This window comes from Lygodium microphyllum, chromosome 14 (assembly GCF_053477565.2).
Source record: "Lygodium microphyllum isolate KBCC chromosome 14, Lygodium_microphyllum_v1.1.10, whole genome shotgun sequence".
NCBI classification, from domain to species: domain Eukaryota; kingdom Viridiplantae; phylum Streptophyta; class Polypodiopsida; order Schizaeales; family Lygodiaceae; genus Lygodium; species Lygodium microphyllum.
The window spans coordinates 25,775,424-25,919,602 of record NC_141148.1 but is presented as its reverse complement, the minus strand read 5'-3'; positions in this window follow the sequence as shown (position 1 = coordinate 25,919,602).

Genomic DNA, 144,179 nt, shown 5'->3' with positions numbered 1-144,179 from the left:
GGAGCCATGGAAGAAGCATGATAGATTTGAGCAGCAGTGCTTCTCCGCAGGTGTAAAATGGTAATCCTTTTCTAATTATCTATGTTTGGCCATCCTCGCGATGGGGAGCTCTCCAAGCATGACCTCCCTCAGCATCTCGACGTCTCTTGGGAGCCATGGAAGAAGCATGATAGATTTGAGCAGCAGTGCTTCTGCGTAGGTGTAAAATGGTAATCCTTTCCTGATTATCTCCGTTTGGCCATCCATCGTGATTACGAGTTATGATCTCAACCTTGGTTTGTTGTGGAATAACTGGTCCTTTGAGTTGAATGGATTCAGGGATACCTTCCTCTTGCACTTCAACTTCGTGTTGAGTTCGCTCAGTAGTGACTACTTCCTCATGATGGGGAGCTCTCTGAGCATGAACTTTGTCATCAACATCTCGACCTCTCTTGGGAGCCATGGAAGAAGCTTGATAGATTTGAGCAGCAACGCTTTCGGGTAGGTGTGGAGAGCGAGAGGCTTGACAGATTATAGCAGAGCTTCCTTACGTCAATAACAGAGAGACTTTTGCATGGGTTATTCTTTGATATGACACTCTACCCCGGTTTATATAGTAATCAGGGGGCACGAAAGAGAAAACGCTTGCTTTTTAGCATTTTTTATGACATCATCGATGATAAAGAGAGAACACTTGCTTTAAGCGCCTTTGATGATATCATCAATGACATCAAAGAGAGGGCTCCGTTTTTTGTAGCGTGAAGATAAAAATTTATGAATATATGGGTGAGCACCATGCATTGCATCGTTGAGCAAGCATCACTCCAAGGCTCATGACTAAGGTGGCGACCAAGGCATAGACCTTCGCATACTTAGCAATAGGCTATGAGGGCTTCATTATAAGCGTCATGGGCTGCACTGTGAAGCTCCCACTAGTTGCAGTAAAAGTTTCCTGAGAGGTCACCCATCCCAGTAGTGTCGTCACCCAAGTATAAACTACCAAGTGACTATCCACTAGGCTAATTCTCTTTGTTGTTATATACTACAAACATAGTTTTAATAAGCTTGTCTTGGGAGGGTTTCCCAAGCCTTCCCTCTATGAGCTGGCATATAATACCTCATCAATTATCTTCAAATGTGCAATCTTTATTATTTTCTTTTCAACATAAATCACTTTTCGAAATGTATATGCACATTGTTTGTTAACATAAACTAAGTAATGGGAACATTACATTCTTCCCTCCTAAGAGAAATCAAGACGTCCTCATCTCAAGAAAAATTGGGGGTATTCTTTTATAAGGGTTGCCTCATCGACCCAAGTGGCATCCTCTTCAGGATAATCTTTCCATTCTACTAGGTGTTCTCTTAGGATTCAACTTCTTAGAGTTTCTCCCTTGTATCTAGAATCTTCGTGGGTTGCATTTCAAGAATTCCTTGCGAAAAAATGACTATTTGTTCATCATTAAGCACATGATTGGGGTTTGGTACATAAGGTTTTGGTAGACTTACATGAAATAAATTTGTAAAAATTGAGATGGGGTGGCAATTTAAGCTTGTAGGCTTGCCTTCCTATTACTTTGATTACTTCATATAGTCCACAGTACCTTCAACTAAACCTTTTGTACTTCTCCAAGGATAATGAGCTCTTTTCGGGCCTTACCCTTAGAAACACCATGTCACCTTCCTTGAATGTTTTTATGGAACTTTCAAGATCTACATATGACTTTTGCTGATCTTGACTAGCTTGAATGTCATGTCAGATCTATTGGATTTTTTGGTCCATCTCTTCAAGCATAGCCTTAGAAGCCTCTATCTTGAGAGTGGAATTTGAGAAGTTTAGAGGTGTACAACATTCTTTGTAACGTGTCCGCAAGAATCTTCTAGGACACGTCTTGGCAGTCCATCGGAAAGGCTGTCTAGAGAACTCCGCCCGGCACTCCCATGGAATGTTACGGGTTTTGCAATCTAGGTCTTTCCGCGTCTGCCACGTAGTGGAAGTGTCCTGGCCGTTTCCCACTTAGGATCGACCGGAATTAAGGTTTTCCTGTTTGGTCATTAGCTAGCAGCATCTAGCGTCAGACCCGAGCAAACTACTTTACGCAGAAACGCCAGGTCCGAAGCGGATTCACGCTGCACTTGGTTCAAGGAGAATGGGAAACGAGAGGGATGCCATGCTCAACCTCCCTGCCATAAGGCATAGTCCCATTCCGTTCCCCTAAAACAGCGTGAATCGGGTAACAGGTAAATCTAAGTCATCCTTCTCGTTATTTGCTCGGCGATGATGATCATCCCTCTGTTCGTTGAAGATTTTTGAGAAAAGTTCCCGGCTAGCCGGGACCACCCATCCATAGGACGGACCCATGGTCCATCCTCCGCACTTTCCTCGGTTTGTTTTAGTTATGTAATTACCTACCACATTAATTTGACATATAACAAACAGCTTCCTTGATTAATCCTGTTAAGCACTGGTTCCTTCACATAATCTTATCACAGGACATAAAGAAAACAATGTCAAACAACTTCTTTATTATCATTTTATCCTTTTATCTTTGAAATACAAGGAGTTCCGCCCGTAGGCTTGTTCATAATCCGCCCGAAGGCTATCCAGTAATCCACCAGGGATCACTATTCCAAGCTTCTGCCCGTAGACTAGTATGCGGGCCTCGAGATCCAATCCCGAGTCACGTTAGCCTCTTGTGCAGGGCCCGGAAGGCGAGGGATTTACGGCCAGAGCCCCCTCTGGCACCCAAGCGTCCTCCTGCTCCAAGTAGAACTCAACGGAGAGACCTCTCACGGCGGGTTCGGTCCACGTCCCCGGCGCGGTTAACAACCCCCTTGGTTAGGGTCAGGCAGGCAGTCGGGGGTAACTGAGCTGCCACTCCCTTCAGGCCTTCAACCTGAAGTATTTATATATCTTTCATCCTTTAGTTCCTTGAGAAGACAATGCAAACAGTGCTTTCTAAATTGTTACAAGCACAATCAATTCCAGTGGACGTTTAGCTGGCAAACTGTTAAGGAGTGATTCCTTCTCTCCGAATGCAACCCGCATTCGATTCCGGAATCAATTGCAACTTGGCAAGATTCCTATCGTCCTTGGGTTAGGGTCATACCCTGTCAATACTTTAGGTTTTGTTTATGGTAGATTCCGGCGACCATATCGCTTTAGTTTATTGACTAATCATTTGCGTCCAAGCAAATACCTAGCTTCCCTTAACTTGACAAATTTTCCCTAATGAGGATAGAGTAAGAGGATGACTACCCTTTCCCCTTGCAAGTTAAACTTGCGCAAGAACCTACCAACCTTAATCCACGGAATGGCAAAACTTCTTACGATCAACCCGCAAGGCTGAGTGACGTTGCAGTTTATTGCACAAGTGTCGCCTCCATTCCTAGATATCATTTCACCTAATGAATGGCATATTCAGGTCACGGAATTAACTTCAGGCGAGAAGGAGGATTTAGGTTGTCTTTTTACCCACCCCATCCTTAATTTCACTAAATCGACAATGTTTAGTTCTAGGGTTCCAACTCAATTCGAGTTTCATCATTTTAAATTCTTGGTCCCTAAGGTAGGAATCCTAGATTATTGTTTACATGAGCATGCAATTAGCTTAACATTTTGGGAATATGGTTAGGACTATTGGGTTTGAAGGTTTCGACTTAACGTCAATTGGAAAACTTGGCCGAATCCTTAACGTGCTAATACCTAGTTAGGGTTTGGGATATCTATCGTATTGACCGAACCTTGCCCATTCGAATCCTTTGCGGCTAGGTGATTTGGGTAATTCACTATGCTTGCCTCGCGACAAGGATGAATCCTTCCTAGAGATAGTAAAGTAGATCTAAAGGAGGAAAAAATAGTTGCAACTAACACATTACATGTAAACATGTGCTTCATTGCGCCTATGCATCACATGGTTCACAATAACTCTATCTTTCCTTGGTATAGTAAAAATGCATGATAATCTGGATACTAACCTTCCTAGGACCTACTAGGACTTACATCAAATAATCATGCTTACAACCTTGTTGTCTACACTTTAGAATCTCATGCTTTGATAACCCATGCGACCTTTCCTAAATACGGCTCCTAATGAATGGAATTTCTGCATGATGACTATGCAACACTCAACTTTCCCCTAGCTACAATGTAGTTAATGAAGTTCATACCAACTAAAACTAGTGTTAACTTATTCCATGTTACATGCTACTTGCAAGTCCATAAGATCATTATCGTACTCTTCTATTTCTTTTCGGGTAATATCTTATGGGTGTTAACTTTTCCTCACGAATCATTACAAGGAAGATGTTGCCTAAAATGCGGCACACGCTTATTCCTACCATGTCTAGTAACCAAATGCACTTATCAACTTCATTTCTTTGCCCTAAGTAATATATGTTTAGACTCATTACCTTGATAATGTTCCAAAATAGCAACATGCAGCTAGTCTTCTAAGGCGGACAACTCTCGAAATGCAACCGTTTCAATTTCATGACATGCATCAACCTTATCTAATGTTTAAAGAGATAATTTATCAAATGTATTTTTAACGCTGCCACATGCATTAAAAATAAGCGTAAAAATGCATTTTCCCTTATGGAATTAAGCGTGCCTAAATATTTCTTTATGCGAGAATAAACTTGAAAAAACCTGGACTTGTGGGCTCGGGGAGATGTCCACTTGTATGCTCGGAGATGAACCTCCCGCAGTCGCGCCTTGCAACTTCTTGGGAGCCATTGTAGTCGTGGTTACGGACTCCTTTACCCTCGCTTTTCGAGACGGCTAGGGGATCGCTATCTTCTCCTTGCGTGGGAATAGGTATTTCCCTAACCGGATTCAAAACCGCGAAGTCGCGTAGGATCAAGGCCTATGTCCTTAATCCTTAGAAGCTTCTAAGAAGCTTCTGGCCTCCAGCAACGTTGGGGGGGGGGGGGTTCGTCGTGAAGAGGGCGGGGATGGCGGACCGTGGCAGTCTGGCGGCCGTGGCGGCGGCTATGTCGGCTGGCGGCTGGCGGACTGGGGCGGCAGCGCGGCGGCCTCCCTCTGCGTGGCGACAACGGCAGCCTGGTCTCCTCCTTTCCCCGAATGGCAGCAGCAGGGTCCTCTCCTTCCTCTCACAGCCCGTCCTCCCTTTTTTTTTCTTCTCTCCCTAACGGGAATTCATATAGGCAAGGGGGGAGGGAAGGGAAGCTCCACCACGTGGAGGACTCATGCCATTCCCTCCTCATGCATTCCCAATTCACTCTTCCTTGGCCATTCCTCCCCACACTCCCTCTCCTCCAGCCATGCATCGGCTGGGGGAAGGGATAAAAAAATTTGCCTAAAATTTATCCAATTGCCCCTTCAAAAAAGGGTGTTCCCTCGCGGCTTTTGCGGTCTTCAACCCTAGCCTCTAATTTACATTGTGGAGGCCTCATTTTTTAGCGTGCAGGGCATGGATTAAGCTACCAATAATACGATGTAGGGGATAACCTTGCACAGGATTTACACGACGTGCGGGAAGTCAATATTTACGGTACGCAGTGTGCGGAAATATTACATTCTCTCCCCCTTGGAAGAATCGAGATGTCCTCATCTCGAGATAAACTGGGGATATTGAAGATTGAGAGAGCTTTCATCCATCCAGGTAGCATCCTCTTTAGGATAATCTTTCCACTGGACGAGGCATTCTTTCAAGGTTCTAGATCTTAACTGTCTCTCTCTGACATCTAAAATCTTTTCCGGTCTTAGTTCAAGGACTCCTTGACTAGGCATTACAATTTGTTGGTCATCAAGTACATGATTTGGGTTGGGTATATATTTTTTTTAAGAGACTAATATGGAATACATTGTGAACTTTTAGGTTATCCGGAAGTTGAAATTTATAAGCATTGGGTCCTAGGCATTTGAGGATTTTATACGGACCACAATACCTTGGACTTAGCTTCTTGCATTCACCTAGAGATAAAGAGCTCCTCTTGGGGCGTACACGAATGAAAACCATGTCTCCTTCTCCGAAGACCCTCTCTTGGCGTTTCAAATCCGCATATGCCTTTTGTCTATCTTTGGCTGCTTGTATGTCTTGTCTTATTGACTTTATTTGGTCATCCATGTCCTCCAACATTTGTCTTGAAGCTTCCACCCTTAGGGTAGGATCAGAAAAGTTTAGGGGACTTCGACAATCATGACCATACAATGCCTGGAAAGGGGTAATTTGAATGCTCTGCTGGTAAGAAGCATTGTAAGAAAATTCTACTAACGGCAAGTATTGAATCCACCTCTTCGGCTCCCGGCAGCAGTAAGCCCTAAGCATATCCTCAATGATTTGATTTACTCGCTCTGTTTGTCCATCCGTTTGGGGATGGTAGGCAGTGCTAAAACAGAGTTGAGTCCCAATAGCTTCAAAGATAGCTCTCCAGAAGTGTGAAGTGAAAAGAGAGTCTCGATCGCTAATGATCCTTCTAGGTAACCCATGTAGCTTGAATATTTCTTTGATAAACACTCGAGCAATGTCGGAGGCTTTATAGTTTGTCTTTACTGGAATCAGGTGTGCAACCTTAGTAAGCATGTCAACTACAACCATAATGGAGTTGTATCCTCCTTGGACTTGGGGTAAGCCCACCACAAAATCCATACTGATGAATTCCCATTTCATTTGGGGAATGTCAAGTGGTTGCAATTTTCCTGGCATCAAGACATGTTCAGCCTTGATACGTTGGCAAGACAAACATTCGGTGACATATTTGAGGACGTCACCTTTGAGCCTCTCCCAATGGTAGCTTTTCCTAACTGCATTAAGAGTTTTTGTATAGCCAGGATGTCCTGCGAAAGGGGAATCATGAGCTTCCCATAATATCTTCTGCTTAAGTGACTGACTTGTTGGTATACATAGCCTTGTTCTTTAGTAAATAAGTCCATTTTCAATAGAAAATTCATGATACTTGGCCTGTAACTTCAGATTCTGATCCTTGGTAGATATTTCTTTTATCATTGCTTGGTAGGCTAAGTCATGGCATGCTTCCTCTCTAGCTAGTTCGAGTATAGGGTTGCTTGGCATAGATACCTTTGTAGCCAGAGATCTGGCCGTTGATGGATTCTGCAAGATTAGGGAATTTAGGAATGCCTTGCGACTGAGTGCATCGGCAACTACATTCTCTTTCCCCGGTCGATACTTGATTTCAAAATCATACTCCTCCAATACTTCAATCCATCGACGTTGCCTCATGTTGAGCTCGTTCTGGGTAAAAATCCATTTGAGACTCTTATGATCGGTTACTAGAGTAAACTTGTTACCCAACATGTAGTGTCTCCAAAGCTTTAGAGCATGGATGACAGCTAATAACTCCAGATCATGCGTGGCATAATTCTTTTCGTGACTCTTCAATTTCCTTGAAGAATATGCTACCGGATGACCTTCCTGCATAAGAACACACCCCAAGGCAAGAATGCTGGCATCAGTTACTACCTCGAACTCCTTATTGAGGTCAGGAAGTTTCAGAATAGGTGCTGATACCAAACATTGCTTCAATTGGTCGAAGCTATTTTGTTCGGGAGTTGACCATGTAATAGAAGTCTGCTTCTTTAGTAAGCCAAGAAAACTGCGTATTTCTTTGACGGATACTGGTATTGGCCATTCAAGCACATCTCTAACTTTGGCTGGGTCTACTGATATTCCTTCTGATGATACTATGAATCCTAGATATTCAATCTGACGCTTGAAGAATGCACACTTCTTCATTTTTGCATATAGCTTATGAGACCTCATTGTCTCAAGGACAATCCGAAGTTGAGATTCATGATCTTCTTCCTGTTTAGAATAGACTAAAGTATCATCGAAGAAGACAAGCACGAAATCATCAAGATATGGTCTAAAAATATCCTGCATTAATCTATTGAAGGTGGCAGGTGCATTTGTAAGCCCGAATGACATAACCAGGAACTCAAAGTGTCCATATCTTGTATTGAAGGCCGTTTTTGGAATATCTTCATCCTTGATCCTGATTTGATAGTAACCTGACCTGAGATCAATTTTGGAGAAGATCTTTGCACCTTGAAGGCGATCGAGAAGCTCGTCTATTCTAGGAATAGGATACTTGTTCTTGACTGTTGATTGATTCAACCCACGGTAATCAATACATAGTCGAAGTGTCCCATCTTTCTTTTTCTGGAATAGAACTGGAGCTCCCCATGGTGAGTTGCTGGGCCGGATGTAACCCTGTTCTAACAGTTGCTTGAGTTGTTCTTTTAACTCAATAGCTTCCAGAATAGACATTCTATAAGGTCTCTTTGCAATTGGCGCAGCTCCAGGTAATAGCCTTATTTCATGGTCAACTTCCCTTGGAGGTGGAAGTTCAGTTAATTCCTCAGGGAATACGTCAGCGTATTCTTTTAGCCAAGAGGGTCCCTCATGAGACTCTTGCTTTTGATCTAACTTGTTGAGTTTGATCAAGTAAACAAGTAATCCTTTCCTAACCCCTTTTATGATCCGCGATACTTTGGCTAACTAGATCCTTGGCACTCCTGCCTCACCTTGAGTTGTAACAAACTCTGTTTCAGAGTTTCGAAAGGAAACTTGGCCCTTTCCACAGTGGATGTGAGCGTCATTAGGCTTAAGCCAATCCATCCCGCGTAGGCACTCATGGATACCTAAGTTCATGACTCTGAATTTGACTGAGGTTTTCTTTCCTCCCAGATAGAACTCCTCCTTAGCAGTTTGCCTAGCACAAGTTACCTCACGACCGTTTGCCAATTCCACAAGTAGGGTAGGTGCTTCTATTGTGGCTATTCCTAATCTCTTAGCACACGCTGGTGAGATAAAGGAATGAGTACTGCCACAGTCAATTAAGGTTTTGAAACCTTTACCTCGATAGTCCGACGGTGTTTGAATCACCGAGAATTGGCGATTCGGGCCCTTCTTATGTAGAGCGGCATGGACTGTCGCTCTTTCGAATTCCGCTTCCATAGTCGGATCTTCCCCTTCTTCTGCTTCACATCTTTGCCTATTGGTAATGCAGGCAGCTCTTCCCCTTCCACGGGCGGCGGCTCCCTGACCGCGCCCTGCACCTTGACGGAGTCCTTCGCTAAGCTTCGGACATTGCCTTTTGAAGTGACCGAGCTCATTGCAGTGGAAACATCGGATGTTTCGGCCATTACCGTGAGTAGGAACAAAGTTGTTGACGTTATTTGTCCTTGCTTTCTTCCTTTGTCCCTGATTGTGGCCTTGAACTCTCTTAACGTGGGGTCTGAATGCTCCTCTGTTCGGGTCGCTATAAGACCAATTCTTAATACCCCTTGGTTTAGCTTGCACTTCCTGAATTATAGGTGCCGCTCGAATGAGTGCATCCTGAAGATCTGATGGACGCATAGATTCGAGACGGGTATTTACAGGTGGATTTAAGCCCGCGCAAAATTTGGACACCTGCTGTGTCGTGTCCATTTGTGGTGCATACTTTAAGAGTGAGACAAATTTAGAGTAGTATGCGTCAAGAGTGAGTCCTAACTGTTTTAGCTCATAGAACTCATTCATTTTCTGTGTACGATATGCAGCGGCAAATATCTCCCTTGCACAGCTTGCTTTAACTTCTCCCAGGTAACGGACCCCTCTGAAATCCCTTGATCCCTGCACCATTGTTTCCACCATAGTCTGGCTTCACCGGCGAGTTTTAATTTGGCGAGCATGGCCTGATTGGTAGGTGCAGTACCAGCTGCTTCGAAGTAGTCCTCCATAGATTCAATCCAAATCTCAGCATCCGACTGGACGAATCTGCCTCTCCCATCAAACTCGGGTGGCTTTATCTGTTTGAGGAGGAACTTCTTCTCCTGGATCACAGTAGTACTTGATGTAGGGGGCGAATTTGGAACCTGTACCTGGGGTTGTGCCTGAGTAAAAGTTTTCTTAACATTATTGTATGATAATTGACATTAGCTTATCTTTAGTTCAGCTATCTCGTAAATCATGAAGCTACTTAACTTTTTGCAACAACCCTGATGCACAATCGGATAGTGATAAAAAGAAGTCCTTATTTATATTTATATGGCGTAGCCTTATACAACATCTCGTGTGATGATAATCCAATCATTACATTTAGTTTGGGGAGAACAACATTGTATTGGATTTGTCTACAGGAACTGTGTAATAGTAGGGTTTTGGGTCATGAGTCTTTAGGAATCGATAATTCATCGGAAGCTCAGGATATCCTTTCCGCTGGAATCCATACTTCCCATGGCGGCCCAATACCTTAATCCTATCAGTTGGGATTACACGGGTTACTTCCTCATATACATATGAGTTCAATTCAACCCTCCGACCTCGAATATGCAAAGTCGAATTTACGTGAGCTTCCACAAAAATGAACAGCTTCACGATTTTCAAATCTTCCAACCACTTGATCCTCTTTAGGTTGGTTTGTAAATAAGCGAACCGGTGGGCAGCTATGTAGTAGATTCCTGAAGACCCAGTCCATCTTCGTTCTATATATAAAGGTGATGGATTATAAATCTGCTCCAGGATGTTCATCATTTCAATTCTCTGCCTATAATGCGGAGAATGCATTGCAGTCATAAACATGATCCGGAACACCAAAAACTTGTTCCACGCTTCATAGTTCTGCAAGACAGTATTGAAGATGAGGAAATGTTTGGACAGCAACAATTTCTTTACTTCATTTTTAATGAAATCTCATGAAAATAATTCCGTTGTTGGTCAGCTCTGATACCAACTGTAACGTGTCCGCAAGAATCTTCTAGGACACGTCTTGGCAGTCCATCGGAAAGGCTGTCTAGAGAACTCCGCCCGGCACTCCCATGGAATGTTACGGGTTTTGCAATCTAGGTCTTTCCGCGTCTGCCACGTAGCGGAAGTGTCCTGGCCATTTCCCACTTAGGATCGACCGGAATTAAGGTTTTCCTGTTTGGTCATTAGCTAGCAGCATCTAGCGTCAGACCCGAGCGAACTACTTTACGCAGAAACGCTAGGTCCGAAGCGGATTCACGCTGCACTTGGTTCAAGGAGAATGGGAAACGAGAGGGATGCCATGCTCAACCTCTCTGCCATAAGGTATAGTCCCATTCCGTTCCCCTAAAACAGCGTGAATCGGGTAACAGGTAAATCTAAGTCATCCTTCTCGTTATTTGCTCGGCGATGATGATCATCCCTCTGTTCGTTGAAGATTTTTGAGAAAAGTTCCCGGCTAACCGGGACCACCCATCCATAGGACGGACCCATGGTCCATCCTCCGCACTTTCCTCGGTTTGTTTTAGTTATGTAATTACCTACCACATTAATTTGACATATAACAAACAGCTTCCTTGATTAATCCTGTTAAGCACTGGTTCCTTTACGTAATCTTATCACAGGACATAAAGAAAACAATGTCAAACAACTTCTTTATTATCATTTTATCCTTTTATCTTTGAAATACAAGGAGTTCCGCCCGTAGGCTTGTTCATAATCCGCCCAAAGGCTATCCAGTAATCCACCAGGGATCACTATTCCAAGCTTCTGCCCGTAGACTAGTATGCGGGCCTCGAGATCCAATCCCGAGTCACGTTAGCCTCTTGTGCAGGGCCCGGAAGGCGAGGGATTTATGGCCAGAGCCCCCTCTGGCACCCAAGTGTCCTCCTACTCCAAGTAGAACTCAATGGAGAGACCTCTCCCGGCGGGTTCGGTCCACGTCCCCGGCGCGGTTAACAACCCCCTAGGTTAGGGTCAGGCAGGCAGTCGGGGGTAACTGAGCTGCCACTCCCTTCAGGCCTTCAACTTGAAGTATTTATATATCTTTCATCCTTTAGTTCCTTGAGAAGACAATGCAAACAGTGCTTTCTAAATTGTTACAAGCACAATCAATTCCAGTGGACGTTTAGCTGGCAAACTGTTAAGGAGTGATTCCTTCTCTCCGAATGCAACCCGCATTCGATTCCGGAATCAATTGCAACTTGGCAAGATTCCTATCGTCCTTGGGTTAGGGTCATACCCTGTCAATACTTTAGGTTTTGTTTATGGTAGATTCCGGCGACCATGTCGCTTTAGTTTATTGACTAATCATTTGCGTCCAAGCAAATACCTAGCTTCCCTTAACTTGACAAATTTTCCCTAATGAGGATAGAGTAAGAGGATGACTACCCTTTCCCCTTGCAAGTTAAACTTGCGCAAGAACCTACCAACCTTAATCCACGGAAGGCAAAACTTCTTACGATCAACCCGCAAGGCTGAGTGACATTGCAGTTGATCGCACAAGTGTCGCCTCCATTCCTAGAGATCATTTCACCTAATGAATGGCGTATTCAGGTCACGGAATTAACTTCAGGCGAGAAGGAGGATTTAGGTTGTCTTTTTACCCACCCCATCCTTAATTTCACTAAATCGACAATGTTTAGTTCTAGGGTTCTAACTCAATTCGAGTTTCATCATTTTAAATGCTTGGTCCCTAAGGTAGGAATCCTAGATTATTGTTTACATGAGCATCCAATTAGCTTAACATTTTGGGAATATGGTTAGGCCTATTGGGTTTGAAGGTTTCGACTTAACGTCAATTGGAAAACTTGGCCGAATCCTTAACGTGCTAATACCTAGTTAGGGTTTGGGATATCTATCGTATTGACCGAACCTTGCCCATTCGAATCCTTTGCGGCTAGGTGATTTGGGTAATTCACTATGCTTGCCTCGCGACAAGGATGAATCCTTCCTAGAGATAGTAAAGTAGATCTAAAGGAGGAAAAAATAGTTGCAACTAACACATTACATGTAAACATGTGCTTCATTGCTCCTACGCATCACATGGTTCACAATAACTCTATCTTTCCTTGGTATAGTAAAAATGCATGATAATCTGGATACTAACCTTCCTAGGACCTACTAGGAATTACATCAAATAATCATGCTTACAACCTTGTTGTCTACACTTTAGAATCTCATGCTTTGATAACCCATGCGACCTTTCCTAAATACGGCTCCTAATGAATGGAATTTCTGCATGATGACTATGCAACACGCAACTTTCCCCTAGCTACAATGTAGTTAATGAAGTTCATACCAACTAAAACTAGTGTTAACTTATTCCATGTTACATGCTACTTGCAAGTCCATAAGATCATTATCGTACTCTTCTATTTCTTTTCGGGTAATATCTTATGGGTGTTAACTTTTCCTCACGAATCATTACAAGGAAGATGTTGCCTAAAATGCGGCACACGCTTATTCCTACCATGTCTAGTAACCAAATGCACTTATCAACTTCATTTCTTTGCCCTAAGTAATATATGTTTAGACTCATTACCTTGATAATGTTCCAAAATAGCAACATGCAGCTAGTCTTCTAAGGCGGACAACTCTCGAAATGCAACCGTTTCAATTTCATGACATGCATCAACCTTATCTAATGTTTAAAGAGAGAATTTATCAAATGTATTTTTAACGCTGCCACATGCATTAAAAATAAGCGTAAAAATGCATTTTCCCTTATGGAATTAAGCGTGCCTAAATATTTCTTTATGCGAGAATAAACTTGAAAAAACCTGGACTTGTGGGCTCGGGGAGATGTCCACTTGTATGCTCGGAGATGAACCTCCCGCAGTCGCGCCTTGCAACTTCTTGGGAGCCATTGTAGTCGTGGTTACGGACTCCTTTACCCTCGCTTTTCGAGACGGCTAGGGGATCACTATCTTCTCCTTGCGTGGGAATAGCTATTTCCCTAACCGGATTCAAAACCGTGAAGTCGTGTAGGATCAAGGCCTATGGCCTTAATCCTTAGAAGCTTCTTAAGAAGCTTCTGGCCTGCAGCAATGTCGGGGGGGGGGGGGGGGGGGGTTGATCGTGAAGAGGGCGGGGATGGCGGACCGTGGCAGTCTGGCGGCCATGGCGGCGGCTATGGCGGCTGGCGGCTGGCGGACTGGGGCGACAACGCGGCGGCCTCCCTCTGCGTGGCGACGACGGCAGCCTGGTCTCCTCCTTTCCTCGAACGGCAGCAGCAGGGTCCTCTCCTTCCTCTCACAGCCCGTCCTCCCTTTTTTTTTCTTCTCTCCCTAACGGGAGTTCATATAGGCAAGGGGGGAGGGAAGGGAAGCTCCACCACGTGGAGGACTCATGCCATTCCCTCCTCATGCATTCCCGATTCACTCTTCCTTGGCCATTCCTCCCCACACTCCCTCTCCTCCAGCCATGCATCGGCTGGGGGAAGGGATAAAAAAATTTGCCTAAAATTTATCCGATTGCCCCTTCAAAAAAGGGTGTTCCCTCGCGGCTTTTGCGGTCTTCAACCCCAACCTCTAATTTACACTGTGGAGGCCTCATTTTTGAGCGTGCAGGGTATGGATTAAGCTACCAATAATACGATGTAGGGGATAACCTTGCACAGGATTTACACGACGTGCGGGAAGTCAATATTTACGGTACGCAGTGTGCGGAAATATTACATTCTTGCCCATACAAGGCTTGAAATGGCGACATCTTGATTATTGCTTGAAAGGTAGTGTTATAAGCAAACTCTACCAAAGGTAGGTGTTTAATCCACCGTCTCGGTTCTTTAACGAAATAAAACCTTAGAATATCTTCAATGGTCTGGTTCACCCTCTCAGTTTAGCCTTCAATTTGAGGATGATAAACAGTATTGAAGCATAGCTACGTTCTAATTTCTTGGAATAGGCAAGTCTAGAACTTAGATGTGAACCTAGATTCTTGGTCACTAATTATGCTCTTTGGCAATCCATGTAACCTAAATACTTCTTTGATAAAGACTTGAGCAATGTTAGATGACTTACATGATGTTTTGATAGGGATCAAGTGTGCAACTTTTGTTAATCTATCAACCAATATCATGATGGAATCATATCCACTACCACCAGTAGTAGGTAATTCAATAACAAAGTCCATACTTATTGATTCCCATTTCATTTGTGGAATGTCCAAGTGTTGTAACCATCCAAGCATCTTGATCCTTTTTGCCTGGACTCTTTGACAAGTCAAGCACAAAGTTACATACTTTAATACATCCCTTTTCAATATTGGCCCATGATAGCTCTTATGAACTGCGTTGAGTGTCTTGGCATACCCCGTATGTCCTACAATGGGGCTATCATGTGCTTCCCATAAGATCTTGTCCTTCACTTTTGGTCCTTTTGGAATACAAAGGCGATCATGGTAATATAGAAAACCATTGCTAGTACGATAATCGTTAATCTTAGACCTTTCTTTGTTAGAGCTTCATCCTTGAAGTACCTCAGCCATGAGTCCTTCATATTCCTTATCCTGAGAAATAGCTTGGCATATAAGCTCAAGTATAGGGTTATCAGATATGGATATGGTATTTAAGCTTCAAACTTAGACAATGCTGTTAAGAAAGGCTTTTTGGCTTAAGGCATCTACAATAGCATTGTCCTTCCCTGGACAATATTTGATTTCAAAATCAAACTCTTACAGTATCTCTATCCATCTTCTTTGCCTCATGTCTAGGTTAGCTTACATGAAGATCCACTTAAGACTTTTATGATCTGTCACTAAAGTGCATTTTCTTCCCAGTAGATAGCCTCTCCATAGTTTCAATGCATGGATTAGTGCAAGTAACCCAAGGTCATGAGTGGCATAGTTGGACTCGCAAGGCTTCACTTTCTGAAAGTATAGGCTGCTGGTCTTCCTTCTGGTACTAGCACCCCACCAATTGCAAGTCCACTTGCATCAATGATGATCACCTCAAATGGTTGACTAAAGTCTGGGAGTTTTAGTACAGGTACAATGGTTATAGCTTCTTTAAGCTTATCAAATCATTCTTAATGCTCAATGATCCAAATGATTATTGCATTTTTCTTCAAAAGATTTGTCAAGGGTGCAGCAATGAGGGAATAATCTTTGATGAAGATTTGGTGCCATCCTCTCAATCCCTAAAATCCTCGAATTTCTATTACTATCATCTTAGGTATTGGCCATTCTAGGATATCTTTTACTTTGGTAGGGTCTATTGAGATTCCATTAGCAGAAACAATGTATCCAATATATTCAATCATGTTAGTGAGAAATATGCATTTACTCATCTTGGCATAGAGCTAATTTTTAGGAAGTGTTACTAGGGAGATCTTTAAGTGACCTTCATGTTCCTCTATTGATTTGGAGTACACTCTATATTGTCAAAGAATACTAGCACAAAATCATCTAGATATGGTTGAAAGATGTCTTGCATTAGTCAATCCCCATGGCATGACCGAAAATTCATAATGACCATACCTAGTGATTAAGGCAAACTTTGGGATATCTTGTTCCTTGATTTAGATTTGATAGTAGATCAATCTTGGAAAAAACCTTGGCTCAATGTAGGTGATCTAAAATTTCATATGTCCTGAATATGGGATACTTGTTCTTCACCGTAACCTGGTTTAGTCCTCTGAAGTCAATGCAGAGTCTAAGTATTTCATCCTTCTTTTTCTGTAAGAGGACAAGCGCTCCCCAAGGTGAATTACTTGGGTAGATAAAAAATTGCTCTATCAATTTCCTCAATTGCTCCTTAAGATCAATCTCTTCAGGAATAGACATTTTATATGGTCCTTTTGATATTGGTTAGGCTCCAGGAACCAATTTTATTTCATGATCAACCTCACTATTTGGAGGTAGTTGAGTCAATTCTTCTAGAAAGACATCCTCGAAGTCATTAATCTAGGAAGCTAGAGTGCTTTCATTAGTCTTTTTGATCTTATTTAACCGGATCATGTAAATTGGTTGACTTTTCTTCTCTTGAGTCAGCTTGCATTGGCTAGTTGGTGAACTCTAGTTCTTCCAGCTTTCCCATATGCCTTATTTAACAGGATCATGTAAATTGGTTGACTTTTCTTCAATCCTTTCTTTAGTCAGCTTGCATTGGCTAGTTGGTGAACTCTAGTTCCTCCAGCTTTCCCATATGCCTTTATGGTTTCTCCTTCCAAGTCTTGAAACATTATTTCCTCTTCAACACATAGAAACTCGGCTTTGTTCTTCTTGAGCCAATCCATTTCCATAATGTAAGCGTAGCATCCTAGTGGTAGGATTCAGAATTCTACTTCAATTGTATGGCTGTCTAACTCAAATTGAAGTTTCCCTACAGTTTTAGTTGAGGTGATTTCCTTCCCGTTAGCCAATTCTACTAGCATTTCCCTTGTCCCCGTGGATTCTAGATGCAATCTTTTAACTATTTTGGGTGTAAGAAAGAAATGACTGCTACCACAATCAATCAAGATTATAAATGGCGTACCCTTGTAAGTAGCTAGAGATTGAATTACTGAACATTGGTGGTCCGCTCCTTTCTTTTCCACGGCAGCATGAATGGATCCTCTTTCAATTTCTTCACCTAATGTACATTCCTCGGCCTCTCCAATCATGTATTTACCCGGGCACCAACTACTCTTTCACATCCATGGCCTAGGGCTTTGTTGCCATTCCCTCGACCTCTTCCACCAACCTAGTTTGGGTTGGGATTTTGAGGACAGTTAGGACAATTTTCCCTTAGGTGTTTATTCCTTCCGCACTGGTAGCATTGCATGTTGCCTATTCCATTTGGTCCTTGACTGATTGCATTAGCTCCACCATTCCCTCTGGCATTGGCCATGTCAACACCAGAGTTTGGGTAGCCCCTTCTATAGTTGTTTATTGGGCAGTTCCTTTGGCCATTTTTAGCAATTTCCTTGGCCAAAAGCTTTGCTCACGTAAGAGCATCTTCAAGAGTCATTGGTCTCATTGATTCAAAGCAGGTGTCCAAGGGGGATTTAGTCCTTGGCAAAACCTTGCAATCTGTTTAGATGTTGTCATTGGGGGTGCATATTTGCGCAAACTCACAAACTTAGAATAGTATCCTTCCAAGGTTAGGTTTAATTGTTGTAAGTCGTAGAATTCATTCATTTTAATTGATTCAAAATACGGGGTAAGATAACGTCCTTTCACAGCTTCTTTGATTTGCTCCCAAGTTTGGGAAGCTTATGTTACCCCTTTCTCTCGGTGAAATTGTTTCCACCAAAGCTTAGGTTGGCCAATAAGACGAAGACGAGAAGTCATGGATTTATTTGCAATAGTAGTTTTAGCGGCTAGGAAATAGTTGTCCATAGCCTCAAACCAAGCTTTTGTATCTTGATCCACCTTGGGCGATCCTTCACCGCTAAATCTACGCGATGGTGTTTGCTTGAGAAGAAACTTCTTCTCTTGGAGTTCCTTGTATATTTTATCAATTCGCACTAGTTGGAGATTCTTATTACCACACAAGCTATAGATTTGATTTTCTAAGAGTTAAAGTACCTACTCTCTCTTAGTCAACTTTAGAAAATAAGGTAACACTTATTTATCAAAAGAAGAAATACAATGGAGATCAATCATGGACCTCGTGTAATGGTACATTTACAAAGTAGTGGGGTTTTTTATCTATCTCTAAGGCTCTATACACTGAGGGTAAAGGAGGGTATCCTCTGATAGAGTAGCCATTTCGAGCACGTCTCGTGTGGACTATTATACAGTCATGAGGTATAATTCGGATGACTTGTTCATACACCCAATAATGTAGGGTCATGGTCTCCCATTAATTGTCACAGTATCATCCCGTCCCCAGGTTGGGCTCCAGTTGTAGTCCCTTCGTAAGCTTAAAAAAGTCCATAGACAGGGTCTAAGATAGCCATTATACTCTCTCTTAATTCCAACATGTTTAATTGGCAAGTAATGGGATACATGATCTCAAAAGTCAATTGCATAAAAATGTGCTTCATCATTAGCAACTCAGCTATCATCATAAGCTCATAACTCGGGCTCTTTAAAAATAATAACAAGAATTTATATTTACGAAAAGTAGAAACATCCCATGCCAAAATAAGGTCTTCTTAGCTGTACAACAACTCTCTCATGTGGTACTATTTGTAGCACTTTGCGATATACCCACAAGGTTTCATATAAAGGCTCATTCCCAAGTCTAGTAACCATTCAACAAAGGCATTTAACAAAAGCTATATCTTAACTATCCTTAGTTGTTTAGCCTATCAAAACCTCCATAGCTTGTAATGAAGAAGGATGTTATGCCCACAATATATCCCCATATGTGGCCTATTCCTTGGCCAGAAATTTCTCATGTACCATGAGTTAGGATAAGGTTGCAATACAATTGGAGGAATAAAGATCATTTCCATTATCTCAAATATAGCCTTGTGGTATGAGAAATTATTCGACCCTAAGGAGGATACTTAGTACATGATGGGAAAAAAATCCCGCAAATGTGTATCTTCCTCATCGCTAAGTTCCTATGGGCACAATGTGTATGCAAGATAATCAACAACAATTTTCTTCAAACAAGTGTGGTCATTTTATTAATTTATTTTATACCTTGACTACTTAACCTTACACTAAAAGATCTTTTTGAAACCTGGCTTTGATACCACGTGTGAGGTGCCTCCTCCAACAGACCTGGAGGAGTCCTCTTAGTAGTTGATTGAAATTCATATCCATGTACATCACCATCCAATCTCCCCATGGGAAACCTAGGATTTAGTTGAACATGTGAATCTTAGCTCTACTTCATAGGGGAAGCGTGGATAAGTCACCCCTAACAACAATCTAACGCCCACCTAAGAAAGACCACTTTGTAATTAATCAAAGGCAAGAATGAGGTTAAAACCACACTTGGTTCAAAGAAAGTGAGAGATGAGGGAGAGTGTAACTTGATCCCCCTATACCCATAACGTAAAATCTCAGCTCCGCCCCCCTAAAACAGTGTTAAATGTGGTAACTAATCCTACCCATATTGGGAGATTCACGATTTCACCATCTCTATCTAGTGTTGGTTGCGACTTATCGAGTCCAGCCAGCCATAAGCATTCGATGGTCAGGATCGAAGCCTCTCACATTCCTCGATTGGGTGTGCTTTAGGTTTCTAATTAGCAAAGCATACTACCACATTGTTTGGACATATAAAAATAGATTCCTTTTATTACTCCATTAAACTAGGTTCATTAAACTCATTCTTTAGCACATAATAAACAATTCAAAAATCGGATAGTTTATTTCATAATAACAAGTAGAATCATCACTCTCCAAAGTGGTACAATTTTCATCTTTCCGCACAAAGACATTATCCAGGACCTTCCAATCCCTGGGATTGGGTTGTATGTGATCGCATTCCATCCGCAATCAACAAGGAATTTACTGGCTCAAAGCCCCTCTAAGCTTCCCTAAGCCGCCTCAGGAGCCATCCTACATAATAGGGGCACTTAACACTCGGCCCTTTTGCCCTCTCAGATGCTCCAGTGATCAAAAACCAAAAATACCTACCTCCCTCGGAAGCATAGGATTCCCACCCACATGTGAGTTTTTCCACACTCCTCAAAGTGTTAGGGAGCTTTGGGTTAAGAACCCGAAAGTCTCAAACCACCACAATCCATAACTGGTCCGGTTGTGCAAGCACAGAATCATAAGAGATATAATTCATCATTCACAAATCCAAAATTAGACATAACCATAAAACATTTGTAACACACTTGTCAATGTATGCGATGCATATGATCTATCCCCCTCATAAATTCATGTGTTCTTTCCTAAAAACAATTGACCAATCCTTTGAGTTGAATGGATTCAGGGGTAGCTTCCGCTTGTGCTTCAACTTCGTGTTGAGTTCCCTCAGCAATGACTACTTCTTCATGATGGGAGCTCTCCGAGCATGACCTCCCTCAGTATCTCAAAGTCTCTTGGGAGCCATGGAAGAAGCTTGATGGATTTGAGAAGAGCTTCTACGTAGGTGTGGAGAGAGAGAGCCTTGACTGATTGTAGCATAGCTTCATCACGTCAATACCAAATAGACTTCTCCATGGGTTGTTCTCTGACATGACACTCTACCCTTGTCTATATAGTAATCGGGGAGGGGGGAGGAAAGAGAGAATAGTTGATTTTTAGCATTTTCGATGATATCATCAATTATAAAAAGAGAATGCTTGCTTTTAGCATCTTCAATGACATTATCGATGATGTTAGAGAGAGGGCTCCATTTTTTTATAGTGTGAAGATAAAACTTTACAAATATATGGGTGAATACCGCATGTTGCATTGTCCGAGCGGGCGTCACTCCAAGGCTCATGACTAAGGTGGTGACCAAGGCAGCATAGACCTTGGCATCTTGGACCTAGCATACTTGGCAACGGGCTACAAAGGCTTCATTGGTGTCATTGGTTGTACATGAGAAGCTCCTGCTACTTGTAGAAAAAACTTCTCGAGAGCTCACCTATCCCAGCAGTGTCATTACCCAGGTGCATTTAACTGCCAAGTGACTATCCACTAGGCTAGTTCTTTTTGTTATTCTATACTATAAAAATAGTTTTAATAAGATTATCTTAGGAGGGTTTCCCAAGCCTTCATTCCATGAACTAGCATATAATACCTCATCAATTATCTTGAAATGTGCCATCTTTATCATTTTATTTTCAACATAAATCAATTTACAAAATGTATACGCACATTGTTTATTAAAATAAACTAAGTAATGGGAACATTACACATTTTCTTATTCAAATATCATTGAAATAATAAAGAATAAAGTGATAATGGTGGGTGCCCATCACTTGCAGTGCACAAGTGTGAAAGTGTTAGTGTGGAAGCCCTAGTGCGAAATTCCAAGTGTAGAAGTGTGAGTATGGAAGTCTTTTGTGAGGTGCCTCCTCCAATAGACTTAGTTGAGCATGGGAAACCTAGGACTTAGTTGAGCATGGGAATCTCAATTCTAGTTCACAAGGGAAGTGTGGACAAGCTACCCCTATTAGCAATCTAATGCCCACCTAAGAAAGATCACTTTGTAATAGGCAGGAGTGAGGTTAACACTGCAATTGGTTCAAAGAGAGTGAGAGACGAGGGAGAGTGTAACTTGATACCCCTACCCATAATGTAAAATCTTAGCTCCAATCCCCTAAAATGGTGTTAAACCTGGTAACTAATCGTACCCATATTGGGAGATTCATGATTTCATCAGCTCTATCTAGTGTTGGTTGGAATGTTACCCGACTTATCGAGACCAACCAGCCATAAGTGTTCGATGGTCAGGTTCGAAGCCTCTCACTTTCCTCGATCGGGTTTGCTTTAGTTTTCTAATTAGCAAAGCATACTACCACTCTGTTTGGACATATAAAAACATCTTCCTTTTATTACTCCGTTACACTAGATTCGTTAAACTCAATCTTTAGCGTATAACAAACGATTCAAAAATTAGATACTTTATTCCATAATAACAAGTAGAACCATCACTCCACAAAGTGGTACAAAATCCATCTTTTTATAGAAAGATATTGTCCAACCTAGGATAGGACCTTCTAATCCCTATCGCACTCCATCCATGGTCAACAAGGATTTTATTGGCTCAAAGTCCCTCTAAGCTTCCCTAAGCCTCAAGAGCCGTCCTACATAATAGGGGCACTTATCACTTGGCCCTTTTTCCCCCTTAGCTGCTCGAGTGATCAAAAACCAAAAACACCTACCTCCCTCTCGAGAATAGGACCCCCATCCACATGTGATTTTTTCCACTCTCCACAGAGTGTTAGGAAGCTTTGGGTCAGGGACCCCAATGTCTCAAACCACCACAATACACAACTCATCCCAGCTGTGCAAGCATGGAATCATAAGAGACATAATTCATCATTTATAAATCCAAAAGCAGTCATAACCATAAAACATTTTTAACACACTTGTTAATGCATGCAATTCATAGAATCTATCCCCCTCATCAATTCCCATGTTCTTCCCTAAAAAGTAATTGATAATACTAACATGTTTTTGTAAAAATAAATTGATAACACTAGCATGTTTTTGTAAGTTTAAGTACGTTCTAACTAATCGTAATCTATGTAATAGACTTATCCTATGGGCTTTTCTAACATTACTAACTTATCCCTCATTTTATGGTAAGATGCAAGAAAAAAAATAACATAAAATAATAATCATTTCCTGATTATCTCCATTCGGCCATCCATGGTGATTATGAGTTATGATCACAATCTTAGTTTGTTGTGGAATAACTGGTCCTTCAAGTTGAATGGATTCAGGGGTAATTTTTGCTTGTGCTTCAACTTCGTATTGAGTTCCCTTAGCAGTGAATACTTCCTCGCGATGGGGAGCTCTCCAAGCATGACCTCCCTCAGCATCTCAACATCTCTTGGGAGCCATGGAAGAAGCATGATAGATTTGAGCAGCAGTGCTTCTCCGCAGGTGTAAAATGGTAATCCTTTTCTAATTATCTATGTTTGGCCATCCTCGCGATGGGGAGCTCTCCAAGCATGACCTCCCTCAGCATCTCGACGTCTCTTGGGAGCCATGGAAGAAGCATGATAGATTTGAGCAGCAGTGCTTCTGCGTAGGTGTAAAATGGTAATCCTTTCCTGATTATCTCCGTTTGGCCATCCATCGTGATTACGAGTTATGATCTCAACCTTGGTTTGTTGTGGAATAACTGGTCCTTTGAGTTGAATGGATTCAGGGATACCTTCCTCTTGCACTTCAACTTCGTGTTGAGTTCGCTCAGTAGTGACTACTTCCTCATGATGGGGAGCTCTCTGAGCATGAACTTTGTCATCAACATCTCGACCTCTCTTGGGAGCCATGGAAGAAGCTTGATAGATTTGAGCAGCAACGCTTTCGGGTAGGTGTGGAGAGCGAGAGGCTTGACAGATTATAGCAGAGCTTCCTTACGTCAATAACAGAGAGACTTTTGCATGGGTTATTCTTTGATATGACACTCTACCCCGGTTTATATAGTAATCAGGGGGCACGAAAGAGAAAACGCTTGCTTTTTAGCATTTTTTATGACATCATCGATGATAAAGAGAGAACACTTGCTTTAAGCGCCTTTGATGATATCATCAATGACATCAAAGAGAGGGCTCCGTTTTTTGTAGCGTGAAGATAAAAATTTATGAATATATGGGTGAGCACCATGCATTGCATCGTTGAGCAAGCATCACTCCAAGGCTCATGACTAAGGTGGCGACCAAGGCATAGACCTTCGCATACTTAGCAATAGGCTATGAGGGCTTCATTATAAGCGTCATGGGCTGCACTGTGAAGCTCCCACTAGTTGCAGTAAAAGTTTCCTGAGAGGTCACCCATCCCAGTAGTGTCGTCACCCAAGTATAAACTACCAAGTGACTATCCACTAGGCTAATTCTCTTTGTTGTTATATACTACAAACATAGTTTTAATAAGCTTGTCTTGGGAGGGTTTCCCAAGCCTTCCCTCTATGAGCTGGCATATAATACCTCATCAATTATCTTCAAATGTGCAATCTTTATTATTTTCTTTTCAACATAAATCACTTTTCGAAATGTATATGCACATTGTTTGTTAACATAAACTAAGTAATGGGAACATTACATTCTTCCCTCCTAAGAGAAATCAAGACGTCCTCATCTCAAGAAAAATTGGGGGTATTCTTTTATAAGGGTTGCCTCATCGACCCAAGTGGCATCCTCTTCAGGATAATCTTTCCATTCTACTAGGTGTTCTCTTAGGATTCAACTTCTTAGAGTTTCTCCCTTGTATCTAGAATCTTCGTGGGTTGCATTTCAAGAATTCCTTGCGAAAAAATGACTATTTGTTCATCATTAAGCACATGATTGGGGTTTGGTACATAAGGTTTTGGTAGACTTACATGAAATAAATTTGTAAAAATTGAGATGGGGTGGCAATTTAAGCTTGTAGGCTTGCCTTCCTATTACTTTGATTACTTCATATAGTCCACAGTACCTTCAACTAAACCTTTTGTACTTCTCCAAGGATAATGAGCTCTTTTCGGGCCTTACCCTTAGAAACACCATGTCACCTTCCTTGAATGTTTTTATGGAACTTTCAAGATCTACATATGACTTTTGCTGATCTTGACTAGCTTGAATGTCATGTCAGATCTATTGGATTTTTTGGTCCATCTCTTCAAGCATAGCCTTAGAAGCCTCTATCTTGAGAGTGGAATTTGAGAAGTTTAGAGGTGTACGACATTCTTTGTAACGTGTCCGCAAGAATCTTCTAGGACACGTCTTGGCAGTCCATCGGAAAGGCTGTCTAGAGAACTCCGCCCGGCACTCCCATGGAATGTTACGGGTTTTGCAATCTAGGTCTTTCCGCGTCTGCCACGTAGCGGAAGTGTCCTGGCCGTTTCCCACTTAGGATCGACCGGAATTAAGGTTTTCCTGTTTGGTCATTAGCTAGCAGCATCTAGCGTCAGACCCGAGCGAACTACTTTACGCAGAAACGCCAGGTCCGAAACGGATTCACGCTGCACTTGGTTCAAGGAGAATGGGAAACAAGAGGGATGCCATGCTCAACCTCTCTGCCATAAGGCATAGTCCCATTCCGTTCCCCTAAAACAGCGTGAATCGGGTAACAGGTAAATCTAAGTCATCCTTCTCGTTATTTGCTCGACGATGATGATCATCCCTCTGTTCGTTGAAGATTTTTGAGAAAAGTTCCCGGCTAACCGGGACCACCCATCCATAGGACGGACCCATGGTCCATCCTCCGCACTTTCCTCGGTTTGTTTTAGTTATGTAATTACCTACCACATTAATTTGACATATAACAAACAGCTTCCTTGATTAATCCTGTTAAGCACTGGTTCCTTCACGTAATCTTATCACAGGACATAAAGAAAACAATGTCAAACAACTTCTTTATTATCATTTTATCCTTTTATCTTTGAAATACAAGGAGTTCTGCCTGTAGGCTTGTTCATAATCCGCCCGAAGGCTATCCAGTAATCCACCAGGGATCACTATTCCAAGCTTCTTCCCGTAGACTAGTATGCGGGCCTCGAGATCCAATCCCGAGTCACGTTAGCCTCTTGTGCAGGGCCCGGAAGGCGAGGGATTTACGGCCAGAGCCCCCTCTGGCACCCAAGCGTCCTCCTGCTCCAAGTAGAACTCAACGGAGAGACCTCTCACGGCGGGTTCGGTCCACGTCCCCGACGCGGTTAACAACCCCCTTGGTTAGGGTCAGGCATGCAGTCGGGGGTAAGTGAGCTGCCACTTCCTTCAGGCCTTCAACCTGAAGTATTTATATATCTTTCATCCTTTAGTTCCTTGAGCAGACAATGCGAACAGTGCTTTCTAAATTGTTACAAGCACAATCAATTCCAGTGGACGTTTAGCTGGCAAACTGTTAAGGAGTGATTCCTTCTCTCCGAATGCAACCCGCATTCGATTCCGGAATCAATTGCAACTTGGCAAGATTCCTATCGTCCTTGGGTTAGGGTCATACCCTGTCAATACTTTAGGTTTTGTTTATGGTAGATTCCGGCGACCATGTCGCTTTAGTTTATTGACTAATCATTTGCGTCCAAGCAAATACCTAGCTTCCCTTAACTTGACAAATTTTCCCTAATGAGGATAGAGTAAGAGGATGACTACCCTTTCCCCTTGCAAGTTAAACTTGCGCAAGAACCTACCAACCTTAATCCACGGAATGGCAAAACTTCTTACGATCAACCCGCAAGGCTGAGTGACGTTGCAGTTTATTGCACAAGTGTCGCCTCCATTCCTAGAGATCATTTCACCTAATGAATGGCGTATTCAGGTCACGGAATTAACTTCAGGCGAGAAGGAGGATTTAGGTTGTCTTTTTACCCACCCCATCCTTAATTTCACTAAATCGACAATGTTTAGTTCTAGGGTTCCAACTCAATTCGAGTTTCATCATTTTAAATTCTTGGTCCCTAAGGTAGGAATCCTAGATTATTGTTTACATGAGCATGCAATTAGCTTAACATTTTGGGAATATGGTTAGGACTATTGGGTTTGAAGGTTTCGACTTAACGTCAATTGGAAAACTTGGCCGAATCCTTAACGTGCTAATACCTAGTTAGGGTTTGGGATATCTATCGTATTGACCGAACATTGCCCATTCGAATCCTTTGCGGCTAGGTGATTTGGGTAATTCACTATGCTTGCCTCGCGACAAGGATGAATCCTTCCTAGAGATAGTAAAGTAGATCTAAAGGAGGATAAAATAGTTGCAACTAACACATTACATGTAAACATGTGCTTCATTGCGCCTATGCATCACATGGTTCACAATAACTCTATCTTTCCTTGGTATAGTAAAAATGCATGATAATCTGGATACTAACCTTCCTAGGACCTACTAGGACTTACATCAAATAATCATGCTTACAACCTTGTTGTCTACACTTTAGAATCTCATGCTTTGATAACCCATGCGACCTTTCCTAAATACGGCTCCTAATGAATGGAATTTCTGCATGATGACTATGCAACACGCAACTTTCCCCTAGCTACAATGTAGTTAATGAAGTTCATACCAACTAAAACTAGTGTTAACTTATTCCATGTTACATGCTACTTGCAAGTCCATAAGATCATTATCGTACTCTTCTATTTCTTTTCGGGTAATATCTTATGGGTGTTAACTTTTCCTCACGAATCATTACAAGGAAGATGTTGCCTAAAATGCGGCACATGCTTATTCCTACCATGTCTAGTAACCAAATGCACTTATCAACTTCATTTCTTTGCCCTAAGTAATATATGTTTAGACTCATTACCTTGATAATGTTCCAAAATAGCAACATGCAGCTAGTCTTCTAAGGCGGACAACTCTCGAAATGCAACCGTTTCAATTTCATGACATGCATCAACCTTATCTAATGTTTAAAGAGATAATTTATCAAATGTATTTTTAACGCTGCCACATGCATTAAAAATAAGCGTAAAAATGCATTTTCCCTTATGGAATTAAGCGTGCCTAAATATTTCTTTATGCGAGAATAAACTTGAAAAAACCTGGACTTGTGGGCTCGGGGAGATGTCCACTTGTATGCTCGGAGATGAACCTCCCGCAGTCGCGCCTTGCAACTTCTTGGGAGCCATTGTAGTCGTGGTTACGGACTCCTTTACCCTCGCTTTTCGAGACGGCTAGGGGATCGCTATCTTCTCCTTGCGTGGGAAAAGGTATTTCCCTAACCGGATTCAAAACCGCGAAGTCGCGTAGGATCAAGGCCTATGGCCTTAATCCTTAGAAGCTTCTAAGAAGCTTCTGGCCTGCAGCAACGTCAGGGGGGGGGGGGGGGGTTCGTCGTGAAGAGGGCGGGGATGGCGCACCGTGGCAGTCTGGCGGCCGTGGCGGCGACTTTGGCGGCTGGCGGCTGGCGGACTGGGGCGGCAGCGCGGCGGCCTCCCTCTGCGTGGCGACAACGGCAGCCTGGTCTCCTCCTTTCCCCGAACGGCAGCAGCAAGGTCCTCTCCTTCCTCTCACAGTCCGTCCTCCCTTTTTTTTTCTTCTCTCCCTAACGGGAGTTCATATAGGCAAGGGGGGAGGGAAGGGAAGCTCCACCAAGTGGAGGACTCATGCCATTCCCTCCCCATGCATTCCCAATTCACTCTTCCTTGGTCATTCCTCCCCACACTCCCTCTCCTCCAGCCATGCATCGGCTGGGGGAAGGGATAAAAAAATTTGCCTAAAATTTATCCAATTGCCCCTTCAAAAAAGGGTGTTCCCTCGCGGCTTTTGCGGTCTTCAACCCCAGCCTCTAATTTACACTGTGGAGGCCTCATTTTTGAGCGTGCAGGGTATGGATTAAGCTACCAATAATACGATGTAGGGGATAACCTTGCACAGGATTTACACGACGTGCGGGAAGTCAATATTTACGGTACGCAGTGTGGGGAAATATTACATTATCTCCCCCTTGGAAGAATCGAGATGTCCTCATCTCGAGATAAACTGGGGATATTGAAGATTGAGAGAGCTTTCATCCATCCAGGTAGCATCCTCTTTAGGATAATCTTTCCACTGGATGAGGCATTCTTTCAAGGTTCTAGATCTTAACTGTCTCTCTTTGACATCTAAAATCTTTTCCGGTCCTAGTTCAAGGACTCCTTGACTAGGCATTACAATTTGTTGGTCATCAAGTACATGATTTGGGTTGGGTATATATATTTTTTAAGAGACTAATATGGAATACATTGTGAACTTTTAGGTTATCCGGAAGTTGCAATTTATAAGCATTGGGTCCTAGGCATTTGAGGATTTTATACGGACCATAATACCTTGGACTTAGCTTCTTGCATTCACCTAGAGATAAAGAGCTCCTCTTGGGGCGTACACGAATGAAAACCATGTCTCCTTCTCCGAAGACCCTCTCTTGGCGTTTCAAATCCGCATATGCCTTTTGTCTATCTTTGGCTGCTTGTATGTCTTGTCTTATTGACTTTATTTGGTCATCCATGTCCTCCAACATTTGTCTTGAAGCTTCCACCCTTAGGGTAGGATCAGAAAAGTTTAGGGGACTTCGACAATCATGACCATACAATGCCTAGAAAGGGGTCATTTGAATGCTCTGCTGGTAAGAAGCATTGTAAGAAAATTCTACTAACGGCAAGTATTGAATCCACCTCTTCGGCTCCCGGCAGCAGTAAGCCCTAAGCATATCCTCAATGATTTGATTTACTCGCTCTGTTTGTTCATCCGTTTGGGGATGGTAGGCAGTGCTAAAACAGAGTTGAGTCCCAATAGCTTCAAAGATAGCTCTCCAGAAGTGTGAAGTGAAAAGAGAGTCTCGATCGCTAATGATCCTTCTAGGTAACCCATGTAGCTTGAATATTTCTTTGATAAACACTCTAGCAATGTCGGAGGCTTTATAGTTTGTCTTTACTGGAATCAGGTGTGCAACCTTAGTAAGCATGTCAACTACAACCATAATGGAGTTGTATCCTCCTTGGACTTGGGGTAAGCCCACCACAAAATCCATACTGATGAATTCCCATTTCATTTGGGGAATGTCAAGTGGTTGCAATTTTCCTGGCATCAAGACATGTTCAGCCTTGATACGTTGGCAAGACAAACATTCGGTGACATATTTGAGGACGTCACCTTTGAGCCTCTCCCAATGGTAGCTTTTCCTAACTGCATTAAGAGTTTTTGCATAGCCAGGATGTCCTGCGAAAGGGGAATCATGAGCTTCCCATAATATCTTCTGCTTAAGTGACTGACTTGTTGGTATACATAGCCTTGTTCTTTAGTAAATAAGTCCATTTTCAATAGAAAATTCATGATACTTGGCCTGTAACTTCAGATTCTGATCCTTGGTAGATATTTCTTTTATCATTGCTTGGTAGGCTAAGTCATGGCATGCTTCCTCTCTAGCTAGTTCGAGTATAGGGTTGCTTGGCATAGATACCTTTGTAGCCAGAGATCTGGCCGTTGATGGATTCTGCAAGATTAGGGAATTTAGGAATGCCTTGCGACTGAGTGCATCGGCAACTACATTCTCTTTCCCCGGTCGATACTTGATTTCAAAATCATACTCCTCCAATACTTCAATCCATCGACGTTGCCTCATGTTGAGCTCGTTCTGGGTAAAAATCCATTTGAGACTCTTATGATCGGTTACTAGAGTAAACTTGTTACCCAACAGGTAGTGTCTCCAAAGCTTTAGAGCATGGATGACAGCTAATAACTCCAGATCATGCGTGGCATAATTCTTTTCGTGACTCTTCAATTTCCTTGAAGAATATGCTACCGGATGACCTTCCTGCATAAGAACACACCCCAAAGCAAGAATGCTGGCATCAGTTACTACCTCGAACTCCTTATTGAGGTCAGGAAGTTTCAGAATAGGTGCTGATACCAAACATTGCTTCAATTGGTCGAAGCTATTTTGTTCGGGAGTTGACCATGTAATAGAAGTCTGCTTCTTTAGTAAGCCAAGAAAACTGCGTATTTCTTTGACGGATACTGGTATTGGCCATTCAAGCACATCTCTAACTTTGGCTGGGTCTACTGATATTCCTTCTGATGATACTATGAATCCTAGATATTCAATCTGACGCTTGAAGAATGCACACTTCTTCATTTTTGCATATAGCTTATGAGACCTCATTGTCTCAAGGACAATCCGAAGTTGAGATTCATGATCTTCTTCCTGTTTAGAATAGACTAAAGTATCATCGAAGAAGACAAGCACGAAATCATCAAGATATGGTCTAAAAATATCCTGCATTAATCTATTGAAGGTGGCAGGTGCATTTGTAAGCCCGAATGACATAACCAGGAACTCAAAGTGCCCATATCTTGTATTGAAGGCCGTTTTTGGAATATCTTCATCCTTGATCCTGATTTGATAGTAACCTGACCTGAGATCAATTTTGGAGAAGATCTTTGCACCTTGAAGGCGATCGAGAAGCTCGTCTATTCTAGGAATAGGATACTTGTTCTTGACTGTTGATTGATTCAACCCACGGTAATCAATACATAGTCGAAGTGTCCCATCTTTCTTTTTCTGGAATAGAACTGGAGCTCCCCATGGTGAGTTGCTGGGCCGGATGTAACCCTGTTCTAACAGTTGCTTGAGTTGTTCTTTTAACTCAATAGCTTCCAGAATAGACATTCTATAAGGTCTCTTTGCAATTGGCGCAGCTCCAGGTAATAGCCTTATTTCATGGTCAACTTCCCTTGGAGGTGGAAGTTCAGTTAATTCCTCAGGGAATACGTCAGCGTATTCTTTTAGCCAAGAGGGTCCCTCATGAGACTCTTGCTTTTGATCTAACTTGTTGAGTTTGATCAAGTAAACAAGTAATCCTTTCCTAACCCCTTTTATGATCCGCGATACTTTGGCTAACTAGATCCTTGGCACTCCTGCCTCACCTTGAGTTGTAACAAACTCTGTTTCAGAGTTTCGAAAGGAAACTTGGCCCTTTCCACAGTGGATGTGAGCGTCATTAGGCTTAAGCCAATCCATCCCGCGTAGGCACTCATGGATACCTAAGTTCATGACTCTGAATTTGACTGAGGTTTTCTTTCCTCCCAGATAGAACTCCTCCTTAGCAGTTTGCCTAGCACAAGTTACCTCACGACCGTTTGCCAATTCCACAAGTAGGGTAGGTGCTTCTACTGTGGCTATTCCTAATCTCTTAGCACACGCTGGTGAGATAAAGGAATGAGTACTGCCACAGTCAATTAAGGTTTTGAAACCTTTACCTCGATAGTCCGACGGTGTTTGAATCACCGAGAATTGGCGATTCGGGCCCTTCTTATGTAGAGCGGCATGGACTGTCGCTCTTTCGAATTCCACTTCCATAGTCGGATCTTCCCCTTCTTCTGCTTCACATCTTTGCCTATTGGTAATGCAGGCAGCTCTTCCCCTTCCACGGGCGGCGGCTCCCTGACCGTGCCCTGCACCTTGACGGAGTCCTTCGCTAAGCTTCGGACATTGCCTTTTGAAGTGACTGAGTTCATTGCAGTGGAAACATCGGATGTTTCGGCCATTACCGTGAGTAGGAACAAAGTTGTTGACGTTATTTGTCCTTGCTTTCTTCCTTTGTCCCTGATTGTGGCCTTGAACTCTCTTAACCTGGGGTCTGAATGCTCCTTTGTTCGGGTCGCTATAAGACCAATTCTTAATACCCCTTGGTTTAGCTTGCACTTCCTGAATTATAGGTGACGCTCGAATGAGTGCATCCTGAAGATCTGATGGACGCATAGATTCGAGACGGGTATTTACAGGTGGATCTAAGCCCGCGCAAAATTTGGACACCTGCTGTGTCGTGTCCATTTGTGGTGCATACTTTAAGAGTGAGACAAATTTAGAGTAGTATGCGTCAAGAGTGAGTCCTAACTGTTTTAGCTCATAGAACTCATTCATTTTCTGTGTACGATATGCAGCGGCAAATATCTCCCTTGCACAGCTTGCTTTAACTTCTCCCAGGTAACGGACCCCTCTGAAATCCCTTGATCCCTGCACCATTGTTTCCACCATAGTCTGGCTTCACCGGTGAGTTTTAATTTGGCGAGCATGGCCTGATTGGTAGGTGTAGTACCAGCTGCTTCGAAGTAGTCCTCCATAGATTCAATCCAAATCTCAGCATCCGACTGGACGAATCTGCCTCTCCCGTCAAACTCGGGTGGCTTTATCTGTTTGAGGAGGAACTTCTTCTCCTGGATCACAGTAGTACTTGATGTAGGGGGCGAATTTGGAACCTGTACCTGGGGTTGTGCCTGAGTAAAATTTTTCTTAACATTATTGTATGATAATTGACATTAGCTTATCTTTAGTTCAGCTATCTCGTAAATCATGAAGCTACTTAACTTTTTGCAACAACCCTGATGCACAATCGGATAGTGATAAAAAGAAGTCCTTATTTATATTTATATGGCGTAGCCTTATACAACATCTCGTGTGATGATAATCCAATCATTACATTTAGTTTGGGGAGAACAACATTGTATTGGATTTGTCTACAGGAACTGTGTAATAGTAGGGTTTTGGGTCATGAGTCTTTAGGAATCGATAATTCATTGGAAGCTCAGGATATCCTTTCCGCTGGAATCCATACTTCCCATGGCGGCCCAATACCTTAATCCTGTCAGCTGGGATTACACGGGTTACTTCCTCATATACATATGAGTTCAATTCAACCCTCCGACCTCGAATATGCAAAGTCGAATTTACGTGAGCTTCCACAAAAATGAACAGCTTCACGATTTTCAAATCTTCCAACCACTTGATCCTCTTTAGGTTGGTTTGTAAATAAGCGAACCGATGGGCAGCTATGTAGTAGATTCCTGAAGACCCAGTCCATCTTCGTTCTATATATAAAGGTGATGGATTATAAATCTGCTCCAGGATGTTCATCATTTCAATTCTCTGCCTATAATGCGGAGAATGCATTGCAGTCATAAACATGATCCAGAACACCAAAAACTTGTTCCATGCTTCATAGTTCTGCAAGACAGTATTGAACATGAGGAAATGTTTGGACAGCAACAATTTCTTTACTTCATTTTTAATGAAATCTCATGAAAATAATTCCGTTGTTGGTCAGCTCTGATACCAACTGTAACGTGTCCGCAAGAATCTTCTAGGACACGTCTTGGCAGTCCATCGGAAAGGCTGTCTAGAGAACTCCGCCCGGCACTCCCATGGAATGTTACGGGTTTTGCAATCTAGGTCTTTCCGCGTCTGCCACGTAGCGGAAGTGTCCTGGCCATTTCCCACTTAGGATCGACCGGAATTAAGGTTTTCCTGTTTGGTCATTAGCTAGCAGCATCTAGCGTCAGACCCGAGCGAACTACTTTACGCAGAAACGCTAGGTCCGAAGCGGATTCACGCTGCACTTGGTTCAAGGAGAATGGGAAACAAGAGGGATGCCATGCTCAACCTCTCTGCCATAAGGCATAGTCCCATTCCGTTCCCCTAAAACAGCGTCAATTGGGTAACAGGTAAATCTAAGTCATCCTTCTTGTTATTTGCTCGACGATGATGATCATCCCTCTGTTCGTTGAAGATTTTTGAGAAAAGTTCCCGGCTAGCCGGGACCACCCATCCATAGGACGGACCCATGGTCCATCCTCCGCACTTTCCTCGGTTTGTTTTAGTTATGTAATTACCTACCACATTAATTTGACATATAACAAACAGCTTCCTTGATTAATCCTGTTAAGCACTGGTTCCTTCACGTAATCTTATCACAGGACATAAAGAAAACAATGTCAAACAACTTCTTTATTATCATTTTATCCTTTTATCTTTGAAATACAAGGAGTTCCGCCCGTAGGCTTGTTCATAATCCGCCCGAAGGCTATCCAGTAATCCACCAGGGATCACTATTCCAAGCTTCTGCCCGTAGACTAGTATGCGGGCCTCGAGATCCAATCCCGAGTCACGTTAGCCTCTTGTGCAGGGCCCGGAAGGCGAGGGATTTACGGCCAGAGCCCCCTCTGGCACCCAAGCGTCCTCCTACTCCAAGTAGAACTCAACGGAGAGACCTCTCCCGGCGGGTTCGGTCCACGTCCCCGGCGCGGTTAACAACCCCCTTGGTTAGGGTCAGGCAGGCAGTTGGGGGTAACTGAGCTGCCACTCCCTTCAGGCCTTCAACCTGAAGTATTTATATATCTTTCATCCTTTAGTTCCTTGAGCAGACAATGCAAACAGTGCTTTCTAAATTGTTACAAGCACAATCAATTCCAGTGGACGTTTAGCTGGCAAACTGTTAAGGAGTGATTCCTTCTCTCCGAATGCAACCCGCATTCGATTCCGGAATCAATTGCAACTTGGCAAGATTCCTATCGTCCTTGGGTTAGGGTCATACCCTGTCAATACTTTAGGTTTTGTTTATGGTAGATTCCGGCGACCATGTCGCTTTAGTTTATTGACTAATCATTTGCGTCCAAGCAAATACCTAGCTTCCCTTAACTTGACAAATTTTCCCTAATGAGGATAGAGTAAGAGGATGACTACCCTTTCCCCTTGCAAGTTAAACTTGCGCAAGAACCTACCAACCTTAATCCACGGAAGGCAAAACTTCTTACGATCAACCCGCAAGGCTGAGTGACGTTGCAGTTTATTGCACAAGTGTCGCCTCCATTCCTAGAGATCATTTCACCTAATGAATGGCGTATTCAGGTCACGGAATTAACTTCAGGCGAGAAGGAGGATTTAGGTTGTCTTTTTACCCACCCCATCCTTAATTTCACTAAATCGACAATGTTTAGTTCTAGGGTTCCAACTCAATTCGAGTTTCATCATTTTAAATGCTTGGTCCCTAAGGTAGGAATCCTAGATTATTGTTTACATGAGCATCCAATTAGCTTAACATTTTGGGAATATGGTTAGGACTATTGGGTTTGAAGGTTTCGACTTAACGTCAATTGGAAAACTTGGCCGAATCCTTAACGTGCTAATACCTAGTTAGGGTTTGGGATATCTATCGTATTGACCGAACCTTGCCCATTCGAATCCTTTGCGGCTAGGTGATTTGGGTAATTCACTATGCTTGCCTCGCGACAAGGATGAATCCTTCCTAGAGATAGTAAAGTAGATCTAAAGGAGGAAAAAATAGTTGCAACTAACACATTACATGTAAACATGTGCTTCATTGCTCCTACGCATCACATGGTTCACAATAACTCTATCTTTCCTTGGTATAGTAAAAATGCATGATAATCTGGATACTAACCTTCCTAGGACCTACTAGGACTTACATCAAATAATCATGCTTACAACCTTGTTGTCTACACTTTAGAATCTCATGCTTTGATAACCCATGCGACCTTTCCTAAATACGGCTCCTAATGAATGGAATTTCTGCATGATGACTATGCAACACGCAACTTTCCCCTAGCTACAATGTAGTTAATGAAGTTCATACCAACTAAAACTAGTGTTAACTTATTCCATGTTACATGCTACTTGCAAGTCCATAAGATCATTATCGTACTCTTCTATTTCTTTTCGGGTAATATCTTATGGGTGTTAACTTTTCCTCACGAATCATTACAAGGAAGATGTTGCCTAAAATGCGGCACATGCTTATTCCTACCATGTCTAGTAACCAAATGCACTTATCAACTTCATTTCTTTGCCCTAAGTAATATATGTTTAGACTCATTACCTTGATAATGTTCCAAAATAGCAACATGCAGCTAGTCTTCTAAGGCGGACAACTCTCGAAATGCAACCGTTTCAATTTCATGACATGCATCAAACTTATCTAATGTTTAAAGAGATAATTTATCAAATGTATTTTTAACGCTGCCACATGCATTAAAAATAAGCGTAAAAATGCATTTTCCCTTATGGAATTAAGCGTGCCTAAATATTTCTTTATGCGAGAATAAACTTGAAAAAACCTGGACTTGTGGGCTCGGGGAGATGTCCACTTGTATGCTCGGAGATGAACCTCCCGCAGTCGCGCCTTGCAACTTCTTGGGAGCCATTGTAGTCGTGGTTACGGACTCCTTTACCCTCACTTTTCGAGACGGCTAGGGGATCACTATCTTCTCCTTGCGTGGGAATAGGTATTTCCCTAACCGGATTCAAAACCGCGAAGTCGCGTAGGATCAAGGCCTATGGCCTTAATCCTTAGAAGCTTCTTAAGAAGCTTCTAAGAAGCTTCTGGCCTGCAGCAACGTCGGGGGGGGGGGGGGGTTCATCGTGAAGAGGGCGGGGATGGCGGACCGTGGCAGTCTGGCGGCCAGGGCGGCGGCTATGGCGGCTGGCGGCTGGCGGACTGGGGCGGCAACGCGGCGGCCTCCCTCTGCGTGGCGACGACGGCAGCCTGGTCTCCTCCTTTCCCCGAACGGCAGCAGCAGGGTCCTCTCCTTCCTCTCACAGCCCGTCCTCCCTTTTTTTTTCTTCTCTCCCTAACGGGAGTTCATATAGGCAAGGGGGGAGGGAAGGGAAGCTCCACCACGTGGAGGACTCATGCCATTTCCTCCTCATGCATTCCCGATTCACTCTTCCTTGGCCATTCCTCCCCACACTCCCTCTCCTCCAGCCATGCATCGGCTGGGGGAAGGGATCAAAAAATTTGCCTAAAATTTATCCAATTGCCCCTTCAAAAAAGGGTGTTCCCTCGCGGCTTTTGCGGTCTTCAACCCCAGCCTCTAATTTACACTGTGGAGGCCTCATTTTTGAGCGTGCAGGGTATGGATTAAGCTACCAATAATACGATGTAGGGGATAACCTTGCATAGGATTTACACGACGTGCGGGAAGTCAATATTTACGGTACGCAGTGTGCGGAAATATTACATTCTTGCCCATACAAGGCTTGAAATGGCGACATCTTGATTATTGCTTGAAAGGTAGTGTTATAAGCAAACTCCACCAAAGGTAGGTGTTTAATCCACCGTCTCGGTTCTTTAACGAAATAAAACCTTAGAATATCTTCAATGGTCTGGTTCACCCTCTCAGTTTAGCCTTCAATTTGAGGATGATAAACAGTATTGAAGCATAGCTACGTTCTAATTTCTTGGAATAGGCAAGTCTAGAACTTAGATGTGAACCTAGATTCTTGGTCACTAATTATGCTCTTTGGCAATCCATGTAACCTAAATACTTCTTTGATAAAGACTTGAGCAATGTTAGATGACTTACATGATGTTTTGATAGGGATCAAGTGTGCAACTTTTGTTAATCTATCAACCAATATCATGATGGAATCATATCCACTACCACCAGTAGTAGGTAATTCAATAACAAAGTCCATACTTATTGATTCCCATTTCATTTGTGGAATGTCCAAGTGTTGTAACCATCCAAGCATCTTGATCCTTTTTGCCTGGACTCTTTGACAAGTCAAGCACAAAGTTACATACTTTAATACATCCCTTTTCAATATTGGCCCATGATAGCTCTTATGAACTGCGTTGAGTGTCTTGGCATACCCCGTATGTCCTACAATGGGGCTATCATGTGCTTCCCATAAGATCTTGTCCTTCACTTTTGGTCCTTTTGGAATACAAAGGCGATCATGGTAATATAGAAAACCATTGCTAGTACGATAATCGTTAATCTTAGACCTTTCTTTGTTAGAGCTTCATCCTTGAAGTACCTCAGCCATGAGTCCTTCATATTCCTTATCCTGAGAAATAGCTTGGCATACAAGCTCAAGTATAGGGTTATCAAATATGGATATGGTATTTAAGCTTCAAACTTAGACAATGCTGTTAAGAAAGGCTTTTTGGCTTAAGGCATCTACAATAGCATTGTCCTTCCCTGGACAATATTTGATTTCAAAATCAAACTCTTACAGTATCTCTATCCATCTTCTTTGCCTCATGTCTAGGTTAGCTTACATGAAGATCCACTTAAGACTTTTATGATCTGTCACTAAAGTGCATTTTCTTCCCAGTAGATAGCCTCTCCATAGTTTCAATGCATGGATTAGTGCAAGTAACCCAAGGTCATGAGTGGCATAGTTGGACTCGCAAGGCTTCACATTCTGAAAGTATAGGCTGCTGGTCTTCCTTCTGGTACTAGCACCCCACCAATTGCAAGTCCACTTGCATCAATGATGATCACCTCAAATGGTTGACTAAAGTCTGGGAGTTTTAGTACAGGTACAATGGTTATAGCTTCTTTAAGCTTATCAAATCATTCTTAATGCTCAATGATCCAAATGATTATTGCATTTTTCTTCAAAAGATTTGTCAAGGGTGCAGCAATGAGGGAATAATCTTTGATGAAGATTTGGTGCCATCCTCTCAATCCCTAAAATCCTCGAATTTCTATTACTATCATCTTAGGTATTGGCCATTCTAGGATATCTTTTACTTTGGTAGGGTCTATTGAGATTCCATTAGCAGAAACAATGTATCCAATATATTCAATCATGTTAGTGAGAAATATGCATTTACTCATCTTGGCATAGAGCTAATTTTTAGGAAGTGTTACTAGGGAGATCTTTAAGTGACCTTCATGTTCCTCTATTGATTTGGAGTACACTCTATATTGTCAAAGAATACTAGCACAAAATCATCTAGATATGGTTGAAAGATGTCTTGCATTAGTCAATCCCCATGGCATGACCGAAAATTCATAATGACCATACCTAGTGATTAAGGCAAACTTTGGGATATCTTGTTCCTTGATTTAGATTTGATAGTAGATCAATCTTGGAAAAAACCTTGGCTCTATGTAGGTGATCTAAAATTTCATATGTCCTGAATATGGGATACTTGTTCTTCACCGTAACCTGGTTTAGTCCTCTGAAGTCAATGCAGAGTCTAAGTATTTCATCCTTCTTTTTCTGTAAGAGGACAAGCGCTCCCCAAGGTGAATTACTTGGGTAGATAAAAAATTGCTCTATCAATTTCCTCAATTGCTCCTTAAGATCAATCTCTTCAGGAATAGACATTTTATATGGTCGTTTTGATATTGGTTAGGCTCCAGGAACCAATTTTATTTCATGATCAACCTCACTATTTGGAGGTAGTTGAGTCAATTCTTCTAGAAAGACATCCTCGAAGTCATTAATCTAGGAAGCTAGAGTGCTTTCATTAGTCTTTTTGATCTTATTTAACCGGATCATGTAAATTGGTTGACTTTTCTTCTCTTGAGTCAGCTTGCATTGGCTAGTTGGTGAACTCTAGTTCTTCCAGCTTTCCCATATGCCTTATTTAACAGGATCATGTAAATTGGTTGACTTTTCTTCAATCCTTTCTTTAGTCAGCTTGCATTGGCTAGTTGGTGAACTCTAGTTCCTCCAGCTTTCCCATATGCCTTTATGGTTTCTCCTTCCAAGTCTTGAAACATTATTTCCTCTTCAACACATAGAAACTCGGCTTTGTTCTTCTTGAGCCAATCCATTTCCATAATGTAAGCGTAGCATCCTAGTGGTAGGATTCAGAATTCTACTTCAATTGTATGGCTGTCTAACTCAAATTGAAGTTTCCCTACAGTTTTAGTTGAGGTGATTTCCTTCCCGTTAGCCAATTCTACTAGCATTTCCCTTGTCCCCGTGGATTCTAGATGCAATCTTTTAACTATTTTGGGTGTAAGAAAGAAATGACTGCTACCACAATCAATCAAGATTATAAATGGCGTACCCTTGTAAGTAGCTAGAGATTGAATTACTGAACATTGGTGGTCCGCTCCTTTCTTTTCCACGGCAGCATGAATGGATCCTCTTTCAATTTCTTCACCTAATGTACATTCCTCGGCCTCTCCAATCATGTATTTACCCGGGCACCAACTACTCTTTCACATCCATGGCCTAGGGCTTTGTTGCCATTCCCTCGACCTCTTCCACCAGCCTAGTTTGGGTTGGGATTTTGAGGACAGTTAGGACAATTTTCCCTTAGGTGTTTAGTCCTTCCGCACCGGTAGCATTGCATGTTGCCTATTCCATTTGGTCCTTGACTGATTGCATTAGCTCCACCATTCCCTCTGGCATTGGCCATGTCAACACCAGAGTTTGGGTAGCCCCTTCTATAGTTGTTTATTGGGCAGTTCCTTTGGCCATTTTTAGCAATTTCCTTGGCCAAAAGCTTTGCTCACGTAAGAGCATCTTCAAGAGTCATTGGTCTCATTGATTCAAAGCAGGTGTCCAAGGGGGATTTAGTCCTTGGCAAAACCTTGCAATCTGTTTAGATGTTGTCATTGGGGGTGCATATTTGCGCAAACTCACAAACTTAGAATAGTATCCTTCCAAGGTTAGGTTTAATTGTTGTAAGTCGTAGAATTCATTCATTTTAATTGATTCAAAATACGGGGTAAGATAACGTCCTTTCACAGCTTCTTTGATTTGCTCCCAAGTTTGGGAAGCTTATGTTACCCCTTTCTCTCGGTGAAATTGTTTCCACCAAAGCTTAGGTTGGCCAATAAGACGAAGACGAGAAGTCATGGATTTATTTGCAATAGTAGTTTTAGCGGCTAGGAAATAGTTGTCCATAGCCTCAAACCAAGCTTTTGTATCTTGATCCACCTTGGGCGATCCTTCACCGCTAAATCTACGCGATGGTGTTTGCTTGAGAAGAAACTTCTTCTCTTGGAGTTCCTTGTATATTTTATCAATTCGCACTAGTTGGAGATTCTTATTACCACACAAGCTATAGATTTGATTTTCTAAGAGTTAAAGTACCTACTCTCTCTTAGTCAACTTTAGAAAATAAGGTAACACTTATTTATCAAAAGAAGAAATACAATGGAGATCAATCATGGACCTCGTGTAATGGTACATTTACAAAGTAGTGGGGTTTTTTATCTATCTCTAAGGCTCTATACACTGAGGGTAAAGGAGGGTATCCTCTGATAGAGTAGCCATTTCGAGCACGTCTCGTGTGGACTATTATACAGTCATGAGGTATAATTCGGATGACTTGTTCATACACCCAATAATGTAGGGTCATGGTCTCCCATTAATTGTCACAGTATCATCCCGTCCCCAGGTTGGGCTCCAGTTGTAGTCCCTTCGTAAGCTTAAACAAGTCCATAGACAGGGTCTAAGATAGCCATTATACTCTCTCTTAATTCCAACATGTTTAATTGGCAAGTAATGGGATACATGATCTCAAAAGTCAATTGCATAAAAATGTGCTTCATCATTAGCAACTTAGCTATCATCATAAGCTCATAACTCGGGCTCTTTAAAAATAATAACAAGAATTTATATTTAGGAAAAGTAGAAACATCCCATGCCAAAATAAGGTCTTCTTAGCTGTACAACAACTCTCTCATGTGGTACTATTTGTAGCACTTTGCGATATACCCACAAGGTTTCATATATAGGCTCATTCCCAAGTCTAGTAACCATTCAACAAAGGCATTTAACAAAAGCTATATCTTAACTATCCTTAGTTTTTTAGCCTATCGAAACCTCCATAGCTTGTAATGAAGAAGGATGTTATGCCCACAATATATCCCCATATGTGGCCTATTCCTTGGCCAGAAATTTCTCATGTACCATGAGTTAGGATAAGGTTGCAATACAATTGGAGGAATAAAGATCATTTCCATTATCTCAAATATAGCCTTGTGGTATGAGAAATTATTCGACCCTAAGGAGGATACTTAGTACATGATGGGAAAAATATCCCGCAAATGTGTATCTTCCTCATCGCTAAGTTCCTATGGGCACAATGTGTATGCAAGATAATCAACAACAATTTTCTTCAAACAAGTGTGGTCATTTTATTAATTTATTTTATACCTTGACTACTTAACCTTACACTAGAAGATCTTTTTGAAACCTGGCTTTGATACCACGTGTGAGGTGCCTCCTCCAACAGACCCGGAGGAGTCCTCTTAGTAGTTGATTGAAATTCATATCCATGTACATCACCATCCAATCTCCCCATGGGAAACCTAGGACTTAGTTGAACATGTGAATCTTAGCTCTACTTCATAGGGGAAGCGTGGATAAGTCACCCCTAACAACAATCTAACGCCCACCTAAGAAAGACCACTTTGTAATTAATCAAAGGCAAGAATGAGGTTAAAACCACACTTGGTTCAAAGAAAGTGAGAGATGAGGGAGAGTGTAACTTGATCCCCCTATACCCATAACGTAAAATCTCAGCTCCGCCCCCCTAAAACAGTGTTAAATGTGGTAACTAATCCTACCCATATTGGGAGATTCACGATTTCACCATCTCTATCTAGTGTTGGTTGCGACTTATCGAGTCCAGCCAGCCATAAGCGTTCGATGGTCAGGATCGAAGCCTCTCACATTCCTCGATTGGGTGTGCTTTAGGTTTCTAATTAGCAAAGTATACTACCACGTTGTTTGGACATATAAAAATAGATTCCTTTTATTACTCCATTAAACTAGGTTCATTAAACTCATTCTTTAGCACATAATAAACAATTCAAAAATCGGATAGTTTATTTCATAATAACAAGTAGAATCATCACTCTCCAGAGTGGTACAAATTTCATCTTTCCGCACAAAGACATTATCCAGGACCTTCCAATCCCTGGGATTGGGTTGTATGTGATCGCATTCCATCCGCAGTCAACAAGGAATTTACTGGCTCAAAGCCCCTCTAAGCTTCCCTAAGCCGCCTCAGGAGCCATCCTACATAATAGGGGCACTTAACACTCGGCCCTTTTGCCCTCTCAGATGCTCCAGTGATCAAAAACCAAAAATACCTACCTCCCTCGGAAGCATAGGATTCCCACCCACATGTGAGTTTTTCCACACTCCTCAAAGTGTTAGGGAGCTTTGGGTTAAGAACCCGAAAGTCTCAAACCACCACAATCCATAACTGGTCCGGTTGTGCAAGCACAGAATCATAAGAGATATAATTCATCATTCACAAATCCAAAATTAGACATAACCATAAAACATTTGTAACACACTTGTCAATGTATGCGATGCATATGATCTATCCCCCTCATAAATTCATGTGTTCTTTCCTAAAAACAATTGACCAATCCTTTGAGTTGAATGGATTCAGGGGTAGCTTCCGCTTGTGCTTCAACTTCGTGTTGAGTTCCCTCAGCAATGACTACTTCTTCATGATGGGAGCTCTCCGAGCATGACCTCCCTCAGTATCTCAAAGTCTCTTGGGAGCCATGGAAGAAGCTTGATGGATTTGAGAAGAGCTTCTACGTAGGTGTGGAGAGAGAGAGCCTTGACTGATTGTAGCATAGCTTCATCACGTCAATACCAAATAGACTTCTCCATGGGTTGTTCTCTGACATGACACTCTACCCTTGTCTATATAGTAATCGGGGAGGGGGGAGGAAAGAGAGAATAGTTGATTTTTAGCATTTTCGATGATATCATCAATTATAAAAAGAGAACGCTTTCTTTTAGCATCTTCAATGACATTATCGATGATGTTAGAGAGAGGGCTCCATTTTTTATAGTGTGAAGATAAAACTTTACAAATATATGGGTGAATACCGCATGTTGCATCGTCCGAGCGGGCGTCACTCCAAGGCTCATGACTAAGGTGGTGACCAAGGCAGCATAGACCTTGGCATCTTGGACCTAGCATACTTGGCAACGGGCTACAAAGGCTTCATTGGTGTCATTGGTTGTACATGAGAAGCTCCTGCTACTTGTAGAAAAAACTTCTCGAGAGCTCACCTATCCCAGCAGTGTCATTACCCAGGTGCATTTAACTGCCAAGTGACTATCCACTAGGCTAGTTCTTTTTGTTATTCTATACTATAAAAATAGTTTTAATAAGCTTATCTTAGGAGGGTTTCCCAAGCCTTCATTCCATGAACTAGCATATAATACCTCATCAATTATCTTGAAATGTGCCATCTTTATCATTTTATTTTCAACATAAATCAATTTACAAAATGTATACGCACATTGTTTATTAAAATAAACTAAGTAATGGAAACATTACACCTTTTCTTATTCAAATATCATTGAAATAATAAAGAATAAAGTGATAATGGTGGGTGCCCATCACTTGCAGTGCACAAGTGTGCGAGTATTTTCAGTGTAATGAATAAATGAGTAATTTACCTCCAATAACCTCCCACTTAAAGGTAAATATACCCTTAATGAGGAGAAAATTTACAAAAGTAACAAAGTACAAATATATATAAAGTACAACAAGAAAAGAAATAGACATCATCTCATCTTATGTTCATCATCTTCCTAAGAAAGATATAATATTTTGCTAAGAGACTTTTAGTGAGTAGATCTATAGGATTCTCATCAATAGAGATCTTGACAAGCTCAACAAACATGTCCTCCACCACATCCCTGATGAAGTGATAATGCATCTCAATGTGCTTTGTCTTCACATGAAAGATCAGATTCTTAGCCAATTGAATGACACTCATAGAATCTAAATGCAGTATAGGGACCACATCACTAATATCAAGGTTTGTGACTAGATGGCCTAACTAAAAAGCCTTGTTATAAGCCTTAGTGGTTGCAACATACTCTACCTCTATAGTAGAGAGGGTCATGCAGTTCTACACCTTGGACATCCAAGAAATAGCACCTCCAACAAAGGTGAACACATAGCCAGAGGTGGAGTTCCTATTGTCTACATGTCCTGCATAATCAAAGTCAGTGTATGTATCCTATGACTCTTGTATCCTAGCCACCATAACATATGCACATATGTGCATTGCCTTTAAGGTACCTCGTGATACTCTTTATGGCATCCCAATGCCACCTTCTAAGTATAGCCATATAGTGTGCCGCAACTCCCATTATGAATGCTATATCAAGATGAATGGTTACCATGGAATACATCAAACTACCCACTCCTAATGCATAAGGGATCTTGGCCATCTCAACCTTCTACTCATTAGACTATGGACAATTGGCATGCCTAACCTTCCCATGAGAAGGTAAAGGACAGCCAATAGGCTTAACATCATGCATATGAAACCGCTCAAGGACCTCTTGGATATACTCCTTATGCGACAACTAAAGGAGTCCCTTAGAGTGATTGCATGTGATATGCATCCCAAGAATATGTGAGAAGAGGCATGTCCCATATCTTCATCTCAAATCTCTTCTTGAGCTAACATTTCTGAGCATCTAGCTCATCATGAGTGCTTCCAGCAATTAGATATTATCCACATAAAGTACCAAAATCATAAGGCTGCCATCACAAGCCTTCTTCCTATATAAACCTGGATCCATATCACTATGGTTATATCCCTATATATTCATGAAAGCATAAAACTTGTGGTATCATTCCCTAGGTGCCTACATAAGGCCATAAAGGTTGTTTCTCAAATTGCACACTAGGTGTTTCTTGCCTTTTTTCTCAAAGCCCTTAAACTGTTGCATATAAATCTCATCATGTAAGTCCCTATGTAAGAAAGTTGTCTTAGTATCCATCTGAGAGAGATTCTAATCATGTTGTGCAACCAAAGCCAAAACCAAGCATAGGATAGTCATCTTGATGATAGGAGAGAAGACTTCATTGAAGTCAACACCATGCTTCTACTTAAAGGCCTTAACAACCAATCTCGCCTTATAGGCTAGCTTAGGGTATCCAGGGGTACTCTTCAACTTGTACACCTACTTTTATGGCAAAGCACATTTTCTACAAGGCAAAGGAACCAAATCCCACTTATGATTTTTCTATAATAAGACATACTCTGACTACATGGCCGAGTAATCAGTGATGCGAGAAGCAAGCTTTTGGAGCGAGCTTTTTTTGGCAACCTCAAGTTTTATTCCACATAGTCCACTTGGTCCTCTTTTTATTTTGGGCATATATCAAGCACTAGTGCTGCTCCTCCATTGTTGCCACCACCACCACCACTAGCACCACTACCACTAGCACCGCCACTACCACCACCAGCACTAGCACTGCCACTGCCACCACCATCACATCTTACTCTCCCTCTCCTCATTAAAGACACAACCAATTCTCCTCTCTCTCTCCTCATATGTTGGGGACCAACCACTGACATCTCACTCCTCTTCAATAACATTGCCACTACTATTGCCACTACACCACCACATCTTACTCTCCTCCTCATCAGAACCACAACTAATTCTCTCTCTCTCTCTCTCTCTCTCTCTCTCTCTCTCTCTCTCTCTCTCTCTCTCTTATTTTGGAGACCCACAACATGCATCTCCCTCTCCTCCTCCCCCTCAATAACACCCTCTCTCTCTCTCTAACCGCCACTTTCCTCATCCACGAATTGCCTTCGCCTTGTTCCACGTGGGTGCATTTTACCCCCTTTTCCATTGCATTCCCACACGCACATTTTACCCCCGGGTTTCTTTTAAACCCCCTTCCCATTGCGACTCCCATAGGTCCCTATTAACCTCGGTTTCAAACCCCTATCTATGGAGACCCTATTAAGTCCATTGTAACCAGGATTTAAAGCCCTTTCCCCTTGCATTCTCCAAAAGCCATTTTACCCCGGTTGTAAAGCCCTTTCCGTGGATTTCCCATAAAGCCATTTTACCTCAGGATTTTAATTCCCCTTCCTATTGGATCCACCCACAAGCCCATTTTTACAAGCTGGTTTAAAGGCCCTTCCCTTTTTAACCCTCCGAAAGCCCAAATTTCTTTTCCCTCTTTGCTTCGAAGTGGAAGCCTATAAGGCCTTCCCATTAGTTCCCTAATACGCATTTCCAGGGGTTTTGAAGCAGAGGGAGCTATAAAGCCTTCCCACTCGATTTCCCCCATAAGGCCATTAGAGAGGATTTCCTTAAATGCCTGGGATTTTTAAAAAGAAAATAGAAGGCCCAAGCTCCGAACCCTAAGGCCTTCCAAAGCCCAATTCCTCAAGTCGGTACTTCGGACAAGGAAGCCATACCTCAAAGGGGAATTGCGCGTACGAGGGAGACGGGCCAAGATCATAAGACTGTGGCCAAGGCAAGAAGGTCGAATTCACGATGGCCCCTAAAAAGGCACAACGCGCAACCGCGGGAGGATCATCTCCTAACATTCAAGTGGACATTTCACCGAACCCACAAGTCTAAGTTTTCTTCCTATTTTCGATTTACGTCGAAATATTTCAATTATGCATGTTTAATTCATGGAAGTAAGATGCACTTTTGCGATTGAAATACATTGGCTATTTTAAAGGAAATAACTCACAATTAAAGAATGGGTCATTTGTATTTTTCAATGAAACGAACGAAAAAAGAACATAAGATGTCTATGCATTCTTAGCAAGTTGTTTTTATGCATTGCAAAGTAACGAATCTAGATCAACTAATGACCATCATTACAAATTCAAAATTATTGTAGTACACTTCAATTATGCATGGAAAGATTAAATCGCATGTCGCATTATTAGACACCCCTTTCTTTGCAATGATTCATTAAAGAAGGTTGCAAACAACCGTAGGAATTTGCAAGGCATGGAAATGATTCTAGGGCTGCATGAAGTAGGTTAAACTCTAGTCAATTGGCATAAATCTCAATCAACTACATAAATAGTTAGGAAAGGTTGTGTAATGCTCATTCAGCGTACGAATATTTCATTCAGAAATGAAGTTAGGGAAAGGTTGCATGGTTCGTTTTAACATAAAACCCTAAAAGCTTAGTGGCATGAATCGTGAATGCATGTTCTAGAAGGATCAATGGAAATTATGCCATAACGTAACATACGCTATGATCTTAACCAGAAAAGTTAGGGGTTGTAAATCTACTCATATGTAGGCAATGAATCGTGTGCTTATGAGAATGGTATCGTAATGCAACTAGTTTTTCCCCTCTTTGATCAAGACAATATCTTCATGAATAGACAAGTAAATTGGTTTACCCTAAACACCTAAACCGCAAAGGAATCGTTTAGGATGGTTAAATCAATACAATATACTCCAAGTGCTAACTAGGGTTTAGCACGTTAAGGACTTGACCTAGATGCACTAAATTGCCAAGTCGAAACTCTCATAACCCTAAGTCCTGCCCACATTCACAGAATGTAGGGACAATAGGACGTACTTGCAATAAACAAATTAGGGTTTCTACCCTAAGGATCGCTCGATAAAAAGTTGAAACTCGATTTGAGTTGGAACCCTAGGACCAACGATGTCGGCCTAGTGCAATCAGAAATGGATTGGATATGAAGACACCCTAAACCTTGTTTCTTATCTAGTCATGATTCCGTGATTAAGAAGGCATCGTTCGATGGTTGAAATAGTCCCATGGATTAGATGTGACACTTGTGCAACAAGTTGCAGAGTCACATGATCTTGTGGTTTGATCACAAGAGAATGGCCAATATCTCGGAATGAGATTGGCAGATTCTTGTGCAAGTTTATCTTGCAAGAGGATGAGTAGTCATCTTGATATAGCACCTTTCTTGGGAAAAGTGACCAAGATAAGGGGATTGGATATTTTCTTAGAAGCGAAGGACCAATCAATAATTGGAGTAACATATTTACTGTTAATAGAACTTAAGGTATTGGTTAAGTTGGGTTAATAGGGTAGGGCCCTAAACCAAGGACATACAGGTTAACAAATAAACCCTTGGGGATCTTGCTGAGTCACAATTGATCCCGGATCGAATGCTGGATGCATTCGGAGAGAAGGATTCACTCCTTAGCAATTGGCCAAATAACAACCACTAGAAATGATTGTGCTTGTATCAGTTTAAAGAGCACTGTTTTCTTTGTTTGCTCAATGAACTAAAGGATGAAAAGATATCTAATGCTTCAGGTTGAAGGTCTGAAGGGAGAGGTAGCCTCAGTTATCCCCGACTGTCTACCTGACCCCAACCAAGGGGGTTGTTAGCCACGCTGGGAAGGTGGACCGAACTCGTCGGGAGAGGTCTCTTCGTTGAGCACTACTTGGAGCAAGAGGATGCTTGGGTGCCAGGGGGGCTCTGGCGGTAATGTAATATTCCGAAAGGCCGCATGTACCGCCTCCATAAAAACGAATTGGATAATGAAATTTTTTTTATATTATTCCCCCTTATCCCCCCAGCCGACTGACGAGCTGGAGGGGGAGGGAAATAGAAGGAGCAATTAAGCTCCTTGGTGGAGCTTGGAATGAGGGGGAAAGCATACATGATGACACGCAGGGGAGGGAAGATCCCCCTCCCCTCCCCTATTTAAATGAGGGGCCGTAGGCTGAGAAGGGGACGGGCCAAAGGTGGGGATGAAGACGGAAGGCTGCTGCCATGACAATGTGCCAAAAGTGAGGGCGTGAGAGAAGAGAAGAGGTTGGCAGACTGTGGAAGATCATTGTGAGGAGGAGGGAAGACTGTGACGTGCCATGCCGTGTGGAGGAAGGGGGAGAGAGCTGCACTGTGCCAGCTACCACCAATCCAAATCGCCGCCGCCGTGAGCCGCCACCATCTCCCTGACAGCCGCCAGGCTGGGCCAACACCCGCCAGTCGTCGTTCCTTCTCCCCCCCCCCCCCCCCCACGTGGTGTTGAAACCTTAGAAGCTTCCTGGGGGAATCTTCTAAGGGGCCTCTTAAGCCCCCTTTCCCCCTTAAGCCCTTCCTTGGCCTTGGGAACCAACACCCCCCCCCCCCCCCCCCCCCGGGTTTTAAAAATCCCCTTAGCCCCTTTCCCATGGTTTTTTGGAACCCCCCTTCCCCATGTTTTAAATTCCCTTTCCCCCTTAAGCCTTCCTTGACTTTGGGAACTAACCCCCCCCGTGTTTTATTCCCCTAAGCCCCTTTTCACCCCCTTATAACCCTTTTTAACCCTTTTCACCCCCTTATAACCCTTTTTAACCCTTTTCACCCCCTTATAACCCTTTTAACCCTTTTCATCCCCCTCATAACTCTTTTATTTCCACAAACCCCTAAGCTTTTCTTAATCCCCCCCCGTATCCCCATTATTATTATTTTTTCCCCCTGAATTTAAAAATCCAAATCATCATCATGGCCTCAGATGATATCCCGTAAGGGAAAAGTAGCCGTGAGATAAAAGATAGGGAGGGAAAGAAGAGGGAGTGAAAAGAGGGAGTGAAGGAGGAAGAGTGGGAAAAGATAAAAGATAGGGAGGGAAAGTAGAGGGAGTGAAAAGAAGGAGTGAAGGAGGAAGAGTCGGAAAAAGATAAAAGCCAAACAACTCGGTTGATTAATGGAAATGTTTGTGCTTGCTAGAGATTTTAGGGCTCTGTTTGAATTATGAATTACAAATTAAATGAGTACCTATAATTTAGGTTAAAGGCCTGAAGGGAGAGGCAGCTTCAGTTACCCCCGACTGCCTGCCTGACCCTAACCAAGGGGGTTGTTGACCGCGCCGGGAACGTGGACCAAACCCGTCGCGAGAGGTCTCTCCATTGAGTTCTACTTGAAGCAGGAGGATGCTTGGGTGCCAAGGGGAGCTCTGGCCATAAATCCCTCGCCTTCCGGGTCCTGCACAAGAGGCTAACGTGACTTGCGATTGGATCTCGAGGCCCGCATACTAGTTTACGGGCGGAAGCTTGGAATAGTGATCCCTCGGGATTACTGGATAGCCTTCGGGCGGATTATGGACAAGCCTACGGGCGGAACTCCTTGTATTTCAAAGATAAAATGATAAAATGTAAAGAAAGAACTTGCTTGATATTATTTTTCTATGTCACGTGATAAGGTTAGGTGAAGAAACCAGTGGTTAACGGGATTAATTAAAGAAGATGATTGTTATATGTCAAATTAATGTGTTAGATAATTACATAACTAAAACAAACCGAGGAAAGTGCGGAGGATGGGCCATGGGTCCGTCCTACGGTTGGGTGGTCCCAGTTAGTCGGGAACTTTTCTAAAAAACATCTCGATGAACAGCGGGATGATCATCATCATCAAAACGAATAACGAGAACGATGACCTAGAGTTACGTCTTACCCGATTTACGCTGTTTTAGGGGAACGGAATGGGACTATACCTTATGGCAGAGAGGTTAAGCCTTGCATCCCTCTCATTTCCCATTCTCCTTGAACCAAGTGTAGTATGAATCCGCTTCGGACCTGGCATTTCTGCGTAAAGTAGTTCGCTCGGGTCTGACGCTAGTCGCTGTTAGCTAATGACCAATCAGGAAAACCCTAATTCCGGTCGATCCTAAGTAGGAACGGCCAGGATACTTCTGCTACATGGCAGACGCGGGAAGACCTAGAACGCAAAACCCGTAACATTCCATGGGAGTGCCGAGCAGAGTTTTCTAGACATCCTTTCTGATGGACTGCTAAGACGTGTCCTGGATGATACTAGGGGACACGTTACAGGTAAATCCCTCACCTTCTAGGCCCTGCACAAGAGGCCAACATGACTCGGGATTGGATCTCGAGGCCTGTATACTAGTCTACGGGTGGAATCTTTGATTAGTAATCCATGTGGATTGCTAGATAGCCTTCGAGCGGATTAATGATAAACCTACGTGCTAGACTTTATGAATGTATTCCAAAGATAAATATGATAACCTATTGAAAAGGAACTTGGTTGACACTGTTTTTCTATGTCAAGTGCTAAGATTATGTGAAGGAATCGGTGCCTAACGGGCTAATTAAGGAAGCTACTTGATGCATGTCCAACTAAATGTAGTAGATAATTAGAAAACTAAAACAACTTGAGGAAAGTGTGGTGGATGTGGCCATGGGTCCGTTCTACGGATGGGTGGTCCCGGTTAGCCGAGAACTTTTCTCAATCATAATGGATAGTAAGGAGATCTTCTCAGAGGAAACGAATAGCAAGGGCACTGACCTAGAGTCTAGATTATAATAATCCCGATTTACGGTTTTTTAGGGGAACGGAATGGGACGATGCATTATGGCAGAGAGGTTGAGTCTTGCATCCCTCTCGTTTCCCATTCTCCTTGAACCAAGTGCAGTGTGAATCCGCTTCAACCCTGGCATTTCTGTGTAAAGTAGTTTGCTCAGGGGTTCGATGCTAGTTGCCATTTAGAAAATGGCCATTAGGGGAAACCCTAATTCAGGTCGGTCCTAAGTGGGAATGGCTAGAATACTTCCGCTACATGGCAGACGCGGAAAGTCCTAGATCGCAAACCCGTGACATTCCATGGGAGTGCCGGGCGGAGATTTCTAGACTTCCTTTCCAATGGACTACTAAGATGTGCCCTGAAGAGAACAGGTGGACACGTTACAGTTGGTATCAGAGCGAACCAATGAAGGATTTATTTTTAAGAAATATTATTAAGAAGAAGTCTCTTCTCAATCAGATTAAGCCGTCTGAATTTTACGGGAAAGGTAGGACTGTCCAAGCGGATGCTGAAATTTGGATAGAGTCCATGGAGGATTACTTTGAAGTAGTCGGTACTCCACCCGCCAATCAGGCTATGCTCGCCAAGCTGAAGCTCACCCACGAAGCCAGGCTTTGGTGGACACAATGGTGTAGAGATCAAGGGATCGCTGAAGGATCTGTTACTTGGGAAAAACTGAAGAAAGCTGTGCAAGGAAGATACTTAACACCTGCGTATCGCACACAGAAAATGAATGAGTTCTGCGAGCTGAAACAATTGGGATTCACTCTTTAGGCATACTACTCAAAATTCATCTCACTTCTTAAGTATGCGCCACAATTTTGTGCTGGTTTAAACCCACCAGTAAACACCTGTCTCGAATTTATGCGCCCATCAGATCTACAGGACGCACTCATTCGAGCTGTGCCTATCATTCAGGAGGTGCATGCTAGGCCAAGAAGTAACAAAACTTGGTCTTATGATGACCTGAACAGAGGAGCATATAGGCCTCAAATGAAGAGAGTTCAAGGTCACAATCGGGGACAAAGAAAGAAAGCAAGGACTAATAATGCAATAGCTTTGTCCCTACCCAAAGCAATGGCCAAAATCTCTATTGTTTCCACTGCAACGAGCCCGGTCATTTCAAGAGGCAATGTCACAAGCTTGGTGGAGGACATCATCAAGTACCTTTCCAAGGAACTGGCTGTGGCTAGGGAGCCGCTACCCGAGGCAGAGGAAGAACTACCTATGTTGCCAACAGGGAAATGTACGAAGAAGAAGATGCGACCATGGAAGCAGAGTTTGAAAGGGTGATAGTCCATACCGCTCTTCACAAGAAAGGGCCGAATTGCCAGTTTTTGGTGATTCAAACGCCATCGGATTATCAAGGTAAAGGTTTCAAAACCTTGATTGATTGTGCAGTACACATTCCTTTATCTCACCAGCTTGTGCAAGAAGATTAGGAATAGCCACAGTAGAAGCACCTACCTTGCTTGTGGAATTAGCAAATGGTTTTGAGGTCACTTGTACCAGGCAAACTGCTAAGGTGGATTTCTTTCTGGGAGGAAAGACGACTTCGGTCAAATTAAGAGTCATGAACCTAGGGCTTAAACCTAATGACACCCACATTCATTGTGAAAAGGGTCAAGTTTCCTTTCGAAACTCTGAAGGGGAATCGATCACAACTCAAGGTGAGGCTGGGAAGCCGAAAATTCAATTGGCCAAAGTATCTCGAATTATAAAGGGAGCTAGAAAGGGATTACCTGTCTACTTGATTAAGCTCAATAAGCTAGATCAGAAGTAGGAGTCTAGTGAAGAACCTGCATGGCTAAAGGAGTACGTGGACGTATTTCGTGAAGAGCTGACAGAACTCCCGTCTCAAAGAGAAGTGGATCATGAGATCAAGCTAGCGCCAAGATCTGCGCCAATTGCAAAGAGACCTTATAGGATGTCCATCCTAGAAGCAATTGAGCTGAAGGAACAACTCAAGCAACTGCTAGATCAGGGCTACATCCATCCTAGCAGTTCACCATGGGGAGCTCTAGTGCTATTCCAAAAAAAGAAAGATGGAACGCTTCGACTATGTATTGATTGCAGAGGGTTGAATCAATCAATTGTTAGAACAAGTACCCTATTCCTAGAATAGATGAGCTTCTTGATCATCTTCAAGGTGCAAAGATCTTCTCCAAGATTGATCTTAGGTCTCGTTACTATCAGATAAGGATCAAGAAAGAAGATATCCCAAAGACGGCCTTCAACACAAGATATGGACACTTTGAGTTTCTAGTTATGTCATTCAGGCTTACGAATGTGCCTGCCACCTTCAATAGGTTAATGCAGAATATCTTTAGGCCATATCTTGATGACTTTGTACTCGTCTTCTTCGATGACACTTTAGTTTATTCTAAACAGGAAGAAGATCATGAACCCCAACTTCGGATTGTCCTTGAGACAATGAGGTCACACAAACTCTATGCTAAGATGAAGAAGTGTGCGTTCTTCAAGCGTTAGATTGAATATCTAGGATTCATCGTATCTGTGGAAGAAATCTTAGTAGAGATGTTCTAGAATGGCCAATACAATCAACTGTCAAAGAAATACGCAGTTTTCTTGGATTGACAGGATGGTATAGGATCTTCATAAAAAAACTATGCTTTGATTTCAGCACTTCTGATGGATCTACTGAAGAAGTAAACATCCATTGCATGGGCAACTGCCGAACAATCTAGCTTTGATAGATTAAAGCAAAGTTTGATATCAGCACCTATACTGAAACTCCCAGACCTCAGTAAGGAGTTTGAGGTAGTAACTCATGCTAGCATGCTTGCCTTAGAATGTGTGCTCATGCAATAAGGTCATCCTATAGCATACTCTTCAAGGAAACTAAAGAGCCATGAGAAGAATTATGCTACCCATGATCTAGAATTATTAGCTGTCATCCATGCTCTAAAGCTTTGGAGACACTACCTGTTGGGTAACAAGTTTACTCTAGTGACTGATCATAAAAGTCTCAAGTGGATTTTTACCCAGAATGAGCTCAACATGAGGCAATGTCAGTGGATTGAAGTGCTGGAGCAGTATGATTTTAAAATCAAATATTGACCTGGAAAGGAGAATGTAGTTGCCGATGCACTCAATCGCTTGCAAGGCATTCCTTAATTCTATAATCTTGCAAAATCCATCAACAGCTAGATCTCTAGCCACAAAGGTATCCATGCCAAACAACCCAATACTTGAGCTAGCTAGAGAGGAAGCATGCCATGATCCATCCTATCAAAATATGCTTAGGGAGATCCCTATCAAGGACGAGGATCAAAAGCTACAGGCCAAGTATCATGAATTCTCTATCAATAGTGGACTTGTCTACTATAGAACGAGATTATATATACCGACAAGCCAGTCACTTAAGCAGAAGATACTGTGAAAAGCTCATGATTCCCCTTTCTCAGAACATCCTAGCTATGCTAAGACTCTCAACACAGTTAGAAAGAGCTACTATTGGGAGAGGCTTAAAGGTGACATTCTCAAATATATCACTGAGTGTTTTTCTTGTCAATGTATCAAAGCCGAACATGTCAAAATGCCAGGAAAGTTGCAACCACTCGACATTCCCCAAATGAAATGGCAATTCATCAGTATAGACTTTGTTGTTGGCCTACCCCAAGTTCAGGGTGGATACAACTCCATCATGGTTGTGGTTGACATGCTTAGGTTGCTCACCTTATTCCAGTAAAGACAAACTATAAAGCCTCAAACATTGCAAGGTTGTTTATCAAGGAGATATTCAAGCTACATGGGTTGCCCTGAAGAATCATTAGTGATCATGATTCTCTCTTCACATAACACTTCTGGAGAGATATCTTTGAAGCCATTGGGACTCAACTCTGTTTTAATACAGCTTACCATCCCCAAACTGATGGCCAAATGGAGCGATTCAATCAAATTATCCAGGATATACTAAGGGCACACTATTGTCGTGAACCAAAAAGGTGGATTCAATACTTGCTTTTGGTTAAATTTTCCTACAATTCTTCCTACCAACAAAGTATTCAGATGACCACTTTTCAAGCATTGTATGGTCATGACTGTCGAAGTCCCCTAAACTTCTCAGACCTGTAACGTGTGTGCCTGTAATCTTTACGACACATCTTAGCAGTCCATCGGAAAGGATGTCTAGAAAGCTCCGCCCACCGGCACTCCCATGGAATGTCACGGGGTTTGCGATCTCGAACTTTTTGCATCTACCACATAGCGGAAGTATTCTGGCCGTTCCCACTTAGGACCAACCTGAATCAGGGTTTTTTTCTAATGGTCATTTCCTAAACGGCAACGAGCGTCAAACCCCAAGTGAACTACTTTACACAGAAACGCCAAGGCCGAAGCGGATTCTCGTTGCACTTGGTTCAAGGGGAATGGAAAATGAGAGGGATGCAAGGTTTGACCTCTTTTCCATAAGGCATAGTCCCATTCCATTCCCCTAAAACACCGTTACAAGCACAATCATTTTCAGTGGTCGTTATTTTGACCAACTACTAAGGAGTGAATCCTTCTTTCCGAATGCATTCAGCATTCAATCCAGGATCAATTGCGACTTGGCAAGATTCCCAAGGGTTTGTTTGTTAACCCTTATATCCTTGGGCTAGGTCCATACCCTATTAACCCAACTTAACCAATACCTTAATTTCTATTAGCAATAAATATGTTATTCCAATTTATCGATTGGTCTTTTGCTTCCAAGCAAATATCTAATCCCCGTATCTTAGTCACTTTACCCAAGAAAGGTACTATATCAGGACGATTATTCATCCTCTTGCAAGATAAACTTGCGTAAGAATCTGCCAATCTCATTCCGAGGAATTGGCCATTCCTTTGTGATCAAATCACAAGATCATGCCACTCTGCAACTTGTTGCACGAGTGTCGCATCAAAAACCATGGGACTATTATACCCATCGAATGACGTCTTCTAATCATGAAATCAAGATTAGATAGGAAACAGGGTTAGCGTGTCTTCATAACAATCTATTCTCTATTGTACTAGGCTGACATTGTCAGCCCTAAGGTTCCAAATTCAAACCGAGTTTCATATTTTTAGCGAGCGATCCTTAGGCTAGAAACCCTAGATCGCCTCTTGCAAGTACGTGCTATTGTCCCTACATTCCATGAATGTGGGCAAGTCTTTAGGTTTAAGAGTTTCGGCTTTGGCAATAAGAGCGATTAGGTCACGTCCTCAACATGCTAAATCCCAGCTAACACTTGGGATATGTTGCATCACTTTAACCATTCTTGAATGAGTCCCTTAGGTTTTTAGGTTAAACCAATTTACTTATCTATTCTTGAAGATAATTACGCTACCATTTTTGTAACCACATAATTCATTGCCTACGTATGAGTAGATTTACAAACCCTAACTTTTTCTGGTTAAGATCAAAGCGTATGTTGGGTTATGGCATAATTCCTGTTTGATCCTTTTATGACATGAAATCAAGATTCAAGCTACTAAGCGTTAGGGTTTTATGTGAACCATGCAACCTTTTTCTAATTTCTTTTCTAAATGAGATATTCATACGCTGAATGAGCATTACACAACCTTTCATAACTATTTACGTAGTTGATTGATATTTAAGCCAATTGACTAGGGTTTAATCTACTTCACGCAGCTTAAGAACCATTTCCACGCCTTGCAAATTCCTATGGATGATTAGCAACCTTCTTTTAATGAATCGTTTCGAAGGAAAGATGCCTAATAATGCGACATGCGATTTATTCTTTCCATGCATAATTGAAGTGTACTATCATTATTTCGACTTGTAAAGATGGGCATTAGTTAATCTAAGTTCGTTACTTTGCAATGCATAAAAACCACTTGCTAGGAATGCATAGAGATCTTATGCTCTTCTTTTTCACTTGTTTAATACAAATGACCGATTGTTCGAAGTTATTTCCTTTAATTTAGCCAAGGTATTTCCATCGAAAAAGTGCATCCTAATTTTCATTAATGAATCATGGACAATTGAAATATTACGACGTAAGACAAAATTAGGAAGAAAACCTAGACTTGTGGTGAAATGTCCACTTGGATGTTAGGAGATGATCCTCCTGCATTTGCACCTTGTGCCTTCTTAGGAGCCATCGTGTATTTGATCTTCTCGACTTGGTCGCAGACCTATGATCTTGGCTTGTCTCCTTTGCACGCGAAAACTCCCTTTGTGATTCGGCTTCCTTGATCAATTTCACCGTCTTTTGAAGCTGAGCTTTAGAAGGCCTTAAAGCTGCCTCCTTGAAGTAGGGAATGATTTCACGATTAGGACTTTACAATCGTCAAAAATGACTTTGTGGAATGCAAGGCTGATACTCCGGGTTTTAAAAACCCGTTTGAAAAACCCGCTTTGTAGGGTCGATGGGAAAAGGGTTTTGAAACCCGAAAGTAAGGATTTCCATGGGAAGGTTTACTTTAAACCCAAGGCAAGGTGAGCTTATAGGATTTTAGTGGGATGAAAAAGGGGAAAAAGGGTTAATTCTTGGGGTAAATGGGATTTTAAAGGGGCTTGGATGAACCCCACGGGAAAGGGGGGTTCTAAATGGACTTAGTGGATTTGAAAAAGGGGGGGAAGGGGGTTAAATGACTTTAAAGAGAGATTTTTGTTGGGGGGGGGAACCCACGGGAGGGGGTTTAAATCCCAAGGAGTGGGGTTTTTAAAACCCATTTTGAGGGGCTTTAAGGAAGCCCACAAGAAGGGGGGCCTCCTAAGGGGGCTTTAGAAGCTTCCCAAGAAGCTTCTAAAGCTTCTCGGGGCGTCGTGATTTCACCCCGTGGAGGTAGAAGAGGATTCGATGACGCTTTGCTGGCGGCCAGTTTTGTCCATCTCCCTTCACGGCGGTCTTCAACCTATTACGACGGCTTCGGATGTAGGCAGCAACGCAGCAGATCAAGCCTTCGGCTCCTCCACAACTCCCTAAATGGTGGCGGCTGAAGTAGAATTGCTTCTCTCTCTTACACGGCTTCCTCACGGCTCTCACCTTCAGCCTTTCTGCCACTCCCTTTTGGCGGCGTAATGCTCCTTTTTTTTTCCTTACTCCCCTCCCACAGGGTTTTATAGGTGGAGGGGAACCTCCATCCCCCACATGGCCTTACGCATGGCTATATCCCTTCCATGAGCTCCAACAAGGACGCTCAGTCATCGCACCTCCCCTCCCTCTCCTCGAGCACGATCGTCGGCTGAGGAAAAGAGGGGATAATTACAAAAAATTTTGTCATAATTCCAACAATTATCCTTTTTGACCTCCTGTCAAGGGGAGGTTCTTATGAAGAACGTGGGTTAGGAATCGGAAATATTACATTCTCTCCCCCTTGGAGGAATCGAGATGTCCTCATCTCGAGATAAACTGGGGATATTGAAGGTTGAGAGTGCTTTCATCTACCCAAGTGGCATCCTCCTCGGGATAATCTTTCCACTGGACGTGGCATTCTCTCAAGGTTTTGGATCTCAGTTATCTCTCCCTAACATCTAAGATCCTATCAGACCTTAGTTCAAGGACTCCTTGACCAGGCATTACAACTTGTTGGTCATTAAGTACATGACTAGGATTTGGTATATACTTCTTCAATAGGCTAATATGGAATATATTATGAACCTTTAGGTTCTCAGGGAGTTGCAGTCTATAAGCATTAGGTCCTAGGCACTTGAGGATATTGTATGGTCCACAATACCTTAGACTTAGCTTCTTACAATCTCCTGAGGATAGGAAACTCTTCTTTGGGCATACGTGAATGAAGACCATGTCTCCTTCTTCGAAGATTCTATCTTGACGCTTCAAATCCGCGTATGCCTTCTGCATATCCTTGGCGGCTTGGATATCCTGTCTTATTGACTTTATTTGGTCATCCATCTCTTCCAACATCTGCCTTGAAGCTTCAACCCTCAAGGTTGGATCTGAGAAGTTTAGGGGACTTCGACAGTCATGACCATACAATGCTTGGAAAGGGGTCATCTGAATGCTTTGTTGGTAAGAAGCATTGTAGGCAAATTCAAACAAAGGCAAGTATTGAATCCACCTTTTTGGTTCACAACAGCAGTGTTCCCTAAGCATATCCTCGATAACTTGATTGACTCGCTCCGTTGTTTGGCCATCAATTTGGGGATCGTAGGCTGTGCTAAAACAGAGTTGAGTCCCAATGGCTTTGAATATAGCTCTCCAGAAGTGTGATGTGAAGAGAGAATCACGATCACTAATGATTCTTTTGGGTAACCCATGTAGCTTGAATATCTCCTTGATAAACAACCTTTCAATGTCTAAGGCTTTATAGTTTGTCTTTACTAGAATCAGGTGTGCAACCTTAGTAAGCATGTCAACCACAACCATAATGGAGTTGTATCCTCCCTGAACTTGGGGTAGGCCAACAACAAAGTCCATACTGATGAATTCCCATTTCATTTGGGGAATGTCAAGTGGTTGTAACTTTCCTGGCATTTTGACATGTTCGGCTTTGATACGTTGACAAGACAAACACTCAGTGACATATTTGAGAACGTCACCTTTAAGCCTCTCCCAATAGTAGCTCTTCCTAACTGCATTGAGAGTCTTGGCATAGCCAGGATATCCTGAGAAAGGGGAATCATGAGCTTCCCACAATATCTTCTACTTAAGTGACTGGCTTGCCGGTATACATACTCTCCTTCTATAGTAGACAAGTCCACTATTGACAGAGAATTCATGATACTTAGCCTGTAGCTTTTGGTCCTGGTCCTTGATAGAGATCTCCCTTAGCATCTTCTGGTAGGATGGATCATGGCATGCTTCCTCTTTAGCTAGCTCAATTATTGGGTTGTTTGGCATGGACACCTTTGTAGCTAGAGATCTAGCTATTGATGGGTTTTGCAAGATTAGAGAATTAAGGAATGCCTTGCGACTGAGTGCATCAGCAACTACATTCTCCTTTCTTGGTCAATATTTGATTTCAAAATCATACTCCTCCAGCACTTCAATCCACCGACGTTGTCTCATGTTGAGCTCGTTCTGGGTAAAGATCGACTTGAGACTTTTATGATCAGTCACTCGAGTAAACTTGTTACCCAATAGGTAGTGTCTCCAAAGCTTTAGAGCATGGATGATAGCTGCTAACAGTTCTAGATCATGGGTAGCATAGTTCTTCTCATGGCTCTTCAGTTTCCTTGAAGAGAATGCTACAGGATGACCTTCCTGCATGAGCATACATCCTAAGGCAAGTGTGCTAGCATTAGTTACTACCTCAAACTCCTTACTGAGGTTTGGAAGTTTTAGGATAGGTGCTGATACCAAACTTTGCTTCAATCTATCAAAACTAGATTGTTCAGCAGTTGACCATGCAATGGATGTTTGCTTCTTCAGTAGATCTGTCAAAGGTGTTGCAATCAAGGCATAATTTTTTATGAAGACCCTATACCATCCTATCAATCCAAGAAAACTGTGTATTTCTTTGACAGTTGTTGGTATTGGCCACTCTAGCACATCTTTGACTTTGGCTGGGTCCACTGAGATTCCTTCCGCTAATACGATGAATCCCAGATATTCAATCTGACGCTTGAAGAATGCACATTTCTTCATCTTAGCATACAGCTTGTGTGGCCTCATTGTCTCAAGGACAATCCAAAGTTGGGTTTCATGAACCTCCTCCTATTTGGAATAGACTAAAGTGTCGTCGAACAAGACAAGTACGAAGTTGTCAAGATATGGCCTAAAGATATCCTGCATTAACCTGTTGAAGGTGACAGGCGCATTCGTAAGCCCGAATGACATAACTAAAAACTCAAAGTGTCCATATCTTGTGTTGAATGCCGTCTTTGGGATATCTTCATCCTTGATTCTTATCTGATAGTAACCAGACCTGAGATCAATCTTGGAGAAGATCTTCACACCCTGAAGACGATCAAGAAGCTCATTAATTCTAGGAGTAGGGTACTTGTTCTTGACAGTTGATTGATTCAACCCTCTGTAATCAATATATAGTCGAAGTGTTCCATCTTTCTTTTTCTAGAATAGTACTGGAGCTCCCCATGGTGAACTGCTAGGACGGGTGTAGCCCTGATCTAGCAATTGCTTGAGTTGTTCCTTCAGCTCCATTGCTTCCGGGATGGACACTCTATAAGGTCTCTTTGCAATTGGCGCAGCTCCTGGCACTAGCTTGATCTCATGATCCACTTCTCTTTGAGGTAGGAGTTCTGTCAACTCTTCAGGAAATACGTTTGCGTATTCCTTTAGCAAGAAGATCCTTCACTAGACTCCTGTTTCCGATCTAACTTGTTGAGCTTAATCAAGTAGATAGGTAGTCCATTTCTGACTCCCTTTATAATCCGAGATGCTTTGGCCAATTGAATTTTTGGCACTCCAACCTCGCCTTGAGTTGTGACTAGATCCCCCTCAGAGTTCCGAAAGGAAATTTGGCCCTTTCCACAATGAATGTGGGCGTCATTAGGTTTAAGCCAATCCATTCCGAGTAGACACTCATGGATACCTAAGTTCATGACTTTGAATTTGACCAAAGTCATCTTTCCTCCCAGCAAGAATTCCACCTTAGCAGTTTTCCTGGTACAAGTGACCTCACGACCATTTGCTAATTGCACAAGCAAGGTAGGTGCTTCTATTGTGGCTATTCCTAATCTTCTTACACAAGCTGGTGAGATAATCAAATGTGTACTGCCACAATCAATCAAGGTCTTGAAACCTTTACCTTGATAGTCCGACGATGTCTGAATCACCGAGAATTGGCGATTTGGCCCTTTCTTGTGGAGAGCGGCATGGATTGTTGCCCTTTCAAACTTTGCTTCCATGGTCGGATCTTCTTCTTTGCATATTTTCCTGTGGGCAATACAGGCGATTCTTCCTCTGCCTTGGGTAGCGGCTCCCTGGCCATGGCCAGTTCCTTGGAAAGGTGCTTGGCGATGTCCTCCTCCAAGCTTGGGACATTGCCTCTTGAAATGTCCTGGCTCGTTGCAGTGGAAACAACGGAAGTTCTGGCCATTGCTTTGGGTAGGGACAAAGTTGTTGGTGGCATGGATTGTTGCCCTTTCAAACTTTGCTTCCATGGTCGGATCTTCTTCTTTGCACATTTCCCTGTGGGTAATACATGCGATTCTTCCTCTGCCTTGGGTAGCGGCTCCCTGGCCATGGCCAGTTCCTTGGAAAGGTGCTTGGCGATGTCCTCCTCCAAGCTTGGGACATTGCCTCTTGAAATGTCCTGGCTCGTTGCAGTGGAAACAACGGAAGTTCTAGCCATTGCTTTGGGTAGGGACAAAGCTGTTGGCATTATTAGTCCTTGCTTTCTTTCTTTGTCCCCGATTCTAACCTTGAACTCTCTTCATTTGAGGCCTAACTACTCCTCTGTTTGGGTCATTATAAGACCAAGTTTTGTTACCTCTTGGCCTAACCTGCACCTCCTGAATTATAGGCGCAGCTCGAATGAGTGCATCCTGAAGATCTGATGGGCGCATAGATTCGAGACAGGTATTCACTGGTGGGTTTAAACCAACACAAAATTTTGACACCTGCTGTGTCATGTCCATATGTGGCGCATACTTAAGAAGTGAGACGAATTTAGAGTAGTATGCGTAAAGAGTGAGTTCCAATTGTTTCAGCTCGTAGAACTCATTCATTTTCTGCATGCGATACGCAGGTGTGGTAAGTATCTTCCATGCACCGCTTTCCTCATCTTCTCCCAGGTAACAGATCCTTCCACGATCCCTTGATCTATACACCATTGCTTCCACCAAAGCCTAGCTTTGCTGGTGAGCTTCAGCTTGGCGAGCATAGCCTGATTGGCAGGTGCAATACCGGCTGCTTCAAAGTAATCCTCCATAGACTCAATCCAAATTTTAGCATCCGCTTGGACAGTCCTACCTTTCCCATCAAATTGGAGCAGCTTAATTTGCTTGAGAAGAAACTTCTTCTCCTAGATTACAGTAGTACTTGATGTAGGAGGCGAACTGGGAATCTGTACCTCGGGTTGTGCCTGCATAAAGGTTTCTTAACGTTATTACCCGTTAATTGTTACGATTTATATTTCATCTCCATTTCAGCTATCAACCAAGCAATCTAACAAAACAGACATTCATAAAAAGAAGTCTCATTCCATTTATATGGGTCTAGCCCTTTCAGAGTACAAAATCTCTTGGTATGGCAAAGCATCTGTTACATTTACTTCAGAGAGAATAGTGTTGTATTACATTTATCTTCAGGACCTGGATAATAGTATGGTTTTGGGTCATGAATCTTCAGGAATCGGTAAGTCATTGGAAGATCAGGGTATCCTTTCCTTTGGAACCCATTCTTCTCATAGCGCCCCAATACCTTGATCCTGTCTGGCGGGGATTACACGGGTCACTTTCTCATATACATATGAGTTCAGCTCAATCCTCCGACCTCCAATATGTAAAGTTGAGTTTACGTGAGCCTCCACAAAAATGAACAGCATCATGATCTTTAGGTCTTCCAACCACTTGATCCTCTTTAGGTTGGTCTGAAGGTATGCAAACCGGTGGGCAGCTATATAGTAGATTCCTGAGGCACTCGTCCATCTTCGTTCCACGTACAAAGGCGATGGATTATAAATACGCTCTAGGATGTTCATCATTTCAACCCTTTGTTGATAATCCAGGGAATGCATTACAGTCATAAACATGACTCGAAATACTAAGAATCTGTTCCATGCTTCATAATTCTACAAGATAGCATTGAAAGTAAGGAAATGTTCGAAAAAGCAACATTTTCTTTACTTATTTTTATTAAGGTTTCTTACAGCAAATCCTTCATTGGTTATCTCTGATACCAACTGTAACGTGTCCATCTGTAAACTTCAGGACACGTCTTAGCAGTCCATCAGAAAGGATGTCTAGAAAGCTCCATCCGGCACTCCCATGGAATGTCACGGGGTTTGCGATCTAGGACTTTCCGCGTCTGCCACGTAGCGGAAGTATTATGGCCGTTCCCACTTAGGATCGACTTGAATCAGGGTTTTTCCCTAATGGTCATTTCCTAAACGACAACTAGCGTTGAACCCCAAGCGAACTACTTTACGTAGAAATGCCAGGGCCAAAGTGGATTCTCGCCGCACTTGATTCAAGGAGAATGGGAAACGAGAGGGATGCAAGGCTCGACCTCTCTGCCATAAGGCATAGTATCATTCCGTTCCCCTAAAACAACGTAAATCAGGATTATTATAACTTAGACTCTAGGTCAGCGCCCTTGCTGTTCGTGTCCTTTGAAACAATCTTCTTGTTGTCCATCAAGATTGAGAAAAGTTCTTGGCCAACCGGGACCACCCATCCGTAGGACGGACCCATGGCCACATCCACTGCACTTTCCTAAAGTTGTTTTAGTTATCTAATTACCTACCACATTTAGTTGGACATGCATCAAACAGCTTCCTTAATTAGTCCATTAGGCATTGGTTCCTTCACGTAATCATAGCACTTGACATAGAAAAACAATGTCAAACAAGTTCCTTTTCAACAGCTTATCATATTTATCTTTGGAATACATTTATAACATCCAGCCCATAGGCTTATCCATAATCTGCCCAAAGGTTATCCAGCAATCCACAAGGATTATTAATCCAAGATTCTACCCGTAGACTAGTATGCAGGCCTCAAGATCCAATCATGAGTCACGTTGGCCTCTTCTGTAGGGCCCGGAAGGCGAGGGATTTACGGCCAGAGCCCCCCCTGGCACCCAAGCATCCTCCTTCTCCAAGTAGCGCTCAACAGAGAGACCCCTTACGGCGGGTTCGGTCCACCTTCTCGGCACGGCTAACAACCCCCTTGGTTAGGGTCAGGCAGGCAGTCGGGGGTAACTGAAGCGGCCTCTCCCTTCAGGCCTTCAACTTGAAGCATTAGATATCTTTTTATCCTTTAATTCTTTGAGCAAACAAAGCAAATAGTGCTCTCTAAATTGTTACAAGCACAATCATTTTCAGTGGTCATTATTTTGGCCAACTGCTAAGGAGTGAATCCTTCGGATTGAATGCATTCAGCATTCAATCTGGGATCAATTGCGACTTGGTAAGATTCCCAAGCGTTTGTTTGTTAACCCTTATATCCTTGGGTTAGGACCGTACCCTATTAACCCAGCTTAACCAATACCTTAAGTTCTATATGTGCAAATATATTATTCCAATTTACCGATTGGCATTTTGCTTCCAAGCAAATATCTAATCCCCGTATCTTGGTCACTTTACCCAAGAAAGGTACTATATCAAGACAATTATTTATCCTCTTGCAAGATAAACTTGCGTAAGAATCTGCCAATCTCATTCCAAGGAATTGGCCATTCCTTTGTGATCAAATCACAAGATCATGCCACTCTGCAACTTGTTGCATGAGTGTTGCATCAAAAACCAGGGGACTATTATACCCATCAAATGGCGTCTTCTAATCACAAAGTCAGGATTAGATAGGAAGTAGGGTTAGGGTGTCTTCATAACAATCCATTCTCATTGCACTAGGCCAACATTGTCAGTCCTAAGGTTCCAAATTTAAATCGAGTTTCATCTTTTTAGCGAGCGTCCTTAGGCTAGAAACCCTAGATCGTCTCTCGCAAGTACGTCCTATTGTCCCTACATTCCGTGAATGTGGGAAAGTCTTTAGGTTTAAGAGTTTCGGCTTTAACACCATATTGGGGAATATGGGAATTTCCCATAAGTTTGGGACACATGGTCAAATCTTTGGATTTGTTATAACTTGAATACTATAACTCCAAATCGAGCGCTCTATAGCTCAATAGATTCCATTTTTCAAGCACTTTCCAATGATAGGTCACATCATATGGTTTTGAGAAACTTATGGGCATGTTATCTAGGTGTCACCTTTTTAGTATTTAAAAAATGGGAATTGGGAGATTCCCAAACTCATTAATATTGTGTTCTTTGGCAATAAGAGCGATTAGGTCACGTCCTCAACGTGCTAAATCCCAATTAGCACTTGGGATATGTTGCATCGCTTTAACCATTCTTGAACAAGTCCCTTAGGTGTTTAGGTTAAACCAATTTACTTGTCTATTCTTGAAGATAATTACGCTACCATTTTCGTAACCACATGATTCATTGCCTACCTATGAGTAGATTTACAAACCCTAACTTTTTCTAGTTAAGATCAAAGCGTATGTTGGGTTATGGCATAATTCCTATTTGATCCTTTTATAACATGCAATCAAGATTCATGCTAATACCGATGTATTTAGTGATGAAGATGGGGGAAATTTTTTTAATGAACATTTTCATCACTTTGAACATCGATATGAGGCCTATATCTTGTAGTGAGTGAGATTTTTCTATGCCTTGGCCACTATAAGTTGCTAGGGGGACTTGCTCCTCCACAGAGTAAGACCCATGGATATGAAGAATATGCTGCAAATATAAGAGAATAACAATCATTTTACACCATTGAAAATTTTGTCAAAGAACGCTTGGATTAAATATTCTCTCTTTTACCAAATAAAACGTAATATCCTTTTCTTTCCATGCCTCCTTTATTGGTTGAACAAGATTTTTAATAGAATATTTGAACTATTTTGGATATGTGTATGTTGTCTTTTGTTGCTTGAGGAGCTTTAGAAAGACATCAAGGTGTGTCCAAACCTCCATTCTTAGAAATACAAGTCACAATGTGCTTATAATATTTGCTGCTATCCCACATAGCTCTCTCCAATACTCCCAAGTAATACTCACCTATTTTCTCGTATAGTTTCCTGAAAAGCATTTAGATTTTGAGCCTCCCATTGAGACATCATCCAAGATATCTCTTGTTTTCCTTGAAAGTGTTGGATAATTTCTTAAGTGAACTTTATCTCCATGAAAACCCATTTTTGAGAGTAACGCCTCACATTTGACAATACGCTCCAAAAAAAAAAAAGACAAGGGCTTAGTTGAGTATGCATAGTCAAGATGATGCAACTTGAGAAGTTGGTCAATTGTTCTAATCTCTACATGCAAAGTATAAATATGAACATTTCTAAGAGGAATTGAAAGAATGAAATCCCATATGTCTTCTATGTTTTTAACTCTACTTAAATCTATCGAGTCTCTAGTTGGAGCTCTTTTTGTAGGATGCAAGTTACTCTAATATTTAGACCCAACACTTTCCGGCCGTGCAATAAATACAATGAGTGTTAGGGTTTTATGTGAACCATGCAACCTTTTTCTAACTTCTTTTCTAAATGAGATATTCATATGCTGAATGAGTATTACACAACCTTTCATAACTATTTACGTAGTTGATTGAGATTCAAGCCAAATGACCAGGGTTTAATCTATTTCACGCAGCTTAAGAACCATTTCCATGCCTTGCAAATTCCTACGATGATTAGCAACCTTCTTTTAGTGAATCATTTCGAAGGAAAGATGCCTAATAATGCGACATGCGATTTATTCTTTCCATGCATAATTGAAGTGTACTATCATTATTTCGACTTGTAAAGATGGGCATTAGTTAATCTAAGTTCGTTACTTTGCAATGCATAAAAATCACTTGCTAGGAATGCATAGAGATCTTATGCTCTTCTTTTTTATTCGTTTAATACAAATGACCGATTCTTTGATCGAAGTTATTTCCTTTAATTTAGCCAAGGTATTTCAATCGAAAAATTGCATCCTAATTTTCATAAATGAATCATGCACAATTGAAATATTACGACGTAAAACAAAATTAGGAAGAAAACCTGGACTTGTGGTGAAATGTCCACATGGATGTTAGGAGATGATCCTCCTGCGTTTGCGCCTTGTGCCTTCTTAGGAGCCATCACGTATTTGATCTTCTCGACTTGGTCCTCGCAGACGTATAATCTTGGCTTGTCTCCTTCGCACCGCGAAAACTCCCTTTGTGATTCAGCTTCCTTGATCAATTTCACCGTCTTTAGAAACCGAGCTTTAGAAGGCCTTAAAGCTGCCTCCTCGAAGTAGGGAATGATTTCACGATTAGGAATTTACAATCGTCAAAAATGACTTTGTGGAATGCAAGGCTTAAACTCCAGGTTTGAAAAACCCGCTTTGTAGGGCCGATGGGAAAAGGGTTTTGAAACCTGAAAGTAAGGATTTCCATGGGAAGGTTTACTTTAAACCCAAGGCAAGGTGAGCTTATAGGATTTTAGTGGGATGAAAAAGGGGGAAAAGGGTTAATTCTCAGGGTAAATGGGCTTTTAAAGGGGCTTGGATGAACCCCACGGGAAAGGGGGGTTCTAAATAAACTTAGTGGATTTGAAAAAGGGGGGAAAGGGGGTTAAATGACTTTAAAGAGAGATTTTTGTTGGGGGGGAAACCCACGGGAAGGGGTTTAAATCTCGGGGAGGGGGGTTTTTAAAACCCACTTGGAGTGGCTTTAAGGAAGCCCACAAGAAGGGGGGCCTCCTAAGGGGGCTTTAGAAGCTTCCCAAGAAGCTTCTAAAGCTTCTGGGGGCGTCGTGATTTCACCCCGTGGAGGTACAAGAGGATTTGATGACGCTTTGCTGGCGGCTAGTTTTGTCCCTCTCCCTTTATAGCGATCTTCAACCTGTTACGATGGTTTTGCATGTAGGCAGCGGCGCAACAAATCAAGCCTTCGGCTCCTCCACAACTCCCTAAATGGCGGCGGCTAAAGCAGAATTGCTTCTCTCTCTTACACGGCTTCCTCATGGCTCTCACCTTCATCCTTTCTACCACTCCCTTTTGGCGGCATAACGCTCCTCCTTTTTTTTCCTTAGTCCCCTCCCACAGGGTTTTATATATGAAGAGAGGGGAACCTCTCTCCCCCACGCAGCCTTACGCATGGCTATATTCCTTCCATGAGCTCCAGCAAGGATGCTCAGTCATCGCGCCCCTATCCTTTTTGGCCTCCTATCAAGGGGAGGTTCTTATGAAGAACGCGGGTTGGGAATCGGAAATACTACAAGATCCAACCTTGAGGGTTGAAGTTTCAAGGGAGATGTTGGAAGAGATGGATGACCAAGTAAAGTCAACAAGACAGGACATCCAAGCCACCAAGGATAGACAGAAGGCATACGCGGATTTAAAGCATCAAGATAGAATCTTCAAGGAACGAGACATGATCTTCATTCGCGTATGCCCAAAGAAGAGTTCCCTATCCTTAGGAGATTGCAACAAGCTAAGTCCAAGGTATTGTAGACCATACAAGATCCTCAAGTGCCTAGGACCTAATGCTTATAGACTGCAACTCCTTGAGAACCTAAAGGTTCATAATGTATTCCATATCATTCTATTGAAGAAGTATGTACCTAATCCTAACCATGTACTTGATGACCAACAAATTGTAATGCCTAGCCAAGGAGTCCTTGAGCTACGGCCTGACAGGATCTTAGATGTTAGGAGAGACAACTGAGATCCAGAACCTTGAGATAATGCCTCGTCCAGTGGAAAGATTATCCCGAGGAGGATGCCACTTGGATGGATGAAAGTACTCTCAACCATCCATATCCCCAGTTTATCTCAAGATGAGGACATCTCGATTCCTCCAAGGGGGAGAGAATGTAATATTTCTGTTGAAAAATATTACTAGGCCGCATGAGATTCATGCAAATGACAATTCCGCATTGAAATTACCGACGCTGCAATCTTTAATCTGTATCCGAGATATCATGACTCTCCACTTGCAAAACGGGACCGAGGTTTAGAAACCCGCATAACCGCAGGTGAACATCCTCTTGGGAGGAGGTTAAGAGGATAATGTGGGGATAAAAATTCAAAATATTTTTATTTTATATTTATTACTCCTTTCCCCAGCAGAATGTCGTGCTAAAGGAAAGGGAGTGTGGCGTGGATGTGTCAGCTCTATTGCTAAAGGTCATGGGGGAATTGGCCCATGCAACAGGCCACGTGGGGGGGAGGTCCCCTCTCCCTTCAACTATAAAAACCCCCTCTGACAAAGGGGGGTAAGAGAGAGGTGAGAAGGATAGCTACGACATGCTGTCATTATCATGAGAGGAGGGAGATTTTGCTAGGTAGGGGAGGCTCATTGTAGACGTGTTGCTGTTGAAGACCGTTGTGGTGGGAGAGTGTTAGTCGCCACCTATCCAAGCCGTCAATCGCCATGTTGGAGTACGCCGCGAGCTCGGTGTGTACTACGCCATGACCAGCTATTGCTGATGCCACCCCTTTTCTCATCCACGAATTGCCTTCACCTTGTTCCACGTGGGTGCTGCAGTCTAGAAGCTCCTTAGAGCTTGTAAGGGGGCTCTCTAAGCCCCCTTTTCCATTGCATTCCCACAAGCACATTTTACCCCCGGGTTTCTTTTAAACCCCCTTCCCATTACAACTCCCATAAGTCTCTATTAACCTCGGTTTAAAGCCCCTATCTGTGACCTATTAAGTCCATTGTAACCGGGATTTAAAGCCCTTTCCCCTTGCATTCTCCAAAACCCATTTTACCCCGGTTGTAAAGCCCTTTCCGTGGATTTCCCATAAAGCCATTCTACCCCGGGATTTTAAGTCCCCTTCTTATTGGATCCACCCACAAGCCCATTTTTACTAGCCGATTTAAAGGCCCTTCCCTTTTTAACCCTCCGAAAGCCCAAATTTCTTTTCTCTTTTTGCTTCGAAGTGGAAGCCTATAACGCCTTCCCATTAGTTCCCTAATACACCTTTCCGGGTGTTTTGAAGGAGAGGGAGCTACAAAGCCTTCTCACTCGATTTCCCCCATAAGGCCATTAGAGAGGATTTCCTTAAACTCCCTGGATTTTCAAAAAGAAAATAGAAGGCCCAAGCTCCGAACCCTAAGGCCTTCCAAAGCCCAATTCCGCAAGTCGGTACTTCGAACAAGGAAGCCGTACCTCAAAGGGGAATTGCGCATACGAGGGAGACGGGCCAAGATCATAAGACTGCGGCCAAGGCAAGAAGCTCGAATTCACAATGGCCCCTAAAAAGGCACAAGGTGCAATCGCAGGAGGATCATCTCCTAACATTCATGTGGACATTTCACCGAACACAAAAGTCCAGGTTTTCTTCCTATTTTTTATTTATGTTGAAATATTGCAATTATGCATGGTTAATTCACGGAAGTAAGATGCACTTTTGCGATTGAAATACATTGGCTATTTTAAAGGAAATAACTCATGATTGAAGAATCGGTCATTTGTATTTTTCAATGAAACGAACCAAAAAAGAACATAAGATGTCTATGCATTCTTAGCAAGTTGTTTTTATCCATTGCAAAGTAACGAATCTAGATCAACTAATGACCATCATTACAAAGTTGAAATTATTGTAGTACACTTCGATTATGCATGGAAAGGTTAAATCACATGTCCCATTATTAGGCATCTCTTTCTTCGCAATGATTCATTAAAGAAGGTTGCTAACAACCGTAGGAATTTGCAAGGCATGGAAATGATTCTAGGGCTGCATGAAGTAGGTTAAACTCTAGTCAATTGGCATAAATCTCAGAAATTGGCGTATGAATATTTCATTCAGAAATGAAGTTAGGGAAAGGTTGCATGGTTCGTTTTAACATAAAACCCTAAAAGCTTAGTGGCATGAATCGTGAATGCATGTTCTAGAAGGATCAATGGAAATTATACCATAACGTAACATACACTTTGATCTTAACCAAAAAAGCTAGGGGTTGTAAATCTAATCATAGGTAGGCAATGAATCGTGTGCTTACGAGAATGGTATCTTAATGCAACTAGGTTTTTTCCCTCTTTGATCAAGACAATATCTTCATGAATAGACAAGTAAATTGGTTTACCCTAAATACCTAAACCACAAATGAATCGCTTAGGATGGTTAAATCAATACAATATACTCCAAGTGCTAACTAGGATTTAGCACGTTAAGGACTTGACCTAGACGCACTAAATTGCCAAGTCGAAACTCTCATAACCCTAAGTCCTGCCCACATTCACGGAATGTAGGGACAATAGGACATACTTGCAATAAAGAAATTAGGGTTTCTACCCTAAGGATTGCTCGTTAAAAAGTTGAAAGTCGATTTGAGTTGGAACCCTAGGACCGGCGATGTGGGCCTAGTGCAATCGGAAATGGATTGGATATGAAGACACCCTAAACCCTATTTCTTATCTAATCATGATTCCTGATTAAGAAGACGCCATTCGATCGGTAAAATAGTCCCATGGATTAGATGTGACACTTATGCAATAAGTTGCAAAGTCACATGATCTTGTGGTTTGATCACAAGAGAATGGCCAATTCCTCAGAATGAGATTGGGAGATTCTTGCGCAAGTTTATCTTGCAAGAGGATGAGTAGTCATCCTAATATAACACCTTTGTTGGGAAAAGTAACCAAGATAAGGGGGTTAGATATTTTCTTGGAAGTGAAGGACCAATCAATAATTGGAGTAACATATTTACCGTTTAATAGAACTTAAGGTATTGGTTAAGTTGGGTTAATAAGGTACGGCCCTAACCCAAGGACATATGGGTTAACAAACAAACCCTTGGGGATCTTGCCAAGTCGCAATTGATCCCGGATTGAATATTGGATGCATTTGGAGAAAAGAATTCACTCCTTAGTAGTTGGCCAAATAACGACCACTGGAAATGATTGTGCTTGAATTTTTGCCAATCAGAATGAAAAGTAATATCCTGGTGATATGTATCTTTCATAGCAATCAAAGAATCAAAAGATATGACAGAAATATTATGAATTGCAGGTCTTTTACTCAATGCATCAGCAACTACATTTTCTTGTCCAGGTTGGTATTGAATGATAGGATGAAAACTTTGAATGAAGGAAGCTTTACTTTGTTTGCTCAATGAACTAAAGGATGAAAAGATATCTAATGCTTCAGGTTGAAGGCCTGAAGGGAGAGGCAGCCTGAGTTACCCCAGACTATCTGCGTGACCCTAACCAAGGGTGTTGCTAGCCGCCGCGCCGAGAAGGTGGATTGAACCCGCCGCAAGAGGTCTCTCCGTTGAGCGCTACTTGGAGCAGGAGGACGCTTGGGTGCCAGCAGGGGGGACTCTGGCCATAAATCCCTTGCCTTTCAAGCTCTGTACAAGAGGCCAACGTGACTCGAGATTGGATCTCCAAGCCTGCATACTAGTCTACTGGCGGAATCTTGGATTAGTAATCCCTGTGGATTGTTGGATAGCCTTCGCGCAGATTATGGATAAGCCTACGGGCTGGAATTTATGAATGTATTCCAAGATAAATATGATAACTTGTTGAAAAGTAACTTGGTTGACATTGTTTTTCTATGTCAAGTGCTAAGATTATGTGAAGGAGTCCGTGCCTAACAGGCTAATTAAGGAAGCTACTTGATGCATGTCCAACTAAATGTGGTAGGTAATTAGACAACTATAACAACCTGAGGAAATTAAGTGCGGTGGATGTGGCCATGGGTCCGTCCTACGGATGGGTGGTCCAAGTTAGCCGAGAAATTTTCTCAATCATAATGGACAGTAAGGAGATCTTCTCAAAGGAAACGAATAGCAAGGGTGCTGACCTAGAGTTTAGATTATAATAATCCCGATTTACATTTTTTTAGGGGAACGGAATGGGACTATGCCTTATGGGAGAGAGTTCAAGCCTTGTATCCCTCTTGTTTCCCATTATCCTTGAAGCAAGTGCAGCGTGAATCCGCTTCGGTCCTAGCGTTTCTGCGTAAAGTAGTTCGCTCAAGGGTTCGATGTTAGTTGCTGTTTAGGAAATGGCCATTAGGGGAAACCCTGATTTAGGTCGGTTCTAAGTGGGAACGGCCAAAATACTTCCGCTACGTGGCAGATGCAAAAAGTCCTAGATCGCAAACCCCGTGACATTCCATGGGAGTGTCGAGAGGAGCTTTCTAGACTTCCTTTCCGGTGGACTACTAAGACGTGTCCTGAAGAGAACTTATTACAAAAACTATCAGAAAAATTCTAAATCCACAAATGCATTTGCAAGTTAATGAAATACTATATGCAAAGAAGATGAGCAAATTTTTTACAAACATTAAATATCAATCTAGCTCCATTGCAGAGGGTGAAATGGGTGTTCTCTAACAAACTCCTAGACTCCCCCATGAAAACTTAGGAGCTCACTCAAATATGGAAGTATGTATTTCAAGAGGATGGTATTCAAGGGATTTTCCTTAGTCAAATAGGGAAGCATTTATTTGAAGAGGATGGTATGCATGGGATTTCTTGAAATGTAAATGGATATGTAAAGGAGTTAGGTGGGTTACATTGCATCTTCTTTATGCTATCATCGACAAATAGTATCATTGTAAGACTAAAGTGTGGCCAATCAAAATCATCAAAACATTTTAGAAATTGTGGCTTCACTCTGACTCCTTACAAAAGAATGAGTTACGAGAATAAATGCATTACAGGTATCACTTTCCTACGATCAGGCATATTCTCTTTTGAAGAAGACATAAAAGTGTGACAGATTCTAAAGAATATATGTGGAATTACTTACCAAGAATCTAAATCCTTATGTCTCTTGCACCTTTTTTCTTCAAGTATTTTTTGTATAATGCCTTATCATTGGAGTTAATTTTACCTTTATGTAGTCGAGGAAGATATGACATCTCCAGTACACCTCCTTGTTCCACTACTACTCAATCTTGTGATCCTTATATATAAGCTAAACCTCTTTCAAGTGCACCTAATCCCTGTATTTCCTTGGCAAAGTTTGCAACATCCCCTTCTCCAATTGCCCATACATGAACCTACCATTCATAGTTGTAATATATATATAGAACACATCGACAAGATACCATTGTAAATATACTTCTATAGAAGGGTACCCAACTATACTTGTAGAGAAGTGTCCATGCTATTAACTTGCATGACTTCTGGGACAACTCAATATCATCATCTAGTTTGAAATTCTATATATCTCCTATGTGAACTATAAGAACAAATCTTTGTCCACTTGAATTTTGTCGTAGTTTTCTCATTGAGAGAGAAAGAGAGAGAGAGAGAGAGAGAGAGACAGAGAGAGAGAGATTATGTGACTTTATCATCATCTCTCTAAGGGGACGTGAATTTTTTTTTGCCGAACAGGGACTGCTAGCAACTCTTTCTCAGTGAGAGAGAGAGAGAGAGAAAGAGAGAGAGAGAGAGAGAGAGAGAGAGAGAGAGAGAGAGAGAGAGAAAGCTTTGAATCACAACTCCCCTATATCATCACTCTAAGGGAACATGAAATTTTTTGTCGCCAGATAGGGGTTGCTGGCAACCCCTTCTCGATAAAAAAAATTAGAAGTTGCCTCCATCTCTCTAAGGGGACTTATGAAAAATTATTGCAACCAATCCTCTTCTAGACACGTTGCTAGCAACCCCCTTCTTTACCAAAAAAAAAAAGTCAAAGCAAGTTACACACACACACACACACTCTCTCTCTCTCTCTCTCTCTCTCTCTCTCTCTCTCTCTCATTCGCCTTTGTCTCTCTCTCCACTCTCTTTATATTTCTATTTAGTAATTAACTAAAAAGTGATTAGTAATTCAATTATTAACTAAGAAATAAATTTAGTGCATGTGTGTATGTGCGTGTCTCTCTCTATGTGTATGTGCATGTGTTTGTGTATGGTTCTTATCTTCATTTCTCATTATGTGTATCTCTTGCAACTCTGTGTGTGTGTGTGTGTGTGCGTGTGTGTGTATAGAGTCATTAAGACTCAATAGTGCCGAGAGAGAAGAGTACATATATATATATATATATATATATATATATTTTTTTTTAATGAGAGAGAAAAGAAGAAGAAAGTTTTAAAATAATGTTTGATGAGAGAGAAGAGATAAAAAATAATTACTAGCTAGGAAGATCAAATTATGTGTATATTTATGATATGTTTTAATGTGAGACATAGTAAATTGAGACTTTTTAAACGAACTATATTGAAAATTTTGGACCTTATGAATAAAAAATAGTCCTCTATTTTGGAAAAAAAATTCTCCCAACATAGAAAACTAATAATTAAAATAATGGACAATGGCTATTGTCTTTTGCATTGTGTATTTGGAAAAATAAAGACTTTATCAAATATTTTTAAAACAGTTTTATACTATTGAAATTATAATCAAAATGTAAATTTTTAGTCTAATTGTACTTGTGCTAAAAAAAATTTAATAGAGGAATTTGATCTAAGTTGGAGAGAGAGAGAGAGAGGGAGAGAGAATGTGTATGTATGTTTTGATAAAGGTCCAAAGTTATTAATGTAAGAGAAGCCCAAAGGTAGTATTATATTACTATAGGAGAGAGTTGCTATAATTGTTTTGAGAGAGTGTGTGTGTGTGTATTTTTATGTGTGCGTATTGATAAAGATCCAAAGTTATTAATTTATAGGAAAGGCCCAAATGTAGTATTGTAAGAGAAAAAGGAATTTTTCGAAGCCACACACACACACACATAGAGAGAGAGAGAGAGAGAGAGAGAGAGAGAGAGTGTGTGTGTGTGTGTGTGTGTGCGTGTGTATGTGTGTGTGTGTGTGTTTTGATAAAGATCCAAAGCTATTAATATAGGAGAAGTTCAAAGGTAGTATTGTGTGTAAGAAGCTCGGAATAAGGATTTAGTGTAAAAATAATATTGATGTTATGCCATGTCACACTGACATTAGTATAAAAGGAGAAGACATGTAATTTTCTATATCTTTTGACACATTAATACAATTACTGTTCTCTCACATCTTACTCACAGCTTCTATAGCTTATTTCTCTTTCCTGTCTTTCTCTCTCCTCGTCACTCTTTTCTCTCTCTTCTTGCAATCTTTCTCTCTCTTTTACAATATTCTCTCTCCTCTTTCTCTCTCTCTAGTTCTCTCTCTCTCTGACAAGCAGTATCAGAGCATTGGTCTTTGATCCATTTTTTTTCCTTCTATTTTCAGTCCTATTTTCCTCCATCAAAATCAATTTCAGAATAGTATTGGACAAGACACTAACTAGTGGAGTGTTGCAGACCATCTAGAGTTAGTAAGAGGCTACATGTGGAGATCTCCAAGGTCAGATATGGTGGAGGATGGCTCAAGTGGCAGGTCCTCATCAAATTTCATGCAAAACTGGAGGCAACTAGGGTAAAGGAGAGTTAACCGGGCTTAGTTTAGGATTAAACTATGGTTACTTTTAAAAGAGAGGGATTCTCTTTCCCTCTCTTGGAGCTTCCTGCAAGTTTATTCAGCTTTCATGGTGCAATTCCTTCAAGATATTTCTTCTCAAGCATCAAGAGTATCAACCATGGTTCTTTCTTGATTCCCCTTACTTCAGAGGTCACAATGATTACCATTGTTGCTGGAGATTAATGCCATGTGGACATCAAACTGCTGGCGTATTTCACGTTGATTTTCAACCATGGGAAACCTTGGTGAGGTGCTGCTCTTCTTCCTCCTACCCATTCTAATCAATCTCTGGTATGAATCACTTGGTTTTGGAGGATACTTTGGTCTAGGGAGTTTCCTATTCTTCATCCTTTCTCTCTCTTGAAACCCTACATGAACAGTCCATGAAGAAGATGGTATCTCAAGGACACGCCGCTTTCTTGCCAGAGGGTCATGAACTAAAGGAAGGTTTTCTTGGACGACCTCCAGTACGTATGAATGCCCAAAGTTGGTACGAGTTGAAAATGGTCCACACGAAGTCACATCCAAACAAAATGTGATGGTTCTCAATTTTCTACGAGTTGCTGTATTGGACCCACTTACAGATCAACCACTTGGATCCCATGCATATTTTCAAGAATGTGGGCAGTTTACTATGGGATCACATCACTGGAAAGAGAGACACTGTAGGGGCACGAATGGATTTGAAGGAGGTAGGTAAGATGGAGGCGGTTTGGCCACAATCGAGTGGTGATGGTTGCTTGCAGCTACCTCGTGCTCTTTGGGTTTTTTCCACTAAAGAAGAGCGCATTGTGAAGCAAATAGTCAAGCCTATCTGCACTTTGATGGATATGATGCATTCTCTCGTATCCGCGTTTTCTAAAGACAACGAATTATCAGGGCTAAAATCCCATAATTGGCATAAGATATATCAGGTTTGTACTATGAATGGATTGTAAGTGGCCTACGTATTTTGCTATTTGGAGTGTAGTCATTGTTCATAATGCTTCCTCGTTTGTGGCAGTTTGAAGTACTGAACGCGATCGTAGAATGCCTTACTCCAGAAATACACGGGGCAATTTACAGGTTGTTAAATTTAGTGAAATGGACCTCACAGAAGGAGATTAGGACGTCCTCTATTGAATCCGCAAGGTAGGGAGCAGTGGAGACGGTCTATTTCTTTGAGAAATACCTCCCTACCAGCATGCTCACGATACAAATCCACCTTCTTGTGCATCTTTAGATGAACTGGAGATTGCTAGATCTATCCATACATGATGGATGTTATTCTTGTAGCGCTTTATGAAAACCCTAAAAGACTTAGTGCGACAACGAGCTCAGCCAGAAGGTAGCATGGCTAAAGGTTAGTTGGTGTCTGAGGTGTTAATGCATATTTCACAATGGCTATAATGGTGGATTTAGACAACAGTATGCTATGGTCGCTAAAGGATGATAATAGACTGACTAGAGATGTGCTGCTTGGAAATGGGGTAGAAAAAAGAATGGATACTGCAATGGAGAAGAAAGTGAATCGCTTTTGTATGTTGCACTATGCCTCCATGGAGACGTGGCTCGCTAGGTACGAGCAAGCCAGGAAAAATCGAGAAGAAGCTCGATCTGAATTTTGATGTAGTACACGCCATCGATCCATTCAATATCCCGAGGGCATGGAGGAGATGCCGCAGTTTATATCAACGCGATGGTTGCACGGAGCTTTGACCACAGCATCCCGGGAAGGAGTAAAGTTCTCAACTGAGGAGTGAAATTTCTCGAGGGGATGTAGTCCAAAAGTGACAAGGTGTTTAGGGTTTGTCGTATCTATATTTTATATGCGACAACTAATTGAGTGTTTCAATATACAATACAAAATATATAGTGCAACATGGTCACACGGACGACATTTTCACGTGGAGCGTATCGACAAAAATGCGCTCCACAACAGATTGTGGTATCATGGCAAAGTTCGAGCAAGAAAGTCAAAGACGAGCAATGGATCCAAACACGGTTATAGATGAGATGGAGTATTTTGGAAACTTGCAAAGTATTATCACAATGGATTACCGTAGCTTCTCCATTATCCTATTCGATGTGCAGTGGTTCAAAGTGGTACTTAAAGGAGCTGGAGTAATAGTTCGACATGGTCTAACTAGATTTCTCGAAATAGATTTCGAAAAAATATGGACAAATTTGCGCGACACGTTTATGTTATCGGCCCATTGTGAAACAGGTACATGAACTCATGTTTTTTTTCATTTTATTATGACATGGTACATGTCACAAAAGTTAAATCTCTCTTGTATATGATTTTGAACATGTAATTTTCTATCCAAACCCCCGACAACCTCAATGGTAGTATGTTATACCTTCAGCTCCCCGAAGTGCGAGCGTATATGATCAAAGTGATGTTTCGAGCATAGATGAGGAGTGTAGATGAGGACAATATGCAAATAGAGGGGTCAATATTGCAAGGGGTGGAGGCCACCGAAAGCCTGGAGCATGTAGAGGAGCTAGAATCAGGTAACAATGATGAAAATACATGAGTCCATTGAGAACGAGGTGGACTCATCCTTTTATGGTGACATGCCTATCGACCTTCTAGTGTATGCAGAGTTGTGCCAGGAGATTGACATGGGACCATATGGTACTTTATACTTGGAGCATCCACCTACTCAATTTGTTGATGAATCGCTTTTAAGGATACATAACATATGCCTTTTAAGTAAGATCAATTTTTTAAGATTTATATTACCATGCTTTGTATGATTTATATTGATTATGCTAACATCAATTTTTGTATGTACAGGTGACCTTTGTGGATATTTAGATCAGTATGATGAGTCGAGGAATGAGCGACAAGGAGCTAGAATAGATCTTTACACGTATGTCTTCAGATCAAATGGCTCGATTCAAAGATATGGCGGACTAGGAGCTATCTCAAACACCATCAGGTCATTCTATTAGATCTACTTCGGTGCACTCTGATGCTTCAGTTTCCACTAGATAAGGTCGACGCTCCAGACTTGGGCCGGGTGGAGGGAGTGGTTCTGGGGGATGTTGCGGAGATATGGATGCAGTGAACCCCCGATCGGCTCGGGATATAGGTGCTACTCCTCGCTCTCGTGGCGGTTCACGAGAGCGTGGCTCAAGTGGTTGTTGTGGAGGTACCGACATAGTGTCTCTATCTCGTCATTCTGCTAGAGTTGCGTCACCTATGGGATTTGTCGCACATGTGGGGATGTCTACTCCAATCACTCTAGCTTTTGCTTAGCCATCCGTATAGGTGGCCTCCCTATGGGTGCTACTCCGAGATATACTACCCCTATAGCTACACCAGATGTACACAGGTCTTCTGGGTATGCCCAAGAGCGTGGTCGCAAGTGGGAGAGGACACATCTTAGGCATACCCCTGAGGGGTATGGATACCTTGTAGATGATAGGACAGGAGCCATCATCATGAATGATGAGGGGAGGAGGGTGATGGCTCATATGAGAGAGTTGTGCCAATAATTTTTTTGGCACAACGTCTTCTTGGATCATTGGAAGAAGATTCCTAAGGGAAGCAAGGACTACATAGTATCATCCTTACATGAGGAGTTATCGGTACTTGCCGCAGGAGAGAGGTATTCTACAGGCTGGATGATGGAGTGCATGTGTGTGTACATGTCATACAGACAATTGGACACACGCAAGGCACTTAAGAGTGGGGCCTTAAAGGCCGAGTGGCTAGATGCAGACCATTGGCGATAACTCAAGGAGAAGGCTACAGATTGTCCAAGACGTTTGAAACAACAACGTGAGGCAGCGAGGGCACGACTGGAGGCACGGTCTCACTGCATTGAACGATCGATTGTATGGACGTGGCAATCCTATAACTCACTCATCTTTTTTGTCTGTAGTTACTAATTTTAATTAAAATGCATTATTGTATAGTGGACTGATGTGTAGTTGTTTCTTTTTTTGCAAAGTCCGTTGCTCCTTTGTGGCAGGAGGAGGTTTTGGATAGCGAGGATCTATAGCTCGCCCTTGGATCCGTAAAACTCACACTCTTCTTTTTTTGTCACGTGATTTGTATAGGCATTTTCTAGGTAGTAGTAGTATCTTGCCATGATTGTACCGTCGCTTTCATTACGCGATCTTGTACTTATTTCATGTATCAGTGTTATGATTTGTACTATTTCCGCACACTGCGTACCGTAAATATTGACTTCCCGCACGTCGTGTAAATCCTGTGCAAGGTTATCCCCTACATCGTATTATTGGTAGCTTAATCCATACCATGCACGCTCAAAAAATGAGGCCTCCGCATTGTAAATAAGAGGCTGAGGTTGAAGACCGTAAAAGCCGCGAGGGAACACCCTTTTTGAAGGGGCAATTTGAAGATTTTTAGGCAAATTTTTTTAATTATTATCCCTTCCCCCCAGCCGATGCATGGCTGGAGGAGAGGGAGTGTGGGGAGGAATGGCCAAGGAGGAGTGAGTCGGATTGCATGAGGAGGAGTCCTCCACGTGTGTGGAGGCCCTCTTTCCCCCCCAAGGCCTATAAACCCCCCCCCCCCCCCCCAGGGAGTCAGGGAGGAGGGAAAGCGTGAGAGCGAGGGCCGTGCAGAGAGAGGGATTAAGGATTGGAGGTGGAGGTCGCCGTGCTGGAGGTGGAGGTCGCCGTGCTGGAGGTGGAGGTCGCTGTCGCCGTGCTGGAGGAAACCGCCACGCTGCAGTCCGCCAGTCCGCCAGTCCGCCATAGCCGCCGCCACGGCCGCCTTGCTGACACGGTCCGCCGCCGCCTGGATCACGACCCCTTCCCCCCCCGACATGCTGCAAAAGCTTGGAAGCTTCTTAGAAGCTTCTAAGGGGGCTTTCATAAGCCCCCTTCCCACTAGGTCCCGTAAGCCCCGTTCCCACGAGCTTTCCGGGATCTTAAAATCCATACCCTATAAAGGGGTAGTCCTACATAAGGGAGAAGTAAACATATTTTGAGACTACTTGTCAAGACTCGGAGGAAATTTAGAGAGCCATAAAGGGTAAGGATAAACCCCGGAGCCCAAATCCTCTACATCTACGATGGCTCCAAAGCCAAAGTCACAAGGCGCACATGTGGAGGTCTCTTCCCCGAGCATACAAGTGGATATCTCCTCGAGCCCACAAGTCCAGGTTTTCTTTCAAGTTTATTCTCGCATAAAGAAATATTTAGGCACGCTTAAATCCATAAGGAAGAACGCATTTTACGCATTGTGGCAGCGTTAATAATACATTTGATAAATTATCTCTTTAGACATTAGATAAGGTTGATGCATGTCATGGAATTGAAACGGTTGCATTTCTAGAGTTGTCCGCCTTAAAAGACTAGCTGCATGTTGCTATTTTGGAACATTATCAAAGCAATGAGTCTAAACATATAGGGCAAAGAAATGAAATTGATAAGTGCATTTGGTTACTAGACATGGTAGGAATAAGCGTGTGCCGCATTTTGGGCAACATCTTCCTTATAATGATTCATGAGGAAAAGTTAACACCCATAAGATATTAGCCGAAAAGAAATAGAAGAGTACGAAAATGACCTTATGAACTTGCAAGTAGCATGTAACATGGAATAAGTTAACACTAGTTTTAGTTGGTATGAACTTCATTAACTACATTGTAGCTAGGGGAAAGTTGCGTGTTGCATAGTCATCATGCAGAAATTTCATTCATCAGGAGCCGTATTTAGGAAAGGCCGCATGGTTTATCAAAGCACGAGATTCTAAAGTGTAGACAACAAGGTTGTAGGCATGATTAATTGATGTAAGTCCTAGTAGGTCCTAGGAAAGTTAGTACCCAGATTATCATGCATTTTTACGATACAAGGAAAGATAGAGACATTGTGAACCATGTGATGCGTAGAGGCGATGAATCACATGTTTACATGTATTGCGGTAGTTGCAACTATTTTTCCTCTTTTAGATCTAGTTTATTGTCTCTAGGAAGGATTCATCCTTGTCGCAAGACAAGCATAATGAATTACCCAAGTCACCTAGCCACAAAGGATTTCATACGAGCATGGTTCAATCAAGACGTTAGATACCCAAACACTAACTGGGGGTTGGCGCGCTAAGGATTCGGCCAAGTTTTCCCATTGTCCCTAAGTCAGAACCTTCAAACCCAATAGTCCTGACCATATTCACAAAAATGTTGGGCTAATTGGATGCTCATGTAAACAATAATCTAGGATTCCTACCTTATGGACCAAGCGTTCAAGACGATGAAACTCGATTTGAGTTGGACTAAACGCTGTCGATTTAGTGAAATTAAGGATGGGTGGGTAAAAAGACACCCTAAACCCTCCTTCTCGTCTGAAGTTAATTCCGTGACCTGAATACACCATTCATTAGGTGAAATGATCTCTTAGAATGGAGGGGACACTTGTGCAATAAATTGCAACGTCACATAGCTTTGCGGTTTGATCGTGAGAAGTTTTGCCATTCCGTGGATTAAGGTTGGCAGGTTCTCGCGCCAGTTTAAACTCGTAAGGGGAAAAGGGTAGTCGTCCTTTTACTCTATCCTAATTAGGGAAACTTTGTCAAGTTAAGGGAAGCTAGGCATTTGCTTGGACGAAAATGATTAATCAATAAACTAAAGCGACATGGTCGCCGGAATTTACCATAAACCAAACCTAAAGTATTGACAGGGTATGACCCTAGCCCAAGGACGATAGGAATCTGGCCAAGTTGCAATTGATTCTGGATCGAATGCGGGTTGCATTCGGAGAAAAGGAATCACTCCTTAACAGTTTGCCAGCTAAAACGACCACTGGAATTGATTGTGCTTGTAACAGTTTAGAATGCACTGTTTGCATTGTTTGCTCAATGAACTAAAGGATGAAATGATATCTAAATACTTCAGGTTGAAGGCCTGAAGGGAGAGGCAGCTTCAGTTACCCTCGACTGCTTGCCTGACCCTAACCAAGGGGGTTGTTAACCGCGCCGGGGACGTGGACCGAACCCGCCGTGAGAGGTCTCTCCGTTGAGTTCTACTTGGAGCAGGAGGACGCTTGGGTGCCAGAGGGGGCTCTGACCATAAATCCCTCGCCTTCCGGGCCCTGCACAAGAGGCTAACGTGACTCGGGATTGGATCTCGAGGCCCGCATACTAGTCTACCGGCAGAAGCTTGGATTAGTGATCCCTGGTGGATTACTGGATAGCCTTCGGGCGGATTATGAACAAGCCTACGGGCGGAACTCCTTGTATTTCAAAGATAAAAAGATAAAATGATAATAAAGAAGTTGTTTGACATTGTTTTCTTAATGTCCTGTGATAAGATTACGTGAAGGAACCAGTGCTTAACAGGGTTAATCAAAGAAGCTGTTTGCTATATGTCAAATTAATGTGGTAGGTAATTACATAACTAAAACAAACCGAGGAAAGTGCGGAGGATGGACCATGGGTCCGTCCTATGGATGGGTGGTCCCGGTTAGCCGGGAACTTTTCTCAAAATCTTCGACGAACAGAAGGATGATCATCGAAACGAATAACGAGATTGACAACTTAGAATTAGCTATTACCCGATTCACGCTGTTTTAGGGGAACGGAATGGGACTATGCCTTATGGCAGAGAGGTCGAGCCCTGCATCCCTCTCGTTTCCCATTCTCCTTGAACCAAGTGCAGCGTGAATCCGCTTCAGACCTGGCGTTTCTGCGTAAAGTAGTTCGCTCGGGTCTGACGCTAGTTGCCGCTAGCTAATGACCAAACTAGAAAACCTTAATTCCGGTCGATCCTAAGTGGGAAACGGCCAGGACACTTCCGCTACGTGGCAGACGCGGAAAGACCTAGATTACAAAACCCGTAACATTCCATGGGAGTGCCGGGCGGAGTTCTCTAGACAGCCTTCCGATGGACTGCCAAGACGTGTCCTAGAGGATTCTAGTGGACACGTTACAGTTGGTATCAGAGCCGACCAACAATGGAATTGTTTTCATAAGATTTCATTAAAAATGAAGTAAAGAAATTGTTCCTGTCCAAACATTTCCTCATCTTCAATACTATCTTGCAGAATTACGAGGCGTGGAACAAGTTTTTGGTTTTCCGGATCATGTTTATGACTGCAATGCATTCTCCCATTATAGGCAGAGAATTGAAATGATGAACATCCTGGAGCAGATTTATAATCCATCACCTCTATATATAGAGCGAAGATGGACTGGGTCTTCAGGAATCTATTACATAGCTGCCCAGCGGTTCGCTTATCTACAGACCAATCTGAAGAGGATCAAGTGGTTTGAAGATTTGAAAATCGTGAAACTGTTCATTTTTGTGGAAGCTCACGTAAATTCGACTTTGCATATTCGAGGTCGGAAAGTTGAATTGAACTCATATGTATATGAGGAAGTAACCCGTGTAATTCCAGCTGATAGGATTAAGGTATTGGGCCGCCATGGGAAGTATGGATTCCAGCGGAAAGGATATCCTGAACTTCCGATGAATTATCGATTCCTAAAGATTCATGACCCAAAACCCTACTATTACACAGTTCCTGTAGACAAATCCAATACAATGTTGTTCTCCCCAAACTAAATGTAATGATTGGATTATCATCACACGAGATGTTGTATAAGGCTACGCCATATAAATATAAATAAGGACTTCTTTTTATCACTATCCGATTGTGCATCAGGGTTGTTGCAAAAAGTTAAGTAGCTTCATGATTTACGAGATAGCTGAACTAAAGATAAGCTAATGTCAATGATCATACAATAATGTTAAGAAAACTTTTACTCAGGCACAACCCCAGGTACAGGTTCCAAATTCGCCCCCTACATCAAGTACTACTGTGATCCAGGAGAAGAAGTTCCTCCTCAAACAGATAAAGCCACCCGAGTTTGACGGGAGAGGCAGATTCGTCGAGTCGGATGCTGAGATTTGGATTGAATCTATGGAGGACTACTTCGAAGCAGCTGGCACTGCACCAACCAATCAAGCCATGCTCGCCAAATTAAAACTCACCGGTGAAGCCAGACTATGGTGGAAACAATGGTGCAGGGATCAAGGGATTTCAGAGGGGTCCGTTACCTGGGAGAAGTTAAAGCAAGCCGTGCAAGGGAGATATTTGCCGCCTGCATATCGTACACAGAAAATGAATGAGTTCTATGAGCTAAAACAGTTAGGACTCACTCTTGACGCATACTACTCTAAATTTGTCTCACTCTTAAAGTATGCACCACAAATGGACACGACACAGCAGGTGTCCAAATTTTGCGCAGGCTTAAATCCACCTGTAAATACCCGTCTCGAATCTATGCGTCCATCAGATCTTCAGGATGCACTCATTCGAGTGGCACCTATAATTCAGGAAGTGCAAGCTAAACCAAGGGGTATTAAGAATTGGTCTTATAGCGACCCGAGCAGAGGAGCATTCAGACCCCAGGTTAAGAGAGTTCAAGGCCACAATCAGGGACAAAGGAAGAAAGCAAGGACAAATAACGTCAACAACTTTGTTCCTACTCATGGTAATGGCCGAAACATCCGATGTTTCCACTGCAATGAACTCGGTCACTTCAAAAGGCAAAGTCCCAAGCTTAGCGAAGGACTCCGTCAAGGTGCAGGGTGCGGTCAAGGAGCCGCCACCCGTGGTAGAGGAAGAGCTGCCTGCATTATCAATAGGCAAAGATGTGAAGCACAGGAAGAAGAAGATCCGACTATGGAAGCGGATTTCGAAAGAGCGACGGTCCATGCCGCTCTACATAAGAAGGGCCCGAATCGCCAATTCTCGGTGATTCAGACACCGTCGGACTATCAAGGTAAAGGTTTCAAAACCTTGATTGATTGTGGCAGTACACATTCCTTTATCTCACCAGCGTGTGCTAAGAGATTAGGAATAGCCACAGTAGAAGCACCTACCCTACTTGTGGAATTGGCAAACGGTCGTGAGGTAACTTGTACCAGGAAAACTGCTAAGGAGGAGTTCTATCTGGGAGGAAAGAAAACCTCAGTCAAATTCAGAGTCATGAATTTAGGTATCCATGAGTGCCTACTCGGGATGGATTGGCTTAAGCCTAATGACGCTCACATCCACTGTGGAAAGGGTCAAGTTTCTTTCCGAAACTCTGAAAGAGAGTTTGTTACGACTCAAGGTGAAGCGGGAGTGCCAAGGATCCAGTTAGCCAAAGTATCGCGGATCATAAAAGGGGTTAGGAAAGGATTACCTGTTTACTTGATCAAACTCAACAAGTTAGATCGGAAGCAAGAGTCTCATGAGGGACCCTCTTGGCTAAAAGAATATGCTGACGTATTCCCTAAGGAATTAACTGAACTTCCACCTCCAAGAGAAGTTGATCATGAAATAAGGCTAATACCTGGAGCTGCGCCAATTGCAAAGAGACCTTATAGAATGTCTATTCCGGAAGCTATTGAGTTGAAGGAACAACTCAAGCAACTGTTAGATCAGGGTTACATCCGGCCTAGCAACTCACCATGGGGAGCTCCCGTTCTATTCCAGAAGAAGAAAGATGGGACACTTCGACTATGTATTGATTACCGTGGGTTGAATCAATCAACAGTCAAGAACAAGTATCCTATTCCTAGAATAGATGAGCTTCTCGATCGCCTTCAAGGTGCAAAGATCTTCTCCAAAATTGATCTCAGGTCAGGTTACTATCAAATCAGGATCAAGGATGAGGATATTCCAAAAACAGCCTTCAATACAAGATATGGGCACTTTGAATTCTTGGTTATGTCATTCGGGCTTACAAATGCACCTGCCACCTTCAATAGATTAATGCAGGATATTTTTAGACCATATCTTGATGATTTCGTGCTTGTCTTCTTCGACGACATTTTAGTATATTCTAAACAGGAAGAAGATCATGAACCTCAACTATGGATTGTTTTGGAGACAATGAGGTCTCATAAGCTGTATGCAAAAATGAAGAAGTGTGCATTCTTCAAACGTCAGATTGAATATCTAGGATTCATAGTATCATCAGAAGGAATATCAATAGACCCAGCCAAAGTCAGAGATGTGCTTGAATGGCCAGTACCCGTATCCGTCAAAGAAATACGCAGTTTTCTTGGCTTGACAGGATGGTATAGGGTCTTTATCAAAAACTATGCTTTGATTGCAGCACCTCTTATCGACTTACTAAAGAAGCAGACTTCTATTACATGGTCAACTCCCGAACAAAATAGCTTCGACCAATTGAAGCAATGTTTGGTATCAGCACCTATTCTGAAACTTCCTGACCTCAATAAGGAGTTCGAGGTAGTAACTGATGCCAGCATTCTTGCCTTGGGGTGTGTTCTTATGCAGGAAGGTCATCCAGTAGCATACTCTTCAAGGAAATTGAAGAGTCACGAAAAGAATTATGCCACGCATGATCTGGAGTTATTAGCTGTCATCCATACTCTAAAGCTTTGGAGACACTACCTGTTGGGTAACAAGTTTACTCTAGTAACAGATCATAAGAGTCTCAAATGGATTTTTACCCAGAACGAGCTCAACATGAGGCAACGTCGATGGATCGAAGTATTGGAGGAGTATGATTTTGAAATCAAGTATCGACCGGGAAAAGAGAATGTAGTTGCCGATGCACTTAGCCGCAAGGCATTCCTAAATTCCCTAATCTTGCAGAATCCATCAACGGCCAGATCTCTGGCTACAAAGGTATCTATGCCAAGCAACCCTATACTCAAACTAGCTAAAGAGGAAGCAAGCCATGACTTAGCCTACCAAGCAATGATAAAAGAAATATCTACCAAGGATCAGAATCTGAAGTTACTGGCCAAGTATCATGAATTTTCTATTGACAATGGACTTATTTACTACAGAACAAGGTTATGTATACCAACAAGCCAGTCACTTAAGCAAAAGATATTATGGGAAGCTCATGACTCCCCTTTCGCAGGACATCCTGGCTATGCAAAAACTCTTAATGCAGTTAGGAAGAGCTATCATTGGGAGAGGCTCAAGGGTGACGTTCTCAAATATGTCACTGAATGTTTGTCTTGCCAACGTATCAAGGCTGAACATGTCTTAATGCCAGGAAAATTGCAACCACTTGACATTCCCCAAATGAAATGGGAATTCATCAGTATGGATTTTGTGGTGGGCTTACCCCAAGTCCAAGGAGGATACAACTCCATTATGGTTGTAGTTGACATGCTTACTAAGGTTGCACACCTGATTCCAGTAAAGACAAACTATAAAGCCTCCGACATTGCAAGGGTGTTTATCAAAGAGATATTCAAGCTACATGGGCTACCTAGAAGGATCGTTAGCGATCGGGACTCTCTCTTCACTTCACACTTCTGGAGAGCTATCTTTGAAGCTATTGGAACTCAGCTCTGTTTTAGCATTGCCTACCATCCCCAAACGGATGGACAAACAGAACGAGTAAATCAAATCATTGAGGATATGCTTAGGCCTTACTGCTGTCGAGAGCCGAAGAGGTGGATTCAATACTTGCCGTTAGTAGAATTTGCTTACAATGCTTCTTACCAACAGAGCATTCAAATGACGCCTTTTTAGGCATTGTATGGTCATGATTGTCGAAGTCCCCTAAATTTTTCTGATCCTACCCTAAGGGTGGAAGCTTCAAGACAAATGTTGGAGGACATGGATGACCAAATAAGGTCAATAAGACAAGATATACAAGCAGCCAAAGATAGACAAAAGGCATATGCGGATTTGAAACACCAAGAGAGGGTCTTCGGAGAAGGAGACATGGTCTTCATTCGTGTACGGCCGAAAAAGAGTTCTTTATCTCTAGGTGAATGCAAGAAGCTAAGTCCAAGGTATTGTGGACCGTATAAAATCCTCAAATGCCTGGGACCCAATGCTTATAAATTGCAACTTCCAGATAACCTAAAAGTTCACAATGTATTCCATATTAGTCTCTTAAAAAAATATGTACCCAACCCAAATCATGTACTTGATGACCAACAAATTGTAATGCCTAGTCAAGGAGTCCTTGAACTAAGACCGGAAAAGATTTTAGATGTCAGAGAGAGACAGTTAAGATCTAGAATCTTGAAAGAATGCCTCGTCCAGTGGAAAGATTATCCTGAAGAGGATGCTACCTGGATGGATGAAAGCTCTCTCAATCTTCAATATCCCCAGTTTATCTCGAGATGAGGACATCTCGATTCTTCCAAGGGGGAGAGAATGTAATATTTCCGCACACTGCGTACCGTAAATATTGACTTCCCGCACGTCGTGTAAATCCTGTGCAAGGTTATCCCCTACATCGTATTATTGGTAGCTTAATCCATACCATGCACGCTCAAAAAATAAGGCCTCCGCATTGTAAATAAGAGGCTGAGGTTGAAGACCGTAAAAGCCGCGAGGGAACACCCTTTTTGAAGGGGCAATTTGGAGATTTTTAGGCAAATTTTTTTAATTATTATCCCTTCCCCCCAGCCGATGCATGGCTGGAGGAGAGGGAGTGTGGGGAGGAATGGCCAAGGAGGAGTGAGTCGGATTGCATGAGGAGGAGTCCTCCACGTGTGTGGAGGCCCTCTTTCCCCCCCAAGGCCTATAAACCCCCCCCCCCCCCCCAGGGAGTCAGGGAGGAGGGAAAGCGTGAGAGGGAGGGCCGTGCAGAGAGAGGGATTAAGGATTGGAGGTGGAGGTCGCCGTGCTGGAGGTGGAGGTCGCTGTCGTCGTGCTGGAGGAAACCGCCGCGCTGCAGTCCGCCAGTCCGCCAGTCCGCCATAGCCGCCGCCACGGCCGCCTTGCTGACACGGTCCGCCGCCGCCTGGATCACGACCCCTTCCCCCCCTGACGTGCTGCAGAAGCTTGGAAGCTTCTTAGAAGCTTCTAAGGGGGCTTTCATAAGCCCCCTTCCCACTAGGTCCCGTAAGCCCCGTTCCCACGAGCTTTCCGGGATCTTAAAATCCATACCCTATAAAGGGGTAGTCCTACATAAGGGAGAAGTAAACACATTTTGAGACTACTTGTCAAGACTCGGAGGAAATTTAGAGAGCCATAAAGGGTAAGGATAAACCCCGGAGCCCAAATCCTCTACATCTACGATGGCTCCAAAGCCAAAGTCACAAGGCGCACATGTGGAGGTCTCTTCCCCGAGCATACAAGTGGATATCTCCCCGAGCCCACAAGTCCAGGTTTTTTTTCAAGTTTATTCTCCCATAAAGAAATATTTAGGCACGCTTAAATCCATAAGGAAGAACGCATTTTACGCATTGTGGCAGCGTTAATAATACATTTGATAAATTATCTCTTTAGACATTAGATAAGGTTGATGCATGTCATGGAATTGAAACGGTTGCATTTCTAGAGTTGTCCGCCTTAAAAGACTAGCTGCATGTTGCTATTTTGGAACATTATCAAAGCAATGAGTCTAAACATATAGGGCAAAGAAATGAAATTGATAAGTGCATTTGGTTACTAGACATGGTAGGAATAAGCGTGTGCCGCATTTTGGGCAACATCTTCCTTGTAATGATTCATGAGGAAAAGTTAACACCCATAAGATATTAGCCGAAAAGAAATAGAAGAGTACGAAAATGACCTTATGAACTTGCAAGTAGCATGTAACATGGAATAAGTTAACACTAGTTTTAGTTGGTATGAACTTCATTAACTACATTGTAGCTAGGGGAAAGTTGCGTGTTGCATAGTGATCATGCAGAAATTTCATTCATCAGGAGCCGTATTTAGGAAAGGCCGCATGGTTTATCAAAGCACGAGATTCTAAAGTGTAGACAACAAGGTTGTAGGCATGATTAATTGATGTAAGTCCTAGTAGGTCCTAGGAAAGTTAGTACCCAGATTATCATGCATTTTTACGATACAAGGAAAGATAGAGACATTGTGAACCATGTGATGCGTAGAGGCGATGAATCACATGTTTACATGTATTGCGGTAGTTGCAACTATTTTTCCTCTTTTAGATCTAGTTTATTGTCTCTAGGAAGGATTCATCCTTGTCGCAAGACAAGCATAATGAATTACCCAAGTCACCTAGCCACAAAGGATTTCATACGAGCATGGTTCAATCAAGACGTTAGATACCCAAACACTAACTGGGGGTTGGCGCGCTAAGGATTCGGCCAAGTTTTCCCATTGTCGCTAAGTCAGAACCTTCAAACCCAATAGTCCTGACCATATTCACAAAAATGTTGGGCTAATTGGATGCTCATGTAAACAATAATCTAGGATTCCTACCTTATGGACCAAGCGTTCAAGACGATGAAACTCGATTTGAGTTGGACTAAACGCTGTCGATTTAGTGAAATTAAGGATGGGTGGGTAAAAAGACACCCTAAACCCTCCTTCTCGTCTGAAGTTAATTCCGTGACCTGAATACGCCATTCATTAGGTGAAATGATCTCTTAGAATGGAGGCGACACTTGTGCAATAAATTGCAACGTCACATAGCTTTGCGGTTTGATCGTGAGAAGTTTTGCCATTCCGTGGATTAAGGTTGGCAGGTTCTCGTGCCAGTTTAAACTCGTAAGGGGAAAAGGGTAGTCGTCCTTTTACTCTATCCTAATTAGGGAAACTTTGTCAAGTTAAGGAAAGCTAGGCATTTGCTTGGACGAAAATGATTAATCAATAAACTAAAGCGACATGGTCGCCGGAATTTACCATAAACCAAACCTAAAGTATTGACAGGGTATGACCCTAGCCCAAGGACGATAGGAATCTGGCCAAGTTGCAATTGATTCTGGATCGAATGCGGGTTGCATTCGGAGAAAAGGAGTCACTCCTTAACAGTTTGCCAGCTAAAACGACCACTGGAATTGATTGTGCTTGTAACAGTTTAGAAAGCACTGTTTGCATTGTTTGCTCAATGAACTAAAGGATGAAATGATATCTAAATACTTCAGGTTGAAGGCCTGAAGGGAGAGGCAGCTTCAGTTACCCCTGACTGCCTGCCTGACCCTAACCAAGGGGGTTGTTAACCGCGCCGGGGACGTGGACTGAACCCGCCGTGAGAGGTCTCTCCGTTGAGTTCTACTTGGAGCGGGAGGACGCTTGGGTGCCAGAGGGGGCTCTGGCCGTAAATCCCTCGCCTTCCGGGCCCTGCACAAGAGGCTAACGTGACTCGGGATTGGATCTCGAGGCCCGCATACTAGTCTACCGGCAGAAGCTTGGATTAGTGATCCCTGGTGGATTACTGGATAGCCTTCGGGCGGATTATGAACAAGCCTACGGGCGGAACTCCTTGTATTTCAAAGATAAAAAGATAAAATGATAATAAAGAAGTTGTTTGACATTGTTTTCTTTATGTCCTCTGATAAGATTACGTGAAGGAACCAGTGCTTAACAGGGTTAATCAAAGAAGCTGTTTGCTATATGTCAAATTAATGTGGTAGGTAATTACATAACTAAAACAAACCGAGGAAAGTGCGGAGGATGGACCATGGGTCCGTCCTATGGATGGGTGGTCCCGGTTAGCCGGGAACTTTTCTCAAAATCTTCGACGAACAGAAGGATGATCATCGAAACGAATAACGAGAACGACAACTTAGAATTACCTATTACCCGATTCACGCTGTTTTAGGGGAACGGAATGGGACTATGCCTTATGGCAGAGAGGTCGAGCCCTGCATCCCTCTCGTTTCCCATTCTCCTTGAACCAAGTGTAGCGTGAATCCGCTTCGGACCTGGCGTTTCTACGTAAAGTAGTTCGCTCGGGTCTGACGCTAGTTGCCGCTAGCTAATGACCAAACTAGAAAACCTTAATTCCGGTCGATCCTAAGTGGGAAACGGCCAGGACACTTCCGCTACGTGGCAGACGCGGAAAGACCTAGATTACAAAACCCGTAACATTCCATGGGAGTGCCGGGCGGAGTTCTCTAGACAGCCTTCCGATGGACTGCCAAGACGTGTCCTAGAGGATTCTAGTGGACACGTTACATGATTCAAGTACACTTTGCCTTCATTTACATGAGCATTGTACACATTACTGAAACTCTTTTGTATGGTCCACAAAGAAAAAGCCCTATTATCATTGCTAATAGCATCGTAAATTTATGCACGCATTGCTATTAGTGTCGCAATATGCATCGCAAAACATCGTTATCATCATCGCTCTCTGCATCAGTAAAATGTGACACTACTAACAACGTTGATAGTGAATGTTCTATGGAGTCGCTAATACCAATGTTTTTTGTGACGACAGGGTCAAATTTCTTTATGAACATTTTCGTCGCTTTGAACATCGGTATAAGGCCTGTATCTTGTAGTACAATAGAGGAGAGGACATGTCAGCTTTGTAGTTGAGAGCCAAAGATGGACGAATGCTATATATGTAGATGCATAGTCTTTTATGATATATGAGGGAGATACCATAGTCTCTTTCATGATGACTTCGGTCCTCTTTGGCGTGTCATGGAGTATGAGGATCAGAGATGCTTAGGCAATGTTATGAGATAGAAGACCACCCCACCCAAAAGGACCCAGCCAATGGCTAGTGATGTGACAGACTTCTTTCCACAGATCACATTCCACATGTACCACTAGCTTAGTAGATGTAGCCCCATCTATTCTAGTCATATCTACATCAAGTTGCAGAGTCACATTAGACCAGACCATTACACTTTCAGAGCACAACGACCTTGACCACTTGGCCAATGTCTAAGAGTCCCATACTATAATCAAATCAGAGCCATTATTGTGAGACATAGGAGACTTACCCCTCGACATATAAGCAAAGCAACCTTGGACCATTTCAGGATGGAGATTCTAAGAGATGGACCACTCTAGCTAGATACCATATATCTATATATAGTCATTAGTTTTAGATTCATTTTGATTTTAGTAGATCTCAGCCTCATATTAGGATACATTTATTTATTTCATATTACTTCACTTCAGCTTTACTGTGATGAGATAAAAGTGGATACATATGTATTGGTTTTTATCTCATATGCAACATTGGCCTTTTGCAAATGTTTATATATATATGTGTGTATATATTCTTCTTCTTCTTCTTCTTCTCTCTCTCTCTCTCTCTCTCTCATACATGTATGAAAACACACACACATGGGGTAAATTTTTATTTTTCTACCAAACTATTAGCTAATAATCCACCCTAATGGATAAATTTCCAAACATTACTAGGGCATGGCATATCTATTACCACTTAACTTTTGCCAAGAAATTAAGTTGAATTTGCCAAGAAAAACTTAACATTGGCTACAAGATTTTGTGTTTACGTTGGTAGATATCATTCTAAAACTCATCATTGATCGGACATTTGAAGCTACTATTCGATCCATTAAACATCGATTGTTCTTTTAAGTTTAAAGTTTTCAAGCCATAATATTTCTTGCTTCTTGAGTGACCTTTACAGGCATTGCTATGGGAATTCCTTCCTTAAAAGATCGTAAGCCGGCAGATGCGTCGGCGTGCAAACGTGTCCGACAACACGCCTGCGATATAACGTGCGACGTTTACAAATAATCCTCGCCAGCTAGACTGAGCGGCAATATGTTGCGACCACCGGTTATAACAATCCTGGTTCTTGGTTGACAATAGCACGACAGCAGAGTAATACCAGCGTCTTGCAAATTAATATAATGGGGAACGTGGTTTGTTGCCTCCCGATACTCAGTGCCGATCATGCAGATAACGAGGACGGTTATGATGCTGTCAGGCGAGGCACATGGCGGCGGAACAGTTTCGTCAGCAGCTAGTGATGGCAATAGTACTAACACCTGCAGCTGCCATCAATATAATGTTCGTGACGTGTGGGGATCGGTGACAGGCTCCCGGACCATCCAAGACCCACGCGACTATTTGCTCAAGGCCTTCAACTGCTGTGCCAGTTCTTCTCTTGCTGATAACAATGGAAGCTCAGCGAAGAATCTGACTGCAGAATTTGCGGCCGTATTATCAATCGAGAGTGAGATGAAGATGGAGGTGGATGAGGAGATCTGCCCTACGTGCCTTGACCCCTTCGATCCTCTCAACAACCCCAAGTTCCAGAGCGCTTGCTGCAACAATGGCTTCCACTTGCCTTGCATCATGCAGCGGGCGGAAACCAGCCCCGCATGCCCCTCTGTTGCTCCCCAGAGTTTTCCTACTCAGCCTCGGCCGCCACCTAATTGACGTAGATGAGACAACACACCTTTTCATTATAACTCTCCGTTTTTAGACCATATCTGGTTCAAAAGTCTCCACGAATGAAATCTGTCACTCACTTAGGTTAGCTTATTTGATTTTATTTAATCTGTTACGATGCGATAACAGATAGTAGGATTCAACATCACGCTTAAGGAATTCTTCATTTTTTAAAAATTATATTCTATACATTATTGTTCTATATTATTCAAAGGTTTTCCAGTGGCTGCTATAAAACTTCTGCCAACCCACCCCCTCCCGCCTCTCGGGTATGAGCTTTGTAGCTATACCATGGCATAGGAGCTAGAAACACCTACATAGGGAGTAGTAGTGACTCCGAGCTGAGCTTGGTTTCCACTCTACATGTGATTCCCTATACTTAATAGTGAACCCTCACATGTGCGGTGTCACGAGGGTGTAATCCTGTGATGTGCCTCAATATTGTATCTTTCAACATCATGAATACAAATATTCTTTGTTGATATATCTTGTATGCCATTCTGCTGTGCCCTTTTGTGCCTTATAACAGGTTATAGCTTGAAGTCCCGAGAAGGTCCGTAACACTTGTTATTAGAGCAACTCTAGCATGGAGCATACTAGCTCAAGAGGTGAGTAGGCTCACAAACACAGGGGAGATCCTACCATAACACATCGTGCAATGTGATGCAATGACCATGACATGATATGATGCGATATAACACGGCGCGAGTCCCATGCCGCGACGCCCTCCCGAATCATTTTCTGCTGAAAATTGAAAGAGAACCTAATGCACCAATAAAGTCGAAAGGAAGTTATGGTTTGATAGGGATGCTGAGATGGCAAGCTCAACATGTGCGAACATTAATGATGGGTGCCTTGGCTAGATGGGTCTGCATGTCTACACTTAGCACGTTGGTAGTCATTATGATACTCACATGGCCACTAACTTATTACTTATTATATTTAGTTTATTGCACCTACCTACAGCTGTCAAAGATATAGCGCCAGTCGATTAGTGTAGTTTGTTATGCATTGTTTGACTTAGTAGGCTACTTTCCTTTATGTTGAATCTTATCTATACTTTGTGTACATTGTATAGTGTGTGGAAAAAGAAGAAGAAATCAACAAGAAAACGTTTTGGCCTCCATCTCTCTTGTATTCTTGAGTGAGCTTTCTCTTGTGTATACAAGGTGTGTTTGGTGCAACAGCTCAAGCAAGTCCCCCAACCACGCGATTCTTGACATAGTATCAGAGTGGCACCACTAAGAGATGCTGATAATGCATGTGGAGGCATCGTGTTGAGATAAAGGGCAGTGCCCGTGTCCACTTGTAAAGGCCAAGTTATACATAGTACAAATGTCTATCTAAAATCATTATTGAGGTACACTCTTCAATACCACAAATCATATCTTTATCTCTTCTCTCTCTCAACCTGCATCTCTACACAGAAGCTCTATTGCAAATAACTCAACAAAGTGGTATTAGAGCTTGGTTCAGGCAATCAGGAGCTTGGCATTTCTTCAGGTGCAAGAGCTTGAAGTTGAAGAAGAGTTTAATGTGAAGAGTTTGAAGGCAGGGTAGCAAGGTTTGAAGCTTCTCTCTTCATTTGAGCTTGTTGGCAGCCATCATTGGCTACTTGAGGACCCTCCCCATCATCTCCAACACTTGGACCAGCATTCCAATCTCCTCAAGGCTAGACGCACCATCAGTGTGGGTATTTAAATCTAGTTTTGAACATGCTCACGACCTACAATAAATGCTCCTCTTCATTTGGCATCATGGTTGTGCTCCTAACTTTGCATCTAATACTTAGCATTGAGCATTGAAGTGTAGTATTACATTTGGGACTGATCTACATTCGGCTTCAAGTCTGAAATACAAAGTATTCAGATATGTAATAAACCAGGCAGCACCTGTTCTCTTGAGATTGATGCTCATATGATAGCTATTTGGATGCATCTTGATGTTGGATGCTTTGGAAACCATGTGGCATTTTCTTAAGGCAATTTTGAGCTAATCTTGGCAAGGATTTGGCTCATTTTACAGACATATTTGTGGCTAGAGATAGGGCAGCAACTATTTCTTGAGTGAATAATGCTTATGATTCACTTATGTGATGACTATCTAATGCCCATTTGATGCTACATGACTTGGAGATGTTATATCCATGATTAGAGATCATTTTGGGGTGATTAGAGTCATCAATCTACTTGGTTTTGACAAAGATTTGGTAGCTGAAATAATAGGGCTGAATAACATTTTGACTATGTATGCATTATGTCTTACTTCTAGACTTGGTCTCGGGCATTCTATACCATGTATTCGTGCTTATGGTTGATGTTACATGCGTAGATTTGATTCCAGAATGCATTTGAGTAGCAATTAAAGCTCATTTTTGGATTAGATTTACCTATAGGTCTATTGCTGTACATTCAGGACAGTTTTCTATATATTAGGACAACATACCTCACTGTCAAGAAATTTGATATGTTTCTATGCAAGAACATTATGGTGATGTTTTGAGGCAAAACTTTGCATGATCTTTAGAGTTCAATCTCAAACATTCTAAGAGGTTATTTCAATTTTGAATTTTCAAGATAGATTTTTCATGAATGTAAGGACTGCACTCTTGAATTGCAAGATAGCCACCTGTATTGTCAGAAAATTCAAGATTGTACTCAGTTTTTATTAGAAATTTGGTGTGTTTATTGTCATTGAATACTTTTGAGGCATTTTGGGCAATGAACTGATGTATATTCTTGCTACTACATACTTGGGGATATTCCTCACATACTACTGAGAGGATTTTGGAGGTTCCATTGCTTGGCATTAGCTGCCATTTACTATCATACAGTTATCTAGCTATGAATCATGGCTAGTAGCAGTGACAATCATCTTATGCATATCAACAAGCTTGAAAGAGCACACAACTTTGTAGTTTGGCAAAAGTAGTGCTATAATATCTTGTTGTAGAATAAGCAAGCAAAGCCGATTAAAGTAAAGGGAACAAAATAAGGTGATGCAGAGTAGGAGGACTGGGATGAGCTGAATGAGCTTGTACACTCGACCATTGAGCTATTGATTTTTTATGCCTTGCTGTTTAACATTGAAGGGGTGGATTCTTCTTATGACATTTGGAAGTGATTGGAAGAATTGTATGCCTAAAAGAGTGCTGCAAGCAAAGTCTAATGGCTAAAGAAACTCATGGATTTGAATATGAAAGAGGGTACTGCAATGTCTATTCACCTTAGTGATTTTAACTCCATTTTTAGCCAGCTTGCCGCTCTGAAGTTCAATATTGATGATGAGTTCAAAGCTAGGTTCTTGCTTTGCACTTTGTCAGAGAGCTGGGATACCTTTAGAACTGCTATGATCAACTCTAATGCTATGTTTTTATATGTTGATGTAGAGAGTGCTCTACCCATGGAAGAAATGAATGGGAAAAACAATTCATCTAGGAAGTCTTCCAATGCTTTGCATACTAGAAGGCAGATCACAACAAAAAGGCAAATCTGATAGCAAGGGACACAATAAATCACGTAATAAGGATGTTGAATGCCATCACTATGGCAAGCCTGGGTCACTTCAAAAGTGACTGCTATAAAAGGAAGAAAGAGAAAGGGAAGGGCAAGAAGATGGATGACACCAAGGAAGAGAAGAAAGAGAGTCTATCTACTAAGAAGATCAGTGTAAAGATCGAAGAGGTGAATGTAGTTAGCCATGAGAACGACAGTGGAAATGATATACTCTTTGTCTCTTCATGTTTCAGTGCACATGCTTTGATAGCTAATATAGATGATGACATGCACACCTGGATTTTGGATTCACGTGTCTCTTTTCATGTGACCCCTCACCATGAGTGGTTTCGAGAATATACGCAAGGTCGACATGGTGTTGTCCATCTTGGGGACAATTATGAATGTGACATTGCATGTATTGGCAGCGTCATACAACTGCAGTTTCAGCATGGATCTGTCTTCACTCTTTAGAATGTAAGGCATATACCTCAATTCAAGAAGAGCTTGGTTAGTACTGGATAGCTAGACGATGATGGATTTCATACCACCTTTGGCAATGGAAAATTGAAGATCTGCAGAGGATCTAGGGTTTTTGCCAAAGACTCAAATAGTAATACTTTATATCCTCTCCATGTATCTAGTGTGTGTGACCATGTTTTTGCCATGAGATCGAGTAATCAAGTGTTTCCTTGTGGCATGTTCGATTGGGACACATGAATCAAACAGGAATGAAAGTACTTTCTCGTTTGGGTTACTTGCCTTATCTTTGTTATGCTAATTCTGAGCACTGTGATCATTGTGTTTATGGTAAGCATGCGTAGACATTTTATAAAAATCATTTTTCACTAAAATCCGAGCCTCTGAAGTTAGTACATTCTTATGTATATCATATGCCAAGGTTATCTCTAGAAGAAAAGAAATACTTTTTCACATATGTCAATGATGCTACATGGAAGGTATGGGTTTACCCTATTCGTACCAAGGATGAAGTGCTTAATAGGTTTAAAAAATTCTTGGCATTGGTAGAGAATTAGAGACTGATAAGACACTTAAGTGTCTTTGCTCCGACAATGATGAGGAGTACATGTCTAAGGCCTTTCAAGCATTTTGTGATAGTAAGGGGATAAAGAGGGAGCTCACTGCCCCTCATAATCCACCCCAGAATGAAGTTGCAGACTGTTTGTATCAGACCATACAGGACAAGGTCTGTACGATGAGGTCTCATGCTACATTACCCCATGGCTTTTGGCCAAAGGCTATTATGACAGATGTTCATTAGATTAACCGATGGGAGAAGGGGGAGAGTTCTTCAGGAAGAGTGGTCACAAGTCATCTTCTTATGCTCTTATGTCTGGCTACGAGGCTTTTGTGCACATGCGGAAAGAATAATGCAACAAACTAGAACCAAAGTCCTATAAATGCATATTCCTAGGATACGGTGACGAGGGTGAGATGGGGTGTAGACTTTGGGATCTCGAGAAAAGAAAGATAATCACTACAAAAGAAACGAGACATAGACGTGCATGCTAGACGCGCAAAGTCGGGCGCGTCTATCACAGCATCTATATGCGCGTCTAACCGTGCGTGTAAATAGACACAATTTTTGCGTCTATATATCCGCGCAAATAGACGCGCTTATACACGCAAAAATAGATGCACATGTCAAAATTCAAATCATACTTAAATCATTTCTTTTCAAACTACGCCTTTCCTTTCCTACTTTTTTGCGGTTCTAAAGCTTGAGTTTAGCCAACATGCAGTCTCTTCATGCCTCACCTAGTCTTTTCATTCCTCACCTCCTCATGACTCACCTCTTCTTTCATTTCAAACACAAAAGAAGGGAAAACGGAAAGCCAAGGAGAGGAAGAAAGAGAGAACAAGAGAGAGGAGAACAAGAAGAAGTAGCAAGCAAGGAAGCAAGCATCAAGGGAGGGTAACTTACCAAGAAGAGGAAGAAGGAGAAGGAAGAAGCGCTACCACCCGCCACACCAAACACCCAAGGTGAGTCTCTCTCTCTCTCTCTCTCTCTCTCTCTCTCTCTCTCTCTCTCTCTCTCTCTCTTTCTTTCTTTCTATCTTTCTCTCTCTGCTCTGTCTGTGTATTTAGGATTTGTGATTTCATTATGTATTGCATTTTGTAAATCAATAATGGCGGTCATCTGCTAATATCATTCAACCAAGCGCGTCTGATAGCGTGTCTACATCTTAGTGTAGATGCAGATATAGACGCGGAAAACATTTCTCTGGGGGCGCGTCTTTGAGCGCGTGTGCAAGCGCGTGTGCTCTGCAGTGTACACGCGATGATACATGCGCTAACAGACGCTCACAGAGACGCAGGTATAGACGTGCACAGAGACGCAGGTATAGACGCTGTATGTAATATGTTTCATCTACACAGGGTAATATGATTTTTTTTGTGTAGATGTGGAATCCTGGATCCTCTAGCACCCCATTCAACAAGGAGCAATTCATGCAGGAAATGAGCAATTATCTTCGTCGCCCTCCCATTGCAGATGAGGTTTTCAGTGTGATGTCTGGGACACCTATCACATCTTTGCCTACACAGGGATCAGCTGATATACATGGATCGGCTGAAGCACATACATCTATAGAGGCACATGTATCGAGTGGGGTAGAGGGTAGTGCACGTCGAGGGAGAGTGGTGCAGGAGAATGAGGAGGTCGAGGGCTTTGTGGGGGTTGCCTAGGTGGTAGCACTTGATCACCCTCACCGGAAAATGAGAGAGGTGAGCCTCCACAAATGTACTACTCTATCACTGATTTTGGTGGTATCTTACATGACTTCGAGGGGAGGGAAGTGATAGCCTACTTGAGGAGTGTCGTGCATGCCACATACAAAGATTGCATGATTCCCTTCAAGCACCAAAAAAATGGTTTGTGGCAAGAGGTGTTGCAGGCAGTACATAAAAGGTACCCTAATCCCAAGAATTCATGATTCTCAGATGATTGGGAACGGTCAAAGGTGAGAGACGGGCTTCATAACAAGAGGTCTCACCTTATGATGCGCGCCAAGGAGTCATTGCGGAGACAAGAGCAGGGGCGCCCTAGATATGGCCAACCACCCAATTGCCACCGCAAGGAGTGGAAAGAGGCCAAGAAGAGAGCAACGGAGAAAATGACAAGTCGCCAGCATGTAGAGGCACGACGTATCCAGATGGCAACCATGGGATTATCGCATTATGGATCGAGTGGCAAGGAGTCATGGGAGGCTGAGTTTGTAAGTATTATTTGATTTCTTTTTAAAAATTAAATTTTGTAATTTGTTTCATTTCATTATGTAGTGTGTTTTAATACATTGTATGTTCAAATTGTTTTGTAGTTCCATATCGTTGGTGGGATGCCTACTCCTAGAGAGGTAGGCTACCATCAAGGTTATAACCGGGCGTCCATTTGGCAGCATTTCTACGAGGAGGGGCTCATCACGGAGGAGCAATATATTCACGCCATGAGGATTCCACCACCAGAAGAGGTATGTTTTATTTTTTACATGAAAAGTATAGATCAATACGATTTATTGTTTGTAATGGTATTTATATACTTTAATCCTTGTTTTTTTTTTCATACCTCTGTTTTGCGTGTCTATCAACGCGTCTAAATTGTAGGATAAATGCACGTCTATTCTCGTCAAAAACTTTCAGAGTAAACGCGGTGTTAGATGCGTAGATACACGCGTGTATAGACGCACAATATGAATATATCCACTTTTTTAAAAATATGATTATATATTTACGTAGTGCGTTTATATCTGCGTCTATAGGCGCGTCTAAATACATGTCTACTTCTGCCTATAAGCGCGCTTTTAGACGCGATTTTGTAGACGCGAAAATAAACGCATTAATAAACACGCCGGACTTTTTTTTCACAATTCAAATATTGCGTCTACAAGCGCATCTATGGAGCCTTTTTGTTGTAGTGAATATGTATTAATGATGCCATCTTCCGTGAAGATCGCATGCATAAGTAGCTCGAGAAGATTGAGAAAGTCAAGAGGATTGTTTTCACGGAGGATATACCTATTGGACAACAGTTTATGCCCAATGGAATGCAGAAATGGGGCTAGAAATTACCTGCAAGGTATTGCCCATGATACATCACAATTTTAGCTTGAAAACATGTAGTTAGGATAGCCTAAATTGTTAGGACAACATGTTGGAATTTCAAGACAACAACCTATACATCCAGAATTACAAGCCTATATTTCAGTAAAGTAACATGTAAATGCAGATTTGCAAGCACATCAGCTAGCAAATGCACAACCTTCACTACATATGTCACCCGACCTTCAAGGCATCCAAACAAGTTTATTTTTGGTGTGTAGTATGTTGGATATTATGTCATGGTTATTGACTGTGGTGAGCTATCATGCTTCAAGGAAGCAGTGACTAGATTGGATAGCAAGAAGTGATTCAAGGTCATGTTGTCGAAAATGGAATCACTTGATAAGAATGGTACTTGGGAGGGGGGAGAGTTCCCCAGAAAGAGTGGTCACAAGTCACCTTCTTATGCTCATGTGTCTAGCTACAAGGCTTTTGTGCACATGCAGAAAGAAGAACGTAGCAAACTAGAACCAAAGTCCTATAAATGCATATTCCTAAGATATGGTGACGAGGGTGAGAAGGGGCGTAGACTTTGGGATCTCAAGAAAAGAAAAATAGTACGCAGCAATGATGTCATCTTTCATGAATATCGCATGCATAAGTAGCCCGAGAAGATTGAGAAGTCAAGAGGATTGTTTTCAAGGAGGATGTACCTATTGGACAACAGTTTATACCCAATGGATAGTAGCATATACCTACTGTAAATACTCTTCAAAATGTAGGAAATGGTGTTGGAAATGACCTACAAGGTATTGCCCATGATACACCACAGTTTTAGCCTAAAAACATGTAGTTAGAATAGCCTAAACTATTAGGACAACATGTTGGAATTTCAAGACAACAACCTATACATGTAGAATTATAGGCCTGTATTTTATGACTGCAACATGTAAATGCAAATTTGCAGGCCCACCAGCAGCCAGCAAATGCACAACCTTCGTTGCATAGGTCAACCCAACTTTCAAGGCATCCAAACAAGTTTATTCTTGGTGTGCAGTATGTTGCAGATGATGTCATGGTTATCAATTGTGGTGAGCCATCATGCTTCAAGGAAGCAATGACTAGATCATATAGCAAGAAGTGGTTCAATGCCATGTTGTCAAAAATGGAATCACTTGATAAGAATGGTACTTGGGACTTTTTGCAGCTACCTAAAGGGCAGAAAACTCTTCCATATGGAAGTGGCTTTACAAGATGAAGGTCACTTCTAGTTCTTCGCCAAAGTACAAAGCACAATTGGTTGTAAACAGGTACAAGCAGGAACATGGAATTGACTTTGATGAGATCTTCTCTCCTGTAGTCAAGATGACTACTCTAAGAACCATTTTGGGCTTGTTTGCAATTGAAGATATGGAGCTCATATAGATGGATGTAAAGACTGCATTTTTATATGGTGATTTGCATGAGGACATATATATGTAGCAGCCTGAGGGTTTTGTTGCTAAAGGCAAAGAGAAGATGGTTTGTCTCGGGGGGTTCACTATATGTATATTCTCTATATGATGTGCGTTCATGGCCTATTTATAAATATCCTAATCTGTGAATTTTTCTTGAATAAAACACAACCCTTTTCTATTAAATCTATAAGCAGCCCCTTTATATGACACCCCTCTATATGTAAAAAATGTATAAAAATGGTGTTTTAAAAATCCCTTATTTTGAACTCACGTTATATATACATATATTCATGAATGACCCCCCCGAGTGGTTTGTAAGCTCAAACGAAGTTTGTATGGTCTGAAACAAGCACCGAGAAAATGGTATCATAAGTTTGATACTTTCATGCAGTCTCAGGGATTTCAAAGAAGTCAAGTTGATCATTGCTTGTACACCAAGAAGGCAACAGATGGCAGCCTAATTATCTTCATTTTGTATGTTGATGACATGCCAATTGCTGCCAGGGATACTCATGCCTTGGATTCACTAATGCAAAGCCTTTAAGAGAGCTTTGACATGAAGGATCTTGGTGATGCCAATTGCATTCTTGGGATGCAGATACTCAAAGATAGATTGAAGGGGTTACTCTATCTATCTCATCAGGAGTATATATCCAATATTTTTCAGCATTTCAATATGGAAGGGGGGAAAGTAATCACAATTCCATTGCCTTCATATGTGAAACTCAATGTAGTGGAAAGGCCTACATCTGATGATGAGAAGGCTGAAATGGCCAAGTTTTGTATGCTTCAATCGTTGGTAGTTTGGTATATGCTATGGTTGCTACATGTCCTAACATTGCCTTTGCAATGGGAGTGGTTAGCATGTATATGGCAAACCCTGGCAAGAAGCATTAGGAAGCATTGAAAGATATCATGAGATACCTCAAGGGCACAAAGGATTTGTGCATCTGCTTTGATAAGTAGAAGACATCTATCCTTAGCTTTACAGATGCAAACTATGTTGGACATGTGGACTGTAGGAAGACCACTAGAGTGTATGAGTTTAACTTCACAAGGGGATATATCTCTTGGATATCCAGGCTCCAGAAGTGTGTTGCACTTGCACTGTCTACTACGGAGGTAGAGTATGTGGTTGCCCCACTCAGGCATGCAAAGAGGCCTTATGGTTGTCACGTTTCGTTTCTGAGCTTGGGATTACTGAGGTTCCTATCCTCCACTATGATAGTCAGAGTGCTATCATGTTAGCACAAAACCCTATCTTTAATGCTTGCAAAGACAAAACATATATAGGTGAAGCACCGTTTCATCAGAGAGGTACTTGACAGCAAGAGCATTGAGCTAGTCAAGGTGCATAATGATGATAATCTTGCAGACCTTCTCACGAAAGGTCTTCCGGCAAAGAGGTTTGTCTATTTCCGATAGGGGTATTGGATAGGTATAGTATCTTCAGCTTTGTACATACTTGGACTTAGTTGATTATTTTCCTCTACCTTTGGGGACATTGCCTTTGGGAGGGAGGAGGTTGTTGGGATAAAGGGAAGTGCTCGTGTCCGCTGTAAAGTTCTAAATCTCCTTCCTCATGTGAACTACCCCTTATAGGAAAGGGGGATAATGATAAGGCAATTTTATTAATTTCGTGATGATAAATGCAAAAAAAAAATTCTTATTCCCCCCCAGCCGACAGTCGTGCTAGAGGGGGAGGAATAGAAACCAGGCTGAGGGGGAGGCTGAAAAGGGAACGGAAGGGCCGAGATTGAGAAGACGATGCTGTCACCTATCACAAAGGAGGAGGGCTACCATTGATGGCGTTGCCGCTGCTACCAAAGAGGAGGGATCAAGGCCACCTCAACACAGTCCTGAGCAGACGGGGGCAGAGATCGGGGAGGAGGAGGTAGAGGGTGCCGCCTGCTCACCGTGAGAGGAGTGACGGAACACCACTACAACTAGGCCATTTTCCGTCATCAATCGCCGCCCGAGTCTCCCCGTGGTCGTCTCCTTCCACGTGGCATGGAAGCTTCCTAGGAGAGGAAGCTTCTAAGGGTCCCTTAAGCCCCTTTTCACCCTCCCCCCCCCAAGGTGTCCTAAAATCCCCCCAAGTCCCTCTTCTTATGCCTTTTGGAACCACAATTCCCCCCCCCTCGGGTTTTAGAATTCCCTTAAGCCCCTTCCTTATGGGCTTTGAAACCCTTTTTATTACCCCCGTGCTTTAATGCTTACTTAGCCCCCTTTTCCGTGGATTCAAGATCACCCCCCTCCATGTTTTTATAAACCCTTAAGCCCTTTTTTGTGGATATTGGAATCACACCCCCCCCCCCCCCCCCGGAGTTTAAACCTTAAGCCCCTTTTCACCCCCCGTGCTTAAAACCCTTTCACCCCCCATGCTTTAAACCACCTATAAGCCCTTTTTCTTGGGCTTTATAAGTCCCTTTTCCCCCAAAAGTACTAAGGCCTTAAAAGGTCTTATTACCCCCCTCCTCGTGGTTAAACCTCGTGGCCGTTCCTTGCCCCTTTTCAAAATGCCCTTGGGACTTTGGTTTTTCTTTTCCCCACTCGAAAAAGAGAAGAAGAGTGTTGAAGTGCAAGGGAGCGATGGTGGAATTCCGAAAAGGAGTGTAAAGCTGCTTCCACGTCTGAAGGACTACAATTGCGATGCCTCCTAAGAAAGTCCAAGGCGTAGCCACGGGAGGATCGTCTCCCAGCATCCATGTGGATATCTCAGCCCAAACCCAAGTTTTCCTTCTTAATTTTTGTTTGATATTGTTGTAATTCAAACATACAAGGTTAATTATTAGAAATAGGATATATTTTCGTCCTAGTTGTTCACGATGAAGGAACTTAGTCATCAATACTTTTAAATGAAACATACAAAATTAAGAAAGCATTAACACATTTCTAGTAAATAGCTTATGCATTGAAATGAAATATAAGACTAGATTATTATCCATTAAAATAGTATACTTCCATTACGCCTAGAAGTATTAACTGCATCTCGTACTATTAATCCATATCCTCTTTGCAATGAATCATCATGGAAAGTGCAAGCATGAAATGATTCTTACGATGCATAAACTCTAGGAAAATATCGTTTGTCAACAGCATAAATTATCAAGTAAAAGGTTGCTTGTTTAGCATGAATTTTGTTCGCAAAGTGTAGGAAGATTATTTGGAATTAACCTAACCTCTAATCGATAAAGTTTAGGATTGAAAATTCAATTTACGCATAGACAACGAATCATGTGGAAGTAATCTCGAAATTATCTTTTAGAGTTAACCAAATGTTAACCCCAACACGAAGAAAGCAAAAGGAAATAAAAAAGACGCAGGGAAAAGGCGGAAATAAGGTAGCCCGACTGAAGAAAGAATATGAGAAAAAGCCAAAAGCGCAAGGGCAACCTTAAAAGTCCAAGGCAAATACAAAAGGGGAAAGGCGCATTTTAAAATAAAAAAAAGGCGCACCCTGAAATCTTGTAAAAGAGCGCCTGCAATTTGTAAATGTAGACGGGTGGTGGAAAGGAATCTAGGAAGATAGAAGAACAATGGGAAAAAGGGCCTAGGCTACGGCCGGCCATGTAAAAAAGGGGAAAAGGGGATGACCGCCCAAAAGGGATTTAGGGTTTTGTATATAAAGTTGAAAAGTGAATGAGAAGCTCATTCTTGTGTGTGGCCAAAAGTAGCTCTCCTCTTCTTCTTCTTCTTCTTGTTCTTGCTTGCTTGAGCTTGTGCTTGAGAGAGGGAGTGTGAGAGTGTGAGGGAGTGAGTGTGTGAGGGTGAGGGACTGAGGAGGAGAAGCTCTCCATCTTGTATTTTTGTGGATATTGGAATCACACCCCCCCCTCCCCCCAGAGTTTAAACCTTAAGCCCCTTTTCACCCCCCGTGCTTAAAACCCTTTCACCCCCCATGCTTTAAACCACCTATAAGCCCTTTTTCTTGGGCTTTATAAGTCCCTTTTCCCCCAAAAGTACTAAGGCCTTAAAAGGTCTTATTACCCCCCTCCTCGTGGTTAAACCTCGTGGTCGTTCCTTGCCCCTTTTCAAAATACCCTTGGGACTTTGGTTTTTTTTTTCCCCACTCGAAAAAGAGAAGAAGAGTGTTGAAGTGCAAGGGAGCGATGGTGGAATTCCGAAAAGGAGTGTAAAGCTGCTTCCACGTCCGAAGGACTACAATTGTGATGCCTCCTAAGAAAGTCCAAGGTGTAGCCACGGGAGGATTGTCTCCCAGCATCCATGTGGATATCTCACCCCAAACCCAGGTTTTCCTTCTTAATTTTTGTTTGATATTGTTGTAATTCAAACATACAAGGTTAATTATTAGAAATAGGATATATTTTCGTCCTAGTTGTTCACGATGAAGGAACTTAGTCATCAATACTTTTAAATGAAACATACAAAATTAAGAAAGCATAAACGCATTTCTAGTAAATAGCTTATGCATTGAAATGAAATATAAGACTAGATTATTATCCATTAAAATAGTATACTTCCATTAAGCTTAGAAGTATTAACTGCATCTCGTAATATTAATCCATATCCTCTTGGAAATGAATCATCATGGAAAGTGCAAGCATGAAATGATTCTTACGATGCATAAACTCTAGGAAAATATCGTTTGTCAACAGCATAAATTATCAAGTAAAAGGTTGCTTGTTTAGCATGAATTTTGTTCGCAAAGTGTAGGAAGATTATTTGGAATTAACCTAACCTCTAATCGATAAAGTTTAGGATTGAAAATTCAATTTACGCATAGACAACGAATCATGTGGAAGTAATCTCGAAATTATCTTTTAGAGTTAACCAAATGTTAACCCCAACACGAAGAAAGCAAAAGGAAATAAAAAAGACGCAGGGAAAAGGCGGAAATAAGGTAGCTCGACTGAAGAAAGAATATGAGAAAAGGCCAAAAGCGCAAGGGCAACCTTAAAAGTTCAAGGCAAATACAAAAGGGGAAAGGCGCATTTTAAAATAAAAAAAAGGCGCACCCTGAAATCTTGTAAAAGAGCGCCTGCAATTTGTAAATGTAGACAGGCGGTGGAAAGGAATCTAGGAAGATAGAAGAACAATGGGAAAAAGGGCCTAGGCTACGGCCGGCCATGTAAAAAAGGGGAAAAGGGGATGACCGCCCAAAAGGGATTTAGGGTTTTGTATATAAAGTTGAAAAGTGAATGAGAAGCTCATTCTTGTGTGTGACCAAAAGTAGCTCTCCTCTTCTTCTTCTTCTTCTTGTTCTTGCTTGCTTGAGCTTGTGCTTGAGAGAGGGAGTGTGAGAGTGTGAGGGAGTGAGTGTGTGAGGGTGAGGGACTGAGGAGAAGAATCTCTCCATCTTGTATTTTGGAGCAGAATCTCTTCCCATCACTCCAGCATCATTCCTATGGAATCTTGTAGCTTACAATAAGCAATACCTTAAGATTTTGGACAAATTTGTGCTCCAAAGTGCATTCGGGCCGGCGGGACTCGGACACCCAATTCAGTGTCCGATTCCCAGAATCGGACGCCTGGACAACCGTCCGATCGGACCAACCCATTCGACTACTAGAATCGGACCAACCTGTCCGATTCGCTTCCCAAAATCGGACACCCGGACAACCACTCAGATTCAGACCAACCCGTCTGACTCGGACGCTCAGACCACTCGGACTCGGACCAACCCGTCCAATTTTGAGAATCGGACGCTCGGACCAACCCGTTCGACTCGGACACTCGAACCAGGACCACTCAGAATCGGACCAGGCCGTTCAAGTCCCAGAATCGGACCACTTTGAAAAACGGACCACTTTTTGATCCGACTCCCAGAATCGGACGTGACCAAAATCGGACGACTAGGCCGATTGGACCACCCAAAATTGGACATCTGATTCTGATAATCGGACTTCTAAAAATTGGACATCCGAGAATCGGACAAAAAATTGTCAAAATCGGATAGGTATCTAGAACGTAAATTTTGACACATCTAAACCCTGAGATTGACCCCAAAGGCTACTTAGAGCTAAAGGCACATCACGTTGACATAACAGCCAAGCCTGCTGACGAGAGCAAGGACTTGATGGAAGAGTTAATAAAAGCACAGGACGAACAACAAGAACCAGTGAGTGAGGCCATTCCCAAAACAAGAAGGTCAAGAGATAATGCCAAGGATGGGCTTTGGACTTACAAATATCGTAGAAGACCCCAAAAGAAGCCCAAGCCTTATAGACGCAGGCATCGATGGAGAGTCAGCACAATGCCACGATGGATATCCAAAGTGTTGCTACGTGCTCAAGGGTACTACGCAGGTAACCAATGCATTTGGGTACCAAAATCCCCTGCTAAACCGCCTCCATCAGCTGAAGGCCAGAGTGCATCAAAAGCAGTGAAGCATAGGAGGAAATGTAAGAGAAACTCTAGGTCTCGAGGCAACAAACCAGACATTATTGTTCGAAAGAAAGAGCCTCAACCTAGCATGCTAAATAGACAAATTTCATATGTAGCCATTGAGCATGCACAAAAATCATCAGTGCCCAAAAAGCCTTTGCTTTCCCAAGGGGAGAACAAGCATCATAGGCACAACATTGCTCAAGGCAAGGCTGATCACTCAACAAAGCAAATGGCACAATCATCTAATAGCCTCGAGTAAATCATTCATTCAGTGCCAAGTCCACCTAAGAGTCCTAGATCTCCTACATCCTCTTTTTCCAAACGGACACAAGAAGCACAACAATGGTTGTCAAGGGAAACTTCTCAATTCCAATCTCTATCTCCATCTAAGCTTCCAAATGTCCAAGAGGTGGGACATGACGCCATCTGTAGCTCTCGACCCAAGGATATGCATGAGCAACCCAATGTGACCAGATCAACTCATGCTCGATCCACACAGATGAATGCTCAAAGGGCAACAAAACACATGACCACTTCCAATCGACCTAAGGACTTAACACCGCAATCCACCAAGGGTAGCCAGCCCACTAAACTAGCTGCTACTACTTCCAATCAGGGATCACAGCAGTCACAGCCCTTGGCTATGACAATGCCCCTTGTGGAACATGTCCTTAGTAGTTTACCTGTGGAGGAGGTGTCGCAACCAAATCCCTCGACAACTCCAGCACTTTCAAAGTGCCTGAAGCCTAGGTTGGAGGAGTTAAACACAAGGGAGTTGGCTGAAGGGCTAGACTCTCCGAAAAGGGAGGTAGTTGTGCTCTCACAACCTGGAGAGGCTATTTAGCAGGCCACGGCCATGTCCCGTAAGGACACACTAGAGAAAGAGAATGCTGAGGCCCAACCAAGCACATCAACGGTTGACCTAGTCCAAGGTCCGGAGTCATTGAGAGAGGCACCTTCATTGACCAAGAAAAAGAGGAGAAAACATCGAAAACAATAGCACCTACAGGTGGTTGTGAACCCCAAGAGCATTGAGACCAAGAGCGAGGGAGAGCTGGGGAATAAAGCATCAAGTCCATCCACCAATGAACCCATTGATGTCTCTCCTAATAGCGGTGAAACCTCAGTCACATCTGTGTGCTCTCAAAAATCAAAGCAGTCGTTGCCATCAACAATTGCTTTCAACACTTAATCCACCGACAATAGAACTCACATCGACCAATCAAGAGTGGATACAATGCTATCACAACAGGGTGACAAATCTATACCAGTCACATCCGAGAAGAACCATGACGAAATAGCAGCAAAACCTCAGGAGAACCATGAGAACCCCAAGAGCATAAGAAATCCTAGCGTTGATGTAATATTTCCGCACACTGCATACCGTAAATATTGCCTTCCCGCACGCCGTGTAAACCCTGTGCAAGGGTATTCCCTACTTCATAATTATTTGTAACCTAATCCACACCATGCACGTTCAAAATGAGGTCTCCACGTTGAGAATTAGAGGCCGAGATTGGAGACCGTAAAAGCCGCAAGGGAACACCCTTTTTGAAGGGGCAATTTGGATAAATCAAGGCAAAAAAAATTTTATTATTATCCCTTCCCCCAGCCGATGCATGGCTGGAGGAGAGGGAGTGTGGGGAGGAATGGCCAAGGAAGGAGAAGGTCAGATTGCATGAGGAGGAGTCCTCCACGTGTGTGGAGGCCCTCTTTTCCCCCCATGCCTATATAAACACCCCCTTTTGGAGAGGGGGGAATAAGAAAGATTGCGGTAGAAGGCTGTCGTGTGGAGGAATGCCGTGAAGGAAGGGGTGAAGAGAGGAGGCCGGACGTGAAGGAGGAACCGGACGTGAAGGGAGGTGGTCGGGCTGTGAGAAGGAGGGGACGGGCTGTGTGAAGGGGAGGGAAGGTCGCCTTGTGGAGGGAGGTCGCCGTAGAGGAGAGGACGCTGTGCGGGAAGGTCGCTGGCCGCTGGGGAGCCGCCGACAGGGAGCCACCACCTCGCATGGAACCACCAGGCCGCCGCCGTCCTCGCCTAGACCACGCCCTTTTCCTCCCCTTGATCATTGGGACCCCCCCCAACGTGGCCACGTGCTGAGAGAAGCTTCTTAGAAGCTTCTCTAGGAAGCTTCTAAGGGGGCTTCTTAAGCCCCCCCCTTCCCACTAGTCCATTCATACCCCCCCCCCCCCCCCCCGAGACTTTGAAGGGAAGAAAGCTACGAGCCTTCTCACCAATCACCCAATAAGTCCATCCCGGGACTTTGAGGAAGAGGAGGCTACAAAACCCCTTCCCACCAGTCATCCATGGGCCGGGATTTTGAAGAATAAGAGAGGAAGCCCATAAAGGCCCCTCCCACTAATCACTTACAAGGTCGGTCCTTGGATTTTAGGGAAGGAGAAGAAGAACTCTAAAGTCTCCATTCTTGCAAGGCCCATTCGCAAGAGCCCTTTTCCGCGAACATCATCGTAAGGCCCACAAAATCCTTCCTAAACCCGGAATTTCAAGGTGGATTAAAGTTCTCAAACCTCCATTGTCCAAAGGACCTCATAAGAACCCTAAGGCCTTCCCAAGTCAAATTCCGCAAGTCGGAACTTCGGTCAAGGAAGCCATATCTCAAAGGAAATTGCACATACAAGGGAGACGGACCAAGGTCATAAAAACTGCATGCCAATGCAAAAAGTTGAAATCCACAAAGGCTAACTGGAGATCGAATTCGCGATGGCCTCTAGAAAGATCACAAGGTGCGATGCGGGAGGTTCACCCCGAGCATACGTGGATATTTCCCGGAGTCCGCAAGTCCAGGTTTTATCTATTTGGATTCCACACAAAACTATTGAAATTATTTACGATAACTTCACGAATTAGGAAGCACTCATGCATGTTCGAATTCAACTAGTCAAGTTAAATGCAATTGGAAAATGAATTGGCTATTTGAACATTTATTAGAGATAGCTTAAGATATGAAAATTGATCATTGGTACGTTCAATGGAGTTAATGAAAAGAGCATAAGGTGTCTATGCATTTGCAGGACCTTATTAGTAAGTTTCCTTTTGTGCATTCAAAAGCGACGAGCCTAGGACAACTATTGCCTCATTACAAGGTTGAAATTATTGAGGTACACCTTTTTACTAGGCATGGAAAGATTAATGACATGTCCCATTTTTAGATAGATCTTCCTTGTAATGATTCATGAGGGAAAGTTAACACCCATAAGACGTTATTCGAAAAGGAATAGAGGGGCACGAAAATGATCTATGGACTTGCAAGTTGAATGATTATTTGATGTAAGTCCTAGTAGGACCTAGGGAAGTTAGTGTCCAGATTATCAGGCATTTTTACCTTACCAAGGAAGGATAGGGTTATTGTGAACCATGTGATGCGTAGAAGCAGTGAATCGCATGTTTACACGTATTGGTGTAGTTGTAACTATTGTTCTCCATTAAATCTAGTTTATTACCTTTGGGAAAGGTTCATCCTTGTCGCAGGACAAGTATATTGTGTTGTCTAAATCACATAAACCACACGGGATTCATATGGGCATGGTTCAGTCGATATGATAAGTATCCCAAGTGCTAACTAGGGTTTAGTGCGATAAGAATTCGACCTAGTTTTACACTTGTTGCCAAGTCAAAACCCGCAAACCCAAAGATCTTACACACATTCACTAAATGTTGAGTCAATTGGATGCTCATGCATAAAATGATCTAAGGTTTCATCCTAAGGATCACTCGTACAGATGATGAAACTCCGACTGAGTTGGAAATTCCTAGGGCCGTGGGCCAATATAATTAGGAATGGATTGGGTAAGAAGATACCCTAAAGCCTGCTACTCGTCTGGAAGTAACTCCGTGACCGGAAAACGCCATTCAATGGGTGAAATGATCCCGTGGAATAGATGCAACACATGTGCAAAAAGTTGCAACATCGTATAGACTTGAGATCTGTCCACAAGAGAGTTTTGTCATTTCTCGAAATGAGCTTGGCAAGTTATTGAAAGAATTTAACTTACAGGAGGATGAGTAATCATCCTGTTACTTCACCTTTCTTGGGGAATAATTACCAAGAAAAAGGAGAGTTAGGTATTTGCCTGAAAGCAAATGACCAATCAATAAATTGAAGCGACATGGTCGCCAGGATTTACTATTACCTAAGGTATTGATTAAGTTGGGTTAACAGGGTATGGCCCTAACCCAAGGATAAAAGGGTGAACAAACAAACCCCTAGGGATCTTGCCAAGTCGCAATTTGATCCCAGGTAGAATGCTGGATGCATTCGGAGAGAATGATTCACTTTTTAACAGTTGGCCAAATAAAACGACCACTGGAATTGATTGTGCTTGTAATAGTTTAGAAAGCACTGTTTGCATTGTTTGCTCAAGGAACTAAAGGATGAAAAGATATCTAAAGCTTCAGGTTGAAGCCTGAAGGGAGAGGCAGCTTCAGTTACCCCCGACTGCCTGCCTGACCCTAACCAAGGGGGTTGTTAACCGCGCCGGGAACGTGGACCGAACCCGCCGCGAGAGGTCTCTCCGTTGAGTTCTACTTGGAGCAGGAGGACGCTTGGGTGCCAGGGGGGGCTCTGGCCGTAAATCCCTCGCCTTCCGGGCCCTGCACAAGAGACTAACGTGACTCGGGATTGGATCTCGAGGGCCGCATACTAGTCTACGGGCGGAAGCTTGGATTAGTGATCCCTGGTGGATTACTGGATAGCCTTCGGGCGGATTATGAATATGCCTACGGGCGGAACTCCTTGTATTTCAAAGATAAAAGGATAAAATGATAATAAAGAAGTTGTTTGGCATTGTTTTCTTTATGTACTGTGATAAGATTACGTGAAGGAACCAGTGCATAAGAGGGTTAATCAAAGAAGCTGTTTGTATATGTCAAACTAATGTGGTAGGTAATTACATAACTAAAACAAACTGAGGAAAGTGCGGAGGATGGACCATGGGTCCGTCCTATGGATGGGTGGTCCCGGTTAGCCGAGAACTTTTCTCAAAGTCTTCGACGAACAGAAGGATGATCAACATCACTGAAACAAGTAATGAGAACGATGACTTGGAATTACCGATTACCCGATTCACACTGTTTTAGGGGAATGGAATGGGACTATGCCTTTTGGCAGAGAGGTCGAGCCTTGCATCCCTCTCGTTGCCCATTCTCCTTGAACCAAGTGCAGCATGAATCCGCTTCAGACCAGGCGTTTCTGCGTAAAGTAGATCGATCAGGTCTGACGCTAGTCGCTGTTAGTAAATGACCAAACAGGAAAACCCAAATTCAGGTCGATCCTAAGTGGGAACGGCCAGGATACTTCCGCTACGTGGCAGACGCGGGAAGACCTAGATCGCAAGTCCCGTAACATTCCATGGGAGTGCCGGGCAGAGCTTTCTAGACATCCTTCCCGATGGACTGCTAAGACGTGTCCGGGATGATTCTAGTGGACACGTTACAGTTGACCAATCTTGCTCATCTAGGCCTGAGCCCCCAGCCATGCTAAAGCCTAAGGAAACTCTTAGAACTTTGCATGAGATAGCAACCGAGCAAGCCCTCGTTGAACATAGGAGTGTCACTGTAATATTTCCGCACACTGCGTACCGTAAATATTGACTTCTCGCACGTCGTGTAAATCTCGTGCAAAGATTATCACTAGTGCCAGCAGCTAATCTATAACCACACGCGGGAAATGGAGACACTCCACCTTAGGAAAATAAGGCTGGGGATTCAAACCTGCATAGCCGCGGGAAAACAGCCTCTTGGGAAGAGGTCAAGAGGATAAGGTAATTGCAAATTTTTTTATTATCTTCCCCAGCCGATGTGTGGCTGGGGGAAAGGGATGGGCTAGTAAGGGCAGCATGAGGAGGTGGAGGGAGAGAGCCATGCAACGGGCCATGTGGGGAGGTCCCCTCTCCCCCCCTTGGACTATAAGAACCCCCTCTTGGGGGGGGGGGGGGGGGAAAAAAAAAAAGGAAGATAAGGCGGCAGAAGACTGTCGTGAAGGAGACGGCCGTGAGGAAGGGTCGCCGTGTGAAGGAGGGGTCGCCGTGTGGAGGGAGGGACGGCTGTGAGATGGGGGGAAGAGGTCGCTGCTACCCGCCATTAGGGAAGGAGAATGTGGCGGAAGGCTGCCGTGAAGGAAGGGGTGAAGGGGAGGGAAGGTCGCCATGTTGAAGGAGGACGCTGCTGCCGCCAGGCCGTCGCCGTCGTGAAGCCGCCACGCTGCCGCCACCTCGCATGAAACCACCAGGCCGCCGCTGTCCTCACCTCGACCACACCCTTTCCTCCCATGATCGTTGGGACCCCCCCCCTGACGTGGATGTGCTGCCAGAAGCTTCTTAGAAGCTTCTCTAGGAAGCTTCTAAGGGGGCTTCTCTAAGCCCCCTTCCCGTGGAGTCCCTTTATAGCCCATTTTACCCCGGGATTTCTAAGTCCTCTTCCCTTGGATCTCACACAAGCCATTCCCTAGGTGGGTTTTAAAGCCCTCCCTTTTGATCCTCAATAAGCCCATTCCGGCCTTTGATGCAAAGGAAGCTACTAAGGCCCTAGGCCCGGTTATTCATAAAAAAAGAAGAGGGGTTTCTCTAGCCCTTCCCACTCGATTTTCCCCCATAAGCCCATTGAAGAGGGTTGCTTAAGGTTTTTTTTTCAAGAACCTTTACACCAGAATTTTGAAGAAATTAAGTATAAAGGCCTTCCATAAGGCCAAATTCCGCAAGCTAGTATGCTCAAGGATCCACATTTCGAAAGGGATCTCCCGCGTACCAGGGAGAAAAGAGCAAGATCTTGAGGCTGCGTACCAGGGCGAGCAAATTCACCGATTGCGTAAGGGAAAAGGCAACCTGGAAGTCCGTAATTATGTCATAATGGCCCCTAAAAAGTCACAAGACGCGCCTGCGGAAGGATATTCTCCTAGTATTTACGTGGATATTTTCCGGAGCCCACAAGTCCAGGTTTTATCTATTTGGATTCCACACAGAAGTATTGAATTAATCACGATAACTTCATGGATTAGGAAGCACTCATGCATGTCAAATGCAACTAGTCAAGTTAAATGCAATTGGAAAATGAATTGGCTATTTGAACATTTATTAGAAATAGCTTAAGATATGAAAATTGATCATTGGTACGTTCAATGGAGTTAATGAAAAGAGCATAAGGTGTCTATGCATTTGCAGGACCTTATTAGTAAGTTTCCTTTTGTGCATTCAAAAGTGATGAGCCTAGGACAACTGTTGCCTCATTACAAGGTTGAAATTGTTGAGGTACACCTTTTTACTAGGCATGGAAAGATTAATGGCATGTCACATTTTTAGATAAATCTTCCTTGTAATGATTCATGAGGAAAAGCTAACACCCATAAGATGTTATTCGAAAAGGAATAGAAGAGCACGAAAATGATCTATGGACTTGCAAGTGGCATGACTATTTGATGTAAGTCCTAGTAGGACCTAGGAAAGTTAGTGTCCAGATTATCAGGCATTTTTACCTTACCAAGGAAGGATAGGGTTACTGTGAACCATGTGATGCGTAGAAGCAGTGAATCGCATGTTTACCCGTATTGGTGTAGTTGTAACTATTGTTCTCCATTAGATCTAGTTTATTACCTTTAGGAAAGGTTCATCCTTGTCGCAATACAAGTATATTGAGTTGTCTAAGTAACCTAAAACACAAGGGATTCATATGGGCATGGCTCAGTCGATATGATAGGTATCCCAAGTGCCAAGTGCAATAAGAATTCGACCTAGTTTTACACTTGTTGCCAAGTCTAAACCCGCAAACCCAAAGATCTTACACACGTTCACGAAATGTTGAATCAATTGGATGTTCATGCATAAAATGATCTAAGGTTTTATCCTAAGGATCATTCGTTCTAATGATGAAACTCCGACGGAGTTGCAAATTTCTAGGACCATGGGACAACATAATTAGGAATGGGTTGGAGGATACCCTAAACCCTGCTACTCGGCTAGAGGTAATTCCGTGGCCGGAGGACGCCATTCAATGGGTGGAATGATCCCGTGGAATGATGCAACAGATGTGCAAAAAGGTTGCAACATCGTATAGACTTGAGATTTGTCCACAAGAGAGTTTTGTCATCTCTCGAAATGAGGTTGGCAAGTTATTGAAAGAATTTAACTTACAAGAGGATGAGTAATCATCCTGTTACTCACTTTTCTTGGGGGATAATTGCCAAGGAAAAGGAAAGTTAGGCATTTGCCTTGAAGCAAATGACCAGACAATAAACTAAAGCGACATGGTTGCTGGAACCTACCACAACAAAACCTAAAGTATTGGTAGGGTATGACTCTAACCCAAGAATGATAGGAATCTTGCCAAGTTGCAATTGATTCCGGATCGAATGCGGGTTGCATTCGGAGAAAAGGAGTCACTCCTTAACAGTTTGCCAGCTAAACGATCACTGGAAATTGATTGTGCTTGTAACAGTTTAGAAAGCACTGTTTGCATTGTTTGCTCAATGAACTAAAGGATGAGAATATATCTAAATACTTCAGGTTGAAGGCCTGACGGGAGAGGCAGCTTCAGTTACCCCCGACTGCCTGCCTGACCCTAACCAAGGGGGTTGTTAGCCGCGCCGGGAACGTGGACCGAACCCGCCGCGAGAGGTCTCTCCGTTGAGTTCTACTTGGAGCAAGAGGACGCTTGGGTGCCAGGGGGGGCTCTGGCCATAAATCCCTCGCCTTCCGGGTCCTGCACAAGAGGCTAACGTGACTTGGGATTGGATCTCGAGGCCCGCATACTAGTCTACGGGCGGAAGCTTGGATTAGTGATCCCTAGTGGATTACTGGATAGCCTTCGGGCGGATTATGAATACGCCTACGGGCGGGAACTCCTTGTATTTCAAAGATAAAATGATAAAATGATAATAAAGAAGTTGTTTGGCATTGTTTTCTTTATGTCCTGTGATAAGATTACGTGAAGGAACCGGTGCATAACAGGGTTAATCAAAGAAGCTGTTTGTATATGTCAAACTAATGTGGTAGGTAATTACATAACTAAAACAAACCGAGGAAAGTGCGGAGGATGGACCATGGGTCCGTCCTATGGATGGGTGGTCCCGGTTAGCTGGGAACTTTTCTCAAAGTCTTCGACGGACAGAGGATGATCGTCATCTCCAAAATAAGTAACGAGAACGATGACTTAGAATTAACTATTACCCGATTCACGCTGTTTTAGGGGAACGGAATGGGACTATGCCTTATGGCAGAGAGGTCAAGCCTTGCATCCCTCTCGTTTCCCATTCTCCTTGAACCAAGTGCAGCGTAAATCCGCTTCGGACTTGGCGTTTCTGCGTAAAGTAGTTCGCTCGGGTCTGACGCTAGTTGTTGCTAGCTAATGACCAAACAAGAAAACCCAAACTCAGGTCGATCCTAAGTGGGAACGGCCAGGATACTTCTGCTACGTGGCAGACGCGGGAAGACCTAGATCGCAAGTCCCGTAACATTCCATGGGAGTGACGGGCGGAGCTTTCTAGACATCCTTCCCGATGGACTACTAAGACGTGTCCGGGATGGTTCTAGTGGACACGTTACAGTCACAGAATGCTTAACTGAGTTGGATGCTAAGCTCAAAGTGGTCGCACGTGTCTACATCCTTGCGGACATGGGCACAATCCCCAAAGAGCAGCTCGGATATTTCTTGACCTTTCCTCTAACATGGGAAGAACAAGAACATCTTAACGGGCACTACGATAGGCTCCTGCATGAACGCATGCGACTCATCCCTGACAAGGAGGCTGACAAAGTGCGCTTAACCATCACGTTCAATGAAATGCTCTGCCGACTGAATCTCATAGACATAGAGCAACTAAAGCGACTATCAGCAGGCCAGAGTCAATTTGAGCAGCATTGGTGCAAAAGCCGCGTTGTAATGGCCGAACTAGGGGCTCAGATCATGACAGTCTCAGAGGAGCGATTGGCCAAGTGGCGATCTCAAAGAGACCCAACCTATGTGGCACCAACTTCCCTTTGAGTGCTGACTGCCATTCGGGGTATGGACTTAGCTAAAACTAGCCAAAAGAACGCTCTGTTTGATAAGGTTCTCACTGAGGAGGAGTTACATATAGCCAGTAGACTCGGACAAGGTTCCATGCTACTCGATGTGGCAAAATATCTATCGGTATTAATAAGCTGCTACGAATACTAGATGCGTGTGCCACGCTCTGGTACAACCCCGATTTCTACACTTGGTTCTTATCCTCATGAAGTGACGTTATGTATATAAATAAACATTGATTCTTGTGTCACCTTGTAAAAACAATATCAACACACACAAGCAATGACAGTCAAGCGCATGGAGAAGAGTTGGGTCTAACAGGCTAAGCTCCTCAAGTCCTCTTCTCATCACATTGTTAAAAGTCGTGTGACCATTCCCATCTCCAAGTGAAGGGCATGCAACCCACATTACTGCCATAGGAGGCCTTGATCAACAACACTGATGATGTAGACAGGGTGCAGTCCCTTTCTATACACCTTCTTCCCGTTTTGGTCTATCCTTCCGAGGATGTGCCCTGTCCCACTCCACGACAACCACTCCACGCGACTTAGCATAAACTAATATCCGCTAATGACTGGAGGCCACGCAAACATCAGCATGGGGGCCATTCCTCTACAACAAACACAGCATGCCTCACCCCTCCCCTTCTTGTCATATGCGCTTCATTAACCACACTAAAATCCCTTCCATGCAAACAGTTGTATCCTGTATCAAGGTCTAAACCCTTGGGTTGCATCTTGCAGGCTCCCAGACGAAACACATGGAGAACCATGGACACCTGGCATGCAAGGATGCTCTTCACAAGAGACGAGAGCATGTGGCACGCGCCCCTCCACCAAAGCACTACGTGCCCACCATCAAGAGGTATACCAAGAAGCGAGGCCCTAAGCAACAATGTCCAGGGCGAAGGCCGACGAATCCTAGAGTCAAGAAAGTCGAGACTCAAAATGCGCAACAGATGGCAACACTAGTGGCACAAACCTCCAACTCGCAGTCGGGCCCCAGATGCTCAAGGGCAGAAAGGGCAGCTCGAGAAAGGGAAGAATTCAATGAATGGTTTAAAGACATTCTGGAAACGGTAGCGGCCCGGGACTACACCATTCATGTCCCGGCTGACATGTTCCCTACCCAACCCCACAGGAGCCCCATGCCAGCAGAGCCCCAATCAACCGGCAACCCAGACTCGCCCCGCCTCGTACAAATAGAGTAGCCCCATGTTGAAAAGAGGGCTTATTAAATGCTAGTGGGCCATGACTTTTTGTCTTTAAATGGTTGAGTGTTGACATGTTTCCGAATTGTACGAACTTTTCATATCTGCGTTTAATATATTTCATGTCTTTAGCAAAAGAAAAAGCTAATCAAGCGCAGTCGATAAATATCTAAGTCAACACCATAGAATTCCGATAAGTGATGTCTCCTTGCATTGCACTGGTTTATTATAGTTGCGGCATATACAATGCATGTACTCTCATGAAGGGACCTGTGGATGCAGGATAATACAAGTCCTTGTGCAAAAATGTTCAATGCCCAATCACCGCAACACCAACAACCCCACAACGAGCCTTGGCAAAGCCATGCTGCCGAAAGCACCCTTGCCAACCGCCCCCATCGCATGGTCCAAAGCACATTCATGGGACACGTTCTCTTTCTGGGTAAAACTCTATAGTTGGCTCACGACAGTCGTTACCTCACTTGTACCAACATCAAGTGTGTTGCAAGGAGGTTTGCAAAATCTCAAGTGTATCTCTTCATCTCAACAACAGTTCCTCTAGCATCAAGGCTGGTGACACAATCATCTCTGTAATATCCATCCTTCATAGCCTTTGGATCCCAACATTTCTCAATCCCAATGAAAGGCTAATAGCCTCAATGTATGGCATTGATTGTATTCATTTTTCCCACCAAAAAAAAGAAAAAAAGAAAAAAAGAAAAAAAAGAAAAAAAATGAGAGAGAAAGAAAGAAAGAAAAAAAGGGAGAAAAAAGAAAAAGAAAAAGAAAAAAGAGCACACACGATCACGGCACCGCACCTAGGGGTCCTCAAATTAGGTACGTCTAGTGACCTTGGTCGGCTGGCTCCGTCCCTAATCCCCTAGCCCTTTGTACATCCCCCACAATTGTTCAGGGCACATTAAGGGCAGGACATACCTAGGGAGCTCGCCTCGCCTATGGTTAGACCTATCACCCTGAACCACTTGCACAATTCTTTTGCACTAATCTCAATGCCATTACAATCCACAGTGGTAAGCAAGGCATGAAAGACAATGGAAAAGTACACCATATCTTTCACGCACTATAGGTAGTCACTAGCTACCAAGCGCTAGACATCAAGGAGCTCACTTATGCTACATGGCCTTGACAAGACCATAATGATGTCTCAAGCGATCTTCAAGTGTACTCCCCGTCTTCATCGACAAATTTTTCCATCAACTTAGCCCCTTGCTTCACTGATTGCTATACAAGGAACTAGGCCGATAGTCTTCTAACTAAGTAATACCTAAATATGCACGTGTACACACTTAATATTCACACTATAACCTATACACGGTTTGGGTCCTCAAGTGCAGGACAATACTCCAGGCTTGCTTAGAGTTTGACCTGTCTCCCAAACTAATCAAAATATGTCTTGTGCACGATAAGAAGACTAGCACTACCCCTTAAGGAAAGACCACATGCGAGGTTTTCCAATTGCAGGTATAAGGTGTTGTTCACTCTTCATCAACACCCAACTCTAAATGCTTATCCCTTACCATCTGACAAGCCCGCGAAGAATCGTCATGTGCAGAATCCCCAACAAACCAACACTTGCGCTGGCCATCATTGCAATCCCCAACACCGAACAGCCCTACCACCAACTCCAACAACCCTTCCACCAGCCACCTTGACCACCAACAGGCCCCCAGGACCTTCTTTCACACCACCCCCAACACTCCTCCATGGAAACCACAGGAGTCCTTGTCACCCACATCTTCGGTGCATGCTACAGCTTGCTACCTACCACGGTGAGTGCCATGGGACTGGCACTCGTCTAGGAGGGGGGTAATATTAACCCCAACACAAAGAAAGCAAAAGAAAATAAAAAAGACGCAGGGAAAAGGCGGAAATAAGGTAGTCCGACTGAAGAAAGAATATGAAAAAATGCCAAAAGCACAAGGGCAACCTTAAAAGTCCAAGGCAAATACAAAAGGGGAAAGGCGCATTTTAAAATAAAAAAAAGGCGCATCCTGAAATCTTGTAAAAGAGCGCCGGGCTCTCACCCATGCGGTGGAAAGGAATCTAGGAAGATAGAAGGACAATGGGAAAAAGGGCCTAGCCTACGGCCGGCCATGTAAAAAAGGGGATGACCGCCCAAAAGGGATTTAGGGTTTTGTATATAAAGTTGAAAAGTGAATGAGAAGCTCATTCTTGTGTGTGGCCAAAAGTATCTCTCCTCTTCTTCTTCTTCTTCTTGTTCTTGCTTGCTTGAGAGAGGGAGTGTGAGAGTGTGAGGGAATGAGTGTGTGAGGGTGAGGGACCGAGGAGGAGAATCTCTCCATCTTCTCCTCTCTTCTTCTCTTCTCTTCTCTTCTCTTCTCTTGCTCGCGGCAATGGAGCTTGGAGCATGGAGCTTGAGGATGGAGCTTGCTTGAAGCTTGCACTTGGATCGTGGAGCCACCGGAGTGTGCGGGAGAGGAGGTAACTCGAACGGCACGGAGGTAAGCTCACTACACCCGTAGATATGGATGGCATGTCAGTTATATGAGAGGTAGCCATTAGTACTCGGCTTGGAAAGCTTGAAACAATAAGCGGTCCGAGGGTCTTGGTGGTTGAGCGAAAGCTCCCACACCAAAGTGACATAAACTTAAAACACCTAAACTGCGAAATACTCGTTGGGTCTGAGTTAAAATCCAAGAAATGCCTATACCTTTTGCCCACATTCACCGAATGTAGGGACAGTAAATTGTAATCGTAAAAGGAACTAGGGTTTGTCCCTAAGAATCTTACAAAGATGAAGCTTGGAAACCCTAGGTCTAACGAGGTCAGCTTAAAGAACCTGAAACAGATTGTTTTGTGACTCCATAGTCTCATAGTTCGATGCAGCACTTACGCAACAAGTGCGGAGTCATATGATCTTGTGATTGGATCACAAGGGAATGGCTAAGTTTCTCGCAATGAAGTTGGCATGTCCTTACGCAAGTTATCTTGCAAGAGGATGAATAATCATCCTAGTTTAGTATCCTTCTTAAGTAAGGAAGATTGTTTGGAAACTAAAGACCAACTGATAAACTTAAGGTTTGACCAAGTCGGGTTAAAAGGGTATGCCCTAACCAAGGATATAGGGGATTTTGCCAAGTTACGAGTTATCCCGGATCGAGTGCTCGATGCATTCGAAATGAGGGATTCATTCCTTAGCAGTTTACCAACAACAAAAACGATCAATGGAAATGTTTGTGCTTGCTATAGATTCTAGAGCACTGTTTGACTTTGTTTGATCAATGAATTAAAAGATAAATGGATATCTATACTTCAGGTTGAAGTCCTGAAGGGAGAGGCAGCTTCAGTTACCCCTGACTGCCTGCTTGACCCTAACCAAGGGGGTTGTTGATCGTGCCGGAAAAGTGGACCAAACCCTCCGCGAGAGGTCTCTCCATTGAGCGCTACTTGGAGTAGGAGGACGCTTGGGTGCCAGGGGGGGCTCTGGTCATAAATCCCTCACCTTTTGGGTCCTGCACAAGAGGCTAACATGACTCGAGATTGGATCTTGAGGCCTGCATACTAGTCTACGGGTGGAAACTTGGATTACTGATCCCTGTGGATTCCTGGATAGCCTTCAGTGGATTGTGGATAAGCCTAGGGGCTGGACTCTTTGTATTTCAAAGATAAATATGATAACCTGCTAATAAGGAACTTGTCTGATATTGTTTTTCTATGTCAGGTGATAAAATTACATGAAGGAACCAGTGCCTAACGGGTTAATTAAAGAAGCTGGTTGTTACATGTCCAACTAATGTGTTAGGTAATTAAATAACTAAAACAACCTCAGGAAAGTGCGGAGGATGGGCCATAGGTCCATCCTACAGATGGGTGGTCCCGGTTGGCCAGGAACTTTTCTCAATTCACGATGGATAGCAGAAAAATCGTCAAAGAACATGAACAACAAAAGTGTTGACCTAGAGTTATGATTGAATCCCATTTATGCTGTTTTAGGGGAACGGAATGGGACTATGCCTTATGGCAGAGAGGTTGAGCTTTGCATCCCTCTCATTTCCCATTCTCCTTGAACCAAGTGCAGCATGAATCCACTTCGGACCTGACGTTTCTGCGTAAAGTAGTTCGCTTGGGTCCAACGCTAGTTGCCGTTAGAGAATGACCAATCAGGAAAACCCTAATTTCAGGTCGATCCTAAGTGGGAACGGCTAGAATACTTCCGCTACGTGGCAGATGCGAAAAGCCCTAGATTGCAAACCCCGTAACATTCCATGGGAGTGCTGGGTAGAGCTTTCTGGACATCCTTTCCGATGGACTGCTAAGACACGTCCTGAAAATGCAAGTGGACACGTTACATCCGCCCATAAGGGCTAGGTTGTACATAGTACATATACCTATCTAAAATCATTATTAAGGTACACTCTTCAATACCACAAGTCGTATGTCTCTATCTCTTCTCTCTCTCAACCTCTACATCTCTACACAAAAGCTCCATTGCAACTAAATCAACACACCAAAGTAGGGTAGAGTAAAAATCTTAGATTGCTATGAGATTTGGTGTGCAAGCAGAGCATTGTATTTTTTAAACTTGCAAAATTTTGCATAGGTTTTTTGGACATCTGAGGCTATTTGAAGCCCCATTTTAGAGCCGCAAGATTGCGGACAAGAGTTTCAGGGTATATTGTGATTTCGGTTGTATTGCTTGAAAGTGGATGCACAGGTTACAAATTTTGAATCTCTAATTTTTGAGGTGTTATCCAAGAAGCAAATATAAAGTTTATCTATAAACAAGTTGCATATTACATGTACTATTGAGCAATAAGTGAAAAAGGTTGCTTGTTGCTGTGCACTTGTTGTGAAAGAAGACTAGCTTGTTGTGTTGTATCATTTTTTGTGATAATGATAGAGAACAGTGGAGATCCCATTATTAAGAAGCTCGACAAGAATAAATACTCTTAATGAAAGTTGTGTGTAACAAACTTCCTCATTAGAAAGGGCCTTTATGAGTTTGTTTTAGGTGACGAAAAGGAGCAAGAGCTGAGTATCCCTCTGATTGCATATGAATTAAAGGCATGGAAAGAATGGAATGAAAATGACAAAAAGGTGATGCATTTGCTATTTGCAATCAATTGATAATACTATGTTGGGACATATCAGGAATGCAAAAACTTCACTTGTAGCTTGGACAATTTTTGAGAACATATTTTCAGTAAATACAAAGGCACAAAATATTCAACTCAAGCAAGAGTTGAATACCTTGAAGAAAGGAAAAATGTCTGTTAATGAGTATGTTTTGAAGATGAGGAGCATTGCAAATGCTTTAGCAACAATTGATGCAATGCTTGATGATGATGATTTAGTTTCATCCACTTTGAGTGGCCTTAATAATGAGAAGGCATGGAAATCATTTGTCGCTTCTGGATATATGTACAGAAGCCATTTTCATATTTTGATGATCTGGTCTCTCTCATGATTACCGAAGAGATCAATATGTAGGGTGACTTGTCTGAAGGGAATGGTAAATAGGCCCAAGCATTTACTTAAGTTTAGGAAGGGGACGTGGTAGATCATCTTTGAGAGGCCGTGGTACGGGACGTACTCGTGATAACCAACAAAATAGGTTTAATCAGCAATTTGGTGAAATATAAGTTTCACGAGGTCAAGAAACTTTAGAGGCAAGGGGAGCTCCAGAGGAGCAGGTGGATGGTAGAAAATAGATTCTGGAAATTATGTTATTGTTTGCCATTATTGTGGGAAAATAGGTCATATTGCAACCCATTGTTATGCTAAGAAGGATGATATTCACAGTGGTAAATTGCACAGCTAGAAAATTATGCATCGTCTTCATGACAGATCGAAGACAAAAATGATCATTTGTTTGTTATGCAGCATATGATGAATGTGATTACAAGAAAGGGGACACATGATGATGTATGGTGCGTCAATTGAGGTGCATCTAATCATATGACGAGTCATGTTGAATGGTTTGGAGAGATATAGGACTTACAAAATCCAGGTTATGTGCAAATGGGTGATTATTCATACCACCCAATTTCACACATTGAAAAGTTTCCCTTGTCCTTGCATGATGACCGGACAAAGAGTCTGATAGATGTATTATATGTGCCATCAATCACAAAGAATCTAGTGTCTATTGGCCAAAATGGTAGAGCAAAGGTTGCAAGTTCAATTCAATGCAAAAGGTTGTTTTGTAGAAGACTTTGATGATAAGTGCAAGTTGATCATAGAACGAAGTAGAGTTGGCCGCATGTTCACTTTAGATACTGGAATTCCTGCAACGGATGTTGCTATGTATGATAAAGGAAAAGGAGTGGTTGCAAATGTTCAAATATGTTATAAACATATTGGACATGCAATTTGTGCAATGACTAAAATTAATGCAATCTAAAGGATTGGTTACAGGGTTGCCTTCTTTTAGAGTTGCAAAAATTCATCAAGTGTGTGAAGCATGCAAGTTTGGTAAGCAAGCAAGAAAACACTTTTTGCATGATAGAGAAGTGAGTGGAAATATACTTGATGTAGTGCATACTGATGTTTGGGGGCCTACACAAAATATATCTCTTGGTAGCAGCAAATACTTTGTCACATTTATTGATGACTGTTCAAGGAAGCTATAGGTATATTTCATGAAGGAAAAGAGTGATGTATTTGAGCACTTCAAATCTTTCAAGGTAGATATTGAAATAGAAACAGGCATGAAAGTTAAGTGCTTGAGATCAAATGGAGGGGAAGAGTACCTCTCTAATGAGTTTAGTGGCTTCTTGATGAGGACTCATGGGATAAAGAGGAAATTTACTTGCAAGTATACCCCATAGCAAAATGGGGTTGCAGAAAGAAAGAATAGGCATATTGCAAAAGTTGCACGAGCATTGAGACTGAAAAGAATATGCCAAAACATTTTTGGTCTGAAGTTGTTCATATATATTACTACCTATATTATTAACAGAACTCCCATAGCTGCAATTCATGGGATGACCCCAAAAGGATGCTTTACAAGTAAGAAGCCCGATATATCACAGTTCAAGGTATTTTGCTGTGTTGCATATATTCATGTGCTAGATGAGCTGTGGAACAAGCTTGATCCAAAGGCTTAAAAATGTATTTTTATTGGATACTCATTAGAGCAGAGAGGATATCATTGTTATAACCCTGTCCAAGTGAGTTCAAAGTGAGCAAGGATGTTATTTTTTATGAGATAAGCAACTGGTATACACCTGCTAGAGATGTATTAGATGATGATAATGATCATGATAGCTATATGCAGAAAGAAAAGCAAGAATCATGGAGTCTTAGTGGACCAAAAACATCATTTGGTACTACACCTATAGTGAGCCCTTGGTTTGGGAGACTAAGGAGTAGCCCCACATCTTTAGGTGAATCTATAAGTGTTACAAGAAAAGTCAAAGGAAAGAACAAAGTGTTGGATGGTAATGATGCATCTACTAGTCTTTCGGGACTTAATGGAGATTCTAGTGGTTTAGAGAGTTTGGATGATGAGCTTGGTATTCCTTCAATCGGGACACCAGGTGTACACAGAGCACATAGTAATGTAAAGGCTCCACTGAGTGATCTAGTGGTACGCAGGTCTAGTAGGGTTAGAAACCCTGTTAAAATATTTGGTTTTGAAGGTTATGCAACTCACCATTATGCTTATATGGTAAAGGTAGTTGAGGATGTTGAGCCCACTTATTTGAGGATGATGTTGGTCATGCTCATTGGGATGCAGCAATGGATGAGGAGATGGCTGCATTAGAAGCCAATAAGACTTGGGATTTGGTACCCCTACCTAAGGGTAACAAAGCTATTGGCTATAAGTGGGTTTACATAGTCAAGAATAATACAAATGGTTCTGTTAGCAGGTATAAGGCTAGGCTAGTTGCAAAAGGCTATGCTCAAACATATGGCATAGATTATCAAGAGACATTGTATCAGTTGTTAGGATGGAAATTATTAGATGCATGATTGCCTTGGCACTAGCCAGAGGTTGGAGTTTGTAGTAAAGGGTTGTTAAGAATGCCTTCTTGCATGGTCTAACAAGTTCAAAGAGTATCTTGTCAAAATTAGATTTTGTATAAGAAACACATGTATAATAAACTAAGAAAAGGAGACACAAAGAATGATCAAGAGAAACTAAGTGAGAGAGAAAGAAAGCTTGTATAAAGTGACCAAATATGAGAAAGCACCTCTGGGAAGACTTATAGAGAGAGTCTAAAAAGAGTGTGTGTGAGAGCAAGTATGAGAGAAACTAAATGAAATACTTATTCCATGATAAGTAGATTATCCCACCCTTCTATCCATAAACAATTTCTTGAACTTAAACTGGAGAGAGATAAGTCAATTTTAAAGCAGAGAGTTTATGTATAACATCATCTCCATCCTATCAATTTTGTAGAAACCATCAATGGTCTCATCATTTCCATCAATCTAGGTCATGAAAGTTTTCCAAATGGCAGGATGGCCTTTAAAGGGCAAACCCAAGGGTATTGAGATGCTCATAGAGGACAATGCAACTAAAAGTCTTGGGTCTATTTCTTGATATTGGAGCTTTCTCGACTAGCCTTGAGCCTATAGTTGGAGTCCAAATTTAGTTGTTGATATTTAAAAAGTGTTAGAGCCAATCAATGAGACAAGGGAACTGTGCTATTCCCACTATGTGGCTACAAATTTTATTGGCTTCTTCAAACCTAATTTTAGCTTGAGCTTCTTCCACCCAATTCTTGACCTTACTAATCATTGTTATTTGATGTTTAGGGTTTGGGTATTCACCTACTTTGGTTGAGGCAACCATTTCAGTATGTAGTGTAGATGTAGCTTGCTTAGCACTTAAAGAGACTACAAGGACTAAGGTTGCTTTATCAGTCTAAAGCATAAGAGTAGCACACTGAGCCTTCTTCTTTGCATTCTTCTTTCTAATGATAGATCTAATTACCAAAGATTGGCCAAGGATATTGACTCCACCTTGCTTTCTTATGCTCTAGTAATGGAATCGGTTGGAATGGGGGTCACATCCTCAACCTTCAGCATCTCGACCACAAAGAAACTCAAGGGCACAATGGGTATTATGGCTTTGCTAATACTAGCTTTCCACTTTGGGTAAGGGATACATGTGGGCAATGCCACATTCAAAGACACATTTATTCAATATCATTCTCCTTTGATTGTTCTTGTTTTTGAGGGCACTAGGTGGAGATATGACCGATATTGGCCACAAGTCTAATAGGCAAGAGTCTTTTGAGGATACATCATGCCTTGCCCTTTCGCTCCCCCTAACAACATGATCAATACTCATCTATTATCCATGAGCATTGCATTTCCTTCCTCATTATCATAAGAAATATACAAATTTGTATTATCTTCATCCTCGAGGAGCTCTTCAACATGGTGAACTAGGGTATCACTAGGTGTATGGGTTATGATTGGTGGGTCTGGAGTCCGTGGAATGCCAAATCAGTTGGTGTCAAATCTAGGCGTAGTAGGTCTTTGCTCTAGGGGAGCAACTATATCTATAGCTGGTCTTAGACATGTGAAGCCTCTATTTGGATATGGTGCAAAGTATCAGAGCCACCTAGGGGCTCTACATGTGGATGCATGCTTGCTTGAATAATTCAATCATTCTCAAAAGCTCTTGTTGTTGTTTCATAATGTCAACCATTAGGTTCTAAGTTTGAAGGTTGACTATCTCAAGTTTTCCTCAACTCGATTGGGATTCAGACTCTAGGCTGTGGCTTCTCTCCTCATGAAGATCCTCTATGCAGATTGCCTCATCTAAGACTCCATTGAGATTTGTGTAATCTAGCACCCCAGGGGGGTTTACTATAGATGTTTTTTAATGGTATCACGTGAGTGTAAGGATGGGGGGTTTTTGGAAGGGGACACTTAAGCGTATACATTAGAGGTAGACCCCTCTTAATTTCCTATATTGAACTTAAATTTAAGGAGGGGATAGAGGGAAAAAAGAAGGGGGGGATGCATTTGATCACCTCTCTCCATAGATTGGTTTCTTCATGGCATACAAGAGACCTTAACAAGTAGGGTTATTTAATTAATCATAGTGTGGGAGGGGGGGAGTTAGTACTCTCCCATGGTTTTGGTAGAGAGATTCAACTCCCCTTCTTCCAAAGAGAGCTTGGTATCCGGTTGGTGTAGTCACTTTAAGTATGAAGGGGTTTGATTCCCCTACTCTCTCTCCTCATGTGGTAAGGGAGCACGCGCACTCAAAAACATTGCAAAACACTTCGATGGTATCCAAGTGCCACTACATAAATCACTTTGTGATATGACCATTTTGATACTTTTAATTGCTTAGGATAATTCCAACTTTTAAAAAGAAAGTTAGTATATGTTCTATGAAGACTTACATTTAAGAAAGGGGATACATAAAAAGTCATGCATGTAAATATCTTATAAGCTTAAATAGGGGGATATATTAGTCTTAAAAGCTTCATAAATAGGGGTTTTTTTAGAAGTCATTGCACGCAAGTGACATGTCTTCTATACTATGATTGAACCTCCTGTGTCTAGCACAAAGCTGCTAGTGAGAGCCTCCTAGATATTTTCATCATGGATTCCCTTGAAAGCCTTCATGACTATTTTGGTGGCTATTTTCTCTGCAAGTGAGGTGTATTTATATAACCTTTTTAGTTCAAACACATAATCCCACATCCTTTGAGATTGTCCCCATAGCTAGCCTCTATGAATCTTTTGCTGAAAAGAGTCTTCAAGTTTGTAAAAGAAGCCTTCTTAGCCACATCGAATCCAACGAACCTTTTCACCCATGCAAAGCCCAAAGGCTTGAGCTTGCTTGGCATCTCTCGTAAGGTTATTGGCCTCACAAACTTGCTCAAATTGTTCAATGAAGCTATATGGATCACCTTCAATGCAATACTTATCGAGTTCTTCTCCCATTAAGGGACTTAATGTAATATTCCGCGTTAAAAAAATGAATTGGATTAATGGAAATTTTTTTATTTCCCCCCTTATCCCTTCAGCCGACTGACGAGCTCGAGGGGGAGGGAAATAGTAGGAGACATTAAGCTCCTTGTTGGAGCCTTATGGAGGGAGGGAGGACATGCGTGTCGACACGCAGGGAGGGAAGATCCCCCTCCCCTCCACTATTTAAATGGGAGGGGGGTTTCCTGTAGAAAGGGGGGCTGGAGCCATGAGGAATAGAGGAAGAAGGAGTCGTGCCGCTGCTGCGTCGTGTGCAACCAAGAGGGAGGGAGAAGACGACAAACGCCTAGCGGCTGCTGAGGAGCCAGGAGAGGTCGCCGCCTTTTTCAATCACGGCCCTCGCCGCCTGGCTAATTAGCCGCCAGGCTAGGCCAACAGCCGTCTTTGATTCCTTTTTTTTTCCCCCACGTGACCTTCTTAAGCCCCTTTTTCATAAGGCCTTGTTTCCACCCCCCCCCCCCCCCCCCAGGTTTCAAAAATTCCCTAAGCCCCTTGTCTCCCCCCCCCCTCCCGGGTTTAATCCCCCCTAATCCCCCTTGTTTCCCCCCCCCCCCCCCCCGGGGTTTAATCCCCCCTAAGCCCCCTTGTTCCCCCCCCCCCCCCCCCCCCCGGTTTTAATCCCCCCCTAAGCCCCCTTGTTTCCCCCCCCGGTTTTAATTTCCCCCCTAAAAAGCCCTTGTTTCTTTCCCCCCCTCTTAGCTCTTTAGGCTATTCAAGTCACACCCATAGGCTACTTTGTCCTTAGGCTACCTTGAAGACTTTCATTCTCTTTCATTGATTCCTTCATTCACTTTTTAGATCTTTTTGTGCATGTGCTCTCTTAGTTGAGCTTTGTGTTCTTAGTTTTATCAAACAAGTCGGTGTCCACACACCCCTATGTCCTAAAAATCCAATTCATCATCATGGCCTCGTATGATATCCCATAGGGGAAAAGTAGCCGTGAGAGAAAAGATAGGGAGGGAAGGTAGAGGGAGTGAAAAGAAGGAGTGAAGGAGGAAGAGTAGGAAAAAGATAAAGGAAAGGGAAGGAAGGAGATTAAGTGCTTTCTATTCCTTCTACCCCAAGTCAAAATCCTACAAAGGTTCCATGGTTGCAAATCCACACTCCCCCATAAACTTTTTTTTTAATCCAAAGAGACGGTGGAAGTCTAGAAGAAAGAGAAAAAGGCTACCTCACATTCAAACTACGATGCCGCCGAAGAAAGTCCAAGGTGTAGCTGCGGGAGGGTCATCTCCCAGTATCCATGTGGATATCTCACGCCAAAACCAGGTTCTTTCTCTTGGCTTTAGTTCAGTTTTAAGTCGATCATGCAAAGGAAAAATGTTAAGGATAGGATATATTTGTTCGAGTTATTTGTAACAAAGGAGTTTAGCTTATGATTGACAATGTATACAACTTAGCTTTCTTCAATTTGCATCAAGCATTATAAATTACGAGAAAGATTATCCATTTACTAAGTAGTATATTTTAGTTAAATCCTAAGGTGTAGAAATTATATCTTGCACCATTAGTCTTATTCCTTTCGCAAGGAATCGTTGTAAATGGTTAAATTCATGAAAGGGTTCTTTCGATGCTCAAATTACTAGGAAGTTATCTTTGCTAATTGCACATCTTAGCAAGGCAAATGTTGTTATTTGGCATGAGTTCATCTGTAAGGAAAACGGAAGTTAAAATTAAGCTGTATTGACTGGAAAGTAAATTGTCACAAGGATAGCAAAACCGTGACAAGACAATTAATCTTACCTTCCGAAAGATAACTAAACCAATCTAAACATAGAAACATTCATACCCTAAACACTTGACTACTTTCCTTACTGTAGAGACAATAAAATTCGTAAAGATAAGAAACTAAGGTTTGTCCCTAAGGTTCTTAAAAGAAGAAACCCTAGGCCTAACATACGTCAGCTTAAAGAATCTAAACAGATTATTCCATCGCAGGACTTGCGCAACAAGTATGGAATCATTTAGCCTTGTGATTGATTCACAAGGAGAAAGGGTAAAAACCCTCATCAAGGACGGCAGATCCCTATGCAAGTTATCTTACAAAAAGACGTATTTTTGGATATCCTTCTAAATAAGGAGAATTGTAAATCAGAAACTAGCATATCTAAGGCACTTAGGGTTAACCGAATTGGGTATGCCCCACACCGGAATGTAAAAGATCTTGCCAATTTATAAGACACCTTGGGAACGAGTGCTGTTACACTCAAAAGGAAAGAACACTTCCTTAGCAGTTTGCCAAACAACTCGGTTGATTAACAAAAATATTTGTGCTTGCTAGAGATTTTAGAGCTCTGTTTGAATTATGAATTACAAATTAAATGAGTACCTATACTTCAGGTTAAAGGCCTGAAGGGAGAGGCAGCTTCAGTTACCCCCGACTTCCTACGTGACCCTAACCAAGGGGGTTGTTGACCGCACCAGGAACGTGGACCGAACCCGCCGTGAGAGGTCTCTCCGTTGAGTTCTACTTGGAGCAGGAGGATGCTTGGGTGCCAGGGGGGGCTCTGGCCGTAAATCCCTCGCCTTTCGGGTCCTGCACAAGAGGCTAACGTAACTCGGGATTGGATCTCGAGGCCCGCATACTAGTTGACGGGCGGAAGCTTGGATTAGTGATCCCTGAGGATTACTGGATAGCCTTTGGGCAGATTATGGACAAGCCTACGGGCGGAACTCCTTGTATTTCAAAGATAAAATGATGAAATGTTAAAAGAACTTGCTTGATATTGCTTTTCTATGTCACGTGATAAGATTACGTGAAGGAACCAGTGCTTAATAGCGTTAATTTAAAAAACTGATTGTTATATGTCAAATTAATGTGTTAGATAATTACATAACTAAAACAAACCGAGGAAAGTGCGGAGGATGGGCCATGGGTCCATCCTACGATTGGGTGGTTCTGGTTAGCCGGGAACTTTTCTCAAAAATCTCGAAGAACAGCGGAATCATCATCACCATCAAAACGAATAACGAGAACGATGACCTAAAGTTACGTCTTACCCGATTTACGCTGTTTTAGGGGAATGGAATGGGACTATGCCTTATGCAAGAGAGGTTGAGCTTTGCATCCCTCTCGTTTCCCATTCTTCTTGAACCAAGTGCAGCGTGAATCCGCTTCGGACCTGGCGTTTCTGCGTAAAGTAGTTCTCTCGAGTCTGACGCTAGTTGCTGTTAGCTAATGACCCATTAGTAAAACCCTAATTCCAGTCGATCCTAAGTGGGAATGGCCAGGATACTTCCGCTACATGGCAGACGCGGGAAGACCTAGATCGCAAAACCCGTAACATTCCTTGGGAGTGCCGGGTGGAGTTTTCTAGAGATCCTTTCCGATGGACTGCTAAGACGTGTCCTGGATGATACAAATGGACACGTTACACTTAAAACTATACTTGCCAAATGAGATAGAGCCAAGTTCCCTTAATGAGCAATACACCTACCCAACAAGATCAAGCCAAGTGCCCTTAATGGGCAATACATGTGCCCAATGAGATCGAGCCAAGTGCCATTAACCAAGTACCCATCAAGTGCACTTGGCTTGGTCTCATTAGGTAGGTGTATTGCCCGTCCTAGTCAAAAATGTTTGGGCCACGTGAGCTTCTACAACTAAGTGATCAATGAGCTCCTAAAGAGGTGTGGCCTTGAGAATTGAGCTAGTGATGGGAGAATAGTCAAATCTTGATGTTGTAGTGATTCGTGTAGTTCTAGGGCCCCACTTTTTGAAAGGAGAGGGGATTATCTTACCATTTCACAAGTGCATACAACAAAATCAATCTTAAGTTTTAGCCTAGGCCTTGGAGTTCTATGTGTGTTGAGGGTTCATGATGACCGGGAAATCAATGCAAATAAAGGCACCAAAATGTGCTCACATGGAAACATCTTTTGTTAATTTGATACTTTGCAAATGTACCCCTTTGTTAAAATCAAATATGAAGCAATGTAAAATGTGTAGTCCAAAAGGCTCACATTAAAAAAATGTTGAAAAGAAAAGGAAAGGTCAAAACCTTTATGTCTCATATTGAAAGGTCCTTAGACCTTAGTCCATGTATGCAAATTTGAATTTTTATAATTCAAGAAAGGAAAGGAAGGTGGTTGCAGCCGTGGGATTTGGGGAGGTGGGAGGTTGAGGTGGTTACACCCTCTCTCTTCCTTTATCTTCTCCTCTCACGATTCATTTCTCCCTCTCCCATTTTGGCACAACTCTCATCTTTCTTGTTCTTGCTTCCCTCTCTTGTGCTTCATGCTCATTTCTAATGGAGAGTGAGGAAGAGGAAGGGGGTGAGGATGGAAGAATTGTCCAATTTTTTGTGTGCCTTCCTCTTGTGTGTTTGGAGAGCATGGATTCTTGGTGAGAAGGAGAGTTTTCTTGCAGGTTTTGTGGCCAGCAAATGTATTTGCAGCCTCTACCTAGCCGGTTCGTGGTTCTCATGGTGCCGTGGCAGGGTGCTCTTCAGTTCGGGCTATGGGGGGGATGCAATTGAAAGCTTCTTTGGTTGTTTGGGCAATTACAAACTTCATGTTGAGCTTTCAAGTTACTATGTTGTATCTTTTAGTATTTTAACTTCATAGCATACAAGTTCTCATATCACTTGGATACAGTTTGATTTAAAAAACATATAAGAATTCAATTAATCTTTTATCCTTCCTAAAAACAAGGTGCCCATCTGCAAACAAAAGCCACAAAGAATTATAAACACCCAAATTTCAATGTGTCAACTTGAACCTTAATCAATGCAAATACCTAATTTCAAAAAGTGGGAAGTCCAGAAGCAAGGATAATGCAAAAGTCCTAGTGTGGAAATGCAAATGTGAAAGCTTAAGTGTGGAAGACCAAGTCTAGAAGTGCAAGTATGGAATTCTAGTACAAAAGTGAGAGTATGGAAGTGCAAGCATGAAAGTCCTAGTGTGGAAGTACAAGTATAGAAGACCTAGTGTGAAAGTGCAACCATGGAAGTCCTAGTGCATAAGTACAAGTGTGAAAGCCCAAGTGTGGAAGTGAAATTGTCAAAGTGCAAGTGTGAAAATGTGAGTGTGGAAATCATAGTACAAAGCTACGAGTGTAGAACTCCTAGCATCATGGAAGTGCAAGGGGGGAAGTACTAATACATAAGTGTGAGTGTGGAAGTCCTAATGCCAAAGTGCAAATGTGAAAGTGAGAGTGTAGAAGTGCAAGTGCATAAGTGTGAGTGTGGAAGTCCTAGTTTGAAAGTGTCAGTGTGGAAGTTGTAGTGCAAAAGTCCAAGTGTAGAAATGTGAGTATGGAAGTCTTCTGTGAGGTGCCTCCTTCAACAGACCTAGAGGAGTCCTCTTAGTAGTTGATCGAAATTCATATCCATGCACATCACCATCCAATCTCCCCATGGGAAACCTAGGACTTAGTTGAACATGGGAATCTCAATTCTAGTTCACAAGGGAAGTGTGGACAAGTTATCCCTAATAGCGATCTAATGCCCACCTAAGAAAGTTCACTTGGTAATTAATCAAACACCATAACAGAAACGAGGCATAGACGGACATGTTAGACACGCAAAGTCGGCCGCGTTTATCATTGCATCTATATGTGCGTGTAAAAGAGCGTGTAAATAGACGCAAATTTTGTGTCTATATATCCGCACAAATAGACGCGAATATAGATGCATTTTCAGACGCGTAATTATTTAACCACCTGAAATTAGACTTAATATAATAAAAAAACTAGAGTTAACAATTATTTTTGCATTGCTCTCTAATGAATGGCAGTTCCTCTAGTTGACAAGCTTGATAAAAGTAATTAGCGGCAAGCGGCACAAACCTTAATATACAATTAGTAGCAATCATTGCATGTATCTCGTAATTTCTCTACTTCAAGATGATAAAAAATACTTTCTTTTTATTATGGAAAATTCAATTTAGCTTTAAACTTGACTATTGATTCTTGAGTATGCACATATGCGCATGATATTTTCTATAGAATTAAGAATACACATTGAATCATTAAGCGAATTAAGTATGTTATAGTGAATGATCCATCTCATCTTCAATGAGATCAGCCCTTGCTAAACTATCTACTTCTAGGTCTATGTTACTAAGAGGTAACGAAACAAATAAGTCTATCCCACTATCATATGTGTTGCTATACTGCTCAATAACTTCATCATCATCAACCACATTATTGTCCTCTTCTGCATTTCCTTGAACATCCTCGTGAGGTTCATATTGTACTATATCACACATATCATCCATTATGGTGTCATCATGTACATCATCATTAATTGTTGGATTGTCATCTGCTATCTCTATGTCGGTAATATTACCATATATTGGTTTTGAATGATTAGATATAGGGATGACTTACCACCATCGGTTATTATTTACCATTGGATGATACACAACCTGTATTTGAAAAACAAAAGCAAGAAACTTAAATACTTATTATATTGTGTATATGTATCACATGTATACATATAAAAAAATTTAGCTTTTACATATATGCATGCTCGCATTTTTGAGGTAGTACTAATGTGTCATTCTTGTTTTGGTGAAATTTTGTAGAGTCAATGATTACAAAACCACTTGGATGACGTCTGATTGTGCAATGCTCACCATTTGTTACCACTTCTTTAAATCACTTCACATCCAGTACATATATAAAGAATCGTCTGAAGTCAAGCTTCAGAATATCTTGGATCAAGCCACAATAACCTTCCATGGTACCATTGGAATCCTCGAAGTGAGCAAGGACACCACAATCTTGGGTATTTCTCTTTTCATCTATACGTTGAGTTCGAAGATGTTTACCCTCACACCAAATAGCATTAAATAATGTGCACTAGTAGTAAAAGATTAAGATCAAATATGTCAATTTATTATATAAAATATTAAAAAAACAAATTAATTGAGTATGTCTCACCTTTGATAAGCAACCTCGTGCATATTCCCACTCTTCTTGAGATATATTAATTTCCTCCTCTTTTTTCATTCTCTCCATTTCCTCATGTAACCAATCTATATCAATATGACGTGGGAGCGCATTTAGATGATCTAGAAATGAGACATTATGTCCATATCTGGTGTGAAATGCTTGTCTTTTGCTTTTTCTTCTTGCCCTTGCTTCATTATATAGTATCACCCATTTGCTCATTACATCACTATTGAGCACACAAAAACTATTTAACTCACGAAGTTCTTCTTTTGTTAGCACTTTACTCATTCCTTTTCCTTGAGGTATTATAGAGATCATCCTCAAGTCTTCATCGTCTTTCCATAGTCGTGGTTGAGAGGGGTCCACTTCAGCAAGATATTCAGAGATATAAACAAGGGATGATTGCACTAACCAACCCTCAACCATGCTTCCCTCAGGACGTGCTTTTTGCCTCACAAAATCTTTCAAGGTTTTCATGAAGTGCTCAAGAAAAAAATCCACCTTTCATGGACTGCCCCACAAAGTGCGATCTCATCAATCAAATGTACGAGTAAATGTAATTGAGTAGTCAAAATGGACCGAGAAAAAATTTCCTCCACCAAACAAACCACCTCAACAAATAATACTCAAGCATCTTGCAATGTGTTTGGATCAATTTTCTTCGAGCTCACATATCTGCCAGGATGTATTTGACAATTGTTTATTTTTGTGTAGAAATTCAAAGATATATAATGAAAAAATACAATGTATACACACCTCACAAGCTTTCCCATATTGTAAATGATATCACATACATCTTTGGATACACAATGGGATATGCTAATAGAAAGTACGAACTGAATGTAAACAATATTCATAGATCAAATGATTAGTTGAGGAAAAAGTCATCATACCCCAAAATTTACACATAATTATCCCACTAATTACTATATTCATGGTTAGAGATACCCTTACTTAAATCATTTTGTGCCAATCGTGGGACTTCAAACCAGATAGTTGCTCCACACCTCTTTTCTTTTTCTTTATGAAGGCTCCCTTGAGACATCTCATACATCCTGTGAGTGTTCAAAAGCTATATATTTGTTCCTTCACTATTTTTTCCTCGTTCTTTGACAACATCCAAGGTGCATGGGGAAGCTCAATCTTTCCTCTGGGTCCAATGCGTGGCTAAGCTCGTCTCATGTGACCAATGTGACGTAAATCCTCCCTTACATTGACTAAATCACAAGCTCCTATCAAGTGATTCCATAATGTAGATACAACATTTTTGAATATGTGCATGGGGTCCAACAGGTGATTGATCTTGAGTTCAGTCCAATACGAAAGACAAAAAAATATAGAGAACCTAACAAACAAATAATATATTATGTAAACAATTCATCATGCTAAATACTTTAAAGTCAATCGAGAGAAATGCACTTCTTACCCCCAACTCATGCCGAGTGGAGGGTGGCTATCGGCATTAAACCATCTCTCCTTCCAATCTCGAATGGTTAGAGATTGTGGAGTCATTCCATTAGTAGGGAGAACATATTTGGGATGGTCAATAGGAAGAAATCGATGATGATTGTCATAGATAACCTTCTTTAAACGTGTCGGCCTAGAGGAAACTAAAGAGGGACCGCAAATAGGAAATGCATGATATCCTGATGTGGTTAAACCTAAACAAACAAGTGAATTAATAATATGAAATTGATTCAAGTCTTGAATTTCAAATATAGAGTTATATACATGTACCTGAACACTCTCCATATCCTGGAAAGTCATGCATGGTCCACAACAACATGGCCTTCAACATGAAATCTCTAGAGGATGCAGATGCGCTTGTATCTTGCACCTCAATACCTTCCCATAACATTTCTAACTCTTCAATCAAAGGCTCTAAGTAAATGTCCATGTTTTTTACCTTTTGCTTTCCAAGAATCAGAAGGGACAACATTACATGTCCCTTTTTAATTGCCATGGATGGAGGAATATTATAGTTCACCAATACCACTAGCCATACACTGTATGATGTGCTTTTGATGCCAAATGGATTGATTCCATCTATACCTAAACCAAATCTCAAATTTCTTGTCTCTTCTTTGAAAACAGGCCACAAATTATCTATATGTTGCCATACCAATGTGTCTGCAGGGATCCTCCATTTTCCATCACTTGAACGATGACTAGCATGCCGTGACATTAGCTTTCCAATAGGCTTACACTTGAACATAAGTTTTATATGTGGAACAATCGGAAAATGTCGCAAAACCTTACGATGCACATCCATTGACTTCATCTCCACTTTGTATCTTGATTCGCCACAAACAGGACACTCTCGTGCAAACTCATGAATCCCACGAAATAAGATACAATCGTTGACACATCCATGGATCTTGACATAATCGAGCCCTCCCAGAGATGTCAAGTAATGTCTTGCTTTCTCTCTCTTAGTTGGCAATTTGTTTCCTTTTGGAAGCA